Genomic DNA, 144,179 nt, shown 5'->3' on the forward strand with positions numbered 1-144,179 from the left:
ATGTCTGTTACTTGTGGATGTCTGATGCTTGTGGATGTCTAATGCTTGTGGATGTCTGTTACTTGTGGATGTCTGTTGCTTGTGGATGTCTGACGCTTGTTGATGCCTGATGCTTGTGGATGCTTGTGGATGTCTGATGCTTGTGGATGTCTGATGCTTGTGGATGTCTGACGCTTGTGGATGTCTGATGCCTGATGCTTGTGGATGTCTGATATTTGTGGATGTCTGATGCTGGTGGATGTCTGATGCTTGTGGATGTCTGATGCTTGTGTATGTCTGTTTCTTGTGGATGTCTGTGGCTTGTTGATGTCTGATGTTTGTGGATGTCTGATGCTTGTGGATGTCTGATGCTTGTGGATGTCTGTTACTTGTGGATGTCTGTTGCTTGTTGATGCCTCATGCTTGTGGATGCTTGTGGATGTCTGACGCTTGTGGATGTCTGACACTTGTGGATGTCTGATGTTTGTGAATGCTTGAAGCTTGTGCATGCCTTACGCTTGTGCATGCCTTACGCTAGTGCATACCTGACGCTTGTGGATGCCTGACGCTTGTGGATGCCTGACGCTTGTAATGCCTGATGCCTTTGGATGTCTGATGCCTTTGGATGTCTGATGTGTGTGGATGGCTGACGCTTGTGGATGTCTGAAGTTCGTGGGTGTCTGATGCTTGTGGATGTCTGTTGCTTGTGGATGTTTGATGCTACTGGATGCTTGATGCTTTTGGATGTCTGTTGCTTGTGGATGTCTGACGCTTGTGGATGTGTGTTGCTTGTGGATGTCTGATGCTTGTGGATGTCTGATGCTTGTGGATATCTGATGCTTGTGGATGCCTGATTCTTGTGGACGCCTGATGCTTGTGGATGTCTGATGCTCCTGGTGGTCTGATGCTTGTGGATGCCTGATGCTTGTGTATTTCTGATGCTTGTGGATGCCTGATGCTTGTGTATGTCTGATGCTTGTGGACTTCTGATGCTTCTGGATGTTTGTGGATGTGTGATGCTTCTGGATGTCTGATGCTTCTGGATGTCTGATGCCTGATGCTTGTGGATATCTGATGCTTGTTTATGTCTGATGCTTGTGGACGTCTGATGCTTCTGGATGTTTGTGGATGTCTGATGCTTCTGGATGTCTGATGCTTCTGGATGTCTGATGCCTGATGCTTGTGGATGTCTGTTGCTTGTGGATGTCTGTTGCTTGTGGATGTCTGTTGCTTGTTGATGCCTGATGCTTGTGGGTGCTTGTGGATGTCTGACGCTTGTGGATGTCTGATATTTGTGAATGCTTGAAGCTTGTGCATGCCTGACACTTGTGCATGCCTTACGCTTGTGCATACCTGACGCTTGTGGATGCCTGACGCTTGTGGATGCCTGACGCTTGTGGATGCCTGACGCTTGTGGGTGCCTGATGCCTTTGGATGTCTGATGCTTGTGGATGGCTGACGCTTGTGGATGTCTGGTGCCTAATGTTTGTGGATGTCTGACGCTTGTGGTTGCCTGACGCTTGTGGATGGCTGACGCTTGTGGATGGCTGACGCTTGTGGATGGCTGACGCTTGTGGATGCCTGACGCTTGTTTATGCCTGTTGCTTGTGGATGCCTATGCTTGTGGATGCCTGATGCCTTTGGATGTCTGATGCTTGTGGATGGCTGACGCTTGTGGATGTCTGATGTCTGATGTTTGTGGATGTCTGACGCTTGTGGTTGCCTGACGCTTGTGGATGGCTGACGCTTGTGGATGGCTGACGCTTGTGGATGGCTGACGCCTGTGGATGGCTGACGCTTGTGGATGCTTTTAGCTTGTGAATGCCTGATGCTTGTGCATGCCAGACCCTTTTTGGATGCCTGACGCTTGTGGATATCTGATGGGTGATGCTTGTGGATGCCTAGTCCTTGGACACTACTATGCTGTGTTCCAGTAGCCCATGTTTAGTGAACTCTGTCATTGGTGGCTATTTACAATATATATGCAAGGGGGACGGCAGGGGGACAAACATCAAAGGTAATCTTTGCTCTTGACCATCAGCTTGAGGCCCTCCCAACACAGTTGTCTATTATAGTAGGTGGAGATTTCAATACTACTTTGAACCTTTTGGACAAGAGGATCAATTTCTTGCTGCTGACGAGGACAGTAAATGGGGCGTCCCTCAGCTTGAATTACCAGCCGTAGGAAGATGGTCAGCTGTAGCCATACAGTTCAAGGCCTTATGCTTAGTGAGAGGGCTTAGAGCAGCAAATGGGCGCACCCTGTCTGACCGCCTGGGAAAAAATACATTTGATAATGGCTGGTATTCCAGCCGCATAGATTACTTTCTGGTGGATATAAGAGGATGGCACTGTCTGATAGATATGACTGTTAAAAATAGGATGGAAAGTGACCATAATCTACTTTGTATGGAATTTCTAGCACAAAAGGGGACTAGAGAACCGAAACCGGGGCGTGGGAAAGTCACCCTAGATATCGTTGCCTCTAATAACATACGTCACATTAAATGGGGTAGATTCATTGAGAACCCTGAGAAGTTGGAGGTCCTTAAAAATATGGTCGTTGAAGAAGTGGCTAATTTAAACACTCACATTAGTAAGCAGGACTTTCCCCAAATAATGCTGGAGGCACATACCCACTTTTTCACAAAACTCCAATTGATCTTCAGGAAGATTATAAAACCAGATAAGGGAAACAAAAGACAACCCAAGGTGGGGTGGTATAACAATGCTTGTAAATTAGCCCGTCAAAACCTGAGCACAGAAATAAGATGTAGGAATCCCTTAGGTGTGAGAAAAGCAAGACAGACATATAGGCAAGCTCAGAAAGTAGCAAAAAAACAGTGGCATGAGGATCAATGGCGTGATCTGAAATCAGCCTGTGAAGCAAAGGACTCAAAACAATTTTGGGCCATTGTTAAGTGGCATAGAGGAGGTGAAGCTGAACCCCCCCAAAACAATGTTGCCAAACAACAATGAGTAGAATTTTTCAGACCCCAATACGCTCGTAACCCAGCTGAAGAAGAGTGTCCTCTACCCCCAACTATTTTTTATCAAAGTCAGCTTTTCACAACTAAAGATATCAGTTTAGCGTTAGACTGTGTGACTGGGAAGAGCTCCAGGCATGGATGGCATCCCAGCTGCCGTGTTTTTGAGTGATAGATCGTCTTGGTGCCAGTACTTTGAGTGTTTAGCTAACTCTGTGGCTAGGGGTGCGCCAATCCCATCTTCATAGAAAGGCGCTGAAATAATTCCGGTTTTTAAAAAGGGTGACAAATCTCTACCCAGTAATTATAGACCTATCCGTCTTATAGACTCAGCCCAAAAACGCATAAGTCGTTTAGTGCAAAATAAATTTCAAATATGGATAGAAGAACACAATATTTTTTTGTCCCCATATCAAGCTGGCTTTTGACCATGTATTAGTTCAATTGACCAGGTCTTTTACTTCATAGCACTTTACTGGAGGAATGTGGCCTTAACCAATGGGACACTTTACGCGGTCTTTGTAGACCTGAAATCGGCTTTCGATTTAGTTTCGGTTTAGACCGGTTTCTGGCATTTCAGCCTTCTTCAGCCCGGCTTGCTTGAATCCAGTGGCAAAGTGAGCAAGGGACTCACGTCTGAGCATACCCTGCCAACTTATGGCAAACAAAGAAAAACCAAAGGAAATGATGGACGAAGCGTTGACAATACAAGCACTCACCCCCAGTCAACTGATCTGGGTTTAATCCATCACCGTTCTTTAGCCCAATCTGCCACCCCAGTTCAGACATGGCCATATGCAAATCAGTCTGACCCTGTGCCTCATGGGAACAGTCCAGCCCGAACTGCCAAGCTATGCCGTCCCTGGACTGGAAACAAGCTACCGAGGACCGGTTTCTGGCATTTCAGCTTTTTCAGCCCGGCTTGCTTGAATCCAGTGGCAAAGTGAGCAAGGGACTCACGTCTGAACATGCCCTGCCAACTTATGGCGAACAAAAAAAAACCAAAGGAAATGATGGACGGAGCGTTGACAATATAAGCACTCACACCCAGTCAACTGATCTGGGTTTAATCCATCACCGTTCTTTAGCCCAATCTGCCACCCCAGTTCAGACATGGCCATATGCAAATCAGTCTGACCCTGTGCCTCATGGGAACAGTCCAGCCCGAACTGCCAAGCTATGCCGTCCCTGGACTGGAAACAAGCTACCGAGGACCGGTTTCTGGCATTCCAACCATCTTCAGCCCGGCTTGCTTGAATCCAGTGGCAAAGTGAGCAAGGGTCTCATGTCTGCAGCCTGTTGATCCACCTGTGCCGGAAGTCCCAGCCCATTGAGCCTAATTGATGGTCCCACTTGCGTGAAATTTCTGCTCCCTTGGTCCATTTCAGATCTGACCCCACTCCACCCTCTCTTCCCTTGACCTCCCCAAACACACACCCCTTTTTCATGTGGCGTTTTTGTAATTGACTTGATGAAGAAACACAGCACGAAGATAGAATAGGGTTAGTAGGGATGGACAAGGATCAAGAATAGGGTGCGGTTCCCTGTCTAAGGCACCTATGACAGATTAGACAGGGAACAGGACAAAAAGGACCGTGGTCCGAGAGTAAGAACGACCTCGCCCTGCAACGTGGAATCTGGATCAGAGCTGGACGCCTAGCTCCATCGCCGGTGCTCAACAGCGCCAACAAAAGAAGAAAACAATGGGAGCCTACCCGTGATGGCTCACTGTAAAAGACACTAGACTGAAGAGAACAATGGGAGCCTACCAGTGATGGCTCGCTGTAAAAGACACTGGAAAGAAGAGAACAATGGGAGCCTACCAGTGATGGCTCGCTGTAAAAGACACTGGAAAGTAGAGAACAATGGGAGCCTACCAGTGATGGCTCGCTGTAAAAGACATTAGGTAGAAGAGAACAATGGGAGCCTACCAGTGATGGCTCGCTGTAAAAGACACTGGAAAGAAGAGAACAATGGGAGCCTACCAGTGATGGCTCGCTGTAAAAGACACTGGAAAGAAGAGAACAATGGGAGCCTACCAGTGATGGCTCGCTGTAAAAGACACTGGAAAGAAGAGAACAATGGGAGCCTACCAGTGATGGCCCGCTGTAAAAGACACTGGAAAGAAGAGAACAATGGGAGCCTACCAGTGATGGCTCGCTGTAAAAGACACTGGAAAGAAGAGAACAATGGGAGCCTACCAGTGATGGCTCGCTGTAAAAGACACTGGAAAGAAGAGAACAATGGGAGCCTACCAGTCATGGCTCGCTGTAAAAGACACTGGAGAGAAGAGAACAATGGGAGCCTACCAGTGATGGCTCGCTGTAAAAGACACTGGAAAGAAGAGAACAATGGGAGTCTACCAGTGATGGCTTGCTGTAAAAGACAATGGAAAGAAGAGAACAATGGGAGCCTACCAGTGATGGCTCGCTGTAAAAGACACTGGAAAGAAGAGAACAATGGGAGCCTACCAGTGATGGCTCGCTGTAAAAGACACTGGAAAGAAGAGAAAAATGGGAGCCTACCAGTGATGGCTCGCTGTAAAAGACACGGGAAAGAAGAGAACAATGGGAGCCTACCAGTGATGGCTCGCTGTAAAAGACACTGGAAAGAAGAGAACAAAGGGAGCCTACCAGTGATGGCTCGCTGTAAAAGACACTGGAAAGAAGAGAACAAAGGGAGCCTACCAGTGATGGCTCACTGTAAAAGACACTGGAAAGAAGAGAACAATGGGAGCCCACCAGTGATGGCTCACTGTAAAAGACACTGGAAAGAAGAGAACAATGGGAGCCTACCAGTGATGGCTCACTGTAAAAGGCACTGGAAAGAAGAGAACAATGGGAGCCTATCAGTGATGGCTCACTGTAAAAGATGGCTCACTGTAAAAGACACTGGAAAGAAGAGACCAATGGGAGCCTACCAGTGATGGCTCACTGTAAAAGACACTGGAAAGAAGAGAAAAATGGGAGCCTACCAGTGATGGCTCGCTGTAAAAGACACTGGAAAGAAGAGAACAATGGGAGCCTACCAGTGATGGCTCGCTCTAAAAGACACTGGAAAGAAGAGAACAATGGGAGCCTACCAGTGATGGCTCGTTGTAAAAGACACTGGAGAGGAGAGAACAATGAGAGCCTACCAGTGATGGCTCACTGTAAAAGACACTGGAAAGAAGAGAACAATGGGAGCCTACCAGTGATGGCTCACTGTAAAAGACACTGGAAAGAAGAGAACAATGGGAGCCTACCAGTGATGGCTCACTGTAAAAGACACTGGAAAGAAGAGAACAATGGGAGACTACCAGTGATGGCTCGCTGTAAAAGATGGCTCACTGTAAAAGACACTGGAAAGAAGAGACCAATGGGAGCCTACCAGTGATGGCTCACTGTAAAAGACACTGGAAAGAAGAGAAAAATGGGAGCCTACCAGTGATGGCTCGCTGTAAAAGACACTGGAAAGAAGAGAACAATGGGAGCCTACCAGTGATGGCTCGCTGTAAAAGACACTGGAAAGAAGAGAACAATGGGAGCCTACCAGTGATGGCTCGCTGTAAAAGACACTGGAAAGAAGAGAACAATGGGAGCCTACCAGTGATGGCTCGCTGTTAAAGACACTGGAAAGAAGAGAACAATGGGAGCCTACCAGTGATGGCTCACTGTAAAAGACACTGGAAAGTAGAGAACAATGGGAGCCTACCAGTCATGGCTCGCTGTAAAAGACACTGGAAAGAAGAGAACAATGGGAGCCTACCAGTGATGGCTCGCTGTAAAAGACACTGGAAAGAAGAGAACAATGGGAGCCTACCAGTGATGGCTCGCTGTAAAAGACACTGCAAAGAAGAAAACAATGGGAGCCTACCAGTGATGGCTCACTGTAAAAGACACTGGAAAGAAGAGAACAATGGGAGCCTACCAGTGATGGCTCGCTGTAAAAGACACTGGAAAGAAGAGAACAATGGGCGCCTACCAGTGATGGATCGCTGTAAAAGACACTGGAAAGAAGAAAACAATGGGAGCCTACCAGTGATGGCTCGCTGTAAAAGACACGGGAAAGAAGAGAACAATGGGAGCCTACCAGTGATGGCTCGCTGTAAAAGACACGGGAAAGAAGAGAACAATGGGAGCCTACCAGTGATGGCTCGCTGTAAAAGACACAGGAAAGAAGAGAACAATGGGAGCCTACCAGTGATGGCTCGCTGTAAAAGACACTGGAAAGAAGAGAACAATGGGAGCCTACCAGTGATGGCTCGCTGTACAAGACACTGGAAAGAAGAGAACAATGGGAGCCTACCAGTGATGGCTCGCTGTAAAAGACACTGGAAAGATGAGAACAATGGGAGCCTACCAACGATGGCTCGCTGTAAAAGACACTGGAAAGAAGAGAACAATGGGAGCCTACCAGTGATGGCTCGCTGTAAAAGACACTGGAAAGAAGAGAACAATGGGAGACTACCAGTGATGGCTCGCTGTCAAAGACACTGGAAAGAAGAGAACAATGGGAGCCTACCAGTGATGGCTCACTTTAAGAGACGCTGGAAAGAAGAGAACAATGGGAGCCTACCAGTGATGGCTCGCTGTAAAAGACACTGGAAAGAAGAGAACAATGGGAGCCTACCAGTGATGGCTCGCTGTAAAAGACACTGGAAAGAAGAGAACAATGGGAGCCTACCAGTGATGGCTCGCTGTAAAAGACACTGGAAAGAAGAGAACAATGGGAGCCTACCAGTGATGGCTCGCTGTAAAAGACACTGGAAAGAAGAGAACAATGGGAGCCTACCAGTGATGGCTCGCTGTAAAAGACACTGGAAAGATGAGAACAATGGGAGCCTACTAGTGATGGCTCGCTGTAAAAGACACTGGAAAGAAGAGAACAATGGGAGCCTACCAGTGATGGCTCGCTGTAAAAGACACTGGAAAGAAGAGAAAAATGGGAGCCTACCAGTGATGGCTCGCTGTAAAAGACACTGGAAAGAAGAGAACAATGGGAGCCTACCAGTGATGGCTCGCTGTCAAAGACACTGGAAAGAAGAGAACAATGGGAGCCTACCAGTGATGGCTCGCTGTAAAAGACACTGGAAAGAAGAGAACAATGGGAGCCTACCAGTGATGGCTCGCTGTAAAAGACACTGGAAAGAAGAGAACAATGGGAGCCTACCAGTGTTGGCTCGCTGTAAAAGACACTGGAAAGAAGAGAACAATAGTAGCCTACCAGTGATGGCTCGCTGTAAAAGACACTGGAAAGAAGAGAACAATGGGAGCCTACTAGTGATGGCTCGCTGTAAAAGACATTGGAAAGAAGAGAACAATGGGAGCCTACCAGTGATGGCTCGCTGTAAAAGACACTGGAAAGAAGAGAACAATGGGAGCCTACCAGTGATGGCTCGCTGTAAAAGACACTGGAAAGAAGAGCCTTTGAACATTATCACTCCCTGACCATCATTTATATTAGGTTGAATTTCTCTCCCAATCACCTCATGTAGATTATGCCCCAATTGGACAAGAAAAAGATTTTCTTTTGAAACCTTACATCAGTCGCTTTCACTGTGTATGAATAAGTAACGAAAAAATATGGAAGAAAGAGTAAACTGTGTATAATGATAATTGTAGAACACCAGTTGTCCTCATGAACATGCTTATTAGTTTAGATCCTCATGGAGTCTAGACCTCAAATAATGCACTTAATGGTCCTTATCCTATCAGAACAAATTGTATGATAACATTTTTGTATTAGAACGAAATTACTGCATCTTCTAAGACTTATGCTCATCTCCAGGTCTAAACGTATGGTACGACAAATGTCATTTTGTATGCACTGTCTCCCCGTTTTTTACATTGACTACATAGGTTATTGACGATACTGTTTGTACAGATAGCAGAATTGTTTTTATCTGCCCATAAAACAAATAGGCTACCAAAGACCGCAATAGACAGCCCAACTGCATACTTAGCTTTTGTGTATAATAATGTCAACCTGTACATCATCACAACATATATGAACAGAAATGAACTAACTTAGTATAAAAACTGGGGACTGTGGAAATCGATAAACCTTAAGTATACATAAGCAGCGTTCATTTATGTTCGCCACAGTCACTGTTGAGAGCAGAGTGAAGATCGTGAAACATTGTCTGCATCATCTTGCGTAACAAGGGCCTCTAGGTGCGCGTAAGCAACAACCATTTTAGATATCACAGCCATTTTCATTCCCTGCTAGTCACCCATGATTCACCCTGACCTCGCAATCATCCCCAGCAACCTGACTAAGCCTGAACACACGTACTAGGGTCGTAAAAACCTTGTCAGCCTGACAATGCCTCGGAGTCACTTCCCGCGCCAAACCCACTTGTCCTTTCATCCTCCATGCACAGGCAAGCCCCCTTTTATAACCTCCTTCCCTGCACCTGGCCACTCAGTCCCGTCCCAGGCACTAACCGAGCCCTGTGGACATTGTTTATTGCCTACACACAGCAGGGCTTGTTTCACCAACAAAGGGGCCTGACTTAATCAATAACCCAAAACCCTTAGATCTGACCGATCTCACGTGTTTTAAGATACTGTCGGAATGTCCAGCTGCGAGATAGAGATCATCTGTTACAGCTAAGTGGGGGGACATTTGTTGCTGGATTTGTGTGGGAACTAGCTTGAGGCGGGGACTCCAAGGATGTTTGACCATGCAATAAACTGACGAAAGAAATGTATAAAATGCCATGCCACAGAGATGCAGTTAGAGCACCTCTTGACGATAGCCCCGGTGTCTGATGTGATGTGTTCTCCTCCTGGAGTAATAAACCTGTTCTTCGCTTTTCCACTTGCCAGTGCCTGCCTCCCTATTTTGATAGCTAATATTAAGGTAAATTAGAGGTGGTTGGCACCAAGCGGCATCAAAAGTCTTGGGAGTCACAGCTGCTTTTTACACAACCACTCACACACACAGTCACACATCCATACAAACACTCTGCCACTAAGCCACCTCCCGGGCCGATTTTGGCCCTAGGGGACCCCATCCTCCAGGGCCCAGCCTTAACTGAATGGGGATGGAGGCCACGTGGCCCCCTCTCCAGGTCAATTTCGGCATTCCCATCCAACCGAGCCCAGGCATAAATATATACATTTTTAATGGGGGCGGGGGTCTTCACTGCCCGCCTCCCTGGGCCAATTTAGGCCCCGGGGACCCCATTCCCCAGCCATAAACAAATGGGGAAGGTGCGCTGCAGGACCCTTTCCCCGGACCAATTATTGGCACGATCTCCCCATCCCCCTGGGCCTGGCCATTTCACCTGGGTGCCCTGGGCACACAGTGTGCCTAATGGGGATCGCGAGAGGTACCTCAAGGCCCCCGCGTTCCAGGCTGGCTCGTGGCTTCCTGCTGTATGAACAAGCGCTGGAGCCCCCACTTTTTTTGCCACATTTGCTATAAATTCGCAACACATTTAAAAAAAATGCTTTTTTACCCTGCAGGGTCCCTCTGGGACCCCAAGACCAAGGCTTGGAGGTCAGGGTATCCCTACCCAGCCCCCTTTTCTTTTTCTTTTTTTTTACTTTTTTGGGGGGACACTCGGCAGAAGCAGAGTCCCAAGATGGCTATTAACACTTCCTGGTTGAAGTGTTGGCAGCCCCAATCAGTTATGCCATTCTCTGCACAAGCTCGTTATTATTCGTGAATTAGCCAGCAATCGGAGATATCTAAATTTGGTTTCCTTAAATTTCTTAACAACAACTGAATGGATTTACAACAAATAATAGCAGTTCGAGCTGCGGCCCTGTGTAAAGAGTTCAGGGGAATTAGCCTGGAAAAGGCACCTTTGTTTACCCCCTTATTTCTCAGCCCCTACTTGACCGATCTCCCTGAAACTTTCCATGCACAACAAGACTCACCGTGACCCTTCGTTGGAAAGTCTTGTGACGAGTCGTCAAACAGCGCCAAAGATACAGGCAACTTTAGTGAATCACATGTACCCAGTAGTCCAGTGCAGACGCGTTTCGGGCCTCGAGCTCTTTGTCAGAGGCATCCTGCATGAAAACTGCAACATTACCACAGGATATATCCCCTCTTTTATGTCAATCATATCATATGTATATATATAGTCACTCAATGATCGATATGTAACAATGCGGGCTTGTTAGTGAGGCCAGTGGCGATGAGGAAGGCTGAAGATGGTCCTAGTGGGACGTCCCCTAGACTTCTAGATCGAAGTAAATTGATTTAGAGTTCCTCATGTACCGGCATGTATCCAAATTCATGCTTAAAATGAGACCAGCCTCCTCGTTACATATTTCTCAAGCTGGAATCATCAAGATGTGTTGAAAATCAAAAGTGGTACTCTTATCCAAAATGTTGTTTGTTTTACGGTAACAGTTGCAGCACCTTTTGGCCTACCATCCGAACATTTTTGTTGTCAATATTGAGGCTCACTGCAAGATGTTAAAAAAAAGGAAATACATATTTGAACCTATAGGGCTCCATCTGAGATCAGGAATGAACCTGCACCATGCAGCAGCATGTTACTGGCAGTTATGAACTACATGAAGAGAGGAAGGTGTTTCCTGATGATGCTCTGCAGAGGTGTCAGAAGGTCTTGGAGAAAAAGTTGGGTGCATGATCTGTAAAGTGCTGGAATTCATCTGTTCCTGCAACAAGCACGGTGGCGGGGAAGGATCGGGGGTGCTCGGGGTCCTGGAATCAGAGAGGAGAGAAGTGCATTAGAATGAGGGCATTCAGACGTGGGAGAATACAAGACCTTATCATAGAGGACCTACACTGGTGTCATGTAGTTAGGGAGAAAAGGGCATGATCAACCAAATCTCTAAAACGTGTACTCTACAACAATAACGAACCATAAACCTTCCCTCTCTTTCAAAACAGCCTAGGAACCAACACTAGCTAAATCCCCAAACTATCTAGCATTCAAACCTGCCTCTCTTATAGAACATAGAAAGGTAAAGATGCCTTCAAGGGACTTTGTTCAATCTAAGTTTTGTTATTTAAAATTAATATGAGAAGAACCAATTTATCGTCCTTACAATGAGTGAATCAAAACTGATCAAATTGTGTTGTCAACATGAAACATATAAACAAAGACACAGGGTGTATACTAAAAAAGTGTTTTTATCAAATAATTCATTAAGAAAAATCAGCTTCATATACAGACAAATAAGCGAATAAGATTTTAGGACTGTGGGTACACATAAAAATAAATTGCTAAGTGACTCAACAGAACCTAAAAGACACCTATCCCAAAACACATTGAGTGAAACAAAGCAAGGGATGAAGTGCAAAGTCGACGTTTCGGTTTCTTAGCAGTTATTTGATGAAACCATCCTCAGGACTGTAATCAGTTCAGATCTGTATAGAAATATTGTAGTCTGCAAGTTAAAAGATATTTACAGTTACAATATTACATTGGCTATATTCAACACACCCTGGTGACAAAACAATTACACTAAACTGTAGCGACAAAAGACATTATATTTACAACATATACGTGAACATAAAGCTCATGCTTCTAAAGACAATATCACTTTGTGGTTCATTAATTTAAAGGACAACAAGCATTGCATTGGTTTAATCTGTCCACAATAAACATTTACTTCTCATGTTCTATTTGTAGTAAAATCAAAAACATTCTAGAACCCTTTTGTGTTCAAACAAATAATTTAACTCTTGGGTTGAAAGACCTATATTACATCAGGGTCATTGTATCCATATCAAACAAATGGGCGCATATCTTAAATCATTGCTATGACGACTTCATAGTTGCAAATCTATATGTTCAGCATTAATGCGAAATCATTCAGTTAAAGAAAATATATATAGGATGTTATATGAAACCCTTTATGAATCAGTAGTGGTGTCCATCTATTGGTCTAGGTCTGTATGCTTAGTAAATACCTGTATGCGGATTATCGTCATCCGCAAGAAGATCTTGGAAGGATCACAATATCCTAGGGACCTGACTGAAAATTAAGAACTTATATTTTAGATCTGTATATTAGTGGTCACAAGAAAAAACCTGTTTAGATGTTAAAGGACATACCTATCAACTGCGGAGATCGCTCATCCAAGTTGGATGTAGCGTCTGAACTTCACTCACATAGGGTTCACGTATTCATACACAGTAGAATTCATCTAGAAAAAGTAATGGTAAATATTTACACAATGTATTCAGTTTTTATAGAGAGAGCCCATTACTACTTAGAGGTAGATCTTACCCAGTGTATGTTAGGTGAATTATTATCAAATTTCTGAGACAAATCAGGGGTCGATGCACATAATTTGCGTTTAAACGAGCCTGTGAGCAGTCAGAGATACTGCAGTGTCTGTCAGAGGGTACAAGAAAGGGTGCACATTAGATGCTGAAGTTTATTAAATCTATTGGCATTATAATACTTGTAATAGCCTGTGGAGCATCCCACGATATACAATAGTCTTAGATTTAAGCTTTAGGAGGGTCACTATCTTTTGTGCTGCGCAGACAGTATTTTAAGCGGGAGCGACCTAGTTGTAGGTGCATATAGGTACGAAATTATGTACACGCTGCTCATGTTGTGTTCATTAATCCCAGCAAAACGCTATCAAAAATGCAAGCACGCGTTACTAACGTTGTGAGCATTTGTGGCAATTGGACGCTGTTAAAATTATGGGCAACTTAATGCACAGAAGTTAAAATAAAAATAGGCAGCCTGACCACAAGCGAATTTCAATTACAAAAGGCGACAAATTTCGTCTGCTACCTTACTCTTTAAAGAGCGCAGCATAGTTTTAAGCGCATTTAGTTTCAGCTGGGCGGCCGTATGATTCTTACCTTAAGATGCAGCGAGGTGAAGTCAATAACGCGTGTCATTAGAGTGAAGCCACGGTTTGCTATCGGTCTCGCTGACATTTAAAGTCAGTGTTTGGAGATCGAAATGGGACTAGGTGTTTGGAAATCGAAGTGGGACTAAGTGTTTGGAAATCGAAAAGGGACTAAGTTTGTCAGCCATTTTGAACTAGTCAAATGAATGCTGAGGACATATATGTGTCACGTTGGAATAAAACAAGGGAAATTATTCTGGAATTACTCATAGAACATCCGTATTTTCATTTTATGGAAGCAGTACACTTATTTTACAGAAAATAGATTACATTTATGGCATACAAAAAAAGTTTTTTTAAACTGCATAAACATATCGGTATGTACAGCTGTTATTTCAGTGTTAGATATGTATTATACAGAGGCATAGTGGGAAACTCAGTCTAAATCGAGGATTATCCTAATTAGTAGCTAAAGAACCTACATCATAGATTGTTGGATGGTTCACGTAAGGCATGCAAGAGAATGCCATTCTGTGGCTGAGTTCAATCCTCGTTTTACAGTGTCAGTCAGGCAAATCAGTTTGCCTTCTCGCAATGTCAGCACTTTGTTGACATTGTTTTGCCTTTTGTTAGGTTTTATAACTTCCAGCACCCACCATGTCATGTCAGTTTCTTTGTGTCCGAGTCGCAGGAAATGCTCCACTAGGGGAGCAGTTTCCTTCTTGCAGCGAATGCGCGACTGGTGTTGTAAGATGCGCTTCTTTATAGGTTGAATTGTTTTTCCTAGGTAATGTAGCAGACAGGGGCACTGAATGCAATAAACCACATTGGTGGTATTGCAATTCGAGAAACTTTTGTTTGTAAACTGGATGTTATTGATTGTGCAGTTCTTGACCGTCATAGTAGTAGCACAAGCAGCACAGTTATTACATTTAAAGTGGCCAACTACAGGGCTGAGTTGCCTCATGTTATCTACAATGTTGTCTGTCAAAGGATGGTCATATGCATGGATCAGCCTGTCTTGTAAATTAGTGCCTCTTTTAATGGCAAATAGTGGTTTCTGTGTAAATTCTGGGAAGGAATGGAGTAGATTCCATTGTTTTGACACGATTTTCTTAATCGCATTGGAATGCGTGCCAAAGGTGGTAACACAAACTATATTGGGTTCATTTGTCCGGTTTTTCACTGTCAGTAAGGCCTCACGGTCTTGGTACCAGGCCCTTTTCATTGATCTCCTTAGTAGTTTTCCTGGGTAACCACGGGTGAATAGTTTGTCTTTTAGTTTTTTAGCTTCCTGAAAATAATCATCTTTATATGTACAGTTTCGCCTAAGGCGAAGAAACTGTCCAAAGGGTAGACCGTCCTTCAACGCCTGCGGATGATGGCTGGTATACTTAAGTAGCGTGTTTCTGGCAGTTTTTTTAGTAAATAAGGTGGTGAAAAGTTGATTATTCATATCCACCTTAATTGTAATGTCCAGAAATGGCATCTCAGTATTGTTGTATTCCAGAGTGAATTGGAGATTAGTATTTCTGGTGTTAAGCCAGGTGTGAAATTCTTTCAATTGGTCAACAGTACCTTCCCAAATTAAAAACACGTCATCAATATAACGTAGCCATTTAAGAATTCTTGATGAGAAAGGGTTAGAGGGATGCCAGATGTAATCGTCCTCAAATTGGGCAACATAGATATTCGCAATATCTGGGGCAAAAATTGCGCCCATGGCTACCCCTTTCTGCTGTTGGTAAAACGTGTTTTGATATAGAAAAAAGTTTTCACACAGAGGTAGTCTTGTGCACTCTATGATAAATTCAGTTGGAACAGAGTGGGGTCTGGGTCTGGATTCCAAAAGTTTGTGAAGTAATTCTAGGGCTTCAATCTGTGGAATATTAGTATACAGACTTTCTATGTCCATAGAAGCAAGTATACTGGTTGTTGAGTCAAAATGGAATTTCTCAATTTGATTTATTACTGCTGTTGTGTCCCTGATGTATGTAGAGCGGTCAACAGCAAATGGCCTAATGAAATAATCTGCGTATTGCGCCAATGGTTTAAGGACTGAATTGCACCCCGAGACAATTGGACGTCCCGGAGGGTTGTTTTGGTCCTTATGTACCTTCGGGAGCATATAAATCACTGGTGTAGTGGGTGTTTTATTGACTAGGAATGAAGCCTCCTTTTCATTAAGCCATCCCCCTTTCAAACCTTTTTGACTTAGATTTGTAATTTCTGTAGTTAGTCTTTTGGTCGGGTCACAAGTAAGTTTTTTGTAATGAGCAGGGACGGAAAGTTGTTTGAGCATTTCATCATCATATTTTGATTTCTGCCATAAGACTATACCACCCCCCTTATCAGCCGGTTTGAGTAGTGCATCCGGTAGCCTCTGGAGATTTTGAAGGGCTATTTGTTGTTCTTTGGGTAAGTTAGAGGTATATTTTCTTGGAGTTTTAAAAAGATTTTCTATCTCCAGTAATGTTGCGTTCTCAAAGGTGATGATGTCTTTATTGACCATGGCATTGGGTGGATAGAAGGTAGAGGGATTCCTGAGTCCTGTGTAGCCTGGTTTTGGATCGGAGGTGTTACTTGCGAAAAAGTTTTTTAACCTGACTGTTCGAAAGAAGCGGTAAAGTTCCAATTTTGTTTGGAAAAGATCGTTCTTGTAGGTTGGCACGAAACTGAGGCCGTTTGAAAGAACTGCAATTTCTTGTTCAGACAGTTTGTAAGTTGATAGATTAAAAATGGGAATTGTAAGGTTCTGATTTACCATTCGTAGTACCGGTTCCGGGTTTGGCGAAAGCCCGGGGTGTATTGTTTCCGGTACCATCCCCGTTTCGGTGGTTGATGTCTCCCTGGAGGCCTGGAGCCTCGTTGGCCCTGTCCTAAAAAAGGGGATTGGTGAGATGTTGAGGGTTCTTGGTCGTTGTGACGATAGTTGGAGTTGAATGATCTGTCACCCCCAGATTCTGAACCACTTTCAGAAAATGTGACTCTTTTGGAGGACAGGTTGGTGGGACCTCGTGATGTATAAAAGTCCTTTCTTAGATATGGATAGGTGTTTTCTTTATTATATCTTTTTATGTCGTTCTGGAGTTTTTCAGTTTTTTTGTGGGAGTTAAATTCCTCAAACTCTTTGATGGTCTGTTGTATTTTATCCAATAGAAGTTTACTATTGGTGATGGTACTGTCACCAGAGATCTTTTTCTCTAAAGCCTCTATTTCTTTAGTCAATTTTTGGATTTGGCGAAGGGCAGTTTCAATGCTTAACACCATCCAGGTGCGCGAGCACCGGTTGGCAGAAAAGCTGAAACCAATTTTAAATTCTTCGTCATCCACAAAAATTATTGGAACATTACGAATCTGTAGGCCCGCCGGTATGATATTGGCGTTGAGACAGTCAGTTAAGAATTTTGAATGAAGTTCCGTGCGTACCAATTTCTTTTTTAGTCTCTCTAGTTGGTTTAGATCTGACTCGTAAGGTGAAGTGATGACTGGACCTTTATTCCCTAGAAGAGAGGGACCAGACGCAATTTTTAACATATACTCATCAGTATAGGCTAAGGTTTCAGCCTCAGACATTGATTGATGAGATTTTTGAGAAACAATATAGAAAAAACCACTGATTAAAGCGGCTCACACCAGACAGTCGTCTGTGCAAAAAGTAATTATTAAGGAAGTGAGCAACCCGGAATACCCTTGAGGGCTTGGGTAAGTAAATATAGAAAGGTAAAGATGCCTTCAAGGGACTTTGTTCAATCTAAGTTTTGTTATTTAAAATTAATATGAGAAGAACCAATTTATCGTCCTTACAATGAGTGAATCAAAACTGATCAAATTGTGTTGTCAACATGAAACATATAAACAAAGACACAGGGTGTATACGAAAAAAGTGTTTTTATCAAATAATTCATTAAGAAAAATCAGCTTCATATACAGACAAATAAGCGAATAAGATTTTAGGACTGTGGGTACACATAAAAATAAATTGCTAAGTGACTCAACAGAACCTAAAAGACACCTATCCCAAAACACATTGAGTGAAACAAAGCAAGGGATGAAGTGCAAAGTCGACGTTTCGGTTTCTTAGCAGTTATTTGATGAAACCATCCTCAGGACTGTAATCAGTTCAGATCTGTATAGAAATATTGTAGTCTGCAAGTTAAAAGATATTTACAGTTACAATATTACATTGGCTATATTCAACACACCCTGGTGACAAAACAATTACACTAAACTGTAGCGACAAAAGACATTATATTTACAACATATACGTGAACATAAAGTTCATGCTTCTAAAGACAATATCACTTTGTGGTTCATTAATTTAAAGGACAACAAGCATTGCATTGGTTTAATCTGTCCACAATAAACATTTACTTCTCATGTTCTATTTGTAGTAAAATCAAAAACATTCTAGAACCCTTTTGTGTTCAAACAAACCATTTAACTCTTGGGTTGAAAGACCTATATTACATCAGGGTCATTGTATCCATATCAAACAAATGGGCGCATATCTTAAATCATTGCTATGACGACTTCATAGTTGCAAATCTATATGTTCAGCATTAATGCGAAATCATTCAGTTAAAGAAAATATATATAGGATGTTATATGAAACCCTTTATGAATCAGTAGTGGTGTCCATCTATTGGTCTAGGTCTGTATGCTTAGTAAATACCTGTATGCGGATTATCGTCATCCGCAAGAAGATCTTGGAAGAATCACAATATCCTAGGGACCTGACTGAAAATTAAGAACTTATATTTTAGATCTGTATATTAGTGGTCACAAGAAAAAACCTGTTTAGATGTTAAAGGACATACCTATCAACTGCGGAGATCGCTCATCCAAGTTGGATGTAGCGTCTGAACTTCACTCACATAGGGTTCACGTATTCATACACAGTAGAATTCATCTAGAAAAAGTAATGGTAAATATTTACACGATGTATTCAGTTTTTATAGAGAGAGCCCATTACTACTTAGAGGTAGATCTTACCCAGTGTATGTTAGGTGAATTATTATCAAATTTCTGAGACAAATCAGGGGTCGATGCACATAATTTGCGTTTAAACGAGCCTGTGAGCAGTCAGAGATACTGCAGTGTCTGTAAGTTGGAGGTATATTTTCGTGGAGTTTTAAAAAGATTTTCTATCTCCAGTAATGTTGCGTTCTCAAAGGTGATGATGTCTTTATTGACCATGGCATTGGGTGGATAGAAGGTAGAGGGATTCCTGAGTCCTGTGTAGCCTGGTTTTGGATCGGATGTGTTACTTGCGAAAAAGTTTTTTAACCTGACTGTTCGAAAGAAGCGGTAAAGTTCCAATTTTGTTTGGAAAAGATCGTTCTTGTAGGTTGGCACGAAACTGAGGCCGTTTGAAAGAACTGCAATTTCTTGTTCAGACAGTTTGTAAGTTGATAGATTAAAAATGGGAATTGTAAGGTTCTGATTTACCATTCGTAGTACCGGTTCCGGGTTTGGCGAAAGCCCGGGGTGTATTGTTTCCGGTACCATCCCCGTTTCGGTGGTTGATGTCTCCCTGGAGGCCTGGAGCCTCGTTGGCCCTGTCCTAAAAAAGGGGATTGGTGAGATGTTGAGGGTTCTTGGTCGTTGTGACGATAGTTGGAGTTGAATGATCTGTCACCCCCAGATTCTGAACCACTTTCAGAAAATGTGACTCTTTTGGAGGACAGGTTGGTGGGACCTTGTGATGTATAAAAGTCCTTTCTTAGATATGGATAGGTGTTTTCTTTATTATATCTTTTTATGTCGTTCTGGAGTTTTTCAGTTTTTTTGTGGGAGTTAAATTCCTCAAACTCTTTGATGGTCTGTTGTATTTTATCCAATAGAAGTTTACTATTGGTGATGGTACTGTCACCAGAGATCTTTTTCTCTAAAGCCTAAAGAGGCACTAATTTACAAGACAGGCTGATCCATGCATATGACCATCCTTTGACAGACAACATTGTAGATAACATGAGGCAACTCAGCCCTGTAGTTGGCCACTTTAAATGTAATAACTGTGCTGCTTGTGCTACTACTATGACGGTCAAGAACTGCACAATCAATAACATCCAGTTTACAAACAAAAGTTTCTCGAATTGCAATATCACCAATGTGGTTTATTGCATTCAGTGCCCCTGTCTGCTACATTACCTAGGAAAAACAATTCAACCTATAAAGAAGCGCATCTTACAACACCAGTCGCGCATTCGCTGCAAGAAGGAAACTGCTCCCCTAGTGGAGCATTTCCTGCGACTCGGACACAAAGAAACTGACATGACATGGTGGGTGCTGGAAGTTATAAAACCTAACAAAAGGCAAAACAATGTCAACAAAGTGCTGACATTGCGAGAAGGCAAACTGATTTGCGTGACTGACACTGTAAAACGAGGATTGAACTCAGCCACAGAATGGCATTCTCTTGCATGCCTTACGTGAACCATCCAACAATCTATGATGTAGGTTCTTTAGCTACTAATTAGGATAATCCTCGATTTAGACTGAGTTTCCCACTATGCCTCTGTATAATACATATCTAACACTGAAATAACAGCTGTACATACCGATATGTTTATGCAGTTTAAAAAAACTTTTTTTGTATGCCATAAATGTAATCTATTTCTGTAAAATAAGTGTACTGCTTCCATAAAATGAAAATACGGATGTTCTATGAGTAATTCCAGAATAATTTCCCTTGTTTTATTCCAACGTGACACATATATGTCCTCAGTAATTCATTTGACTAGTTCAAAATGGCTGACAAACTTAGTCCCTTTTCGATTTCCAAACACTTAGTCCCACTTCGATTTCCAAACACCTAGTCCCATTTCGATCTCCAAACACTGACTTTAAATGTCAGCGAGACCGATACCAAACCGTGGCTTCACTTTAATGACACACGTTATTGACTTCACCTCGCTGCATCTTAAGGTAAGAATCATACGGCCGCCCAGCTGAAACTAAATGCGCTTAAAACTATGCTGCGCTCTTTAAAGAGTAAGGTAGCAGACGAAATTTGTCGCCTTTTGTAATTGAAATTCGCTTGTGGTCAGGCTGCCCATTTTTATTTTAACTTCTGTGCATTAAGTTGCCCATAATTTTAACAACGTCCAATTGCCACAAATGCTCACAACGTTAGTAACGCGTGCTTGCATTTTTGATAGCGTTTTGCTGGGATTAATGAACACAACATGAGCAGCGTGTACATAATTTCGTACCTATATGCACCTACAACTAGGTCGCTCCCGCTTAAAATACTGTCTGCGCAGCACAAAAGATAGTGACCCTCCTAAAGCTTAAATCTAAGACTATTGTATATCGTGGGATGCTCCACAGGCTATTACAAGTATTATAATGCCAATAGATTTAATAAACTTCAGCATCTAATGTGCACCCTTTCTTGTACCCTCTGACAGACACTGCAGTATCTCTGACTGCTCACAGGCTCGTTTAAACGCAAATTATGTGCATCGACCCCTGATTTGTCTCAGAAATTTGATAATAATTCACCTAACATACACTGGGTAAGATCTACCTCTAAGTAGTAATGGGCTCTCTCTATAAAAACTGAATACATCGTGTAAATATTTACCATTACTTTTTCTAGATGAATTCTACTGTGTATGAATACGTGAACCCTATGTGAGTGAAGTTCAGACGCTACATCCAACTTGGATGAGCGATCTCCGCAGTTGATAGGTATGTCCTTTAACATCTAAACAGGTTTTTTCTTGTGACCACTAATATACAGATCTAAAATATAAGTTCTTAATTTTCAGTCAGGTCCCTAGGATATTGTGATCCTTCCAAGATCTTCTTGCGGATGACGATAATCCGCATACAGGTATTTACTAAGCATACAGACCTAGACCAATAGATGGACACCACTACTGATTCATAAAGGGTTTCATATAACATCCTATATATATTTTCTTTAACTGAATGATTTCGCATTAATGCTGAACATATAGATTTGCAACTATGAAGTCGTCATAGCAATGATTTAAGATATGCGCCCATTTGTTTGATATGGATACAATGACCCTGATGTAATATAGGTCTTTCAACCCAAGAGTTAAATGGTTTGTTTGAACACAAAAGGGTTCTAGAATGTTTTTGATTTTACTACAAATAGAACATGAGAAGTAAATGTTTATTGTGGACAGATTAAACCAATGCAATGCTTGTTGTCCTTTAAATTAATGAACCACAAAGTGATATTGTCTTTAGAAGCATGAACTTTATGTTCACGTATATGTTGTAAATATAATGTCTTTTGTCGCTACAGTTTAGTGTAATTGTTTTGTCACCAGGGTGTGTTGAATATAGCCAATGTAATATTGTAACTGTAAATATCTTTTAACTTGCAGACTACAATATTTCTATACAGATCTGAACTGATTACAGTCCTGAGGATGGTTTCATCAAATAACTGCTAAGAAACCGAAACGTCGACTTTGCACTTCATCCCTTGCTTTGTTTCACTCAATGTGTTTTGGGATAGGTGTCTTTTAGGTTCTGTTGAGTCACTCACTTAGCAATTTATTTTTATGTGTACCCACAGTCCTAAAATCTTATTCGCTTATTTGTCTGTATATGAAGCTGATTTTTCTTAATGAATTATTTGATAAAAACACTTTTTTCGTATACACCCTGTGTCTTTGTTTATATGTTTCATGTTGACAACACAATTTGATCAGTTTTGATTCACTCATTGTAAGGACGATAAATTGGTTCTTCTCATAATAATTTTAAATAACAAAACTTAGATTGAACAAAGTCCCTTGAAGGCATCTTTACCTTTCTATATTTACTTACCCAAGCCCTCAAGGGTATTCCGGGTTGCTCACTTCCTTAATAATTTCTCTTATAGAACAACCTAACTACCTAAACTATCTACATCCCCAAACTATTGAACCTTCAAACCTGCCTCTCTTATAGAACAACCTAACTACCCAAACTAACTAAATCCCCAAACTATTGAACCTTCAAACCTGCCTCTCTTATAGAGCAACCTAACTACCCAAACTAACTAAATCCCCAAACTATTGAACCTTCAAACCTGCCTCTCTTATATAACTAACGACCATAACTATCTAAATCCCCAAACTATTGAACCTTCAAACCTGCCTCTCTTATATAACTAACAACCATAACTATCTAAATCCCCAAACTATTGAACCTTCAAACCTGCCTCTCTTAAATAACTAACAACCAAAGCGATCTAAATCCCCAAACTATTGAACCTTCAAACCTGTATACAACTTACTACCTAAATTATCTAAATCCGCAAACTATTGAACCTTCAAACCTGCCTCTCTTATATAACTAACAACCATAACTATCAAACTCCCCAAACTATTGAAACTTCAAACCTGCCTCTCTTATATAACTAACAACCATAACTATTTAAATCCCCAAACGATTGAACCTTCAAACCTGCCTCTCTTATATAACTAACAACCAAAACCATCAAACTCCCCAAACTATTGAACCTTCAAACCTGCCTCTCTTATATAACTAACAACCATAACTATCTAAATCCCCAAACTATTGAACCTTCAAACCTGCCTCTCTTATATAACCAACAACCATAAGTATCTAAATCCCCAAACTATTGAACCTTCACACCTGCCTCTCTTATATAACTAACAACCATAACTATCAAACTCCACAAACTATTGAAACTTCAAACCTGCCTCTCTTATATAACTAACAACCATAACTATTTAAATCCCCAAACTATTGAACCTTCAAACCTGTCTTTCTTATATAACTAACAACCATAACTATCAAACTCCCCAAACTATTGAACCTTAAAACCTGTATATAACTAACAACCAAAACTATCAAACTCCCCATACGATTGAACCTTCAAACCTGCCTCTCTTATATAACTAACAACCATAACTATGTAAATCCCCAAACTATTGAACCTTCAAACCTGCCTCTCTTATATAACTAACAACCATAACTATCAAACTCCCCAAACTATTGAAACTTCAAACCTGCCTCTCCTATATAACTAACAAATAAAACTATTCTAAATCCCCAAACTATTGAACCTTCAAACCTGCCTGTCTTATATAACTAACAACCAAAACTATCTAACATCCCAAATTATTGAACCTTCAAACCTGCCTCTCTTATATAACTAACTACCAAAACTATTTAAATCCCACAACTGACCTTCAAACCTGCCTCTCTTATATAACTAACAAACAAAACTATCTAAATCCCCAAACTATTGAACCTTCAAACCTGCCTCTCTTAAATAACTAGCAACCAAAACTATCTAAATCCCCAAACTATTGAACCTTCAAACCTGCCTCTCTTACATAACTAACAACCAAAACTATCTAAATCCCCAAACACACACAGTTACGAGTAGAAATGCACGCACACAAACACAAGTGCGTGGATGCACACACACAAACACATACAGTCCACACTGTTACTCTTGTCGTCTAATAATCCCACTGACACACATTAATACTCAGAAAGTATGAAGGAGAGGATTGTACTCACCTCCACGGGGTAGGCTGTGGTGGGGACGTAGCGAATAACGAAGCCACATCTGCGTCTGTGGGACGTGTTGGGTTCACTGGCGTGGACTGTCAGCCCGTCGTGGATCTGACGAGAGAAATAAAGGATATGAGCCGTGCTTATCTGCCAAAAATGTAAGTGCCAGGGCCCAATGTGTTACTCACTGGTCCTCTGCAGCTGGCACTGCCCGCGTCACTTTTTTACCTTTAAGTTTTGTCATTTTTTTAAAGCTATATTAAATCATTTAGTTCTCTACTAATGAACGTTAGTTAAAAATACACACACACTGCCACCATATGGTGGTTTCTCAGACATATGTGCCTTTGTTTACAGAAAAGCACCGGAAAACACAGGCACAAATTAAGCACTGGATATGGGACAGAGAAAAGACAGGCAGCGCCTTGAGGTGCACCTCAAGGGGAAACTGAGTACATAGTCCTGAGGCACCCCAAGGAAAGCTGTGAGTGCACAGCGCTGGTGCACCCCAGGGGGAGCTGTGAGTACACAGTGCTGGTGCATGCCCAGGGGGAACTGTGAGTACACAGTGCTGGTGCACCTCGGGGGAGCTGTGAGTACACAGTGCGGGTGCACCCCAGGGAGCTGTGAGTACACAGTGCTTCGTCCATCATAGTGGCATCTGCGTGGATAACTATGCAGGACAGGATTCATTCTGGCACGAGGCTCCTGTCCCAAAAATTAAACCTCAGCAGGAAGCACTTACAGATAAAATTAAAGCAGGTGCCCGAGTTGAAACTGAAAGTCAGTAACGTTTTAATCAGCCCAAAACATTAGCATGGTCGAGGCTGGGTAAGTGTGCTTTAACCCCATATCTGCCGTCGAAAATGAGCTGTAATACTCGAGGGAGGTCTTTGCATCCATGAGTTTCTCAAGCGTGATCCCCGTATAGTTTCTGTGGCCAGGAGGCTGCTTTCTCCTCACCTGCTGCCCTGCTCGCTCTCTGACCCTTTATACACAAGAGGCATGTGAACACGCATAGAAGCCCCGCACCACACATTAGCGATATCCAGGGCCGGACTGGCCATAGCGTGCACCGGGCAATCCCCGGTAAGGGACGGTTTTGGGGCCCTGGGGGCCGTTTTTGTTACAGGGCCATTTTTGCAGCATAGCTGCAAAATCGGCCCTGTACCAAAATCGGCCGAAAACCGGCCCTGGCAAAGAGCTCGGCTGCACCTCCAACCCCACCGAGTAGGGAGTGGGGGCCGGCTGAGCACTTTGCCAGGGCCGGTTGTGGTTCCCAGTCCGGCCTTGGCGGTATCAAACGTCTTCCCACCCTTTCCCAACTAAGATGGACAGCTCACTCAAGGGACCTCAGCGCATTTTGGCGCGGTGGCAAAGTTACAGGCACACAGGGTCACTGAAGGCAAATCTTCCGGACCTTTACGCAGCTGCAGTGTTGGAAACGCAATATACATTTACCCAACGAGGTAGCACTTACTGATTAGCCAGTAGAAAGTACTCCAGTTGAGTATAGTGAGATTGCAAAAATATCTGCGATTTCACTGTAAAATCCGCAAATTTGCGGATTTTTTTGTAATTTCGCGTGAATTCGCGGACCATAGATCCGCAAAATTCCCCCTTACTTATTTGAGATGCCATTGGCGCTGATTTTACAGCAGGAGACAAAAACCCAGCACTAAAAATCTGTGAGAACTGCGCAAGGTAAACCACTACGCTGCTCACAGAACTTCACGTAGCTTGCCGTAGTTTTTTTTGTCAGTTCGCAGAGTTCCCACATAATTGAACTTCGCGAACTCCGCCGAGGCTTACTTGGAACCCGGATGAGCCCGTAAACTAGCACAATGTATCTACTCAATATCTCACTGAAATGACCGAGGGTACTTGGCACAACAGATTCACACTGTCAGGGGCAAACACCCGGCCAGGAGAAACACCCAAAACCTAACATCAGATTGAACGTGGCCATATAAAGTAGAAAGTAATAGTTCCCAATTATTTTTAGGTCCTGGTGTGATTCGATGGTTGTATGTAAGTATAGACATTATGAATGAGTGTGATTAGTGGATGCTAATAATATGCATTTTTTATTTTGAAAAGACAGTTAGTGTCATGGACAATTGCATGGAGGAGTGTATTACAGTCGTATTTTTATACCACAGGATATTGGGCAGCACATATGGTCTGTAGATCAGTTTCACTCACTGAATATGTCTTAAGATTTTTAATCATTCCCCATCGATGACCATTTTGAACTACGTCACAAAATGGTGTAATCTTTTGCATATGTTAAATGTTTTGCAAGGAAACATATTATATGTTGCTATAGCGATCCAGTTGGGAGGAGTCAACTAATGTAGTTGTCCTGAGGAAGGAGGTACATATTATCTAATACCACAAAAACACATCGACAGAACACACAAAGACGACCCACAGTGCATGGACCATTTCAATATGTCAATGAGTATATCACAATAATACTTTGCAAATGTGGATTTAATACAAAAAGTCGAGAACGCCTTTTTGAGATACTTGCTGGCGGTACCTAAAAGCTGTTCCACCTATGCCTGCTACACAGAATTGGGCATTGATTCTATTACAGGCATCATAAAATTACAAGCAGTAATGTTGTGGCGTCGAATATGGGTCACTGAGCAATGCCAACTAACTAGGGCGATCATCCAAGATATCTTGACACTTGATCACTGCAAGAAAATTAAATGGTTATCCTATGTTAAAGCGCTACTAACAGATTTAGGTTACAGGAAGTTTTTTGTTCACCCGTTATTGATAAATGAAATCTCAAAAAAGGATTTAAAAAGAGAGTGCCTTGTACACCTACGCCAGTTACGATTTCTATCTGAGATTCACAAACCATCTGTTCAACATTCTTTATTAGCGCAGACTGTGTTTACCATTGAACCCTATTTGAACTCTAGTTTAACACAATATGAAAAAATGTTGCTTACCCGCTTTAGATTTGATTTGTTCCATTTACTGGTTGCATTTCCAAAGCAAAATGTCTGGTCATCCACACTTCCTATGTGTCCGTGTGACCTAGTGTCCCCACAAACAACGATGCATACAATGTTATTTTGTAAATTTTTTACCGAACCACGCAAACGCTGGATACTGCCCATTTTGAAAATCTGGGGACTTCGACAGTGCCGTCCTGCATATTTGGCACTCCAGTATCTTGAAAATGAAAACTATGCTAAAGCGGTTGTATGTTTTCTCAAATTTTGTATCTGTCATCGTACGAACCTTTGAGTACGAATTATATATTAGCTCTGCACAAATGAAAGAATGCCAGAAATAGGGAAACTGTATGTTATGATAAGGTCGAAAATACATAAACTGAGACGTCTTCTTTAATTGCTTTTTTTAACAAATGTATTTTTATACCGGTTTTTAACCTTTGTAAACTTTGTAATTTGCTTATTGAGAACTTTTATGGTGTTTCTTTTTAAACTACCGAATAAAGTTATTATTGAATTGAATTGAAGTAGGAGTGTACCTTCTAATTGAGAAATTGATTGGAATTTTTTTTGAGAAATTCTCCCCCTTTTACCTAATGTTGTGTTGTTATTTGTTTCTTCTTTTTTTTCCGGAGATTTATATAGCATGAACTTGACACAAAGGTATCAGGTAGCTTTACACCAGCACCAGTTGCGTCACATGAGGAGACATGTATTTTTAGTAGGCACAGGACGATTAAGTGATTTTTCCAAGATCACAGCATGTTGCGCATCCTTGCTGAGACTTGAACCCGGTTCCCCAGATTTGAGGTCGAGCGCCATAGCTGTTAGGCCACTTCCTCTCCACTTTGTTATTCGTTTTCTGCTCTACAGTGCTTCCACTGTGCTTGTGAAATCTATTGTTTTTAATATAAACTTAAAAGGGGCTTAAATCCTGCCCCCTCTCTTTCCAGGCTTTTCCTTGGTTTCTGTTCTTGCCACTTACCTTTCCACCTTTTCTGTTGATTTTAGCTTATTTTCCTGCAATTACCAATGTTTGTAACTCGTCTGCTTCTCTTGTCAGTTTCCCGTAGGTGAAATACTGGTAATAGCCGCCTTGGTAGAACTATTTTTAGGTCGAGCGTAGCGATGGACCTCCATGTATACTTTAGTATACATATATGGGTACACGAGTCGGAGGCGCGCATTTTCCGACTTGGATTTGGCCTCGTGGGCGCGCTTTTGCTGCTGGCTGTTTGCTGTGAATGTGTGCGAGCGCGACTCTGCCATGCGCCTTGGAAACCGAAACCTAAGAGCCGCGGGACGTGAGCTGTCTATGGTAGAAGCTCACGCGCGCGGCTCTTAGGTTTCGTTTTGACTTGTTAATTTAAGGTGTGCGTTATAAGTAGTTAATTGAAGTTGAAAGACTTAAAAACGTATTTTTGCCACGTCTTTGACCCCCACCACCTCTAGCTCACTGATCCCGCCCCCATTGCTCGCAGCATCACAGCTCACTGTTTGCACGCTGATGCAAAGCTAGACACCAAACAGCCCAAAACGCTGGTGCAGACATATCCTAAATTAGCCCTTCACATGCTCACTTTATGTGCTCGCCATTGCAGCATGAATTTTCAACCGACTGAGACCCTTGTGCATAACGCTTGCTCTAGCGACATCTTGTGGCAAATTGGTTTAATGCACTCAAATGATTATTCACTCCAGCCACTTGCTTTCGGGGCGCGAGCTCGTAAGATCTACTTGCTATAAGCCAGGCTGAAGTTAAACAAAGGATTTTGGTTGTAAGCACAGGCCTTAGTTTAAAATGTTTTAGAGATTTTGCAGGAAGATATCAACCTCTGGAGCCTCGCAGTAATCACGGCTTATGGTCCTGAAACCAACAACAAATAATATCAATGATGCAAAATATATTAAAGGGGTCACAGAATTGTGAAATAAATATGTTTTTATGAATATTGAACGGCACAACAGCTTCCCCCTCCACCTGAGAGAAAACACTGACCATACCAGCCCAGGAGATTAATGAAAGGTACAAAGTGCACACACACCGCACCCACACACATACTCTGAACCCTCACACACACACACTATGCACCCTCACACACTCTGCACCCTCACACACAGCTTATCTGTTATTTTCTTCATTTATTAGAAAGTTTACTCCCTTTAAGATCTGAACACAGCTGCCTGGTCCTGTTTATGGCTAATAGATCATGTCTGTAGCCACACTGCACCCTCACACACACCGCACCCTCACACACCGCACACTTACACACCGCAACCTTACACACACTGCACCCTCACACACATTGCACCCTCACAGACCATGCACCCTCACACACCGCACCCTCGCACACACTATTCCCTCACGCACAAACTGCACTCTCACACACACACTGCACCTTCACACACCGCAGCCTCACATACCGCACCCTTACACACCGCACCCTCACACACATTGAACACTCACATACTGCACACTCACACACCACACACACACACCGCACCCACACCCACACACACACACACACACCGCACACACACACCGCACCCACACACACACGCACCCACACACACACCCACACACACTGCACCCACACACACCGCACCCACACACACCGCACCCACACACACTCTGCGCCCTCACACACTCTGCGCCCTCACACACTCTGCGCCCTCACACACTATGCACCCTCACACACACTGCACCCTCACACACAGCTTATTTGTTATTTTCTTCATTCATTGGAAAGTTTGCTCCCTTTAAGATCTGAGCACAGCTGCCTGGTCCTGTTTATGGCTGATAGATCATGTCTACAGCCACACTGCACCCTCACACACACTGCACCCTCACACACACTGCACCCTCACACCACACCCTCACACACACTGCACCCTCACACACACTGCACCCTCACACACTGCACCCTCACACACTGCACCCTCACACACTGCACCCTCACACACCGCCCCCCCACACACACCGCACCCTCACACACACCGCACCCTCACACACACCGCACCCTCACACACCGCACCCACACACACCGCACCCACACACACACCGCACCCTCACACAACGCACCCATACACACACACAGCACCCTCACACACACTGCACCCTCACACACACTACCCCCTCACATGGCACACCCTCACACCCCGTACACACCGCACACTCACACCCCGCACCCTCACACCCCGCACCCTCACACCCCGCACCCTAACACACCGCACCCTCACACACTGCACCCTCACACCGCACCCGAACACACCGCACCCGAACACACACACTGCACCCGAACACACACACTGCACCCGAACACACACACTGCACCCGCACACACACTGCACCCGCACACACACTGCACCCTGACACACACTGCACCTGCACACACACTGCACCTGCACACACACTGCACCCTGACACACACTGCACCCTGACACACACTGCACCCTGACACACACTGCACCCTCACACGCCGCACCCTCACACGCCGCACCCTCACACGCCGCACCCTCACACGCCGCACCCTCACACGCCGCACCCGCACACACACTGCACCCGCACACACACTGCACCCGCACACACACTGCACCCGCACACACTCTGCACCCTCACACACTCTGCACTCTCACACACTCTGCAAACTCACACACTCTGCACCCTCACACACTCTGCACCCTCACACACTCTGCACCCTCACACACTCTGCACCCTCACACACTCTACACCCTCACACACTCTGCAATGGAACATACACTCCAAATACCACTCAGTGCCACATAATTATATGCAACATAATTGCACACCTCATACTTACACTCTACTCAATGCAACATAAATTCACTTTATCTGTCTATCTATCTATCGCCCTCCCTCTATCTATTGCCTTCCCTCTATCTATCTATCGCACTTACTCTATCTATCGCACTCACTCTATCTAGCTAGCGCATCACTACAGCATCACTCAGGGCCACCACAGCATCACTCAGGGCCACCACAACATCACTATGCGCTACCACAGCATCACGGAATGCCACAGCATCACTCGTCACCACCACAACATCACTGAGCGCCACCACAGCATCAATATGTGCAACCATTCAACAACAACTGGTTCAAATATGTTCTCTCAATGTTTCAAGCTTTATTACAAATGTCACAAAAAGATGTTAATATTTCACTTCTGTTCTTGGATTTCCGTCACAATAAAATACAATGAACATAATCGTTAAATATTTACAAAAGCTATTGCCATTGTAAATTACAATAACTTTTATTTAAGTATTAATTCTTTAAAAAATTAAAAGCCATTTTTATTTGTAATATCAATACATGTAGGTCACGTAAATACAACACGTATTGCATTACAAATGCTATAGGTGTCACATTTGCGAAAGTTAAAACTATTGCCATTGTAAATGACAAAGCTATTAATTTCGCTATTTTCAAAACCAACACATAAATAAAAAATTTGTCATTTACAGTACCAATAGCTCAAACTTTCCTAATGCGAGACCTATTGCATTGCAAATGCTTGTTCATAAAATGTTGCCTCTTTCAGTTTTTTTTGTCTTGCAGCAGATTTACATACCACAATTTATACCCCGGAGAGATTAAGTGAATTCCCAGAATCACAGAACGCCGCGCCGCAGAGACTCAAGCCAGAATCCACAGCTCTTGAGTCAGCAGCTCTGGTCGCTACGCCACATCCTCTCCACTTCCATGAGACTTGTCAGGGAGCTCTTTGCTTTGTCCCGAAAAGAGATTGATAAAAACAACTTATTATTCTTCACGTAGGCGAAACTGATGCATTTCCATTGCTTGTTTTTGTTACATTGATTGGGCTCTGCAATCATTCGGATTGATGCATTTGTAATACATTTATAATTAAATGATCTGTGTGTGTTTTAAAATTCCTGTGGTACTACATTTATTTGATTGTGGTGACTGAATGTGAGTGTATTTGTTGTTTAAATAATTTAGCAAGGGGAATCCTTTAGATTGACTGGTTGCTTAAACCCCATCCCCTTGTTTTGAGGGGTGTCTCTCTTTTTTCAAGCAGAAGAAAAGAGACCCTTTAATCAGACACTCTAGAACCCCATACACGGAAGGCTCTGCCCAGGTGAGTCATCTCTCTCTTTCTTATATAGACCACTCACTGTCACACATTAAATCCGTTTTATTTTACATTCTCTCGGGAGAGGTGCATTTCTTTCCTCTTTAAACCGATGTCTTTTCCGGGAAAATCACGAGCACCTTCTCCCTCTCTGCCCCGTCTCTGCCCTCTGGAAAGTTGTCCCTGCCTGTCCTGGACACTGTTCTGTTTGTGAGGTGTGACCCCTGCTGCTGTGAAACTCCCCTTCATGCGTCGCACCCAGCAGGGAGGGAGGGGGGGGGGGCAGGAAACAAGGCGCTGCACTTTGGGAAAATCCCATTGCCCCTTGAGTGACATCGACTAGACACGCCCCCTAGTGGACACTGCAGATAAAGAGCGGCTGGGCCGGGTGTGGGGTGAGACACCAGCGGTGACTGACCCGGGCGCACTCCAGCTACCCCAGCCTGACGGGCTCCAGATTCACCCACGCTCCGGACTCACTCCGGATTCACTCCCGGTTCAACCCCATACTACGGACTCACTCGGATTCGGCCCATACTTCAGACTCAATCCAGATTGACTCCGGCCGCAGGATGCCGGATCCAGGGAAAGCCCCAGAGCCCCTTCACTATTCCATTGGGATCTTGTCCATCTCTGCAGGTAGGACCCATACTGCCATTTACGTCAGGTTTGATGCCTTTATATAGCGCTAGGATCCGATTGAGGCAGGCAAGCGCTTTGTGAATGGAGAGTCCTGTGGCTCTGTTTAGATGAGGTGTAGGGGAATCATGTAAGTCTTGAGTTGTTTTCTGAGGCCTAAGAGAATGGTTTAGGATGGGTTAGGGCCAGGAGCCGGTAGAGCTGGCGAGAGTCAGTGACATGCTATCTTCACAACTCAGTGCGACTGACTGTTTCAGCTCCACCGGCCTTCGGAGCAGAAGCCTCTCAGGAAGTCTTGGGTCCCTATAGCTCAGCTCATGTTTGAATACAGCCATGTAGGCGCTTTAACCCAGTACCTCACCTGTAACCAATCATTATTGAATATTGGAATAATAAAGTGAACAGGTGTTTTCTGGGTTAAGGCGCGTGCTGCGGAGATCTGAAAGGAACAGGAGTGTGTTTGTGTCACGGATGTCTTTGCTGTGTATCCGGGCTCCTCCCAAGATGGGAGAGAGGCTGGTGTGAGTGTAAGTTATAATTTCATGCCTGTCTCTGTTCTGTTTCAAGACTCCCTCCTAAAGGGGGTCCCTGGCAGGCGTGTGTTTTGTTTATCTTTGCATCATGGCTGTCTTTGCTGTTCTTCCAGGCTCCCTTCTGCTGGCAGTGACGTCATACAGCTCCTCCAGAGCCACGCCCCTCATCCCCAGTACACCCCTGGGGGTCCTGCTGGTCATATTGGCAGCTCTGCTGGGATATACAGGTGAGATCACATTCGTGGGTTTCAGGGGGAGTAGGGAGGGGGGCACACGGCTGAGACTTAGAGCGACACAGTGCCTAAATATATCATGATTGCTTTAATGCGCCTTTTTGACAACTTAATATGGAAATTTAGTGCTTGAAACCAGCCTGGGACTGGTAACACGGGCATTCGGGCAATGCCCGAGGGGCCGGTGTCTGGTTACTGCTGTGGGCTGCTTTTGAGCACTCTGGGGCCGATTTGGGCGGTGTCTCTATTTTCACAATACAGCCAGCGCCCCATTTGGTGGCTGAGTGGCCTTTGTACAGGCAGATGGGCGCTCATTACCACCCTCCCTCGCCACCAACACCGCCGATCCCCCACCCCCGGTTTAGCAACAGGCAGAGGTATCACTCCCTTTGTCTCGCTGGCCGGCCCCTTAATGTCTGCACATACTGAGCGGAGCAGGGGGCCTCAGTAGAAGTGGCCTCACTTGTTTTCAGGTGTGTTTCCGTAGTGTAAACTAATGCGTGCATTTATTGAAGCCCCTTCCTTTTTAATGCAATTACGAAGAAAGGAATTATGCAAATGAGGGCCGATTTTTTGTGTGTGCCCGGGCCGATTTTCAGTCCCAATCCGACCCTGCTTGAAACTAATGCTAGGTGGAGATGCCCAGAGAGGAAGCCTTCCCTCGCCCACCCTGTGGGGTTAGGAGTGAGAAGAGACCCCTTCTTTCGTATAATGACAGGAAAGTAAACCTGTCGAAAAGCCTGGCGCCGGTTCCGTGGGTCAATGGTGGGTAAATAAAGTGCAGTCCAGGAATGAATAAAGCCTGACCCCGGCTCTGGCTGAGAGTTTGCTGAATTAGTACAAACTATCGGCCAGGGAAGACTGGAAGTTAAATTCACGCTGATCTGACGCATTTTCTTTTTCCATTTCTCGATCTTGTTTCCCCCTCTTCTTCCTCCCTCGAATCATCATTTTACTCTTTGTTTTTCTTACTTCCACTACTTTTATCATTCCTTTCTTTCAATGATTTTCTTTTCCATGTTTAGTCACTTCTCCCTTCTGTCTCTCTTCCTGTCTCTATCTACTATCTTTATCTCATTCCTCACACTACCCGCTTCCTTAAATTTATTTTTCATTTACTCAGTCTCTCTGCTTGTCACTCTCTCTCTCCTTTCTGCCGTCCCTCTTTTTATTCCGTTGCCTCACTTTTCATTGTGTAGTTTTCTTTATTTTGTATTTACTTATCCCTTCTATCTTTCTCTCCTCTCTTTGTTACTCCTCTTTCTCTTCATCACTCCTCATTTCTCTTTTCCCATCCTCTCCCTTTTGTTTGTCTAATTTTCTTTCTTCCTATATTTACCTCTCTCTTTTCCTACCTCCTCTTTCTTATTTTCGCCTCTCAATCCTCTTATTAGCACTTTGTCTCTTGTTTCACTGTCTAGTTCCCTTTTTTACTTACATTTATGTCTCCCATCTCTCTTTCTCAGTCTCATCTCACCCAATCTCTTTCATTCCTCTAATGATCCCTCCATTCAGCTTTCTTTCTCTTTAATTCCATCTTTCCTATACTAACTTCTTCCTTCAAATCTTTCACTCTCTTTCCCATCTCTACATTGTCACCTACTTGTGTCTCTAATTTTCTTCCTTCCTATATTTACTTCTCCCTTCTTCTCTCCCGCAGGAGTCCGCAGGAGCCGTGGTCCTGTCCCCTTGTTTGCGTCCTTCTGCCTGACGGTCTCAGCGCTATGGTGCTCTAAGGGAGTGATCCATATCATGGACGGGCAGGGGGTCCTCGGCGGGTCCCTTGATCTTCGTAATGCCATGGTCCCTGGTCTTGCAGCCTTCACCCTGGGACTGCTCATCATCAGTCTGGTGGCCTTTCTTCAGAAGGAGGCTGCCCTCGCCATGATGGCGTTGGCCATCTCGCTCTCCGCTGCCCATGAAACCGCCACATACTATGACAGTAGCTTTGGTGCCTCGGCGGTGGCTTCTAACCACCTCATTGTCTGTCTCGTTGGGGCGTACTTTGGTGGAGGGAGGCTCCTCTATATACTTACTGGGAAGTTGGTCACCCTCCCTGGCACAGATCTGGCTACGGCTAAAACCATCCCCCAAGGCTCACCCATGACCGCCAGCAGCAACGACCTGGTCATCATTGGGCTGATCTTGAATATGGTGTCCGCCAGCGTCTTTGGATGCAGGGTCCTGGGAGTGACCACCAGTCTCTTTGTGGGGCAGGTGCCTTGGCTTTGGATGGCGGGGGTCTTCCAGATTGGGGTCTGCGTCCTGTCCTATCGATGCTTGGATACCCTGGCGGCCACCTTCTTTGGCTTCACCTCTATCCTGCGGTTCGCTGAAGGGTATTCCTTGCTCTACCAGTTCTGGCAGGCCACTGAACCCATTTTCCCTGTCCCACTACTGGTGGTCTTTCTGCTCCTGTTCATGGTCTTGGCTGTATTCATGGCTGGTAGGAGCCTGGTGGATGGGCTGTATCCGTTGTTTTATGTGACCTACTGCATCGCTTTGGCTTCACGTCCCACTGGTTTCTTCCATGGTGGATCACAAGGAGTGAATGTGGCTATCTACGTGGCTTCAGCACTTATGACCCTCATTAAACTTTACAACATGAAAGCGGCCACCAAGATTCCAACAGGGGAGGGGATTGTTAAGAGCCTGTTCACACCGATTAGCATTTTCAAGTTACGTCAAGAAAAAGACCTGCATGTTCCTTACCTCGGCTATTCTAAGTATGCGGATGGAGAGGTGCTTGGCCACGCAGGCAGCATTTTGGCCGCCTTTGCAATCACTATGTCTGTGGACCCAACAGACGCACGTGCCACTGTCGTCCTACCGTGGGTGGTGGTAGCTGGAGGGCTTCTGAAGTTTGTTTGTGGCTCTGTAGCCTTCTCGCGTGGTAAGACCCTTGAGAGCAGCACCTTTATTCTTTATGGAGTTATGTGGATCATCTGGGGTCTCACCAGGTACGGTGGCCTCTACGGCCCCACGAGGGGCTTCCACGTGGCTGTGGGCATCATCTGCTTCATGCTCTTGAATGGGTTCATTATTTTCTGCACGCTGTTCCTAAGCAAAGCCTGGTTCCTGTATTGCCTCACCTTTGAACTCATCCTCATCAGTTTTCTATTGGATGCCGTCGCAGCCCTCCCAGTTGGGTATGACATTGCCGTCACCATCATCTTTGGCCTGGTCAGCTTCTACTGCTTCCTGGCTGGGCTGGTCAGTAACACCTTTGAAGAACCCCAGCTGCCCATGGGCCGCCCACTTCTGCAGCTCCAGGGGCTTGGGGGTGGAGCCTCCAAGTGCCCCCACCTTCCTGCCAGGAGGGCCACATCCGTCAAGCAGATCGCAGGTAAGGAGATTCTGAGGGAAAATCCTTTTTTTTAAAAATAAATAAATACATGCAAAAAAATAAATGTTTTCTGTCCGCATTTATCTGCAAAAATCAGTAATAACGGAAAACAGGGAGCCTTACCTATAATCATGGGGTTCTTGCTCTTCTGTTGCAGAAATCATGAAGGATGGAGGAATCTGTGGTGTCCCCACAGACACGGTGTATGCGGTGGTGGGAGCCTGTAACCGTCCAGCGGCCGTGGAGAAGGTGTACAGGTGAGTGTTATCTTCGCAGCCCTTATTTTCAATCAATAGTGAATATTTTAGATTGATGAATTCTTATAACAATGAGAACCACAGAATGAAATAGCCAAACACCAATTACATTGAGGAAACCCGAGAAAGAAACAACAATATACCAAGAGCAGAGAACCCCTGGAAATGAAGCAACAACAAACAAGTAACCTTAGACACTTCTGTAAAGAAGAAACCAAATGTCCTTATAAAACTGAGAACAGACCAGCAGTACTATCCCTCTTTCTGCACCTTTTTGGGCATGTGGACAACCCCTAAAAACCAGGATTCATTTTGTGACAAGTAAAAAGGACCAGTGTCTTGCTCTATATGACTGTATAAATCGTTCAGTCTTAAGATGGAGAGTAGATCTCATCCTAAATGCTCCTTTTTCCATCATCATGTCCCTGCTGGTGGTCTAAGATTGGCCAGAATCTCAACTCTGGATCCTCCAATCCCAGTGAGATAGATCTCGTCCCTTCACTCAGTTGACCTCTGTCTTGTTTCCTTCCAGGACAAAGCTGAAGCCCAAAGACGCCCCCATGTCCATCTGGATCTCGACCTTGAAGCAGCTGGAGCCGGCTAGACACCTGTTCAGCCCTCTGCTCTGGGACTTCATGCAGGCGGCCTGGCCTTCGCAGATGAGCCTGGTCATACCAAGAGGTGAGCAGGGGGTCTGTATCTGAGAGCACATGAAGACCAGCAGATCCCAGTTCATGACCACAAACAAGGGGGAAAGATGAGAAAAGTAACACCCATCATCTGGATACAAACCTACCACACACATTAATTGTGACTGCAGACTAGGACCCAGTCCCACCCACCCAGCTTCAATGCTTCATGTGTACACACAGACCATACATGCTCTTCAGCTTCCATGTAGGATTGTTTCCATGTTCCCTCATGTACTGTTTCTTTACCGCTCCTGTTGCAAACATTCACCACAAATTCCGAGTGTGATCTGACCCGTTACATTAGAGTTGCCTGTCCTGCCAACACCTGTGCTTTATCCTTCACATGTCTATAGGGAGGAGGCCCCTACATTGCCTGATCCATGTATATAGGACAAGCACCAACATACTGCCTGCTCTGTGAATCTAAGGAGGATCTTTAGTGATTATTTGGATCTTGGGCGCTCCTGTAAATATTCTGGTCCATAACTGCAGAGGAAGAGCACTGCCCGCTCACTGACCTGTATCCTTCTCTACAGGGTCTGACCCTCTCCATTATCTGCCCTCACCCATAGGATGAACCCTGTCCGCTCACTGACCTGTATCCTTCTCTACAGGGTCTGAGCCTCTCCATTATCTGACCCCACCCATAGGATGAGCACTGCCCGCTCGCTGACCTGTATCCTTCTCTACAGGGTCTGAGCCTCTCCATTATCTGACCCCACCCATAGGATGAGCACTGCCCGCTCGCTGACCTGTATCCTTCTCTACAGGGTCTGACCCTCTCCATTATCTGCCCCACTCATAGGATGAGCACTGCTCGCTCACTGACCTGTATCCTTCTCTACAGGGTCTGAGCCTCTCCATTATCTGCCCCCACCCATAGGATGAACACTGTCCGTTCACTGACCTGTATCCTTCTCTACAGGGTCTGACCCTCTTCATTATCTGACCCCACCTATAGGATGAGCACTGTCCTCTCACTGACCTGTATCCTTCTCTACAGGGTCTGACCCTCTCCATTATCTGACCCCACCTATAGGATGAGCACTGTCCTCTCACTGACCTGTATCCTTCTCTACAGGGTCTGAGCCTCTCCATTATCTGCCCCCACCCATAGGATGAGCACTGCCCGCTCACTGACCTGTAATTTTCACTACAGGGTCTGAGCCTCTCTCCATTATCTGACCCCACTCATAGGATGAGCACTGTCCGTTCACGACCTGTATCTTTCTCTACAGGGTCTGAGCCTCTCCATTGTCTGACCCCACCCATAGGAAGAGCACCGCCCACTCACTGACCTGTATCTTTCTCTACAGGGTCTGAGCCTCTCTCCATTATCTGACCCTACTCATAGGATGAACAGTGTCCACTAGCTGACCTGTATCTTTCTCTACAGGGTCTGAGCCTCTCCATTATCTGCCCCCACTCATAGGATGAGCACTGCCCGCTCACTGACCTGTATCTTTCTCTACAGGGTCTGAGCCTCTCCATTATCTGACCCTACTCATAGGATGAGCACTATCCGTTCACGACCTGTATCTTTCTCTACAGGGTCTGAGCCTCTCCATTGTCTGACCCCACCCATAGGAAGAGCACCGCCCACTCACTGACCTGTATCTTTCTCTACAGGGAGTGAACCTCTCCATTATCTGACCCCATTCATAGGATGAACACTGTCCTCTCACTGACCTGTATCTTTCTCTACAGGGAGTGAACCTTTCCATCACCAGACCCCGCCTGTGTGGATGTGCACACTTTGCTGTTTGTATCTTGTATAGATGGAAGTTTCTCTTCATCATCTGACCCACACCTATAAGGTGACATCTTTACATGGCCTGACATATCCCAATAGGGATCCTCTCCATTATCAGAGCCCCGTCTACAGGGTGAATATTGTCCTTTGCATGCTTTTTGCCTATAAGGAGATGTTAGTTCATCATCTGACCCTTCCTACCTATAGTGCGAGCTCCTGTGTAGTTTGAAAGCTGGTAATATAGAGGCTTTGAGTCATGGCCTCGTTGAATATTGGCTTCCAGGGATGAGCTGAACAGCAGCAGGGCACGTTGTGAGTTTAGTGCACACCATAGGATCCTCCTGTGGCTTGGGAAGTGAGGGCGCTCTTGTGAGCGCGCAGGAGAGGGCCACGTTCGACTGATGCATAGTCACTCACAGTGACTGCATGGTATTGGGGTATTTCCAAGGGTACCCCCTCACTTTACCAGTGTTTTTTGTGTATTTCTCCATCATGCAGGACTCACATCAGTGGTTAGTTTTTAAGTGGAGGGGCCCATAGCTTTCCTGAATGGTGGGGTTTAGCAAATACCAAGGCTGTCTGACCTTGTTCCTCCTCATGCCTCTTCCTCCCACAGCCCTGCACTTCTTGTCTCTTTATCTCATTTTGAACTTTCTTCATCCTTGCTTTCATTGTCGCTGTTTTCCTTTCTTTCACTTCTTCCTTATTTCTCTCTTTTTTGCCTTTGTCCACTTGCTCTGAGGTCCAGGTGTGATGATGAAATAAAAAAACTGTGGTCCCCAAACATGAGTGCTGGTGACTTTCAATGGCAGACACCTGCCCAAAATAAGCCCTGCTCACACCTTTCTGTCTTCTTGAACCCACAGGCGAGTGGCTGCAGTGCTTCGGACTGGAGGACTCCGCTAAGTACATTGGCACCGCAGAGAGCATCGCCATCAGGATCCCGGATTGTTCTGTGACCACATCTCTGATTGACCTGGTGAGTTGTCTGGTGGTAGCAGGATGCCAGCACTGCCCGGGCATGGCTGGCACTGTTCTGCCACCAGTGATGAGCATGGCTGTCAGTCTGCTGCACCCTTTGCGGGGGCATGAGTGGCACTGAACTGCCAGTCCAGCTCGAGCATGGGAGGGTTTCACCAGCACACATGGAAGATATGTAAACACATCTCTCTATATCTGGGGAGGGTGAAGGGGGACACTGCTTTGTGCCCAATGAAAGTGAGTTGAATCTCCTACTCTGTTTCATTGTGTCTCACCAGGTTGGGCCCATTGTGGTCTCATCAGCCAATCCGAGCGGAGAAGCTGATACCACTCACCACAACCAAGTGTACGCCAAGATGGGAGACAAGGTAAGTACCATTACAAGCACAAGAGGTGTATCTGAGGACACTGTTCAGAGCCTAGAGTCCTGATAGACCAAGGAGTCTTCTGCATGGCCTGCATTGAACAGACAACATTTACCAGGGATAGCCCATGTGCACTGTCAATTATCCTGATGAAAGTAGGTTTTTCTAGATAGATCTGATTTAGTTACTAATATTTGGTAGGTTTTTTTTGCCAAATATACACTGGATAAAGTCTGGATAAAGTTTAAAATTGCTCCATGGGACTAGGTGACCGTTGAGAACTTAGTTTACTGACTGCAAAGCATTTCAAAAAGATGTGATGGTCCCTCTCCTATATCTAGGGAAGATCCCAGAGTAGGATGTTGAAGATGTGCACAACATGTGTGGGGGATTCCAGAGTAGGATGTTGAAGGTGTGCGCAGCATGTGTGGGGGATCCCAGAGTAGGATGTTAAAGGTGTGCGCCGCATGTGTGGGGGATCCCAGAGTAGGATGTTGAAGGTGTGCGCAGCATGTGTGGGGGATCCCAGAGTAGGATGTTGAAGGTGTGCGCTGCATGTGTGGAGGATCCCAGAGTAGGATGTTGAAGGTGTTTGCAGCATGTGTGGGGGATCCCTGGGTAGGATGTTGAAGGTGTGTGCATCATGTGCGGGGGATCCCAGAGTAGTATGTTGAGGGTGTGCGCAGCATGTGTGGGGAATCCCAGAGTAGGATGTTGAACGTATGAACAGCATATTTGGGGGATCCCAGGGTAGGATGTTGAAGGTGTGTGCAGCATTTGTGGGGGATCCCAGAGTAGGATGTTGAAGGTGTGCGCAGCATGTGTGGGGGATCCCAGAGTGGGATGTTGAAGGTGTGCACAGCATGTGTGGGGGATCCCAGAGTAGGATGTTGAAGGTGTGCGCAGCATGTGTGGGGAATCCCAGAGTAGGATGTTGAAGGTGTGTTCAGCATGTGTGGGGAATCCCAGAGTAGGATGTTGAAAGGTGCGCATGTGTGGGGGATCCCAGAGTAGGATGTTGAAGGTGTGCGCAGCATGTGTGGGGAATCCCAGCGTAGGATGTTGAAGGTGTGTGCAGCATGTGTGGGGAATCCCAGAGTAGGATGTTGAAGGGTGCGCATGTGTGGGGGATACCCACAACAGGGTGAGTAGGATGCTCACAGTATCTGAGGGTGGTCCTCTGATTAGGATGATGAAGATGACTGGGATGCGTGGAGGGGAGCCCTAGTGGAGAAGGGTTAAGTGGTGCACTTTGCCCGTAGGTGATCCCCACAACAGGATGATGAATAACCATGCTGTATCCTGAGGGCTCCAGGATTGGCCAATGCTTATTTAAAGTACTGGAGCATCAGTTCTGACCCTGGAGCAGGATGGTGAAGATGCAGGCTGTATCCAGAGAGGATCAGAGTGGATTGTTGTCCATGCAAAGCCTCGGGCAGTTGTGACCAATATTTGTAGGAACGAAAGATGGTGGATATAAGTGAAGGTGTTGTGTGATGTCACTCATACTGCAGTGAAAGTGAGGCCTCTGCAGTGGAGGAATCCTGGTCGATAGGGGAGATGGTGACCTCACATTTAATAATGTTTGTGTTATTCTTAAACACTCCAGAGAGTAATGACTGGATGATGATACAACAGGATTATTCAGTAGAGTAGAGAGCTCCCTGTTGAGGTGCCCACATGGTCTTTGGTGAGAAGGAGGTCCAACCAGACCCTGAAATGAAGATAAGGATGCCATTGTTGTGGAAGAGGTGTGGCGCAGCGGTCAGGGCGACTGGCGCCAGACACTGGGGATCACGGTTCGATCCCCGGCACCGGCGGCAGGGGTCTGCCCTGCACTATGTGACTCTGGGCAATAGCTTGCTTAATCTTCCTGACGGCCTCCAGCACTGGGAATCCTACGGGTAGCTGTGCTCTTTACAAATAGAGGATTATAATTATTTTAGTATCCGTGGAAGCCCCGCATCTGCCTGTGTGATGGGAGTCTGTGGGCGGTGATCTCACGTGTGGCTTTGCTCCTCAGGTGGACGGAGTCCTCTGCAATGGGCCTTCTCCAGAGAACATCGCCTCCACCATCGTCAACTGCACCAAGATCGACAGTGGGACCATCGGGTTCTTCCGGATAGGAACGGTGCCCAAATCCCACGTAAGTAGAGTGTGTGTGTTTGTGTGTGCTGTGCATCTGTGAGCCTCTGTGTCTGGTTGTGTGTTTGTTTGTCCCTTTGTGAGCATGTGTGTGTGTAGTGTCATCCAGTGGCAAATACAAGGAAGGCAACTGATCACGTGCTCTTGGACATTGGGAATAGAGAGTGGAAAGGAGAGCATTAGATTTCAGAGAAAGAGAGAGAGAGAGCGAGAGAGAAACAGACAGACAGAGTGAGCGAGAGAGAGAGAGAGAGCAGAGAGAGAGAGAGAGACAGAGACAGAGAGAGAGACACAGAGACACAGAGAGAGAGAGACAGAGAGAGACAAAGAGACATAGAGAGAAAGAGAGAGAGAGAGTGTGTGTGGAGCCTAGGATGTTGGATGTCCAGGGCAGAGGTTTGCATGTGGAGTTACAGGAGTGCCACCACAAGAAGGATGTTTGAATATCTAGGGAGGAAGCAAACCTGAAGATTGGACTCTCAGGGGCCATATTTAAGGACATTTCTCACTTCAGTTTGATGCCACACACAATGCTGCTGATAGAGTAAAATGTGGAAGCCCCAGAGAAGAAATTGTGGGGCATAAACATGTCAGGAGAGGAGTCATGTCATGGCAAGAGTATGTGTTTGAAGTAGGGTCTAGTTGAGCATATCCAAGAAGGTATAAATTCAGAGAGGGGACTAGTGCATAGATGGCCGAGGTGAGCTCGTGAGAAAGTGTTACTCATAGCATTTAAAAAGTCGTTAAAATGTCACTCATAATTACTCTGACATTATGAAAATGTCACACATAGCAATCTGAAACCTTGGCAGATATGCATTAGTTTCTTAGATCAACAGATATTGAATTACTGCACCCCTCACGCCCAGTCACAGCTCTGATTACAGCCTGAACGCACTGTCGGAAGAGTGGAAGATTCCATTCTAGCTCTCTTCGAGGGGGAGACCTGCAGTCAGTCATACTTTGTCCAGACCCCCTGGTGGTGAAGTCATGGCATTGCTTCTTCAGTAACGGCGCCGGTGTCTTTCATTACAGGTGATCCAGCTGTTCAAGCAGGTCCAGATGAAGCACAGCTCCGATCTTGTCTCCAGCGCCTTCGCCGAGGCCCCCATGGAGCCGCCATACTCGTCCAGTTCCATCACAGAGCACACGCTGCCCAAGAGCTCCGAGAACCCCTCCCAGCAGTCCTACGTCAATGGAGGATTCAGCATGGAGGATGAGAAGTTGTGATGGACTTGTGTGGGGAGATCGCCACCTAGTGGCACAGCAAGGGTGCCTGTGACTCTAGTGGAAGCAAGGAGAAAGGAACCACAACCCATTGACAGGGTTGTACAACACAGAACACAGTCATCCTGGGATGCAGTGGAACCTGAAAAGGCTGGTGCCTTTCATAAAAATGCAACAAACCTTTACCATCTTGGACGATAATTCCAAAGTCATAGATCACTGCAAAGTCCACGATGGCCGAGACCTCGCCTGGCTCGAGAGAGTTACCCCATCTCTTGAGTTTGATATTGCACACCTGTACTAAAACTCTTTATTTAATATATTCTTCATCGCATTCTTGAAGTTTCAATGTGTACATCATTCTATTAGTAAGGTTTTGAAAATATCTGTATTTATCATTGTATTTATTTATTTATTGTATTTTGTATATGAATAAACTCAAGTTTGAACCTATGTGGTTTACCTCTTTTTTTTCTAATCTGCAGTTGTCCGTGGCTCCCCACCATTTTTTAACCGGTGGGCGGGTGGGGGAGGATGTAAGCCTGACCTCTGGAGTACTTCCTGTTGTCTTCCTCAAAGTAATTGGGACGCAATGATGGTTGGAATGCTTGATTTATTAATATCATCCACTGGCAATCACTTTGGCTGCATCCTAATCCATTGTTTTTTTCCCCAACTGAGTGCCGGGTCCCAAACCCTTATTTATGCCAGCTGCTGCTTTCAGTAGCTTTTGGTACTGAGACCTGCTCTGAGAAAAGGGAACATTGAGTTTTGTCTGTCGTCATCAGTATCACCAGCATTATTTTTACACTAAAAAGGTGGCTTCACTGACCCAGAGTGATGCATGCAGTTGCAGGACTATTCGTCTCAGTACCTGCGCAAAACCTTCGCGCAGGCCTATGAGGAGAAAGCTATGTGCCTGGCTTCAGAACTCATTCACCGCTAGCAAGAGAGGAGCTGGGGTGAACCGGGGTAGACAGCTACATGAAGTGCAAAAATAATCTATCAAACCATGTTTGCACGCAGATATGAGTGTGCTTGAAAGTGAGAGAGACAAGAGTGAGTGACTGCTATTTTGACTTAGAACGAGTGAGACTGAGAATGAGGGCAAGTGAGTGAAAGTGCATTGCACTGAATCAGTGTGAGTATGGAAGTGAGAAAGAGTGTAAGTGAGTGAGTTTAAAATGAGCATGAGTGAGAGCGTGTTTGTAAGTGTGCTGTATAGGGCTTGCGAGTATGGTGCTGCCCCTGGCATTTGTGGTGTCAACTTAGTTGTGTTTCAAGCCGCTGTTACTATAATGGTGATGTGCAGTGACAGGCTCCATGTAAAGGTTAATAGGTCCTGATCAGACCAATCCAAATCAAAGTCTTCTTCCTACACCCAGAATAACATGGTTCGGAATAAATCACGTTCAGACCCAGAGGATAATTCCAAAAACATAGCGAACTCCGGAGTTATTCTACATCACCCAAACGTAGAAATATTGCAAGCCATCCCGTGTGGGCAGTTCCTTTACCAATCACACTCAGACCTTGGGAAGACTGAGCGTTAGGCTGGCTACTTACTACTTAAACTTTACCTCACTCTACTGCTATGCCAATGCTTGTTGAAATTAGCTTTAGCCACTTTCCAAAATATTCCTGCTTCTGTACAGCACGGCTACAAAACGTCGACAAAGCAAATAACTCTCATAGAAAAGAGCTATTGGCTTTGTCAATGCTTGTTACTGATGTCTGCTCCACTTGCAACAATAAATAATTATTGTTCAAGTGTTACTTTCCTTTGGGGCCAGGGGTTGCAAGAACATCTGCGACCCCTGGCCACCCGTAAATGACTTCTGAATCCCTCTCTTGGCTCTTCGCTATTCCTTTCTATGTCTAAGAGCCTGTCTCTCCCTTTATCTGCAACCACCCTCCCTCTGTGACCCTGTACCTCTCCTCTGTATAGCCCTGTCTCACTACCCCCTCTCCGTGGACTAGCCTCTTCACGGCTTTCTGCCCTCTGATATTTATGGCTCAATGGAGAGTGCAGGTGCCAGAATGAGTGAGCGGACCTGGAAAGAATCAAGAGATGAAGCCGAACCAAGCCAAGAGCTTCCCTCCAGGTCCCAGGCACCCCACCCCTTTCACACCAGCTTCTCTAGTAGTGACCCCTTTCAGAGACTTCTCACCTCTTCCCTTTCCACACGTTCATAGGACGGGCTCCAGTACTTCTTCACGTCCCTTTCCTTGCCGTTCGCCTATTTGCTTCTTTTTCCATATCCAAACTATCCCTCCCTATCTTCTTCTATTTTCCCTTTCTCTCCTTTATCTTAATTTTTTTCTCCATATAATGTTCTCCTCCTAACTGTCCCGTTCTATCTTGTCCAATTATTTAATTTCCCTGTCTGGTGCTATACCTCTCTGTGTCTCTGTTTGTTACACTCCCTGTTTTTGTCCTCTTCTCTCTGTTTTTTGGTGTCGTTGTCTCTCCCTCTGGCACTCTTATCTGTCTCTTGGTGCCTTTGTTTTTCTATGTTCCATCTCTCTCTCTCCTTCTTATTCGCTCTCTCTCTCTCACAGTCTCATGTTATGTGTGTGTCTCACTCCCACACACTTCTTTTTTTTTGTCTTTTCTCTTCCCACCCTCTTCTTGACTGGGTTCCATTCAGTCTGTGGCTGGCGCGCGCTCCGTTGGCATTTCCTAATATTGCACGGATTGCCAAAGTGTTTTAAGTGTTATGGATTCTCCTCTGCCTCTCTTCTATTTTAGTCTCCTCTATCCCTCCTGCACCCCCTCCCCTTTCTGCCCGTTCCAGGCTCTTAACTTTGCCGCTGGCCGCGCGACACAGAGGGGAGCATGGGCGAGACAGCGTCTTAGTACCACACGACGCGCGAGAGGAGCCTACAGCGCACCAACCCCCCCTCCTCGCGAACGGCCAATGTGAGGGCGCTCCTAGGTGGGGGGGCGTTCCCGGGGGGTTTTATAGCGGGCCCAGCACGTTGCTCGGTCTTTCCTGCCGCGTCGGTGCCTTGGGCTGCTCTGCGCTGTTCGTTGTGTTACGTCGTCGGTCTGAGGTATGTGGCTTCGACTAGCCTCCCCCCGGCCCGATCCCTGGATATGACCAGGTTGATGGGGCCCTGTGGTATAGACCACGGGGGGGGCTGGTCGTTGCTGGTCGTGGGCTATGCGGAGCGGGGTTAGGATCGGCAGGCGGGGGTGGGGAGTAAGACAATTAGGAGTTATTTTGTACAACTTAACAATAGCTCTCTCGTGTCCCCTCGTACCCCGGAAAGCGGGGAGCAGTGTGGCTCTCACTTCTCCCGAGCGCTCGTCAGTGAAGTCTGCGAGGCTGCCCTGGGTTGGTGGGATCCCGCCGCCATCACAGGCCGCGCGTTTGCCTTAGCCGGCCGCCCTTTGTGTACGAGAACAGAATTGCATTTAAAGAAAGAAGGGCCGGTGATATCATCACACGGTGGTAAGGTGCAGACTTTCCGTATGGAGCCAAAGCAGAGACACTGAGATGAGTCGGGGCAGGGAGTAAGCATAGGTATTGAATGATTTACCGCGATTTCGAGCTGACTCTACCCGAAGGGATCTGAGCGCTCCACAATAGGTACGGAACTGATGCAGGGAACTACAAGTGAGCAGTTGAGTACGAATGCAAACGTTAATGTAAATGATTATCACTGGTTTAGTAATCACATTGGGACCAGGGGACGGGAACGTATGAACTCGGCATTATTACATGCAACGCGCACAGATCATCCGAATGCAGTACAAAGGTGTGCATTTAAACCACAAAACTCACATGTGGTTCTTCATATAATTCTATAGATGTGTATTGTTGTAATACTCATTGCTAGCGATATTATCGACCTCAGGAGGGTGAAGGTCCGTGCGAGTCGACTAGGCCACAGGGTGGGGTGGGATCCCACCGCCTTTGCCGGCCACGCGGTGCGCTCATCACTGGAATGGTGATCTCATTGTGACCGGTGGACGGAACGCATGAGCGCAGCATTGGTACATGCAGAGTGCACAGGTCACTCTAATGCAGAGCAAAGGTGGGCATTTGCAGCAGCACAGCACGGATTCACATGTGGTCTTAATATAATGTTGTGGACGTTTGGTGTTGTTCAACTTTGTTTGCGACCTCGGGAGGGTGAAGGTCTGAGTGGGTCGACCAGGGCGGCTCTGGGCGGGGTAGGATCCCGATCCCGCCGCTATTGCTGGCGATGCGTTGCGCCCGACAGTGAGGTCCGCGAGGCGGCCCTGGGTTGGGTAGGATCCCACCGCCATTGTTGGCTTGAGCTGGCCGCCATTGCCGGGTCCTTGTCACGTGGGTTGTGTCCTAGCAGATCAGGAGCTGATTAGGACACGATAAGTGTATATAGCGCGAACATTACCCGAAGATGTCTGAGCGCTGTACATAGAACCAGTTGAGTGCTAGCAGACTATGAGCATATTATGACACGATCCGTGTCTCACATTAAGTGATCTAATGTGATTATATAGAGCGAACTATACCCGAAGATGGCAGAGCGCTGTACAAAAGAAAGAGCGCCGTACATAAGAACGAGTTGCGTGCTAGCAGGTTATATAGCGTGTACATTACCTGAAGAGGTCAGAGCGCGCAGAAGAACCAGTTGCTATGAATATGGTTTTAGGATTACATAAGTGCTCACACCGCCAGCACTCAGCCACCTAGAAGCCACGCGCCCTGCCCACTGAAGTTGCGCCCCTGCCCCTTGAAGTCGCGCAATATTGCCATCTACTTCCGTCGTTTGCCGTATCTGTTCTGTTCGTACCTCACTAGGATACCAGGGCTACAGTTTTTCCTGTTATGTTCGTATCTCACTAGGATACCAGGGCTATAGTTTTAGGAGAATTTGGGGTGTCATAGGGTAATACCGTGAATGCACATCTCTAGGCTCAAATTCTTCTAAAGTAACCTACGGTAATCTCAACGCTCCAATGGGGTTAACTAATACTTCCCCCTCACTTCCTTGTGTGATCCTGGCCACGGGTTGTTTACGATGGTACAGCAGGGCTGGGTAATGTGCGGTTAGGTCCCCCCCCCCCCCCCCCGATATTCAGTCTTCGCGGCTCGGCTGTAAGGTTTCAGATTGCCATGCGGACATTTCTATACATGATGCACGTGCCAGGGTACCCTTTGCGATTCTTAGGTATGGGTAGGATGGGTGTATATGTACCAACGTCTGCTCCTGCCGAACGATTCTCAGTTATGATGCACAAATTAGTGGGGCCAGGCATCCCGCGTTAAGGAGAGGTTGGGGCTACAGGCCCAGGGATCCCGGCACTGTCGTGGCCTGCTGGCATTGGGAAGAGGAGGGGTGGAGCTGCGAAGCAAGTTCACCTCCCGTTCCTGGCGAAGCAGGCCGAAGTCTAATAGGCCCGTGCGTAATTTGATTAGGGGCGATCCACGGACAGCATGTGGGTGAGGAGAATGTTCAGGAATCGTGGTGAAGGAAGTTTACAGAGGAGCCCTTACACCACTGATCGTTCGTGTATACGGGCGCAGCAAAGCATTTAGGCCACTGGATGGCACTGCCCGCGGTTTTGCGAAGGTTCTCTCCTCACTTAGTCGGCCGGATCATTGGCCGCAGTGCCCTTATTGGGGTCCTGGATGCTTTTGTTACGAACCTGTGATTGCTATTCACGTGTCGTTTGTATGTTTCCCCCTAGGTGGATGTAATTCATTTGGGGCACTGAGTTGCGCAGGTTCGGGGTTGGGCAGGATATGCAGTATCACTGGATATGTGTGTGGCCTTTTCACGGACACCCTCTGGATGCCGAATTTCATGGGGCGGAGGGTCCTTGCTAGATGGAACAGCCCTAGTTACCGCACAACGGTGATGAAGCGTTCAGTTCATGACGGAGAAGTGTGGCTCAATGGTTAGAACGGCAGACCCTGATGAAGAGGTCTGGCCTGGGACCAGGGTTCAATTCCCGCCTCGGCGGTTCTTTCAATTTGTTCACCTGGAGTACTTTTAAGATGAAAAGCTAGCGATTGTGTGGGCAGCACAGGCAAGAAGTGCGCTGGTTCCTACACATGCAACTAGGTACCATCCACCAGGTTTTCAATTGTTCAGTGGGCCTATGATTAATTGGTTTTTCATACGACCCCACAGGCACCCTTGTCTCCCTGCTGGGAGAAACGGTGCAATTAGCTTGCACGTCTTGCCTCGCCATATTAATCATCCATGCTCTTAGAAGAATAGGGCGCCCCTGCCATCGCAATCAATTTTCGCCGTCGTAATAAAGCCATTAGGGTGGGGGCAGGTAAAAGCACGTGTTAATGTTATCGAAGCAATTCACTCCTTCCGTCGCCGCTTGTTCATTCCCAGCTATTGCTTGCACGCAAGGAAATGCACTATCAGCAGCGCCCGGATATTGATGCCTTGTAGGAATCTGTTTTAAACTATTATCGTATAGATTTTATTTATTCCTTAACTTACCCATTGGATGCCTTTCTCGGCTTTTACCATCTTTCCTTCAGTCCTATACAAATGCACTCGATAGGATCATGTTTATGGTCAATTGTTGCCTTGCCGACTTCTAGGAATCTTTAGGCAGTCTGCAAAGCGCCACAGTTTGAGAGTTTTCCCTTGCAACTGACAAACGCAGATATCCTGAAAGGAAACTCCAGTATCGTTTTGTATTAATCATTATTCTAAAGTACCTACGTATAACTTGGTTTAATTTACCACAAAAGGGGTCATTTATCCTACTAGATAGGCACAACTGTGATCTCTATTCAGTCTTTGTTTTCTAACATGCATTGGTAAAAGTGCTAGACATTAGACATTTACATGTCACACGTAAAAAGACCGAATATATGGCTATGTCACACATACCTAGCTCAAACTTCGACAGCTATGCATAGGTATGCTAGTCTTTATTATGTATGTGTCAGTATATATTAACTTACATATAAGTCTCTAGTCTATGGTACAAAGGTGTAACATGGGCACCGCACATTAGGTGTTTACATTATGTAGCTCCGAATTTCCCTCGGGTTGCTGCCATCACGAAGGCACAACTTCATTCAAGCACAGCCTAAAGATTTGAGAGTTGTTTATTTATATGTGCCTAACCTTGTTTATGTTTACAAACTCTGAGCTTACAAACAGTACGTTTTCCTGGGTAACTTGTAATATTACTAAATTATATTGAGTCATATGTAAGTTTCTAAGTGGTATTTGGAAGTATCTTGGGGGCGCACGTCCCGGAAGATACCATTCCAGGTCCGTTCGGTTCCCTGACTTTCTATTCTGCTGCGCCACAATATCACTGTTTAAAATCCTAGTAGGTGGGGCCTGTAATCCGATACTAAAGTTGCTGAAATTTGAGGTTAACAAGTGGAGCGTGACCAGTCAGCACCCACAACAGGCCCAGCGATGTCATGAAGCGTTAAACTTCACAAGTGCGACACAAGGTCATAATTCGAAATTGAGAGTACCCCCAAAGTAAACATAATTTACCAAACGGGTATTTTGAGTGGCCTTGAGTAATCCACTCAGTGAAGGGACTGGCATCATTGTTTATATGTCACGCATGTTTGCCACAGGGATTAAAAATCTTCCCCTGGCTTGTAAGCTGAGCCACACATCTGTGATACAGCCTTCATCGGTATGATGGAGAGTGAGATATGAAACATTAAACCATCGCATACACTTCCCTTCCAATAAAATCTATCTGTTGTGAAGTTCAACTATGCAAAGTAACTTCAAGCAATAAAACTTAATAGATCTGGTGGGTAAGACACGTGGAAAAATATTTTAATGGGGGAGCAATCCTGCAAGCATAAATCCAAATGTGCTGCTCGAACAGCCAGGTCTTGCAGTAGCGGCACCCCACCCCCCGCCCCCCAAGCGCCTTGAGACCCTCCGGGTAAGTACCGCGCTCTATAAATGCCTTGATTGATTGATTGATTGATTGATTGAAGACACACAAGCTAGCCTGAATTGTCATATACACTTCGCTTTAAAACATGAAGACACCTTTGCGTCATAATGGTTACCTGGTGGATGTTGTGATGCTTTCATTGGCATTGGACCCGGACTAAAATAAGGGCAACATATACTTTAAGGATGGAGTGCTATTTCAGAATGCTGCCCGTTTAGTTGATGATATTGCATTAATATGTCAAAACATCCGAAATGGACAATCCTGAAGTGATGTGGTTTACTGCATAATACTGCAGTGCCTTTTAGGATTACATGTGTGAGTTAGACACATTTGGATTTATGCTTGCAGGATTGCTCCCCCTTTAAAATATTTTTCCACGTGTCTTACCCACCAGATCTATTAAGTTTTATTGCTTGAAGTTACTTCGCATAGTTCCTTACTGACTACGTCACACATCTACTGTAGTTTTAAATTTAAACAGTTCCATCGTTAGGTCGGAGCGAGTTTATGTATACATTGAGAATGCATCCATTTGTAGGAGCGAGCTCTGGTGGTACATACATGGCAGAGTGTGCGGTAGGTGACATGGAGCGCACAGTGATTGATACGTTATGTAACAGATTATTAGCTAATATATCTGGTTGTACTAGCAGTGCACAGACAGGCTCAAACAAAGTTGGAATTATGGCAGATTAAAACTGTCGTTTAGGGGCGCCAGTCGAAACCGCCCATGAACTTGTTTCATCAAGGAAGCAATACATTCCCGACAAGGCTTTGTGATGAACAACTGTAATAGCTCACTGTCGCCACCTTCTGGCTACCTGGCTATCGTCCCTTACAGAGAAGGAATTTGTTTTATGCACAGATATTCAAATATGATAGTAAAGATTCTGAACACCAAGTGCTCTAGCAGGCGGCACAGCCCCTTTCCTGGCTCTCACGATAAAAATCAAGGGCCTTATTTATGAAGGCCTTGCGCCGCCGGTGCGTCACTTTTAACATGGGAAAAAGTGACGCACCGGTGGCGCAAGGCCTTCATAAATAAGGCCCCAATTATGCAATGCATGGTTGACAAGCACGTCATCCTGAATGAGGCAGTCCTTCATTTGCTCGAGGTCAACTTTTTGTTATTTAATTCATTTATGCGTTTTATGTAGCACGGACGTCACCCGAAGGCGGAGCTCTTCACAATAAGTACACGAAATGACAGGGATTAATCGTACAAAAGCAGACGTTAAGTTACATGAGGTAAAGCAACGACAATTGTGAAGCAAACAAAATACATGAGGTAGCCAACAGTGCATTGCAGAAGGGATAAGTGATAAGTGTGCAAGTTGCAAGAGAGACAAAGTACAATTGGAGGTAAAATACTGCAATATGTGCTAGACACTCAGGCCTAGAACAAACGTAAGGTAGGCGATGGTGGCACTTGTGCAAGCAGCAAAGGCAAACAACGGTTACAAGGGAAAATACAGTATAATTAGAGGTGAAATACTGCAATACAACAGAGAACTGGGAATGACATTTGGCGGCTACGGGCATCTGCTAGTGCGTGCTCTAACCAATCTCAAATAACGATCTTGCAGTAAGTTGCCAGGACATTCACTGTCATGATTATTACAGCACTGGACATGTCTTTCACAAGCCCACCACTTTGCTTGGACAAATATCACTGGTTTGCCATTATCAGCAGATACAATAATGCTAATAGTCACCTGCAGATCCCCCGTATAATATGTCCGGACAAAAACAACTAACCGTCAAGGAATCTCTGTAAGAGGTGTGGCTTTTGTAACTAAGGGCGTGGCCTAAGACCGTATCTAAGCAATCCCCATCAGAGGTGCGGCTTGTGTACCTAAGGGCGTGTCCTAAGAACTGTTCTAAGACATCTCCATAGTGGTGTGGTGAAGGGTACTATGATAGAGGTGCACCTAAAGGCTTAGTAAAGGAGGAGAGACGAAATCACTCACCCAAAATGCAATGGTCAATATCAGGCTTAAGCATCTGAATGATGGGCTTAAATTAAAGGGTTACAGCGGCAATGGTGGGTTCAAGGTGAAGGGTGCCTCTGTAATAGATCCCGAATGTGATGTGCGGGGATAAGTAACGCCACTAGGTAAACAAGTACATGAGGTAGCTAACAGTGGATTCAGAAGGGAAAAGTGACAAGGGGCAGGTTACAAGAGAAACAAAGTACAATTGGAGGCGAAATACCGTGGCAAATGTTCCACAGGGACTTAAGAGATGCTTCCCTGATGGCGCCCTAATTACACGTGCCGCACCACCTGCGGGCTATAAAATTGTTGCCTTGTAAGAACGCTCTTAGGTTGGGTACACTTGTCTGGACTGGGGGTGAACATATCCCTCCTGGATGTACAAGTGGTACGAAACAGCGAGGTGAAGTAGCTAGGTGGGTGGGGGGGCTCTGTCATCGACGGGGGCCTCCTCCAGAGCTGTGGCGGAGTCACAGGGCGATCTGGAAGCAGATGGACAGTAGGGGTACCTCTGCGGCAGAAGGATACAGTCTAAATACCTCTGCCTGGCACAGTAAGGGTGCCTGAGCAAAGAACCTGGAGCCGAGGGTGTTCCAGGAAACATCGTTGGCGCCCCGTTTGTCCTTCGGGCGGTCGGGGGGCCTGAACCGACCGGGGGTGTGCCTCATCGCTCCGCCCTGACAGGGGGGGCGGGAGTAGAACGAAATAAAGTGATAATTTACTGCACCGTCAGAGCATCGACTCGCCGTGCAAGATGGCTCCTTAGGCATGCTGGTCAGCGAGGGGCTGCCGCATTGGATCGCCTGTAAGATGACCCACCTTATCAGCTACTTGTTGTACGAAATAAACCTGCACCACTGCTTTCCCACAAATATGTCTCATGAGTTTCCTTGGTATGTAAGTTAACGTGCGCAGTGTGGAGCGAGCGCTGGCGGTGTGGGCACTACTCTTGTTACTTTTATCTGAAGATTTAAAGTTTTGGAAGTTTCTCCCAAGCAGTGGCAGATCCCTCCTGCCGCCTGACCCTGGATGCCTAAGCCTCCGGCCATACCTCCAACAGACGCTCCCTCCGTGTACTCACTCACTTATGCTCCGACGAAAAGTTACACAGCATTGAGTATTACCTCCTCGTCCTGTCTTCCTCGCCACAGTAATTACCCATGAGCCTCCGGCTCCACACAGAACTCCAAGCAAAAAACAGTGCTCTAGTCTCCCTCTCCCTCCTCCAAGATGGCCCCCAGTGGCTCCAGCCAATCCCATAAAGGGACACAGAAGCACCAACAAGACCTGTTCTTTTTTTCTGCACTTCTCCAAGTGCTGTGTTTCCTGCTGGTCAGGGGAGTGGGGCTGCGGTCCTGCTTGTGCAGCCCCTTATGTCCTTGGGTATCAAGTTGGGGGAAGTAGTTTTCGTGCTATTTGTGTTGCTAATTAATGTTTTTCATTAGCGTCTTTCTTTCTGTTTAAAATTTGTGTTTCCCCCTTCTTCTGCCTACACGCCTCTTGTCCTGCTTTAGTGGACTTTCGTAGTGTCTATTTGCGGCTGGAGTCGTTTTTCGACTCGTTGTGCAGGGCGCATGGGTTCCTGCTCTGCCGTTTGTGTGTGTTTCGTTCCGGCCGCGCGTCCTGCTGAGCGGACGTAGCGCGGCCTGGTGCGTTTGCTCTGGGCCCCGGAGTCTCCCATTGTATGTGTATATCTTTCCTGACTTTCACTCTTGCAGGTGCGCTTGGTCTGGGGGCTGGAGGATCCCGGTCGCGTTTGGTTCATTTTCCCGGGGCCGAGTGAGCTTACTATGGGGGCCGGAGGCTCCCATTCTCTAATTACCTGCTGCCGGTTCTGTGCTATGGTGCTGTGTGAGCACCTTCGGGTCTCCGTTGCTCCTGCTGCCGGTGTCTATATGGGGCTGTATTTGTGTATGCGCGCGGATCTTCATGCTGCCTTTATGTTAATCAAAGTTGGGCGGGGACTGGTTTGTAGGGTTGCCTGGCAACCTCAGGACCTTTTTATGCCGGGCATATTGTCCCGTTCCTTGCCTGTATTCTTTCCGCTACTTCACTCGTGGGTGGCTATGGAGCTTGGTTCACCAGAATGTCCTGTTCCTGGTTCCTTGGTGGTGGCTTCAGGTTCAGGAGAACTAATTCCTTCTTTGGAAAATGTTACAGCGAATGATTTATTCTGCTGTGGCTGCGGCATTGCAGGGTCAGGTTCCTGTCGCTCCTGCTACAAGGGCATGGGTTGATGGCGCTGCTGCTGCTGAATCTGGGAATGAGGTGAAGGTTGATGTCAGGGGTCGCTTTGGACATGGTACCAACCTGAAGGAGGCACTGGGTCGCATTGCATTTACTTGGTGTTTCCTTCTGTTCTACCTGTGGTGGGCGCTCTGTTTTCACAGTATCGGCGTCCTGAGCCTGATTCTTTGACTGTCCATTCTTCTATTTAGGGAATTGGATGTTGAATGGTATGTTATGTACAAGGGCTCTTTTCCGCGTTTTTTGTGTATACGCTGTCCTCTGCTGGACTTTGTTGGTGACTTCCTGTCCTCGGTTGGGGTTGAGTCCTTGATGACGGTTTATCCTCTCATGGGGCTGTTGTTTCTGAGGATTCCGCTCCTGTGGATCCTGTAGATCGTAAGGTGGATGGTGCGGTTAGGCGCAATTTTGCGGCTGCTTCTCTCTCTTTCAGGGCTGCTGCCTATTCCTCTTACGCATTCTAATCCTTGCTTCAGTATTTTCGGTCTTTGGCTGGATTGTTGGGCCGAGGGGTGGATGTTTCTGCTGCTTTGTCGTGGATGGTGCAGCGGGTTCGTCTGCTTTCTGATGTCTCTTTTGATTCATTGGGGGCGGCGGCCTCTGCGGCTGGGTCTTCGATTGCTGTGAGACGTCTATTGTGGCTCCGCTCCTGGATGTCTGATGCGGCGCAGTAGGGTCTCCTGATGGTGTTCCCGTTTTCTGGGGTCTAATTGTTTGGGTCCCCTTTGAGGGACATGGTGATGACCTGGACGTGCTGGTCGCTTCCGAGCCTTTGGTGACCAGAGGGCTTTTTTGGTTATTCTCGTGGGGGCCATGCATGTCAGCCCTTTCGTGGGAGGGGGCGTGGCCTGGGTGATCCTTCCTTTGTCTGGTTCCGGTTCTCCGGTGCTTCTACCTCCTCCGCTCCCGCTTCGACATCCTGGCTGGTTCGCTCCTGGAGTTGATCCGGTTGGGGGTCGCCTTGCTTGCTTCGTGGACTCTTGGCGCAAGACTGTGTCAGATCATTGGGTGCTACAGGTGGTGTCCGGAGGTGTGCATCTTGGATTTGCCCTGCCTCCCCCTACCTGTTTCAGATTCGCTCCTTGTCCCAGGGACGCTCTGAGGCGGGTGGCTCTTTTGGAGGGTGTCGAGTCCTTTGTTCTGGGGTCTGCCTTGATTCCAGCACCCGTGGATCGGTTGGGGTTGGAGGTTTGTTCCTTCCTCTTCCTGGTGACGCGACGCTCTGAGGATCTCAGTTCTCCTGGGGTTTTTCTGGCCTCCATAGGCTTGTATGATGCTTTTCTGCATTTGCCTGTTCACACGGATTCTCAGAGGTTTCTCCATTTCTGCTTCCTGGGTCGTCGCTATCTGTTCCGGGTTTTGACTTTTGGCCTCTGATCTTCGCCCGGAATTTTTTACTGCGTTTCTGGCTCCTCTTATTGGACGTTTACATGGGGAGGGCGTTTGTGTTTTTCCTTTTCTGGGCGTTATTTGTATTTCTGCTTCTTCTCTTCGGGGCAGAGTTGCATGTCCGGAGGGTGTGCCTTGTCCTGATGCATCACGGCTTCCTGGTGAATGTTCCGAAGTCCTCCCTGGTTCCTGCTCGGCACTTGAATTTTATTGGGGCTCTGTTCATGTCTCCGTTGTGGATGGTGTTCCTGACCCCTGCTCAGATTCTGTCTCTGTTGTCTGCTGTGCAGTCCATGTTGTCGGGGCCTTCTCATCCTGTGAGCTTATAGTTACGGGTTCAGGGCCTGATGTCTGCGTCCTTGTTGCCCCTTACAAGGGCTCGCCTTCACATGTATTCCTTGGTGTCCCGCGTTTTGTTGCTTGGGTCACCTGTTCCATGGTTATGGGTGTTTTGGTCCCCGTGTCCCCGGCGGTTCGGGTGGTCCTGGAGCGGTGGTTGGTTTGGGTCATCTGTCCGGGGGCTGCCCGTTTCTGGTTGTTCCCTCCCGGGTTCTCTCTGCCGGTGCCTGTCTACTGGGGTGAGGTGCTACTCTGGGGGATTCGCCGTCTCTAGGGTTTTGGCCTCGGTCGGTGTTGTTTTCCACCTACATGGTGCTGTAGCCCGTCCTGTTATGTCTGTTGGATTTTTCGGATCTTCTTCGGGGTCGCCTTGTGCGGGTCCGGACAGACGATCAGGTGGTGATGTCTTATGTGATCCTTCATGGGGGGTGCAGGATTCACTCCCTCGGTTGCCTCTACCGTCGGTTTTGTTGTTGGGCGGTGGTGGACCTGGATTCCCTGTCTACCGTTTACCTGCCTGGTGCGGTGAACACTGTGGCGGATTGTCTGCACCGGGTGTTTTGTTCCATGGGGTCTTTGTCCCTCACGCGGTTGATGTTCGGGTGCTTGCGAGAGATGTTTGGCTGTCTGATTGTGGACCTGTTTGCCTCCAGGTACTATGCCAGGCTCCGCTGCTTTTGCACGATTATACCTTGCCGGGATGCCTGGAGGGTGGACGCCCTGTCGTTCCTTTGGCCGAAGGGCCTGTTATATGCCTTTCCTCCCTTTCCCTGATTCCGTTGGTCTTGCAAGGGATCGAGTGGGTGGGGTCGTTTGTCCTTCTGGTTGCTCCGGGGTGGTGCCGTCGTTCTTGATTTCCCCTGTTGCTGGAATTGGCTGTGTCTCAGGGCTGGACGTTACAGTTCATGCCTTCTCCTCTGTTGGATCCACTTCTACCTCTGCCTTTGTTCCAGTCCCTGGGTCTGTGGGCATGGCTCTTGAGTGGGGTTCGCTAATGCGTGCAGGTTGTTCTTTTGCGGTTGCTGGCGTCGTTCGGCAATCTCGGAGGCCTTCTACTCTTGAGTCCTTTGCTAAGCATTGGGATGACTTTGCCTCTTGGTGTATGGGTCACGGGTCTGTCATTGGATTCTTTGGACCCTACTCGACTTCTGGATTTTTTGGATGATGGTTTCCTTTTGGGCTTGACCATTTCCACTCTCGGGCTCGTTGGGCCGCCATTCGGGCATTTCTTGTCCTGCCTTTGGTTTGAATTTATCCTTGTTGGCTCAACTTTTTAAGTCGCTTTCTTTGCGACGTCCCCGTCCTATCTTATGTTCTCCTCCTTGGGACCTTCCTCTGGTGTTGTGTTCCTTGCAGTCGGCTCCTTTCGGGCCTTTGGTGTCGGTGGGCCTGGAGTTCTTGACACTCACAGTGGTGTTTCTTGTGGCTCTTGCCTCTGCCAGGCGTATTGGTGTACTGGGTGCCTTCCTGCGCTCTGCTCCATTTTTGGTCATTTGTCTGATCGTGTGATGTTGCACCCTCATCCTACGTTTGTTGCTGGGGTGGATTCTTATTTCACCGTTTTGCTGCAGTGGTTCTTCCGGTTCTTTGTCCTGATCCTTCCTCTGCTGTGGATTGCCTTCTCCGCCTGTTGGATGTGCATCATGCATTGTTGGTTTCTTTATCACGCACCTCTTACTTTTGTGGGGTTGCCAATTTGTTTGTCAATTTTGGTTTGTCTCGTCAGGGCCTAATGCCCTCCCTGTCCACTGTCAGTCGTTGGATTAGGGAGGCCATGCTGTTGGCTTATGGTTCTGTTTCTGAACTTCCCCCTCTTCGTGTTCGGGGTCGGTCCACCAGATCTGTTTCTGTATCATGGGCCGCTTTTATGGGGGTGTCCATGATGGATGTTTGCCGGGCTGCCGCTTGGTCGTCCCCACATACTTTCATGTCTCATTATCGCCTTCGGATTGGGGGTGGGGGTTCGGTTTCCTTTGCCTCTTCTGTACTGTCGGCTGGGTTTCCTTGAGGTGTACGTTTCTGTGGAATTTTTTGTACCTCTTGTGATTCTGATATGTTCCTCTGCATTTTTTATGTGGAGTGTTTTCCTTGCATGAAGCTGATTGCTTTGGTATCAGCTCATGGGTAATTACTGTGGCGAGGAAGACAGGACGAGGAGGTAATGCCCCGGTTACTTACCGGTAATCTTCATTACTCCGAGTTCATGTCTTCCTCGCCACAGTATAGTTTTCCTTCCCTCCCGGTCCTGTTGGTGGCTTCATGTCTGCGGCTTGGTTCTTCAGGTCATGTTGGTGCTTCTGTGTCCCTTTATGGGATTGGCTGGAGCCACTGGGGGCCATCTTGGAGGAGGGAGAGGGAGACTAGAGCGCTGTTTTTTGCCTGTAGTTCTGTGTGGAGCCGGAGGCTCATGGGTAATTACTGTGGCGAGGAAGACATGGACTCGGAGTAATGAAGAATACCGGTAAGTAACCGGGGCATTAAACTGCATCCAAGCTGTGCCCGCTGAATGAAGGACGGCTGAAGGTCGTTGGTAGCAATTTCCCACATTGTGCGCGCGGCGCCCGTGGCACCTCATTGCGGCGCACCGGGGTGCCGCTGCGCACAGTTTGGGAACCACGGCGCTAAGGGCAGAGTTTGACTCTGGTTCATCACATGACAGATCGCAACCCCCCCTGAGGATTCATTTCACACACGTAGCTCACTGAATCGTACCTTGGCGCTGTAGCTCAGCTGTGGTTGGATTGGTTCTGCCCGCTCACTCTCATTCGGACCGGCGGCCTGAGTTCTTATTTGTGAACACTCTGGGTTCCCTTTGTTGGCATCAAAGTACAGTACGGGCACCATCTGTGGGCCTTTACTGAACAGAAGCAGAGGCAGGGGCGTAACTCAGGCCCCCGCAGCCCCAGCGGTGCGGGGGGGACCACACGCTCCAGGGGCCCTCTCACTCTCAGCGAGCCTCTGCAAGCAAGCCTCTTCAAATATTCTGAAATATTCACAAATACAATGGTGCTCAACTGCGAACGGCCTCCCCAAGTCCCCATACATTAAAATGTGCGCGCAGGCCAATGTGACAGCCTCTAAGCCTCTCTTCATTAATTATGGTGCCGTGCGCACGCACGCCCTGTCGGCCTCTTAATGAATTAAATGGGGGCCCCGGGGCTTCTTCGGGCATTGGTATGCCCTCTGCTGCTCGCAGGTAGGGTCTTGCGGGGATTGGACAGGAGTGGCAAGGGGCAAGCGACGTAACGTTCCATGCTGCGCACTTTGAGGCGGCAGGGAGGAGAGCGGAGACATTTTGGCGGCTCGTCATGCGTTTATTTGAAGTATTTATAACCCCTTGGCTGCAGGGATGGAGCAGACAGCCTCTTCTGTCAGGGGAGCGCTCTGAATGATTGCCGAGGCGGACCGCGAGGATTTACAAGTGAGGTAGTGTGGCTCACTGGTTAGAGGCGGCAGACCCGAGAGCAGAGGACGGCCCGGGACCAGGGTTCGATTCCCGGCGCGGCAGGTTTCTGGACCAGGGTCAGCGGACTCGATAATTCTCTCGCCTCGGTGCCCACTCTGATCAGCGATCACACTCGGCAACTCTGGGCATTAGCTTGCCTCATCTTCACTAACGGCCCCACCAGACCGCCGGGGATGCCTGGTCTCACCCTGGAGATACCCATTAAGGGACCATCTCTCAGGGAAGCCAGGAAGGGTTTCGCAGCGGTCGAAGCGCCTTGGGACCCTCCGGGTAAGTAGTGCGCTATATAAATGCCTATACATTTACACATTTACATTTACATTACAGGTGTGGGTTGGGCTGGAGGGGGGGGGCGCCAGGCAGCGAGGGGTGTATCCGCCGCTGTAGTCGCTTGCCTGTCTAGCGAGGACTCGCCCGCACCTTCCTCTAAAGACGACTCCCTGTTTAAAAAGTTCTCAAAGAATGAGCAGTCTCCTGCTCCCTCAGTGCTGGGTCCGGCGGTCCTGCCTGTCGAATCCACTCAAAAGCCATCACGAGTGAAAGGCAATAAGGTGCGCACTCGCCCACTGCCCTGTAGCAGGGTTTCCGTTCTCCCACAGAACTGTGCTCAGAGATCTAGAACCTGGGTGAGTTAGGGTGACCCAAAACTCACCTTTGTTTCAGAAATCCCCTTACCAAGCTAGCTACAGTGTCTCATCGGTAGTAATAACTTCCCAATGACTTAGACAATCCAGAACATGAACTTAGGGTACCTCAGGAATCGTGGAACACATGAACACTCTTTCGTTATATAATCATTACAAACCGAAACTGGGAGGCAAAGAACACACGTGCAAGTTTGAAATGTTTATTTTTCAATGCAAAGTTCTCAAACGCAGTATCTTGTATAATATCAAAATACATATTATAAAAATCAGAGTTAACAGCATAGTCACTAGTCCATAGTAAGCGAATGGTGATAGCATATTATAATGCAAAATCTATAGAAATCTGTATCACCTATATTTCGCGCACCCTATTTAGAATATTATATCATATCTAAGAAGGTCTCATTAGGGTTCTAGCAGGGCGGGCCCATACCTCTAATTCTCAGTAGGAGGAGATCACATCAACAGCTACCAGCTCTCTGCATGCGAAGCATCAAGTGTGTTGATTCATTCCCTGTAACTCTATCTTAAACCCGAGTAGAGCCCAATGTTGGCAGCGACATTATTTGTGTTATGTCTAATGTGGTGCGAGGATCAGGCGTTCAGCAACCTTGTGTTAGGTTATTCTTAGAGGGTGCAGTTCTCAGTGTGCAGACATTTGTACCAAGTGTACCAAGCACAACTGATATCAGGGCAATAACATATTATTCTCAAATAAATCACATCTTTCGTCTAGGTTGAAAGCTACAATAACAATTAGGTGTCGTGCGCAAACTGAAGCCTGAAGGAAAATATGGTGTTTAAACATTTAATAAACTCATGCTAACTTAACACAATATATAGAAACGCAGTAACCATATGACACCCCCCCCAATGATCCAAGGACGGTCAAAAAAAAAAAGAACAATTAAGCCAATACTACAAGAAAGGCAAAACATGAAAGCAGACTTCAATAATATTGAGCCAAGCTAAATGTATGTAAATGTATATAAAAACCAATAATACAAAATATGTATGAATGCCTATAGTGGCCACACAAAAATAAAAAAACTTGAACTTGAGGCCATTTATATGATCATAGGCCCAGAACATATCAAAGTCCAATGTTCGTAATAAACAAGGCACCATTCAGAATTACTAAAAAGTCACGTGCCATAATAGTGAAAGTCTCCAAAGCCACTCATGGGTGGATAGAATATGCAAAATAGGTAGCCACAGCCTCCAACATGAAATCACTGTCATCATCCGAAAACAGTTCAGACATCCAATTAAGTAATGGGAAAGAACATACGTGCTCCTCCAGCACTGAATCCTCTAGCAGCATCAGAGGACAACTCAGTGGGTTCTCGAGAACGCTATGTGCCAGAAAGTCATGCGCCGCTGCGAATATGTCCCACTGACCCATTAGTCCATGCATCGCTGCCACTGCCATAACCCTTTTGCCAGAACAAACCAACTCGTGAGCAACTACGGGGCTCATCAGCTGATCAAAATCGACATCAGGAGAAGTCGGTAAGCAGAGACACAAATCAATGGCCAAGTCGAAATCACAGCTCAGGCAATGAAACACAGGCTGGACACATGTGAAAAAGGAAAATCGGAACGATAATCCAAAAGCCGCGCTTAAAGTCGCAAGCGGCAAGGAGCCATAGTAATCAAGCATCCGATTGCGAAACAGCATCAGTAGGTGCTGAGCGTTTTCTTGCGCAGGATGGGCATCCATGTTTAATAAAGCAAAATATCACCAGTACGCCTGCAGCCAAAGCCAGCAAAACAGGAAATCCGCCAAACAAGCTTGCGAATATAGAATGAAAGAATGCAGGGATAATACCAAAAACTTTTTCAAACGTAGTCACGAGACCACTGCTAACTAATTTAAAAAAATGTGCCAGGCCTTTTGTGGTGGAGGCATTGAAGATCTGATGAACCAGCTCGCAGAAATGAAACGGCAAGTCAGTATTTAAAAGTGCCTGCACCTCTGTGCGTGTGTTAGCTATGTGAAGGACATAAGTTTCGCGGGCAGAGCTCAGCGCCACCTGTTTTTGAGACAATAGTGCTCTTATTCGGCTCAACCCATTGAAGTCCGCTCTCAAGGTTGGAATTCTTGGCCAAATGGAAACATCTGAATTCCCATGCGTGGGTGGGTATAACACGTTTTTGCAACACACCACACATTCTGATACAGTAACCACATATGCGATACCGACCATTAACCCACAACAAAGTTCGTTGTTCAAAAGTAAATAACTACCATTAGACAACAAAGTGAATGTGGGAACTATTGCAGGAACCGGCGTGCCCTTTAAAACACAGGCTAAATTTGGTCTGTCCTGATTACAAGAACCATGTAATTGGATGTGTCTGCATATCAGTGAACGGTCAGGCGACTGTGTGCATTCTTCACCATTCAGATTCACTTCATTTCCCTCTTTCAGACATCTGTATGTATATGGTAAAGACCATGTCTCATGCAGGAAAGCACTTCCTAGTGGTTCATATCGCCCTATAGCAATATATCTCATACAATTTGTAAATTTATACAAAGCAAATGGCAAAGTTATAATACCATGGATAAGCCATGTAGCAGCAGCCGCCTCAGCCACAGAGAAAGGCAAAGATTCTAACTTCTCAATGTGTAACATAGAAAATGTCGCATCTCGCATGGAAAGCATGCGCTGCTTGTCAGTCAAATTAAACGGGGCAAACAATGATGAAACGTTCAAATAACTCCAAGGCACTCGACCAGACTTGAGAGTCTGTAGTGTCCAGGCAAACTGCATAACAGAACGCAATTGATTTTGACCATGATATAAAACGGACACTTCATCATGTACAATGTCAACAACAGAAGAAACAATATTGTTTAACGTGTAAATTCGGGAAGAAAGCGTGTTAATACTGTTATCGACCACTGCAAGTACCTTTTCCAAATTTGCTTGGTCAATTGCCCTTAGGCGCTTAGCAGCCTCAATTTGAGACACTTTCCAAATTTCATTGTAAACAGCATAAATCCACCGTTTAGACCTACCCTTAACTGGGCATTTTATAAAATCATTCAAATCCACATTTTCAGTCAACTGAGACAGATGTAGTTTAACTGCAGCTAACGTGGAATGTTGTAACCAATTCTGACACAGTTTCCCTACAGAGTAAGTGGTGACAGTATAATCAGTTTCAAAACGGGGATCTGGTCGCACTTGTGTGAACCCTTCAGCCAACCCTAGAAATCGACGTTGGCAAGAATCAGAACTCTTTTGCCATAATAGCCAACCTTTAGGATCCAAGCTGGACACATTAAAGGACAAATTGCATATAAGAGATTGTATCTCATGAATAGTCAATTTGGTAAAATTACCCCTACCTGAATAATCTTTAAAATCGGGGATAGTTGGTGTATTTAATCTTTTAGAAGTAGCCAATCCAAAGCATGTTGTTTGGGAAATGGTCGAATTTAGAAACAAGATGTGATTCGGGATGAGACATGCGTGGTGCAAAGCCTCAGTGCCTTGTACCTGCCAATCTTTGGTACCCCAAACCGATTTAAGGTCAATTATTCCCTTCCAGAACTCGTAGCCTTCTACAGCCAACTTGTCTAGAAAGGACTTCGAATACAGCAACTTTGTATCGGTAAGTCTAACTTTGGACATGGATTTTCCTGTCATTCTGAAGTAGAACGACTCTGGATTTGATTGATTGAAATCTGTAAAATAACTGTATTTTTTCAGAAATGTATTGGAGCTTCCTATGAAAGGAGCTGGGCAGTGCTCCCACTGCGTGTAATTCACAGCAACCCTCCTGGAGTTCGTCTTATGGAGAAAATGATTACCATAATGTTGGAAGCAAAACAAATCACCATAATTAATAGAATCTAAATATAAGTCTTCAGCATCAAAAGCTGCATAGTATTTTAAATCAGAAAATAATGCTTCTACGGCCTGAATATCCCAATCATCAGAACGTACATTTTGTTTAATCACATCTCCCATGTTTACTCTAAGCACATTCGAAACATTAATCACTTCAGTAGGCCCATGTATCTGAAATCTAACCGCATCCCACACAATCCCATCAAGGACAGGCCAAGCTGTAATGTTGACTGTATTTAGGTTTCGTTTCAGTCTGTGCGCTGAATGTGAAGAGGAAAGAGGGGCCAATGTTCCATTAAGGTACCGAATTCCTGTTCTTTCTTTAACGTAGTGACCATAGATCAGGCGGAAAAAATAAAACACAAAACCAATTGACATAAAAAGGTAAAATGAAAATAAGATCAACCAAATGTATGTCCAAGGGGGAATTAAAAAATGTTTTTTAAACAACGTGGCATATTTTGCAATAGTTGAGGGTTTCTTTGAAAGTTCTGAAACAGAGTCAAAAGAGAATCTGGACTGGTCGGCCAAACGAGTCTGTAAATCAGGCATCGGTAAATCAGCAGGATAGGTGTAGTTTAGCTCATCAATGTTAGTAACAGGAATAGTATTTAATAAAGGACTGGATATGGCAGGCATCTCGAGGGACACCTCCTGTTCTGCACCAGATGTAATAGCCAGCACAGAGTGCCTCACCATGGAAGGACAGGATACAGCCGGTGTCTTGCTATGAAGAATCGGCCACCCTGTGTGTCTTGACATTGTCAATAGAAATAAATCTGTTTTTCTTACGACCTGGAAGTGGTGGTAAAATGACTGTTCTTGTGCCCTTCACTCCAAGAACTCGAACCGGTGTCCGATATGAGGGACCAAACTCTTTCTTGTTATCGATCTTCTCTCGAACCAGTTCTCCAACTAGGGGTAGCCAGCCAACTACCGGGATCTGCAGCGCATCATCCGATGTGGAGGGCAAATGTTCCTTTGCAAGACTGTCTCTGGTCTTTTGTAGATTCTGTAAGACATTGCAATGTTCATCTACGTCAAAGGCCGTGGCCTGGGGCTCGCAGTCTAGCCCATCGAGGTCAGGGACATACATCTTGATACCAAAGAGCATTTCGTACGGGGTCCGCCCACCCAGAGACCTTCTAGGGAGATTATTAAGCGCACGCTGCACGCCCATGAGGTGGGCTAACCAGTTTCTGCCAGTGCCTATAACTCGAGCTGTCAAAGATTGCTTTAAGTCGCGGTTCATTCGTTCAACTACACTATTGCCCTCGGGCCTGTAGGGACTCGAAAACTTGACTTGGACACCCATCGAAACCATAGCATCCTTATACACCTTAGAGGCGAAAGCCGGACCCTGATCCGAATGGAAGGTACCACAGGCAAAAATTCCCACAAAGACTCGCAAATCCTTAATGACAGTACGTGAATCAGCGCTCCGATGTGGCCATACCCACACAAAGCGTGTGCATGAATCAACTGCTACTAAGATGTACTTGTATGCAGTATCAGAGGAAAATGGACCGCAGTGATCCAAATAAACGCATCCAAGTGGTTTATTCGAGATGTACAACTGTGTCTGAGGCGGACGCGCAGCAGGTGAAGGTTTAATCTGCTGGCAAATGTCACATTGAAGGACATAATCGCGCGTCTGTTTGTACAGTCCCCGCCACCAGAACCTTTGTTGCAGCTGAGTTACAGTGGCTGAGACGCCCGCATGCGCAGACGCTACACCTTCATGAGCCGCTGTAATCAAAGTAGCCCTGCGATCCGAGTTGGGAACTAGACGTTCGCCAACATCAGGAATTTTCACATAAGGAACCTTATCGGGACTTAAGTGGTATGTGTATTTAGAAGGGAACCCCGCAGGATATTTACTTCCCTTCTCGGTTGCAGCAACAGCTGCCAAGATGTCATCATCTATTTTGCTTTTGGACCTCGTGACTGCTGCAACTAAGTATTTTGATACCGCTGACTTCGCTGCTTCGTCAGCAAGCGAGTTACCAACAGCGTGGACCCCCACGCGCTGATGGCCGAGAGTATGAATCACAAACACGAGTGGCAACTTTTCTTTAAGTTCTGCCACTCGGACCCAGATCATCTTATGTTTTATTGTGCTACCTTTGGAATCACGAAATTCATTCTGAATCCAAAAGAACAAGTTCTCATTGTAAGACTGGACACAGTAGTAAGAATCACTTACGATCAAAGTCGTCACACTAGGATCGGCATACTCCAATGCAAGCATCAGAGCACGAAGCTCTGCTAATTGTGCGGTGCAGTCCCCGAGCGTCTGCGTGTGCACGACACTGGACTTGAACTCATCGTTCACCATGGCACCGACCACAATGGCGCAAGCGGAAACGTAGGCATGTTTAGAGCCATGCGCACACTGCGCCGAACCATCAGTGTAAATAATACAATGGAAATCCTCCAACGGCCGCATAGCTAAAGGAGCAGGATGAATACATTCATACTGTAAATACTCCTGCGACCGTAACGTGGCGTCAAAAATAAACGTGATATCCTGGGACGTCAAGGATGCAGCCCACTGAATCCACCGAGGGTGCAAAGCTTTGGAATTAGGTACACTGGCTTTCGTGACTGCCTCCAAGGCAGGACACGGGGTAACAACCAACATGCGTTTTCCCTGTGACAAGGCACGTTCTTTAAGAATTGCCATCTGCACAGCCGTTAAAACATTATCCACAGTGGAAAAACGCAGTTCAGCCGAAGTGTACAAGTGTGACTTGTAAGCAATAGGTACTGTATCTCCTTCATTAAAGGTCAGGTACGTGAAACCCACCGCCCCTGGGATAATTCTTATCACCAGGTTGGTCTGGTTATCACGAGTCTGTAAGTATTCAGAAGCGAGCAAATCAGCCTGCAAAGACTGCAGAATGGCTGAATGCTCAGGCAGCCAGCATGATTTGAAAAAAGATGGTTGTATCAAAGCATACAAAGGCTTGATACGCTGGGCATATTCCGGAATGTAAGTCCTTCCGAAATTCAAGAAACCCAGTAGAGATTGTAATTTTTTCAGCGTTGTCGGAGAGCGCAACTGTGCGCACTTCTCCAGGAAATGGGGTGCTAAACCCTTCCCCTCGTTGTTAAGCTCGTAGCCTAGAAACAACACTGTGTACTCTGCAATGTGCGACTTTGCAAAGTTAAACTTGTAACCTATGTCAGCAAAGTTACAAATTATGCTATTTACTCGACACAGATGCTCCCAAAGATCGTCGTCTGTGAGATAAATATCATCCACATACGAACAAGCAACTGGGTCGATGCCCTCCAAAAGAGAGACAATGCGGGCGGAGAATACTCCAGGACTGTTCTTATAGCCCATTGGGAGACGCCGAAACATTTTTTGCACACCGCCGCATGTAAAACTGGTCCATTGGGAACTTAGACCGTCTAATCTATGGGCACAAAAACCATTGGAAATGTCAAGCGTGGTTTTGAACCGTTTACGCTCAAGACTATTCACTAATGCAGAGCCATGAGTATTCTGTACTGCGCAGTTATGGCAATGCGAGTTCAAATGCCTATAATCTAAAACCAAACGATATGAGCCGTCCGGCTTGTTTACAGTAAAAAGGGGGTTATTCATCGGTGACACACACGTTTCAATTACACCTTGATATTCCAATTGTTCAAGGATAGCTGCGACTGAAGCTTTGGCTTCACGCTGTATGGGATATTGAGGTTGAGGCTGCGGCTGAGACCGTAACGGAATCTCATGGCTTGGAGACAATTTATCCCAGCCACACTGATTGCGGTACACAGCCGGCGCAAGCGCCAGAGCCCACTCTTCTGCAAAATGCAGCGCTTCCACTCTCGGTACAGTGTGCGCGAAACTGGGTAGGATTACCTCCTCCCCTCGCGGAGCTGCGAGAACAAAAGGTGGGGGCCAATCAGCATCCGAAAGCAAAATGTCATACGTAGACGAAAGATTTTCCCAAAATACCCCTTTTACAGTTCGCTGCATGTCACCTTCTATTAACAGGACAATTTCAAAAAGACGTTCAGGGGGAGCAACATGCGTATCAGCAGTTTCAATTACAACATAAGTGTCAGCCGCTGTCACCTTCAACAGTGGACGGAGGGCCTCTCTCACTATGGTAATCTCTGCCGCACTGTCCAGCAAGGTCAGAGCCCACGTCAGATTCCGAAGCCGCGTTCTCACTATCTGGGGCATATCGATGCGCTGTCAGGGCGGCGACTTTCTTCGTGGCAAACTGTGGTCTCTTGGGCGTAGTGCCTTCCTGCTGATCTCCACTGTTTCGCGGGCGGGGCTGACCACGTCCTTGCTGGCCACCCCGTCCCCTGCCGCCCCCTCCACCACCGGTTGACGGAGCCGATGAGTCCTGAAAGGAACGAGGAGAGCGTTGGTCAGAAGCCTGAAACCTTTCAGGTGACTTAATCATCGCGCGATCGCGCAAATCATAAACCCGATCTGACTGCGCAGACAACGGAGACGCAGGAGCAGAAACCTGTGTTTGTTGTTGTTGCTTACCCTGAGCCTGCTTTTTTGGCCAATTCTGTTTCTTGGACTTTTGTTGACCAGTAGTTTCCGAAGACTGACCCTGGGGCTGCTTTTTCTCTTCATCAGTAAAAGCTTTAAGTCCCTTCGCATTGCGGCCAACCATTTTGTAAGCCGCCACAATTATCCTTGCCAACTGCCGGGGTTTCTCGGCTTTGGGAATTTACGCTAAAGCGTTAGCTACCTGAAAGTTCACTGCATCCCCCTTGACATTCGCAAGGATCAGATCGCAAACTACATCAAAGGTTCCACACAGGCGCATACCCAACTCAACCGCAGACTCCGGTCCGTGTTCATCTTGAACACGTTTAAGGACCGCACCCAGATTGGTCACGGACGGGGAGCCATAGCACCTCGAATAGACCGCTGCAAAAGTCTTACCCCAGGTCTCACAGTCAACAAGTTCAGGAGCCAAATCTTTCGGTAAACTAAGCGTAAGAATCCGGTGCTTATCACCGGGATTCGTATTAGGAAACACAGCTTCTAGCTGGCCGAATTTCTCAGCAAGCCAGAACGGAAAATCATCCTTGTCCTGCGGCTTTTTGCCCATCACGGAATTAACCATGACACGATTGATTTTCAAACCAGCCTGTTCTGCACGAAGCTGTGCGCCCCTAGGGGCTACATCTTGAACATTACGGCTAGTGTAATGCACAAGCGCCCTAATCACTGTCACTGCGACTTCATGAAGTTGCCGCAGCTCAGCTATGCCACAAGTGGCTCGATTAGGGTGAGGAGTGAATCCAGCCAAAGCGGGCCAAGGAGTGCCCGGAATGGACAAAGGACCCAACCTTGGAGCGGTTAAAGCGTGTGGTAGGGCGCCACCAAACCAAACTCCATGCTGCCAAGCGTCAATAGGAACCTCCAGTGCTCTGTACGGAGCATACGCAACCGGTACAGCCGTAGCAGTGTAGGAATGGAAAACGTCAGAATTAGCGTTCACCGGCGGAAATGTCACCCACGAATAAAATAGTTCGTACGGGTAAGCATGTTCCGCACTCACCATTAGAACAACAGCCAAGCCCTCAACAGGGACTTCATAAGCCCGCAAATGGTCACGCACCGCAATGCGACTATGCTGCGGGATGTCCACGGCTTGTGCCATGTTAGCACAGGAAAGTTAAAAAACAAAGATTACTTTGTAGCACGACTGGGTAGTAATTCAAAGAAACCATTTACAGATAGATTCAAGCTTGAAAAAGACCTATTTCAAAAATAGGTAGGTTTTTCCGACACCTCCGTTTTCCGGAAACAGGAATGAAGGCGTTAAGGTTTGAATGATATACTACTCGAGTGTCATGATTTAAGGCCAACAACGTATGGGCGCCATGTAGCAGGGTTTCCGTTCTCCCACAGAACTGTGCACAGAGATCTAGAACCTGGGTGAGTTAGGGTGACCCAAAACTCACCTTTGTTTCAGAAATCCCCTTACCAAGCTAGCTACAGTGTCTCATCGGTAGTAATAACTTCCCAATGACTTAGACAATCCAGAACATGAACTTAGGGTACCTCAGGTATCGTGGAACACATGAACACTCTTTCGTTATATAATCATTACAAACCGAAACTGGGAGGCAAAGAACACACGTGCAAGTTTGAAATGTTTATTTTTCAATGCAAAGTTCTCAAACGCAGTATCTTGTATAATATCAACATACATATTATAAAAATCAGAGTTAACAGCATAGTCACTAGTCCATAGTAAGCGAATGGTGATAGCATATTATAATGCAAAATCTATAGAAATCTGTATCACCTATATTTCGCGCACCCTATTTAGAATATTATATTATGTCTAAGAAGGTCTCATTAGGGTTCTAGCAGGGCGGGCCCATACCTCTAATTCTCAGTAGGAGGAGATCACATCAACAGCCACCAGCTCTCTGCATGTGAAGCATCAAGTGTGTTGATTCATTCCCTGTAACTCTATCTTAAACCCGAGTAGAGCCCAATGTTGGCAGCGACATTATTTGTGTTATGTCTAATGTGGTGCGAGGATCTGGCCTTCAGCAACCTTGTGTTAGGTTATTCTTAGAGGGTGCAGTTCTCAGTGTGCATAAATATAGACCCAGTCAGTTCTATATTGTAGAAGACATGCCCAGCCGGACAGAGGTCTTCAAGTTTTATATTTCAATAAATGTTTTGAGAAACAATAATACACCTTCAACAATTCACGTTCGTGGGGCACAAGCCTGTACCAACCCACGACAGTACATAGACACAGACAACATACACAGAAGGGCTTACAAGGCAAGATCAAAAAGTCTCTGTAAAGTTTCAAAATTAAACAGAGAGATTCCAGTAGGTACCATTACATACTTTCGTGTGGTAAATCATTGTACAGGTATATGGTACACAGAGTCTGTTTATGTTGATTATTCTTGTGTCTCCTTGCTAGGGACCACTGTTGTTTCTGTACGATAAACTCCCGAGGTCCCTCGCTGATACTAATTGGGGTCCCCTTGTTGTTTTAAATAGTTCTCAGTGTGCAGACATTTGTACCAAGTGTACCAAGCACGACTGATATCAGGGCAATAACATATTATTCTCAAATAAATCACATCTTTCGTCTAGGTTGAAAGCTACAATAACAATTAGGTGTCGTGCGCAAACTGAAGCCTGAAGGAAAATATGGTGTTTAAAAATTTAATAAACTCATGCTAACTTAACACAATATATAGAAACGCAGTAACCATATGACAGCCCACTTTTCATATTAAAAGACGAACAAACTTTAAGAAAGGTCCCATGCTGAAAAGAGTCTCTTTTAGCAAAGCTTCTATTGTAACCAGTCCGCCATCTGGTGACCAGATCGGGGATAGGCCCACATTATTTGCTGAAGTAAATACAGTTGAGAGGGACATTAACATTTTTGGATTGAATAAGGTTGGGAAGAATGTCATTTCACCAACAGTATCAATGGACAGAAGTTTAGCCCCTGTGATATCTCAAGCAAATGGCGATGCTTTTCAGTGTATTACAGTTGACTCATCAAATTCTGATGTTGTGCAAACCTTAGCCATGAATAGCTGTTATCTATACTACTATTATAAAGAGAGAACATGCACCTTTGAGCCAGGTAAACTCGGGAACCACAGCGCCAATCCACACACCGATACATTGTAGAAATTGTCAGGGTGTGCAGATGGACAAAGGATATAAAAAAGAAAAATATAACGTACATTTCAAAATATAACTTTTAAAAAAAAGTAGTGCCCTGGAAGTAGCGCCGGCCGCGACGCTGCTCTGGTCACGACGTAGCGCTGGCCGCGATGTGCGTGATGAGGACGTGCGTGATGACGAGAAGGAGAGAAATGGAGCTGCGGTGAAGAGAGGAGCGCGGGCACGTCATGGCGAAGAGGAGCGGCGGGAAGGAGCGGCAGATCAGGTAAAGTAAATGCTCATTAAAATCGCGGCGGGAGGCGGGGGGAGGCGAGAAGGGGCAGGGGCAGCGGGAGGGGGGCGGGAGCGGGTGTGCACAGTGCGCCAGGTGGGAGGAGTGGGGGCGGGAGGAGTGGGGGTGGGAGGGAATCGGGACGGCAGGGGGTCGGGGCGGGAACGGGTGTACTGCCCCCAGCCCCTTTCTGCCCCAGGCAATGCTAGTCTATCTATACTACTATTATAAAGAGAGAGCCCAAACCTTTGAGGCGGGTAATCTCAGAAACAACAGCACCAATCACGAACACACCTAAAAGGCTTTGAGTCAGAAAAGGACAATGAGTGCACAACCAGAAGTGAACACACTGGTAATGGAGAAGCAAAATAGATGGTGCACCTGGGTGAGTGGGGAGCCCTTGGACCACTCGATGTTTGGTAGAGGAACTACCAAATACATGAATTGAAAATATACCCAATGCACTCAAAGGTTATTACGTCAGTAAGTAATATTATAGACAGCAAAAAAATAATAATGTACAAGGCGACAGAGAGATGTAGGAATCTCCAGTGGAGGAGTGGTCCGATGGAGTCCTTTATTATGTATAACAGCCAGCCGACACGTGTTTCATCGCTGATTGTGCGAATCCTCAGAGCTAATTGTGGCTGTATTACACCGGGAGGTCGCTTAGCTGGTGATACTTCCGACCCAGCCGGGCCCTTGACCTTCGATAAGTAGAAAACAGTGAAGAGGCTGCAAACCCCTATATGCGGCGCAAATCCGTCGAAAATATATCCTATGCTAATCCAATCAATCGGAACTTGTAAAAACGTTGTATATTCGGGCGTGTACACAGATCAAGTCTTTCAAGTGTTCACGCTGTTGTAGTGCAGACAGAGTCGGGTACGACTCATTTATGTCCGAGAAAGCCCGGTACCTAAGAATATCGTACAGTCGCTGCGTATTAGTCCCGATCGTGTGTCTGGTCAGACACACGAAGGTCAAGGGCCCGGCTGGGTCGGAAGTATCAACAGCTAAGCGACCTCCCGGTGTAATACAGCCACAATTAGCCCTGAGGATTCGCAATCAGCGATGAAACACGTGTCGGCTGGCTGTTATACATAATAAAGGACTCCATCGGACCACTCCTCCACTGGAGATTCCTACATCTCTCTGTCGCCTTGTACATTATTATTTTTTTGCTGTCTATAATATTACTTATTGACGTAATACCCTTTGAGTGCATTGGGTATATTTTCAATTCACAGCACCAATCACAACACCCAATACAGCGTTGGAAAGGCCAGTTACAGCAGAAGGACATAGGCTATGCAGACGCCCACCATATACATTTAAAAGGTAAAAGAACTGTGCCAGCAAAGTAGTCCCTTGTGGGCGTGTCCGCGTTGAGCTGTGGGCGTGACAAACGCTGGGGGCGTGTGGTACGTTCCGCCTTTCATGCCATGTCTCATATTGTGTGCTAATCCCACCCTGCTCCCTTTAAATACCTCTGCACCCCATAATCATAACCCACCCTTACTCCTTAAAATACCCCAACACCCTTAAACACTAACCCATCTTAACCCTATAAATATACCCTGTACATCAAACGCCAAACCTATCCCTAAACCCTAAAAATACCCATGTACCCAAAAACCCAAACCAAGCCCTGAACCCTATAAATGCCCCTGTACCTCAAAACCCAAACCTACCCCTGAGCCCTAAAAATACCCCTGTACCCCAAAACCCAAACCTAGCCCTGAACCCTAAAAATATCACTGTACCCCAAAACCACCTGTGAACCCTAAAATACCCCTGTACCTCAAAACCCAAACCTAGCCCTGAACCCTTAAAATACCCCTGTACCCTAAAACCCAAACCTACCCCTGAACCCTAAAAATACCCCTGTACCCCAAAACCCAAACCTAGCCCTGAAACCTAAAAATAACCATGTACCCCAAAACCCAAACCTACCCCTGAACCCTAAAATACCCCTGTACCCCAAAACCCAAACCTAGCCCTGAACCCTAAAAATAACCCTGTACCCCAAAACCCAAACCTAGCCCTGAACCCTTAAAATACCCCTGTACCCCAAAACCCAAACCTACCCCATAACCCTAAATACCCCTATACCCCAAAACCCAAACCTTACCCTGAACCCTAAAAATACCCCTGTACCCTAAAACCCATACCTATCCCTAAACCCTAAAACTACCCCTGTACCACATAACCCAAAACTATATCTGAACCCTTAAACTACCCAAACACCCCAAAACATATACCTCAGTATCCCAAAACATATACCCCTATACCCATACTAACCATATCCAAACATTAAAAAAAACATGCTTTTATCATTCATGCATTTACAACATATTTCGTTGTAAATGTATGCGTGGTAAAAGCATATAAAATGTAATGCCATGCGTTATAATGGCATTGCGGAGTCATGGTACTTTCGTAATGAAAGTACGCGGAGTGATGGTATGAGGAAAGAAAGTTGCAGATTAATGGGTGTTTACCCTCCCCCGGTAAGTATATTGGTGGCACGGCGACCCACATCTCCAGCAACATACTCATATTTTTTCACCACCCATTTGAAAAATGCACAGGTCTCTCTCATTGATGGACAGCACCGACATACACTTTTAGACACACCTCCCTCCACAAGTTCTAGAATTGCTAACTTTAGAGCTGGAGAGCTACGTTCGAATCTCGGCATCAGCTCAACATCCTGTGATTCCAGGCAAATCGCTTTGTCTCCCCGTGCCTACCACCAATGAATGTGTTCTTCTGTAATGTAAATTGTGCTCATGCCATGTTGTCGAGTTCGCGCTATATAATAATGCAAGGAAAAATAAAGTAGGGAAACTCGAGTTCACACACTACTGAACGCGCACTCTTGAGTGCATCAGCAGTGCACTGTGAATCGGAGCCTTTCACAGGGCTGTCACAGATAAGAAATGCTATCAAAACGAAATCCTACAAAACAATATACTACTGGCCGGCAGCAATTCATACCTGGACAACGTCGGGACGGGCTGCTAGTACTACTATTATAAAGTAAGAACTGGGAACCTTTGAGGCGTGTAAACTCGGGAACCACAGCGCCAATCCAAACACCCAATACATCATTGGAATTGGCAGGGTCTGCAGAGTGACATAGGCTACATAACCCCCAAAAATATATGTTCTTTAAAAAATATACCTTACTAAAAAATAGTCCCTTGGAAGTAGCGCCGGCTGTGTGCACGTACGTGCTGACATCATCAGGAGCGCGAGGAGTACAGCCGTGGGGAGGAAAAGTAAAGACGGCTTTCGGCGGGAGAGGCACCGAAGAGAGGTAAGGGACTTCCTGGAGCGCGGAAAGGAGCAGACAATTTGTGACGGGTGTCAGTATTGCAGGGGGCCCTGAAGCAGCCTTTACGTCGGGGCGCCCGGGGGCCCAGACACAGCCTTTTGCTCCCGGACAACGTCGGGACGGGCTACAAATAAATGAATAAACAGGCAAAAAGAAGGCCCCTCGACAACTCAGAAAATAAATAAAACAGGCCTGTGGTTACTCGGAATCGGTAAAAGTGTGCAGGAATACAGGGACTGAGGCCCGGATTAACCCTCCTCCCCCCGGAGCTACGGAGACTCACAAGAGGCAGAGATATTTGATAAAAACACCTGATAACAGAACATGGACGTGGCAGGCGGGAGATGGAGGGCGGGAGGGAGAGAGAATCAGTGGTTTGTGATATTCATCGGGTCAAGTCATTTCATATTTGTTGCTGTTTCCACTTTAACACCACTCACAGTAAATGTCTCTCCTGTTATAACATCACATTTATAAAAAATGGAATTCTACATCGCAAACAATTTGGGTGCTGAGGTTTTATCAGGTCTCTGCCAAAGCGCTGCTTTACAGTGATCAATGAGGCGTTTAATTAGTGCGTGAAGACACCAGCATCACTGCAACAAGAGGCCCCAGTTTACGGGAATTGTGGCATTAGAAATTGTCTGCACATGTTAAGGTTTGTCAGCATTACAGTGAGATTGCAACAGGCGTTTTTACACACCCCCTGGCGAGGGTTGCAGACACCACTGTGACCAGAAGCCCAAGTTTATGAGACTGTGGCGCTATAAATTGTGTGCACTTTTTAGTTTATTCCACAGTGATCAATGAGGCGTTTAATCAGTGCGTGAAGACACCAGCATCACTGCGACCAGAGGCCCCAGTGTACGGGAATTGTGGCATTATAAATTGCAACAAAATAGCAGATTTTCAACTGCAAAATCTGGCATTTTGTGGTCCGGCGAGGGAGAAATACTGCCAGGCACAAAAAAGGGCAGTAAGAGCGCACCACCCAGGCATCAAACGTCCTGCAACTACAGAAGCAGGAAGACAGGGGAATTTTGGGTGAAATTTCCCACGCCACTTGACAACAAGAAACTGGAACATTTCAACAGAGTTGTAAATTGGAGGGAATTTGATGGTGGTATTGGAGATGAGGAGCAGCCTAGCGGCCATGGCATGATTGGTAGTTTTGATAAGAAACGGGTGGTAGGTAGTTTTCCACAGGAGGGGGACAATGAGTCATTGGAGGAGGGGGAGCTGTCAGAACCTGAGGACATAGATGGTGCTTTACCTCAATTTTCAGGGCTACCGGGGGGGGGGGGGCACACTAAAGAATTGTCCAGCTTATATTTTTTGCAAAACAAAGGAACTGAACCTGGCACTCGCGGAGTGGGTATGAAGAAACAGAGCAAAGGGGTGAAGCATGGCGGATTGGCTGAACTCTACGCACAGCATAAGCCAGGTGAGATTTCAGTGTGGTCTTCAAAATGTGCAAGAGTGGATTAAAGCGCGGGTACTGATGGGACGCATATGACATTAGATACTAAACTAGATTCTGTTGTGGACAGTAAAGAGGGTGGAACAGTGTCTACTCCAGGTCAGGCATCAGTGGTAGAAGAGAGTTCAAACAAAACAGATCTTGAACAAAGACAGTTGACATTTTTAAACGTTTGCCTTATATGGGCGTTTCTATGCCTCTGGGGGCTCATTTAAGCAAGTTCAGGAAGGATAAGATATGGAAAGGGAAATTTATTGACGTTTTTAAACTTCTTCACAGGGACATTCAAGTGAGGTTCTTTAATTTTGCCTCCCTCTTACATTTGTCATCAATTTGTGTTGCCTTTACACAGACTGCTCTATTCATGAAGTGTTTCTGCCCTTTGGACTGCAACGTGTAGAAAACCCCCCTCTGTCCTTGCTTTGAAAGCAATCTCAGACACTAGCTGGCCTACCTGCATACAGACATGTTCTGCCATTACTGATTGACCTATAAGTGCTGTAATTGATTGACTTATGGGTAGGGTAGAAACACGACGTAAGGGGGACATTCTGGTTACATGATGTTTTTCTATTGGCTAATATTTTGCAGATCTTGTATGTCCATATTAGGTATTTTGTATGCTTGCAGAAGCTAGGACTGCCCCTTTCTTTGATGCTGAGTTTGTAACTCTAAGCATATAAAAGGCCTCTGTGTTTTGTACTCTTTAGACTGCCTCATTCGGTTGCTGCGGCTTCTGTGTGACGTGGCCTCACTAATTAAGTTTAATAAAGATGTCTTTTCATATTTCAGCTTCCGTGCCAAGTTCTTTTGTATTAGTGAGACCCCTGTGAATGAAGATTTCAGTTCTTCAGATGGCGCGGCCAACGCGGGCTTCATCAGAGAAGTGGCATTCTGTGGGAGTGATCTTGTCAGGAGACAGAAATCTACTGAGGAGGACAAGACAGGATTCTACTAAGAAGGTGCTCTGTGCACAGGGATTCTGGAGATTCTTCGTCTCTGCAGCCCGGTGTTTTTCTGCTCGTCCTGATTTTGATCTTCCACATGATATCACTCCTGACTGACAACCTTTTTGGCGTGAGTATTAAAAAAAAAACAAAGAGACCGTTAGGTCATTTAGAACTTGGCAGTTAGAATTTGGATAACCTTTTTGATTGGTAAGAGTAAGGTAGTTTAGTAACCCTTACTGTAGCTTTGGAAGAATAAGGTAGTTTAGTAACGCTTACTGTAGCTTTGGAACTTTGGAATTTGTGTTGGCAAACTTTTGGATTTGTGTAGGTTTGTATATGCGAATTGCAATTTGTGTAGACAGGTAATGAGGAGAATTTTCTCTATTTGGTTTAGTTGAACGGTGCACGTACGAGAAGTACATTAATCACTATTTTGATTATAATATTGTATATTTTGCAATATTTTTGGCATGCCTGTTTCAAAGCTCACACAGAGGAATGTGTTGCTTTATTTGGAAGGTACCATAGTGTGATGTGAAGTAAATTAGCCGGCTTCCCTAGAGGGAATATCTAAATAGGTTTAGATTTACAAACATATTTCTTCCTTGGTGATTTTGTATCCCCAGGGAATTAAAATATGGACATAAAACATACAAGGATCCTTTGTTCTGCGCAATTTTATGAATGAAGATATGCAGAGCGATTTATGGTGTTCTGCTAGTCAAAGCTAGTGAATTGAGTGTATTTTCGCTTCTTGGACATACATCAGTCTGTTGGGCTGTTTTTGCAGTCTTTTGGAACACAATTGAGAAGCGTTTCTTGTAAATATGACTTACAACTAGTATTTACAAATGGTTTGGTATAAGTACAGTCTGCAGGTTGTCCTTTATTTCTGTCCTGAGTATTGATATGTGGGTTAAATGTGTGTTTAAAAGTCTATGTGGTTTTCCCATTAGTGCAATTTATGTAAGTGAATGGCGATGGCGCTATTCACGAAATGCATGGCATAAGCACGCCGTATTGTGTGTCCTGAGTGTTTGACCCCTTTTCTGTTTATGTCTGAAATTAGCTCAAATGTGTGTTTGTGTTTTTTCTTGATGTTTTCAGTCTATTAAGCAAGATGTCTAAATGTTTAAAAACTAAAATGTAAATTCACATACACTAGGAATAAAAAGCCCCCAAAAACGAAAATGGGTGTTTTGGAAAAAATAAATAAACTTATAGTATTTTTTACTTACATACATTGTGTTAGATATTAACAGGCAAACAGATCAGCTGAAGTAAATTCCTGCTGAACTCAAAATATTATAGAACACGCATTAATATGTTTTAGTTTGAAAAAGACTGCCAGCTGCCCATGTTACAAACATTTAGAGACAAGCTACATAAACAGTAATATTTTTTTAACCAGGATTTTGCCCTCAGTTGCACGGGTGAAATTTTGCATTTCAGAATGTTGTTTTAAAAAGGCTCTAAATCTAAGGTTCATTATTTTGTATAATAGGAAGACATTTCAATTAAGGGTTTTCCTCTCTTTAAGCATTTCTGTAAGTATATTCTTGGCTCAGTTGCTAAATAATAATTAACCCATGTAATGAAGAAACATTTAAAAAGAAAGAAACAGTAACAGATGCTGAAACAAGATAAGGCAAGTGCAAGGAAACTAAAAAGTTAATGATGTCTTAAACATTGATTGGCAATCTCAGATAAAGATCAATCAGGGAAATTGGCTTTGCGAGGTCAGTTTCGGGTGAAGAGGTTAGTTTCTTACAGTTTAATCTGGTTAATGTATACATGACCTGGGGAGGCAAGACCACCTTGTTCGTCAGGCTATCTTTGCAGGCCTACATGGCACAGAGAAAATAAAAAAAAAGAAAATGAAGTCAGATTCGAGGAATTACAGAGCCTTAATATGTGGAATTAAAAAAAATGATTGGGTTATAAAAATAAGTGCTACAAAATTCGTTTTTTACTATTCATGAAGCTTAATACCTATACTGTGACCTACTAGCATTATAATTTAATTTAAGGTATGGTACACTGCATAATGAAGACATTAGCATATAGAATTTCACTTGACGCAGGCATGAAAAACTCATTTTTTTCAGGATTTGCAGGAGATATGTCTAACGTCCAATCTCTGCAATTTGTAGAGAACATTCTGAGGATGATTAATAAGTAATGCAATTGTAGGATCTTTATTTTTAAGTGCCCCAAATATCAAAGTCGAATTTGGGTAAAATGTTGCCATTTTTGCCATTTACAATAGCTTTAAAGTGCTTTAGGATTCAGTAAATGCATACATTTAGGTATGATACAAATTTGCAGGTTGTTCCCATTTGGGTTTCCTTAAATAGGTCAGTGAGCCAATGTGCCTGATGCAGAGGTTTGAGTTTAATATCAGGGTGGAAGGTTTTAACTTTTGCTGGACCTAACTGAGACCTTCATCCTTTTAAGGTTGATGAAATGAGCACCATTGCAAACAAGCATTTGTTCTAAAAACTGGTATGTGTGTTATTATGTTCTGCGAATTATTCACAGTAACTGTTTTAATAATCTAAGTATAGAAATAAATTGTAGCCCCTAACAGGAGTAATATCTATATCATGTGTTTTTAAATAGGGTTGGTTATTGCAGGTTAGAAATAGTTGGGAAGGTTTTTTTTTCCTTTTTCAGCCTTAGAGTGAAGAAGAGATAGAGGGCTGAGGAGCCTGCAAGGCAGATTTTGACCTTAAGGTCAGTGAGGAAGGATAGGAGTAAGTGTAAAGAGATGGAAAAATTATTGCTTAGAAAAGCAGGGCCTCAAAGGGTGTTGGCGCACGGGACACGCAGAGTGTCTGTGAAAACGTTTTTGGAAAGTTAAAAAGGTTTAGCATGTTTTCAAAAGATGGTTGTTACAGTTGATATTTTGTGTGTTATGTGCAGAAATGTTTGTGCGTTTTACATAATTTTGCATTTTGTCCTTTTGTGGATTGTTCCTGCTGGTCCTGTGTGTCAGAAGCGACACAGTTAGTTGTGTTTGACAGCCAAATGTCCACTAACTGGTGATCTGCTGTCAAAAGGAGGGTGAGGATTTTAAGCCTGACAAATTAAGCAGGCCTGAATATTCTGTTTTGGGCTGCAGGTTCACAGTGCATAAAAGTGCATGCAATAGTGTTGTGTGTCACCGCTTATTTACATATGCTATTGTTTTGTCTATGCTTTTTGTGCTTGATATATAGCGCGTATATCTGATGGCTTGGCATATGTGTGTTTTTTGAGTTTTTTTGCGCTGATACTAAATTTCACAGATAAGATTTTTCATGCTGTAAACAAAACAAGACAACACTTCACCAGTGTATGTCAAATTTGGCTTTAATGGTATTTGAAGGAAAATAAAAAAGAGATATACAGAATCAAAGTGTGTCATCTGCAATTAGTCACGATACTGTCCTCTTCCCTTAAAGGAACAGGCAGCCCTAAATTTATGTATCCTGATTGGACGTAAGGATAAATTATAGATTTGCTACTCTTGTGCATGGTGACCTAATTTCTATATTACATTAGTCAGTTTTGTTCTGCTTCCTAAGTAGTGTATGGCTTTGTACCATAAAGGAAACAAGGCTTCATTTTTACCTAGTCCCATTTCCCTTTTCCAAATTCCTTTCACCAGTTGGTGTATTGCTCAGGTTCACGCTTCCAGACTGCAGTAATGTACCAGAGACCCCATATTATGTATAATTCCCTTTTGTATGACCAGTCTGGTTTTCAAAAAATTTCTTTAGGCCTACTCTGATGTTTTCGAGTCTGACTGTTAGGGTAGTGATGGACTGATTAACTGACTCAATACTATAGTAAGATAAGTTTTCCACCTCAATAGGAGAACACCTTACGTTTTTTTGAATATGACAAATGCAATGCCTATTCTAATTTGGTTTTTAGTTCCTTTTTTCTGCTGCTTTAATTTTTGATGGACCAGATGTATTTTAAATAATGGAAATACCAGGACTCTCTAGTTCTTGTCTTTTGTTTCCACATTTTGATCATTAGCTTTTGTATTGCATAGTCCACCTGATGCACAATTATTAAAGGGAGGTATCTACATGTCCCTGATAATATGTATTATGTGATCTCTCTTTTGAGGTGTTCTAGATAAGGAATTTAGGAACACCTATATGTAATAATTGAAAAAAAAATGTGTTTGCCCCATTAGACAATGCCACCATATGTGAGGACATCCATTCAGATAGAATTCCCATGTAGCTATCTACCCTTAGGTGGTAGAGGATATGCTCTCACGTGGAAACCCAATTAAAGAGGCTAGAGGCACTGTTTTGCCTACTGCCTTTGTTTTTGTATTGTCTTTGAGAATGACAGTGTGTTTTAGACCAGAAATGTCCCATGACGTATGGCCACTCCTTTAAAGATTGCAGGCCACTTGCTTGCAGTCCCCTTGTTATACAATGAACTGTTTTTGTACTTAATTGAAGGAAACAACTGTGTCACATTTCCTACATCACTAGGTTCTGCGGGATTAAGTAATGATAACCTGCGGAACTCACCCACAATCCCATCAGTGACAGCTAACAGATGAAAAGTCCCAGCACCCAGAAAAGTAGCAAGATTGGACAGCGATCGCCAGCGTGCCATCAGTGGTATCTCCAACGTATTGTAGTTGCTTCATCAGAAGGCGTTGAACATCAGAAAAGAAGGAGGATTTGGTTTTGCCACAGAACCAGAATTTCAGTGCAAAAGAGCGAAAGAGAAGGATTCTTATTTTTGAGGCTTCAGTTTTCCTCCTGTCATGTACTGGTTAACCTCTGACAGTATGCAGTCCCTTGAGCCACTTGGCCTGAGTTTTTGGCCACACACCCCCTTTTCCTTTGCTCCAACGGAAGTGCAGTGCCCTGGAGGATTTGAGATTGGCAAAAGGCACTACATTATGGTGCCCATGAAAGAGCATCCCGAGCATCCTCTGACACTGAATAGAGAGTGTTGGAGCCTGAAAGTGTTGCTGAGAGTGACAGTCTGTTGCTCTTTCCCGATTAATAGTACTTGGGTCTGCATGAGATGATCTGTGCCCTTGATCAATGAAGAGCACACTATCTGTAGTGCCTGCAGCACAGGAAATATTGGTGCACTGCATTGAGACATTGAGACTTTCAAGTGAGCTGTGAGTGTTTGCCAGGAAGGCACTCCAACTGATACTGAGTAACATAATTTTCATGAAAGGCCTGAATGAAGAGGCCCATGCAGAAGAAAACAACAGGAACAGGATTTGATGGACAATAGAAGCCTGCCAGAGAGGCTTCGACGGACTCTGGGTATTTTTCGTGCAATTGCATAGAATGGGTGTTTGGAGACTGATTCTTATTGTTTTATTGGCATTGTCAATAGTCACTGAAATACATAATGTTTGCAAAATAATTTTAGGATTTGCCTGTGTAATGGCAAAAGCAGGGTCTGAGGTTCTTTAATTTTGAGTCCATCTTACATTTGTCATCAATTTGTGTTGACTTTACACAGAATGCTCTATTCATGAAGTGTTTCTGCCCTTTGGACTGCAACGTGTAGAAACCCCCCCTCTGTTCTTGCTTTGAAAGCAATTTCAGACACCAGCTGGCCTAACTGCATACAGACATGTTCTGCCATTACTGATTGACCTATAAGTGCTGTAATTGATTGACTTATGGGTAGGGCAGAAACACGACGTAAGGGGGACATTCTGGTTACATGATGTTTTTCTATTGGCTAATATTTTGCAGATCTTGTATGTCCATATTATGTATTTTGTATGCTTGTAGAAGCTAGTACTGCCCCTTTCTTTGATGCTGAGTTTGTAACTCTAAGCATATAAAAGGCCTCTGTGTTTTGTACTCTTTAGACTGCCTCATTCGGTTGCTGCGGCTTCTGTGTGACGTGGCCTCACTTATTAAGTTTAATAAAGATGTATTTTCATATTTCAGCTTCTGTGCCAAGTTCTTTTGTATTAGTGAGACCCCTGAGAGTGAAGATTTCAGTTCTTCACAAGCAAAAGAGGGCTCCAAAGAAGAGGCTTGGGAACTTTTCAAACGGCCAAGGGTTCCAACAAACATAGACTCCTGAACTTCTGCCTTCCTCATTTTTGCCAGTGTATATTGTGAAAAATTTGCAGACAGATCGGTATCCCTTTTTAAATACCTAGATCTATCCTACTAATATAAAGTAAGAACTGGGAACCTTTGAGGCGGGTAAACTTGGGAACCACAGCGCCCATCCAAACACCCAATACATCATTGGAATTGGCAGGGTCTGCAGAATGACATAGGCTATATAACCCCCAAAAATATACGTTCTTTAAAAAATATACCTTACTAAAAATATAGTCCCTTGGAAATAGCGCCGGCTGTGTGCACGAACGTGCTGACATCATCAGGAGCACGAGGAGTACAGCCGTGGGGAGGAAAAGTAAAGACGGCGTTCGGCGGGAGGAGCACCCAAGAGAGGTAAGGGACTTCCTTGAGTGCGGAAAGGAGCAGACAATTTGTGACGGGTGTCAGTATTGCAGGGGGCCCTGAAGCAGCCTTTACGTCGGGGCGGCCGGGGGCCCAGAAGCAGCCTTTTGCTCCTGGACCACGTCGGGACGGGCTACAAATAAATGAATAAACAGGCAAAAAGAAGGCCCCTCGACAACTCAGAAAAATAAATAAAACAGGCCTGTGGTTACTCAGAATCGGTAAAAGTGTGCAGGAATACAGGGACTGAGGCCCGGATTAACCCTCCTCCCCCCGGAGCTACGGAGACTCACAAGAGGCAGAGATATTTGAAAAAAACACCTGATAACAGAACATGGATGTGGCAGGCGGGGGAGGGAGGGTGGGAGGGAGAGAGAATCAGTGGTTTGTGATATTCATCAGGTCAAGTCATTTCATATTTGTTGCTGGTTCCACTTTAAAACAACTCACAGTAAATGTCTCTCCTGTTATAACATCACATGTATAAAAAATGGAATTCTACATCGCAAACAATTTGGGTGCTGAGGTTTTATCAGGTCTCTGCCAAAGCGCTGCTTTACAGTGATCAATGAGGCATTTAATCAGTGCGTGAAGACACCAGCATCCCTGCGACCAGAGGCCCTAGTTTACGGGAATTGTGGCACTAGAAATTGTCTGCACATGTTAAGGTTTGTCAGCATTACAGTGAGATTGTAACAGGTATTTTTACACACACCCCCTGGCGAGGGTTGCAGACACCACTGCGACCAGAAGCCCAAGTTTATGAGTCTGTGGCGCTATAAATTGTCTGCACTTTTTAGTTTATTCCACAGTGATCAATGAGGCGTTTAATCAGTGCGTGAAGACACCAGCATCACTGCGACCAGAGGCCCCAGTTTACGGGAATTGTGGCATTATAAATTGTCTGCACATGTTAAGGTTTGTCAGCATTACAGTGAGATTGCAACAGGTGTTTTTACACACCCCCTGGCGAGGGTTGCAGACACCACTGCGACCAGAAGCCCAAGTTTATGAGACTGTGGCGCTATAAATTGTCTGCACTTTTTAGTTTATTCCACAGTGATCAATGAGGCGTTTAATCAGTGCGTCAAGATACCAGCATCACGGCGACCAGAGCCCCCAGTTTACGGGAATTGTGACATTATAAAATTGTCTGCACATGTTAAGGTTTGTCAGCATTACAGTGAGATTGCAACAGGCGTTTTTACGCACCCCCTGGCGAGGGTTGCAGACACCACTGCGACCAGAAGCCCAAGTTTATGAGACTGTGGCGCTATAAATTGTCTGCACTTTTTAGTTTATTCCTGCATAACGCTTGTATTGTGCTTGTGAAATCAATTGTATCTATCCATCTATACTACTATTATAAAGAGAGAGCCCAAAACTTTGAGGCGGGTAATCTCAGGAACCACAGCACCAATCACAACACCCAATACAGCGTTGAAAAGGGCTGTTACAGCAGAAGGATATAGGCTATGCAGATGCCCCCCATATACATTTAAAAGGTAAAAGAACCGTGCCAGCAAAGTAGTCCCTTGTGGCTGTGTCCGCGTTGAGCTGTGGGCATGACAAACACTGGGGGCGTGTGGTACGTTCCGCCTTTCATGCCATGTCTCATATTGTGTGCTAATCCCACCCTGCTCCCTTTAAATACCCCTGCACCCCATAATCATAACCCACCCTTACTCCTTAAAATACCCCAACACCCTTAAACACTAACCCATCTTAACCCTATAAATATACCCTGTACCCCAAACCCCAAACCTATCCCTAAACCCTAAAAATACCCCTGTACCCAAAAACCCAAACCTAGCCCTGAACACTATAAATGGCCCTGTACCTCAAAACCCAAACCTACCCCTGAACCCTAAAAATACCCCTGTACCCCAAAACCCAAACCTAGCCCTGAACCCTAAAAATATCACTGTACCCCAAAACCACCCGTGAACCCTAAAATACCCCTGTACCTCAAAACCCAAACCTAGCCCTGAACCCTTAAAATACCCCTGTACCCTAAAACCCAAACCTACCCCTGAACCTTAAAAATACCCCTGTTCCCCAAAACCCAAACCTAGCCCTGAAACCTAAAAATAACCCTGTACCCCAAAACCCAAACCTACCCCTGAACCCTAAAATACCCCAGTACCCCAAAACCCAAACCTAGGCCTGAACCCTAAAAATACCCCTGTACCCCAAAACCCAAACCTAGCCCTGAACCCTTAAAATACCCCTGTACCCCAAAACCCAAACCTACCCCTGAACCCTAAAAATACCCCTATACCCCAAAACCCAAACCTAACCCTGAACCCTAAAAATACCCCTGTACCCTAAAACTCATACCTACCCCTAAACCCTAAAACTACCCCTGTACCCCATAACCCAAAACTTTATCTGAACCCTTAAAATACCCAAATACCCCAAAACATATACCTCAGTATCCCAAAACATATACCCCTATACCCATACTTACCTTATCCAAACATTTAAAAAAACATGCTTTTATCATTCATGCAGTTACAACAAATTTCGTTGTAAATGTATGCGTGGTAAAAGCATATAAAATGTAATGCCATGCGTTATAATGGCATTGCGAAGTCATGGTACTTTCGTAATGAAAGTATGAGGAGTGATGGTATGAGGAAAGAAAGTTGCAGATTAATGGGTGTTTACCCTCCCCCGGTAAGTACATTGGTGGCACGGCGGCCCACATCTCCAGCAACATACTCATATTTTTTCACCACCCATTTGAAAAATGCACAGGTCTCTCTCATTGATGGACAGCACCAACATACACTTTTAGACACACCTCCCGCCACAAGTTCTAGAATTGCTTGCTTTAGAGCTGGAGAGCTACGTTCGAATCTCTGCATCAGCTCAACATCCTGTGATTCCAGGCAAATCGCTTTGTCTCCCCGTGCCTACCACAAATGAATGTGTTCTTCTGTAATGTAAATTGTGCTCATGCCATGTTGTCGAGTTCGCGCTATATAATATTGCAAGGAAAAATAAAGTAGGGAAACTCGAGTTCACACACTACTGAACGCACACTCTTAAGTGCATCAGCAGTGCACTGTGAATCAGAGGGTTTCACAGGCCTGTCACAGATAAGAAATGCTATCAAAACGAAATCCTACAGAACAATATACTACTGGCCGGAAGCAATTCATACCCGGACAACGTCGGGACGGGCTGCTAGTACTACTATTATAAAGTAAGAACTGGGAACCTTTGAGGCTGGTAAACTTGGGAACCACAGCGCCAATCACAACACCCAATACAGCGTTGGAAAGGGCAGATGCAGCAGAAGGACATAGGCTATGCAGACGCCCACCATATACATTTAAAAGGTAAAATAACCGTGCCAGCAAAGTAGTCAAAAGGTAAAAGAACCGTGCCAGCAAAGTAGTCCCTTGTGGGCATGTCTGCGTTGTGCTGTGGGGATGTGCTGGGGGCGTGACAAACGCTGGGGGCGTGTGGTACGTTCCGCCCTTCATACCATGTCTCATATCGTGTACTGTGGGTGTGTGCTGGGGGCGTGTGCGGGGCGCGGGATTGCGGAAAAAAAAGCGAGCGTTGTGCCCTATATTTCATTGTTTTTTCTTCCCAGGTTCTGTACATTCCAGCTCTGGGCGTCCACCCTGCTCCCTTAGAATACCCCTGCACCCCATAATCATAACCCACCCTTACTCCTTAAAACACCCCAACACCCTTAAACACTAACCCATCTTAACCCTATAAAAATACGCTGTACCACAAAATGCAAACCTATCCCTAAACACTAAAAATACCCCTGTACCCCAAAACTCAAACCTAGCCCTGAACCCTATAAATACCCCTGTACCTCAAAACCCAAACCTACCCCTGAACCCTAAAAATACCCCTGTACCCCAATTCTAGCCCTCAATCCTAAAAATACCACTGTACCCCAAAATCAAAACCTACCCCTGAACCCTAAAATACCCTTGTACCCCAAACCCCATACCTAGCCCATAACCCTTAAAATACCCCGTACCCCAAAACCCAAACCTACCCCTGAACCCTAAAAATACCCCTGTACCCCAAAACTAGCCCTGAACCCTAAAAATAACCCTGTACCCCAAAACCCAAAAGTACCCCTGAACCCCAAAATACCCCTGTACCCCAAAACCCAAACCTAGCCCTGAACCCTAAAAATACCCCTGTACCCCAAAAACTAAACCTAGCCCTGAACCCTTAAAATACCCCTGTACCCCAAAACCCAAACCTACCCCTGAACCCTAAAAATACCCCTATACCCCAAAACCCAACCTAGCCCTGAACCCTAAAAATAACCCCCCTGAACCCTAAAAATACCCCTGTACCCAAAACCCATACCTATCCCTAAACCCTAAAACTACCTTGTACCCCATAACCCCAAACTATATCTGAACCCTAAAAATACCCAAACAGCCCAAAACATATACCTCAGTACCCCAAAACATATACCCCTATACCCATACTTACCTTATCCAAACATTAAAAAAAAACATGCTTTTACCATTCATGCATTTACAACGAATTTTGTTGTAAATGTATGCATGGTAAAAGCATATAAAATTTAGTGCCATGCGTTATAAAGGCATTGCGGAGTCATGGTACTTTTGTAATGAAAGTATGCGGAGTGATGGTATGCGGAAAGAAAGTTGCGGAATAATGGGTGTTTACCATCCCCGGTAAGTACATTGGTGTCACGGCGGCCCACATCTCCAGCAACATACTCATATTTTTTCACCATCCATTTGAAAAATGCACAGGTCTCTCTCATTGATAGCCAGCACCAACATACACTTTTAGACACACCTCCCGCCACAAGTTCTACAATTGCGAACTTTAGAGCTGGGGAGCTACGTTCGAATCTCGGCAACAGCTCAACATCCTGTGATTCCAGGTTGTCTCCCCATGCCTACCACAAATGAATGTGTTCTTCTGTAATGTAAATTGTGCTCATGGAATGTTGTCGAGTTTGCGCCATATAATATTGCAAGGAAAAATAAAGTAGGGAAACTCGTGTTCACACACTACTGAACGTGCACTCTTAAGTGCATCAGCAGTGCACTGTGAATCGGAGCGTTTCACAGGCCTGTCACAGATAAGAAATGCTATCAAAACTAAATCCTACGAAACAATATACTACTGGCCGGCAGCAACTCCTACCCGGACAACGTCGGGACGGGCTGCTAGTATTATTAGAAAGGCAGCATCTGAATTTGGGGGATATGCGTGGCTTCATTATGATGAAGAGTTTAGGGCGCAGTTAGCATTATTACCGGCCAATACAAGGGGGAGGTAGACAATGAGCTTTGCATACAGTGGATGTACCCCCAAAGGCCTCCCCCATCTATGCAACCAGCCAGTGGTTTGGCGGTATCTTATCGGCCCTTTCAGGTTAGACCCACCCCGGGGGTGGGGGGGTGGAGTAGAGCTACAAGCATGGTCTCAGGGGTATGCTGGAATTTCAACAAAGGATATTGTTTGCGCAACCCATGCAAATACAAACACAAGTGCTCCAGATGCGGGGGGCAAACACGCTGTCATCCAATGTTTCGGAGAGGAGAATCAAGAGGGAACCGGTTTTCCTGGCAGGGGCAGAGGGTTTACACCACAGTTTGGCAACAAGTGCTTTTACTCCCATCAGGGTGGACATTTTATGTAAATGGTTGCTGTGCTACCCTGACACGCAGGAGGCCGACATCTTAAGACGGGGTTTTCAAGAAGGTTTAAAGTTGGGTTATCAGGGTCCTAGAAGCCCCAGATTTGCACAGAATTTGAAGTCTGCTAACCAATTTCCACACATAGTTAGACAAAAATTGTTGTTGGAGGTTCAGGAAGGCCGGATGGCAGGTCCTTTTGATCATTGTCCTTTAGCAAATTTGATTGTGTCTCCGCTGGGGGTCGTGCCCAAGAAAGCTGAGGGCGAGTTCAGGATGATTCAACACTTATTATGGCCACAAGGTTCTTCAGTTAAAGATTTCATTGCTAAAGAAGACTCCGACGTACACTTTGAATCTGTAGATTCGGCTTTCACTATCATCAGGGACACAGGAGAGAGGGCACAGTTAGAAAAATGTGACATTAAATCAGCTTTTCGGTTGTTGCCAGTGCACCCATCGGATTTTTCATTATTAGGCAAATTTTTTAAAGGGCCATATTTTGTTGACCAGACCCTACCTATGGGATGTGCTATTTCTTGTAAACTATTTGAGGCATTTAGTTCTTTTCTGCAGTGGTGTTTTATTTACCAGACGGGACATTCAGGCATTACACACTTCCTGGATGATTTCCTTTTTGTAGGTGCAGCTAATTCCCCCCAATGCAAAGATGCTTTGCGGGATTTCAAGTGTATTGCAGATACATTGGGAGTACCATTAGCAGAGGACAAAACGGAAGGCCCTTGTTGTTGCCTTACCTATCTTGGCATTGAGATAGACACTATCAAAATGCAGGCTAGGCTTCCTAAAAAGAAAGTTTTTGAAATTACAGGGTTTTTGGACAGGGCACACGGTGCACACAAATTGACTTTATTAGAAGCATAATGTCTGCTGGGTCATTTAAATTTTGCATGCAAGGTCATCCGTGCTGACAGGTCTTTTTGCAGGCGATTGGGATTCTCTATGTCAGGTATGAGACTCCCTCACCACAGAATCAGGGTTTCAGCACATATGAGAGCAGATTTTGAGGTTTGGTCAATTTTCCTATCGGATTTCAATGGTATCACACTTTGGTCCATGGATGACGAATTTTTCTGGCAACTGCAACTTTTTTCTGATGCTTCTGGTGCCCATGGATTTGGCTTATTTTGGGATGGTAAGTGGTGTGCTGAGAAATGGCCGGAACACTGGTTAGCCAAAAAGAAGAGCATTGCCTTTTGGAATTTTTTCCACTTATAGTGGCTCTTAAAATATGGGGTCACAAAATAGCTAATAAGACAGTGTTATTCAATGTTGACAACAAGACAGTGGTAAATTTAGTCAATGGGCAGAAGGCGAAAGATAGGCAGATGTTGAAGTTACTACAGATATTTATGCTTGGGTGTTTACAGCTTAACATTGTTTTCAAGGTAAAACATATTGCAGGCATAATAATAATAATAATAATAATAATAAAACATTTATAGAGCGCCTGGCTGCACAGAACTGTGTGTCCCCGCGCTAACTGCTAATACATTACAGAAATCCAGAGGAGCTGTGGAAATGGAAGCTCAGGGGAGGATTACATGTTGGGGAACAAATGAGTTTTCAGTTTTGTCCGAAATCTCAGTTCAGATGGCTCCATCCTCTGGTGGAGCGGGAGTGCATTCCAGTATTTAGAGGCTAAATACCTAAAGGATCTTCCTCCCATTTTGGCCCTGATGATTCGGGGGAGTTTGAATAGCATCATGCCAGATGATCTTAGGTTCCGGGTCGGACGGTGTATAGTGAGGAGATTTTTTAAGTAATCAGGACCTTTGTCCTGAGCTATGCGGTGGGCATAGCAAAGGGTCTTAAACTTATTTCTCTCCTTAACTGGCAGCCACTGGAGTTTGGTCAGGGCCGCTTTAGCAGAAGTTCTTCTTGGGAGTCCGAACACCAGGCGTGCGGCAGCGTTCTGCATGCATTGCAGTTGATGTAGGCCCTTCTGACTGAGCCCAATCAGGAGGGCATTCCCATAGTCCAAATGGGGTGTCACCAGTGCATGCACTATGGTTTTTCTGGCTTCGGTAGGAAGAAGATCCAACACCTTTTGAAGAACTTTTGGTATGCTAAAGCACCTTCCTGTTACCCTGCTGACTTGGGTCTTGCCAGAGAGGTCTGAGTCCAGCATAACGCCTAGGTTTCTAACCGCCTCTACAGGAGTAGGCAGGTTACCCATCTCGCTAGGCCACCATGAATGAGACCATACAGAAGTTGCTTTCCCGACCACCAATAGTTCGGTCTTGTCTCCATTCAGACGGAGACAGTTGTTATTCATCCAAGCCGCTACTGCAGACATGCAGTCCGAAAAATTGGTGGCATACTCTCCTCGTCAGGAGTTAGCTTAAACACCAGCTGGGTGTCGTCAGCGTAGCTGACAATGCCCACCCCGAAGCCCTCTACAATGTGTGCCAGGGGTTCCATATAGATGTTAAATAACGTGGGGCTTAGGCTTGAGCCCTGTGGAACCCCATGGCTCACCTTCCGAGGAGATGATCTGAAGGGTGGGCAGTGTAGCTGGAAACTTCTGTCGGCCAAAAAGGAGCGCAGCCAAGCAAGTGCTGGGCCCATTATTCCCATATCTGAGAGACGAGACAGCAGCGTTGAGTGCAGCACGGTGTCAAATGCTGCACTCAGGTCCAGCAGGACCAACGCCGCTGTCTTGCCTTCGTCCACTATCCGCCGGAGATACTCAGTCGAGTATAGGACTGCCGACTCAGTCGAGTAGCCTGATCTAAATCCCGACTGAGAGGGGTGAAGGATATCTTCTCTCTCCAAGTACTCCATGAGTTGTTTGTTAGCAATTTTTTCTATGATTTTAGCACAGAATGGGAGAAGGGAGATTGGGCGGAGATTTTGGAGCTGGGAGATATGAATGTTGGGCTTTTTCTTCAATGGCATAACTTGGGCAGTTTTCCATGCCTCCGGAACATAACATTCCTGGAAAGATAGAGTGATCATGTGACTGATGTGGTCAATCAAAGTACTTTCCATAACTCCCTTACACCGGACTGGAGGGCAGGCGTCAGTGGGGGAGCCGGATTGTATGCCATTAATGATACCCACCAATTCATGTTTGTCAGGGGTTTTAAAACTAGTTAGTGGGGATTTGTTGTTCGGGTGGAGCTGGTATCCGCGTTGGTGTTTAAGAGAGCTTTATTATTTACAAAGGTGGCATCAATTTTATCCACCTTTTCTACAAAGAAGTCAGCAATCAGATCACATGTCTCAGCAGAGTATGTGTCTTGAGTGTCAAGTCTTGAGGGGATTGTGAGTTCTTTGTAGATACTGAACAGTTCTCTCGTGGGATTGTCTGCTTGCTCAATTCTGTTTTTAAAATGGATGCTTTTCTCCGATCTAACCAGCTTCTGATACTTTTTTAGTTCAGTTTTATAACTCGATTTAAGTTCAGGTGCGTAGTTCTTTCTCCATCTCCGTTCTATGGTTTTACATTGAGCTTTAGCTATTCTGAGTTTCTCTGAAAACCATGGGGCAGTTCTGGATTGTCTTACTGGAGGTTTGGATGTCCAGGGGGCGATCTTGTCTAGTGCTTTCGACATCCATATTTTCATAGTTGTCCCAAACCTCCTGTAAGGTGCTACCTGTTGTCGGGGGATGCTCTGCTAAAATGCTATTAAATTAAATTATTAAATTATTTTTTGGCCAGCAGGGGGAGTAAAGCTTTATTCAAACAGTATTGTTAGATTTCGAGTTAGTGAAGCCTTTACCTGCTGAAGTCCAAAGTTGTGGATTGAGCCTGTCTGTCTCCTAGGAGATTCTGAACAGGAGCAAGCAGCTGCCCAGGCCCCACCCCCAGGCCAACAGACCATTGGCTATTTCAGCTACCAGGCAAGCCTGAGCCCTCCTCTCACATCTGCCCAGGCCCCTGAAGGCCTTGCTGGGTGAACCCCAAATCAGTCTCCTCCATCTTGTGAGTTGCAGCCCACATGTGCCCCAGATTGCTTTGAGCAGAGTCCAGGAAGTGGTAAAGAGACAGACTAGTGCTGTCTCTTCCCAAGACAAAAAGTTATTTAAAAAACGATTTTCACTTTCTGTGTTTACTGTCTATGCCTGTGGTTGTTACAGTTAAAAATTGTAGTTTTAGCCTGCCTGTAATTGCATATTTTATCACCTGTGTTGTGTTTTAAATGTGTGGTTTTCCCTGCCCATGATTGCCTTCATTTAGTGTGTTGAATTGTGGGATTTGCAGTCCAATTTCTGTAGTTTGTCCCTCTCATTCCTTGGTGACAAATCTGTTTTCCCTCCAAATTTCTCCTTTGCTCTGTGCTTAGGCCTGTGTGCTGAAACAGTGCAGCCCCAGCCACCATTTTGTGTTCACAAGCCAGTGAGGCCAGCCCCCCTGCCCCCCCTCCCCCAGCAACAGGGATTTTCTACATCAGAGGGTGCTTCTGTGAGCTGTTGAAACTGTATTTACTGGGGCCTGTGCACTTCGTTTTTTGGCCAGCAGGGGGAGTAAAGCTTTATTCAAACAGTATTGTTAGATTTCGAGTTAGTGAAGCCTTTACCTGCTGAAGTCCAAAGTTGTGGATTGAGCCTGTCTGTCTCCTAGGAGATTCTGAACAGGAGCAAGCAGCTTCCAACTCCATGACCAGCAAACCTTGTCTGAGGTTGCTGGGACCTTATATAGTGTGCTGATGGTTGGCACATATGTACACTGATTGGTGGTTGTATCTGGTGTTTCTATTGGGTTAGGGTTAATGTCCTCATTGGCTGGGTATTTGAGGGTTCTGATTGGTTTCTCGGTCTGTGATTCAATCATTGCAGGGTTGGGACTAGGGCTAGGGTTCGGATTTCTATAGGAAGTAGGGACTAGGGCTTCCAAAGTTATTGGTTGTTGGGAGTAGGGTGGGACTAGGGCTACGGTTAGACCTTTAATGGGAAGTAGCGATTTAGTGCTTCTGGTGTGATTGGTTTTTGGACCAGTTGTGGGACTAAGAGTAGGGTTAGGCTTTCTATTGGAAGTAGGGACTAGGGCTACTTGTACCATTGGCTGTTAGGGCTAGTGTTGTGATTGGATAGTGTTAGGGCTAGGGTTCCCATTGGCTGAAGGGGTCACATGATTATTAGGGCTACAAAAAGGGCCAGGCTTAGGGCGTCTCAGCCCGGGCGTCAAGGCTAAGGGTGGAGAGGACAAGGGTAGTTGCCTGTTTGGGCCTGTTCGAGACTGGTCGGGACTAGGGCCTGAAATGCTGCCCTTTTTCTCTTAAAAAAAAAAAATCCTTCACTCTTTTATCCCTCCACTATCCTTTTTCTATCAAAATTAACAGACTAACATGTTCACTTCTCAAATTCCATGTTCCATATTCAACTATACTAATATACTGCCCAAATAACTGAATAACATATCTACTACTCAAATTAATTCATATTCATACTATACTAATTTTCAACACTAATCCTTTATGGGTTCCGGAGTGGCGTGCTACTCGCCAAAAAAGCGCTTCAACACCCATCAGGGGTAACATGTGCTATATGAATGCAAATCTTTCTTCCCTTTTATCCATCCTCTATCCTTCTCACGCCAAGTAACACACTAATATCCACCACTGAATTTACCTCATATTTCACCATATTAATTCACCACTAATCCTTTATAGGCTCCCTGAATAGCATGCGTCAACAAGCGAGCGATAAATAAATACTAACCTTTGTCCTACTCTATCCTTCTGCTATCATTCCAAATCCAAATAACTGACTAACATATCCACCACTTAAAATGTACTTGCATGTTTCACTATACTAATTCAAAACTAATCCTCTGTGGGTCCCGGAGTAGCGTGCTACCCGCCTAAAAAGCGCTTCGACGCCTCGTCAGGGGTAGTAAGCGCTATATAAATGCAATTACAATACAATACAATACAATGCTGTGGTCTGACCAGATCAATGGGATCGGGGGTAGGATCTTAATGCCTTCCCAGTTCGCAAAGATGGGGTCCAGAAGATGTCCCTGCTGATGTGTGGGGGCTGTAGAGAGAATTTTTATATCCACAGAGTTTAGTGCGGCAGCTACCATATGTGCCTCTCTGGAGTTAATGTCTTCAAAATGAAGATTTAGGTCGCCTAAAATAATTAGTTTTTTATATCTAATTGCTAGCTGGGTAGCCGACTCAATGAGTTGGCTACAAAAAGGTCCCGCAGCTCCAAGGGGGGGGATATATCAGTAAACCAGTGATCGCATTTGTCGGATCAATTTTTATGGTAAATATGCCACATTCACTATTGGGTATGGTGGATTTCATTAGAGTGCAATCTAGCTCTGATTTGTAGATTAATGCTAGCCCTCCTCCACGTTGTTTTTGTCTGTCAATTCTCAATAGGCTATAGCTGGGGGGTATTGAGTCCAGGATGTCAGGAGAGGACGTTTCTTCTAGCCATGTCTCGGTAAGAAACATGGCATCCAGATCTTTATTTACCAGTAGGTCGTAGATCTCCGTTTTGTGTTTAGTCAAAGACCTACAGTTCAACAGTATCATCTTAAGGTTGGCTACTTCTCTTGGTATTTTGCTTATCGTGGGAAGTTCTTGGTTACATATTTTACAGAGGGAAGGCATATGTTCAGGTCCTAAGGTATGTAAGCAGCTATGAGTCGGCATTTTACCAATTGTCAGAAGATCAGCTTTGGAATAATGTATTCGGGGACTACTGCTGCTTAGGGCATCCGTTGGAATAGTGGGGCCATGGGGTCCTGCCCCGCGCCCCGATCGATCGCGAACGCATAGACAATAATATCGCGGATGCCCTGTCTCGTTTTCAGTGGGAGAGATTCCGTGGTTTGGTGCCCAGAGCGGACTCGCAGAGGACTCCCATTCCCAGCGAGATTTGGACTCTGGGGATGTGAATGCTTGTCAGCTCATCGAGAACTCTCTTGCATAAAGCACCAAATTGGCTTACAGAAGAGCTTGACTGGAATTTTTAGATTCAGGTGCCATGTTTAGATCTTGCACTGGATTGGGTATGCGACAGCTTAGGGAGGATGTAGTATGCTTTATTATGTTTAATATCAAGAAATATGTTTCTTCCACCACTATAGCTGGCAAATTAGCAGGTATTTCCTTTTATGGAAATTTTTCTGGGGTTACGAGCCCTCAGCAGGTGAGATGGGTAAGAGAATGCTTCAAGGTTGGGCTAAGCAACGGAAGCGGGGTTCCTATCAGAAAGACCCTATATCATTAAAATTATTATCCAAGATCCTATCAGTTTTCCCCAAGATTTGTTTTTCTGATTTTGAGTTCCATTTATCAAAATTGTGCATGGTATGGCTCTTTTTTGGGGCTATCAGGGTGTCAGAGCTCCTGGGTACTGCCGTTAATGATGATTTGAAGACCACACACGTATCACGATTTCAGTCACATATTGAAATTTAGCTAGAGCATTCCAAAACTGATCAGGCAGGTAGGGGTTCCACGGTAACGTTGTAGGCCATAGGTGGACTTCTCTGCCCTATACAAGCTTGGTCCGATTTTTTAAACATAGGAGGTGCATTTTCCATATTCCTTTTTCGTCATCAAGATGGCTCGCAATTTAAAGCATCACAATTGTTAGCCATACTAAGAAAGTCCATGGGAATTATTGTTGAGAAAAAAAAAAATTAGGGCGATGGTCTTCCGATTGCTTTTTACGTTACATTAGACAGCTCTACTGCCCAGGAGAGTATGGAAAGGGGCGGACAGTTTGTTAAATTCAATAAAATGAAGATGAAGGGTCCTTGTTGTAATGTTAATGTAGTATATTTATTCTTGAAATTAGATAGAAGGTTCAGCATTCAGGTAGGAATGTAATATGGTAAGAAACCCCACCGGGAGCAGATAACTTCCTGCTCAGCCTCCAGGTAACTGATAAATCCCTTGAATAGCAACAGGTAGAATCCTGGATGACATCACAGAGACATGACATAGACAAGCAGACACTAACACTAAGGAGGGACAAAGAGAGAGGAAGAGCACAAAGAGAGAGGAAGAGCAGGATATAACACACCTCCCCCCTTCAATTGAAAAAATGGATAAGATGAAACAGATGGCAGAAGCAGAAAGGCAGAAGAAAGAACATATATGCACTGGAAATAAACACCCTCTTCAACAGATGGAAAGAAGAGGTAATATCAAAGGGGCACAGGTACAAAGGTTGTACAAGCACCGTAAGCTAACAAAAGAATGTAAGCTTAAATGAAATGAAAACTGAACATCTCAATACAAATGAGCAAAGGTACAGTATAGCTCAGTACCGTGGATAGAAAATGAAATATCAACTCCTCAAATTGGAATATTTTCGATTCCTCTAAAATAAAGCACAATAAAAATGAGCTCAACTTCTCAAAGTAAATACATGAACTCCTCTAAACATAGAGCACAGTAAAAGTGGTTCATGACAATACAGCTCTTCACAGAAAATGCACAACTTCTCTATCAATAGAATAAAACTGAGCCCATGCAGCTCCTCACAGTAAGTAACAGAAAATCACCAATAAAACTGAGCCCTGCGGCTCCTGACAGTAAATAGATGAACTCCTCTAACCATAGAGCACTATAAGTGGTTCATCTGAAATGACAATAAAATTGAGCCCCTATGGCTTCTAATAGCCAGCGCATGAACACCTCTAACAATAGAGCACTATAAAGTGGTTCATAACAGAAATAAACATCAAAATTGAGCATCACTCAAGCTCATCATCACTAAGAATGAAAACAAATTGGAGCACCTCAACATAGTTGAGCACATAAATGACCCCAATAAGCATAACGCCTACAAATCATCACCAAAATGAAAGCAAATGAGCACCTCAACAAAGGTTGAGCACAAACGTGGCTCCAGTAAAGTAGGCAATAATAGAATAAATTATTTCAAAATGTATCACTTGCAAATCCACACAGAAAAGAACATGTAACAGCATACATACATAACCTAGAAACAGAGTTCTAAGCATTGAGCATATAAATAGATATTTAGCACACCACAGTACTTAGAAGAAATGCACTCAAGGGTAAATTACAGCGCAAACTACACATTGCATGAATTAGGAAATATGCAAAATTGTTCACAACATCTTAAACATAACAAATCAAAATAATAAAAGTAGTCACCGTTGTCATTTGAATGAAGGGAGACACAAACAGCTCTGTAGAAATGTCCATGGGAAAATGTAAAGAAAATCAAACAGTACCTTGTTGGAGAACACAATTTTTTTTTCAAGGAAATAAATAAATAAATAAATCATGAAACAGTAAACACCGGTGAGCGATCTCTCACCCGGGTTACAGATCCAAACGTAGTGTAATGTCAGAAATTAATGGTGTGCAGATCAAGCTCCAATTCTCGTAGTCAGGCATGCAGACAGACTCCCAAATGGTGTAGAGCCAAGCGCTGGCATGTGAATTCCAGCACAGTTTGCAGAGTATGCTCAGGACGTGGTTGGCAGAAATAGGCATCAGGTCTCAGCGTAGGCCACACGGCAAGCCAAATAACAAAGTAGAATAGCCGTCTCTTCACTCAAACTGCTAGTGCACAACCTCCAAGGTACCGAAACATGGAGTTCACACAGATTGATGCAGGCAGACTTTAATTTTAATTGCAGGTTGTAACGGTCCCAGTTAGTAGCGCTTTTGTAAACAGGAGACCTTTAAACAGCAGGTTGGCACAAGTTGCGCAGGCAATAAACTGAAGTCACAAAGTGAGCTGACAATCTTTTAAACAGCAGATTTCAGAAATAGAACAGGCACACTTTCATTTAAACAGGAGTTTGCAGAAGTAGCACAGGCACACCTAGGACAGACAGCAGCAGCCACGTTACTCACGTAAAACGCTGACTCACTAGATGAAAACAGGGAGTCCTTTAAGTTTTCTCTAGTGCCAGATGATTTAGTAGTAGTATTACTTCAGCAAAGGTTATTCCAATGCTCTGGGTTGAGGCTGTCGGTTGGATTCATACACCGGTGGGGTACCCAGAAGCAGGAAAGTAACTTTAAACGTTTCTCTTCTTGTCTTTGGTTGCAATGATGTCCTTTTTAAATTCAATGAAGTCCTTCTTCTTTTAAATGGGTCCTTTTTTACCTCGTCGCCAGTGTTAAATTCAATAAAATAAAGATGATGGGTCCTTCCTGTAATGTTCATGTAGTATATTTATTCTTGGGATTAGATAGTCAGGTACAGCATTCAAGCAGGAATGTAATATGGTAAGAAACCCCACTGGGAGCAGATAACTTCCTGCTCAGCCTCCAGGTAACTGATAAATCCCTTGAATAGCAACAGGTAGAATCATGGATGACATCACAGAGACATGACATAGACAAGCAGACACTAACACTAAGGAGGGACAAAGAGAGAGGAAGAGCTGGATGTAGTTAGCGCTGTAATTTACCCTTCAGTGCATTTCTTCTAAGTACTGTGGTGTGCTAAATATCTATTTATATGCTCAATGCTTAGAACTCTGTTTCTAGGTTATGTATGTATGCTGTTACATGTTCTTTTCTGTGTGGATTTGCAAGTGATACATTTTGAAATAATGTATTCTATTATTGCCTACTTTACTGGAGCCACGTTTGTGCTCAACCTTTGTTGAGGTGCTCATTTGCTTTCATTTTGGTGATGATTTGTAGGCGTTATGCTTATTGGGGTCATTTATGTGCTCAACTATGTTGAGGTGCTCCAATTTGTTTTCATTCTTAGTGATGATGAGCTAGAGTGATGCTCAGTTTTGATGTTTATTTCTGTTATGAACCACTTTATAGTGCTCTATTGTTAGAGGTGTTCATGCGCTTGCTATTAGAAGCCATAGGGGCTCAATTTTATTGTCATTTCAGATGAACCACTTATAGTGCTCTATGGTTAGAGGAGTTCATCTATTTACTGTCAGGAGCCGCAGGGCTCAGTTTTACTGGTGATTTTCTGTTACTTACTGTGAGGAGCTGCATGGGCTCAGTTTTATTCTATTGATAGAGAAGTTGTGCATTTTCTGTGAAGAGCCGTTTTGTCATGAACCACTTTTACTGTGCTCTATTTTTAGAGGCGTTCATGTATTTACTGTGAGGAATTGGGTTCATTTTTATTGCCGTTTTATTGTCATGAACCACTTTTACTGTGCTCTATGTTTAGAGGAGTTCATGTGTTTACTTTGAGGAGTTGGGCTCATTTTTATTGTGCTTTTTTTAGAGGAATCGAAAATATTCGAATTTGAGGAGTTGATATTTCATGTTCTATCCACGGTACTGAGCCATACTGTACCTTTGCTCATTTGTATTGAGATGTTCAGTTTTCATTTCATTTAAGCTTACATTCGTTTGTTAGCTTACGGTGCTTGTACAACCTTTGTACCTGAGCCCCTTTGATACTCTTATTTGCATCATGTTGAAGAGGGTGTTTATTTCTGGTGCATTTATGTTCTTTCTTTCTTCTGCCTTTCTGCTTCTGCCTTCTTCTGTTTCATCATATTCATTTTTTCAATTAAAGGAGGGAGGTGTGTTATATCCTGCTCTTCCTCTCTCTTTGTCCCTCCTTAGTGTTAGTGTCTGCTTGTCTATGTCATGTCTCTGTGATGTCATCCATGATTCTACCTGTTGCTATTCAAGGGATTTATCAGTTACCTGGAGGCTGAGCAGGAAGTTATCTGCTCCCGGTGGGGTTTCTTACCATATTACATTCCTGCTTGAATGCTGTACCTGACTATCTAATCCCAAGAATAAATATACTACATGAACATTACAACAAGGACCCATCATCTTTATTTTATTGAATTTAACACAGTTACACGGCTGTGGAACGGGCACGGAGAAAAGTAAATCGGGATTTGCAACGTTTTTGTTTTATAAATCATATTTATTGGTTGGAGCATGATGATATTAACAGAGCTGATTTTCAGTTTTTTAGGCATGATGGGGTGCACCTCTCTTTCATTGGAAATGAGATCTATCTGCTAAGCATAAGGGAAATGATTGCTGGAATTTTAAGCATAAATCCTTGGTGTTGAAATGATGCTGTTTTAGCGACAGTATATTGGTATACATGTTAGTTCTTTCAGCAAGCTGTTTTTTGCAATTCACCTTTTCTGCATCTCCATTCCTATCCCGTTTCCGCCCTTTTCTACCCTTGTTTTTTCTCCCACCTTTCCCCCTTTTTTATTTTCAATTTTAGAGATGTTCCTTATTATTTTATGCATTAGTAGCTCAGTATGTTTCTAGTTCAGATTTTATTGGGGTGATAGTTTTTCTATATATCCTTATTAGTTTAGAGCTGTTTACAGTTATGGCGACAGTACAGGATCAAAATGTTTTCGTGCTTATGCATTGTTAATGCTGGAATAAAGATTTATCCTGTTTGGTGACAGAGGGTTTTTCACACACAGTTTTTTCTATTCTAGCCATTGATTAACGGGGGGGGGGGGGCAACAGGAAAAACGCCTGTGATAGGGTTTTTCCTGGTGGCAGATTTAAACGAAATCAAGGCAGGCAGGAAGGGTTGGAGGCATTAGAAATAGGTTCGGACAGAGGGAAGCAGGGAGAGAAGTTGGAGTCAAGAAGTAGGCAGGAGAGGGACATAGGTTTGGGGAGGTTTAGGCCGAACAAGTTGGGGAAATAGTTGACAGGGGGGTATGCATCAGGGGATTGGGGTGTTAGATCGGGAAATGTTGATGCTATGATATATTATGTAATTATATTGTGTAATGCCTACCTGTCCAATAACACAGCCTTTTACCCCGAACTGGCCTGGGGCGTGGTTATTGCCCGATGGGGTCGACACTCGCAGAGTGTTCGCCCCCGGGCTTTTTCTGGCATTGGTATGCCCCTCTGCTGCTCGCGGGTGGGGGGCTTGCGGGGATCGGACAGGAGGAGCAAGGCACGAGCGTGGAACGTAACGTTCCATGCTGCGCTCTTTGAGGCGGCAGGGAGGAGAGAGGAAGAATTTTGGACCGCCCTCCCACCCTCTTTTTGTCCATGTTTCTATGCTTTTATTAAAGTAGTTTTTGTTACTTACGCATAACGTTTTTATTGTGTGTTGTCGCTTGGACAGGTGGCAGATTTGGACGAAATCATGGCAGGCAGGAAGGGTTGGGGGCATTAGGAATAGGTTCGGACAGAGGGAAGCAGGGGAGAGAAGTTGAAGTCAAGAGGTAGGCAGGAGAGGGACATAGGTTTGGGGAGGTTTAGGCCGAACAAGTTGGGGAAATAGTTGACAGGGGGGTATGGATTACGGGATTGGGGTGTTAGATCGGGAAATGTTGATGCTATGATATGTTATGTAAATATATTGTGTAATGCCTACCTGTCCAATAACACAGCCTTTTACCCCGAACTGGCCTGGGGCGTGGTTATTGCCCGATGGGGTCGACACTCGCAGAGTGTTCGCCCCCGGGCTTTTTCTGGCATTGGTATGCCCCTCTGCTGCTCGCGGGTGGGGGGCTTGCGGGGATCGGACAGGAGGAGCAAGGCACGAGCGTGGAACGTAACGTTCCATGCTGCGCTCTTTGAGGCGGCAGGGAGGAGAGAGGAAGAATTTTGGACCGCCCTCCCACCCTCTTTTTGTCCATGTTTCTATGCTTTTATTAAAGTAGTTTTTGTTACTTACGCATAACGTTTTTATTGTGTGTTGTTGCTTGGACAGGTGTCAGATTTGGACGAAATCAAGACAGGCAGGAAGGGTTGGGGGCATTAGGAATAGGTTCGGACAGAGGGAAGCAGGGAGAGAAATTGGAGTCAAGAGGTAGGCAGGAGAGGGACATAGGTTTGGGGAGGTTTAGGCCGAGGAAGTTGGGGAAATAGTTGACAGGGGGATATGGATTAGGGGATTGGGGGTGTTAGATCGGGAAATGTTGATACTATGATATGTTATGTAATTATATTGTGTAATGCCTACCTGTCCAATAAAGCGGCCTTTTACCCCGAACTAGCGTGGGGCGTGGTTTTTGCCCAAAGTATAGTTGGTGCGCAGTACTCCCAGCCTGGCTCTTCATAATTAAAGGGTGTGTGGGCGTGGCGGTGCGCAGTTGTCTATGCTTCTGCGCGGTGCCGCGGTCTTCAGGGTAGGGGTGGGATTGGGCTGGGGCTGGTGAGTAATGCCTGCCGTGCATTGTCATGTGCATTGAAATTAAAAGTGCGTGTTACTTGTACTACTGAGAAGGGTGCGGAACGTGCCAGGATAATTTTATTATACTAACTAGAGTAGTAGCCCCTGCTGCCTTGCCCTGCCTTCTGCTGCCCAGACCTCAGGTGAGTGAGACAGTGAGTATGTCTGAGGCACGCGGAGGCAGGTCAGGAGTAGTGGCCCGACTCAGAAACGGCGAGCCAATACCCTGGTGCTGCTCATCCGAGGTCGAGTGGAGTCTCAGGGAGGTGGGTGGTGGGCACTGGAAATAGATTGATTGCACAGGGAGTATTGGACGGGCTGGGGCTGAGTAGAGTAGCTTATGCAAGGCCAGGTCAGGCCTCCGCGGTGATTAACCACTGCCACAGCAGCTCGCGGCCCCCCTAGAATGCGGGGTCAGAGGCAGCAGGCGTGTGTTAATAATTTGCATTTCACTGCAAACTGCAGCGCGTGCTGTGCGATGAGCTCACATTCCTTAAACACAGCTGGTCTCCACCCATCACAACCCGGGCATCTGATAATACACGATAAAGGAGTGCCCAGGAAGGAAAGACCATGGAAGGAAGCGATGTGCTCTCCTGCTCCCCTGCTGCCTTTTCAGCCTCTGCAGCCCCCACACGGCCTGTGGAGGAAACACACTGCCATGTGTCAGCGTCGCTGCTTCCATTCATGCTGGCGTCTGTTCACCCAACATGATGACCCTCTCGTGCCAGCCTTCCCCACAGTGGGGGGCACGGAGTGAGTGTATGACATGGGCAGTGACACACTTCATACACCATCAGAAATACCATTTAAGGTATACAGGATTTAGAGTTCTGAAAGCATTAAAGACAGACGGGGCAAATGCAAGGGACCTAAAATGAGTGTATTCAATGAGATCGAACAGGTGTTTTTTCAGATTTCTCTTAAACGATGCACAGTAGGTTCTCGCAGAGCCTGAAGTTTTCTAAACAGTTTGAGATAATTGCTGCAAGCCAGGGTGTTGTAGTGAGTAAGAAGGGGGTTCTGCTGTGACAAGGCCGATTTTACTCTGAGGATAAAAGCAATGACCAACTCCAAGTGCAAGGGGTTCAGGAAAGGGCCCTTAATTGAGAAGCAGGTGTAGCTGAACTTACAGGATTTTTCGGTGGAGGCTTAGGGGAATCGAACTGACCTGCTTTCCGCCCGAGGCCGGGCTTGGCTCCGTCTTCCCCCGTATCTCTGCCCTCCTATCCTCCCGGGCTTGCCTGCTCTTCCTGGAAGCTGACCAGCCGGGCTTAGCTCCGCCGGTCAGTCTGACAACTACAGGCCCCAGCAGCCTTCGGGGCACGTGACACCACATCGGAGCTCGCCAGGAGGCGCATAAAGCCGCGACCGGTCCCTCGTTCCGCAAGGACGCGCGCGGGACATGCCGGGAGAAGCCCGGGACAAGGGCGGGACCAGTTACGGCCGTTCATGGCCGTAAGAGGCCGGGCTGGGCCACCTCCCTTCGATGTGTGGACTTCTATTGGTCCCCTATTGCCCAAGTACACGATCTTAGGGCCAGATGTAGGTAATCTCAATTTACCTATTCTTAAATACCGAATCATACCGATTCGGTATTTAAGAATAGGTAAATGGGATGTTGGTAATTTTTCGTTAAAAATTACCGAATCAGTAAGTTTCGGTAATTAGAATTCGGTATTTTACTGAATCCTTAAATTACCGATTAGGTAAAATACCGAATCCTAAATAAAATGCCACCTACATCTAAAAAGCCCAATCCTGGTCGGTAACAGCCGAAATTCGGTAATTTCGGCCGTTACCGACCGGTATTGGGCGACCTACATCTGGCCCCTGGTGTGTTAAGTAGATATTTTCAATTTGATTTTAACTTATCAATGTGTACAAGTAGAAAGTTTTTCTTTTATGTGTTCAGTAAGGTTTTATTCATGTCACTGGTCTTTCAGTGATAGGGGACATTAGCATATTGTATTATACAACCTTGTTCTGTTAAATTTCCTGATCATGGGGAAGAATACCCCCTTTGAAATCTGTCCAGACCACAAAATCTATAGTTGCCTCAAAATCTCCCTTACCTAGCCTGACTGCTATCGATCGCATGCTGCAAAAAACTATAGGGGTTGTGACCTCTGCGATCGAAAGCACAGAAAGGCGGCTTTCGCTCCCAGCAGGTTTTTTACCTCCTTTGCCTACCTTAAATGCCTCATTGATTACAATCAATTCCCAGAATTCAATATTGGCTTCATCTTTTGTAGCTCTTCAGAGGGGTCCGTTTATCTTACCAAATGATAATTTTGCCATTACAATGCCGGATGGTCCCTCTGAAGGCACACGACCAGACACAAGGTTATCACTTACTCCCACCATATTTCCATTGGATGTGGGTCCTGACCCTCCACTTCTGACTGAAGTTCTTCCAGAAGTAGAGGGGTGTTCTATGCCACCTAGCCCATTCCCCGCATCATTCGTACTGCCAAATATGGATAGTGATACACCGCGGGTCATGACTAGGGGGCAGAGGGCCAAATGTAAAACTAAAACTAAACCTTGTAACAAGGTTGGCCCTTCTGCAGAAGAGCCTAATCAGATTATTGGTGGTAATAAAGGAAAAAAGATTGACGATAAATCCAATGAAGTGAATTGGTACAAAGACAAAAATAAAAATAATCCAGGGAAAGTACCTCCCCCTGTTAATGTCGGAGTTTTAGTAGCGGGGGATTGTTTCTGGGAACAAATGGAAATTCTTTTACAAACATTGTTGGAGCCGATCAGCTTAAAGGTTACTAATATGGAAACTAGGATGATTAGTTTAGAGGAAACATTTACTAGTAATCAACATTTCACCCCAGATATAATTCCGGATAAAACCACCCCAGTAATAACTCAATCTCATTCTGCTGGTCCTAGTGGTACGTCGAATGATGTTAGACAAGTCACAGCAACTAAAATGCAACCAGATAAATCTGTGGTTAAGGGACGAATGCCACCTAGCAATCAAGGGGGGAAATCTGGAGCTAACATATTAAATTCTGCTGGTCCTAGTGGTACGTCGAATGACGCTAGACAAGCCACAGCAAGTAAAGTACAACCAGATAGATCTGTGGCTAAGGGACGAACGTTATCTAGCATTCAAGGGGGGAAATCTGGAGCTAACATATGTGGCTTGTCAACACCCTCTGTTTAAGCTGACAAAGATACACCTCTTAACTTAAGAGTTGAGGATTCAAGGGAGACTAATATCATTTTAACTCCATCTGTTATAAATCTGCCTCCCGAAGAAACACCCTATACGGTAGTTCTAGCCAATGTCCCTCCATTACCCCCCAATACCTACGAACACTGGTCGACCCTGAGAAATAAGTCCCTACATTTTTTATCAAATAAATTTGGGCTCACCAACTCACTTTTTTCAGAGTTTAAGATGGCCAGGAGAGTGAGTTTGTTGGGTGCATCCAATAAATCTCTAAGAGGGGACTATGTAATCCTTACCTTTCGGTCCCCAACTTTGGTTTCTAACCTAATGGAGATGGGTCGTATTGGGCCAATTAACCCCAATTGTGTCAACATCCTTCCTCTTGGCTACTTTTACTGCCCTCCACCAGCATTCAGGTGTCCAGTCCCAATCTATGCCGCGGAAGGGGAGAACTGGCAGGAAGAATCCACCCAGGGAAGATCGCATTGCAAATGAGAATTTGCCACAATTCAGTTAGCGACGCGCAGAACAGTGAAGCTGCACGCATGAAAGGAGACACATAAGAAGACTCAAAAGGTAGCCCCTGATCATAGGACACTAAGATTGGATAGAAATCAAAACCTAAAAAACACTCCAAACCTGCGCCCCCTTGCCGAAAAAACAGAAGAAAAAAGCATAAGAATAGGCCCCTTCTAACGTAAAAGACAAGATACCTTGTGAGAGTCCACAAGAATAAACTGCAGTATTAACAAATCCAGAAGGAAGAGTCATATATAGGACATTTGCAGCAATATTAGTGGTGGTATATTGGGATCATTTACATCGACCACGAACGTATATGTTTGGTAAAGGCCTTGCACGGATTTGATTGGAAGATACCCTGCACACAAAGAAGAATGAAAGGATAAAACGATTTCTAAGCTGGTCCTGAGGAAGGTGGTCACATCCCACCGAAACGCGTAGACCTGGCGTTAGGAAACTTTTAAGATCTTTTGTTATTTCCAAACTTAGAGATTGTTTTAGAATTTGTAAGAGTGTGAAACTGTATGAATGTGATGTATGTGAGGTAGTTGTTGTGTGTGTTAGGGGTATAGTTGGTCTTGTCGTATCTTTACACTTTGCATTTTTCAGAACAAACAATACATTATTGGATTGTATAGATGATGATATCTGATGTTATATTGTCTAATTTATTTGGATTGAAACAAATGTTAATGAACTGATGAATTACACTTATATATATAAAAAAAGATTCTTAAAAAAAAAAAAAAATAATAATTGTTTTAAATAATTTTGATAAAATCGAAAAAAAGAAATAAAAGAGATTCAAATGAAAAATATGAGACTGTTATTCCTATACTAAATGTGAATTTTGATGGTTAAATTGTGAGAGCGAAGCCTGAAAAGAAATTATGATCTGACCATGGGGGAATCTTGATAAATTGTGATGTCCAGTCCCAATCTATCCTTTACCAAACCACCCACTATTATATCAGGAGGGGCAGTGGGCAGGAAGCTATGGTATACAAACTTCCAATCGTTATGATATTCTTAGCGGGTTGGATAACAACGACTGACTACTATTAGTACACAGTAAATTAGGCTCTATAGATGCAACAATCCATCCCATTGTCACCTTTAGTGAAGAGGAAAGTGTAGAGGTCGGAAATGATCTGGGTCTCGCAGAGGTAGATCATCTTAATGTTGCTGTAGTTGGGGAACGATGTGGTGAGGATGTTACTAATTGTCAGTCTGGGCAAGACCAGCTTGATTGTGTTAATATAAGGGGAATATCAATCGCTAGTTGGAACATAGCAGGATGGGCCTCTAAGAACAGAATGCTGGGGTGGCATGATTTTATTAGATCACATGATATCCTGTGTTTCCAAGAAACCTGGTGCTCTATAAAACCCAGCTATGATGGTTTGTTTGTTACCATTCAGACGCGTCTAGTTCGCTGCATGGTAGAGCCAAAGGTGGCCTGCTTATTTTATTATCTGTAAACCTACCGCTGACCGTGATTAGATACCTAACCGTTGGAATACATTCCCAAATCTTATGGATTCATGAGAAGGAAGGCCGTGAGGTGCTTCTAGTTAACTTTTACAATAACATATTCCATAATACCCAGTATAAAGTTCTAGCCGAACTAGAATGTGCCATAGCGAAATTGATAGCTGAGGCGAAAACCACCTTTGATTTCATCTGGGCAGGTGATTTTAATACCCCGGTCTGCCCAATGTCATCCTCACGGGCATGTGGGATACATAATAATAGGGGTGAAAACTCTGCGCATTTTCCGCACAATGTATATGGTGAGGCAATAAATAACATGATGTCAAACTATGGCCTGGAGCTTTTACAGCCTGCCAAAAATGCTCTCGGTCAATTGATCCCCACCTATACAGGCAGGAACACCAATTCCCATATTGACCATGTTATGGTCTCAGCAAGCATTGTGTCATACTGTACAACCCTGGTAATCGAGGAATCTACTCTGAGTGATCATAATCGCATCCTACTGAGAACCGAGATTTGGGAGCATAGTACACCACGGTCCTCTAGAACTATAGTTTACATCGAACCACATCGGCCAAAGGGGACAAGACTAAGTTGGAAAGGAAAAAAATCTGAGATGGTAATGAGTGAAATATTATCTAAATCTAGGGTAGATATAGATGGTATTTTGAAATTAGGGAATACCCCGGACCCCATTTTAGAGAATTTTATCAATATTAACAAGAGGATAGACACCATTATTCACTGGGACTTTGAAAGTGAAAACCTCCCATAATAAGGGATGGTTAAATCAAGAATGTACTGCCCTTCTTTTGCAATTAAAATTTACCTTAGCTGCCAGGCCTAGGGACAAGAATAAGGTAACTCTTTTGAGGCATGATTATAAATTGGCTCTTTCCAAGAGGAAGAGGGAGCTGCAGCAGGAAGCCTGGGATAATCTAGCACAGGCAGCAGATACCTCCAACTGCTGCCTGTTTTGGGCAACAGTAAACTCCCCCTTTTTCAGGGATGATAATGCCCATCATCTTGCCTACCATGTTAGTAGTGAGGCCTGGGTCTCCCGCTTTTCCACAATCTTTCAAAGTATTGAATATAATGACATGGAACTAAGCATATGACCTATAGCCCCACTAGATATCACCTTAGCCGAGGTGGATCGCAGTTTGAGGCTAATAAGGGGGGTAAGGTGCAGGGTCCGGATGGGATCCCTATCAATGTTTATAGGGCTCTCCCATTGTTATGGGGCCCCATACTTACCATAGTCCTTAATATTGCAGTGACTACCAAGATTCCACCAACTTGGGGGGACTCCATTATTGTCCCAATCTATAAAAAGGGGGACAAGTCTGCAGCAAGTAACTACCGTCCAATCAGTTTACTCGACTCATCGGTTAAAATCATGAGCAGAGTGTTGCTGTTCAGGTGGGAAGAGTGGGCCGATGAGAAGGGGATTCTGGCTAGCTCACAGTATGGATTCAGGAAGGGGCGTGGTACGCTAGATCAATGCTTAAATCTAGACTTACTTATTGGCAAATACACCAAGGCTAAGCGTGGCATTTTATATCTTTACTTCGCTGATTTGAGCAGCCCGCTTGATCTGGTTGACCACTCCATTTTATGGCCAACTCTGTTAGAACTTGGTGCACCTGAGGAAATTATTTTCTTTCTTGCCCGACTGTATGAAAAAATGCAAGCTTGCGTGCGTTATGGGGTTAGTGGGGAGTGTACCCCAAATTTCAATGTAAGGCGTGGGAAACGACAAGGTTGTGTCCTCGCCCCCTGCTTTTTACCCTGTTTGTAGGAAGGTGGATATCTGACTATGGTTACCCCCAAACTTTTTGCCTGGTGTTAAGCTGGTTTTTGACTTAGTTGGCCTGGGATCCTGCTATTCAGGGCCCCAGGCCGATTGCTCTCTCCTTAAAATGGACTCCATGTACCTTAGGTGCATAAAACAATTGGAATTGGTTCACCTTATAGGCCCCTGTAACAGTGTACCATAGGTACCCAGGGCATAGGTGTTGCCAAGGCCTACCAGGGGCTGCAGCATGTATTGTGCCACCCCTGGCCTGGCCTCCATATTTGACACAACTGGCTGATCACTCAGCTGGGGTAAGTTGGTGTAATCACCTCTTGCTTAGATATAGTATCCCTATATCTAACCCTAAACTGGACACATATGTTCCTATCAGCCACTCCTATGGAAGGCCTCATCAATCCTGGAGGCAGAGTGCTTGGAAATATGTGAGAGGGTGCTCTAGCGTGAGCTGAGCCTGTCTGCAGCTGTCGGGAACCACTCCCTAAGCTGTTCTGGGATATTGCCATACCATATACTCTTAAGTGCATTATAATCCTCGCGGTTATATGCTATCTTTGGTTTGGCTTTATCAAAACATGTTGAGTAGAGTGTCATACGAATTGGAATACTATCCCCTCGACAGTTCTGTCGACGGGGATAGCATTCCACCCTTCTAGAGGGGCACGACATGTGTGTAGCCTTAACCCCGGTTAAAGTTAACCAGAGCCTCAGCATCACAAAATGGATGCTGCCACCACAGACACATGTCTGACCTCCTGCTGCTGGGAGTCCTTCCAGCGAGGAAGGCCTGGACAAAGGGTTTCCTGCCTGGGGAGGTGCGAGCACCACCCCAGACAGGGTTTTGTGTATTGGGTAGGACAGGGCTGAATAGATTGAGACATGCCCGGGGCACACAAGGTGTCCCCGTGCATAAGCCAGTCCAAACCGGTCCTGGGACTTTCCAGACCCAGTCCTGGCGAGGAGCTGGACAAAGGAGAGGGGGTGTAACCACCCCCCTTCCTGGTCCCACCCATAGGGGAGGGACCTAGCAGGAGATCCACCCCTCAGATTGGAATAAGAGTGGGAGCAGTGCCATTGCACAGCAGATCATCCTGAATCAACTTTACACAAGAAGAAGACTGGACTTCGACATTCTGCTGCACAGAAGACTGAAGAGAATCTCCCTTGTGGCCTAGGAGGGGCCACCCTGTGAACACAGGCATCACCCAGCACCTCGACGTCTGCTTTGCTGCCGCCTCCCGCCCGAGCCCGAGTGCAGAGCCTGACAAGACCCAGCTTCCCAGACTTCTCCTAGCCCGATCCACAGTCCCTGCAAAGAAGGGATCCGTGGAGGCACCGAGAGACGTGGGAGCGGACATCTTGAAAGACCCCCAAGATGCTGACTGCGCAGCACCCGAGGCACCCTCGACTCTGTGCTTTGGGGTTTAGGAAGCCCCACAACTGAGCAGCATTTGCAACAAAGATCAGCCCTCCAGCATCTCCACGATCTGCGTGGGGCCCTTTTGCTTTGTGCCACTCGACTCGCCATCCCGGCCGCTTGTCACGTGATCAGCGGCCATCGTGGTGACGAAACCTACAATTTACACTGTGGGTCTGGTTGCTCCAGACCTGCCCTCGCTCCTGTAGAAAGGAGTACCTGCTCTGACCTTGCTGGTCCGAGTAATAAGCCTTTTTCACTTTCCCCGTGGCTTGCATTAGCCAAGGCTTGTTTGCTTCAATCGAGTTGCCGACACCGTCATCAGCTAGAGCCTTCAAGGGACAGCTCGTGATTGACTCCTGGACGTCCTTGACCTCTTCGTGCCCACGTGGCTGCAGAGAGAAGCAACACCTCATCACCTGTTTGCACCCGACTTTGCCTGGTTCCAATCTGGTTCCACGGTGGTCACTGGTCAGTGACTTTGAACATTGTCCCCTCTGCTTTCAGGTCTTCACCACTTCAGATCCACCCTTGGATCCACCGGACACTTCTCCTTCACATCGCCTGCAGCATCTTCAGCTTCAAGCGCCAAGAACCTGTGTGTCAAAACCCGACGCTACTTCGACCCTGTGCACCCACTTCCTGTGGGTGAGGTAACATTGCAACGCCGGTGTCCCTACACTGGTACACACCTCTAGGGTCTGTGTCTTAAGTTTTGTTCCTCTAGGTTCAGCGGAAGTGCCCTTAAACTAACTTTGTGTAACTTTTACGCACCATAGACTTTACATTGGAAAGTGCGTGCACTTTGAACACTGCACCCGAGTCCCGTGGGCCTTTCCCGACTTAATCATTGCTAGTCTCGAATAGCTCCAGCGATTCCCAAGGCCCTAGGCCTGTTCCCTTTCCTATTGGTATCTCTTATACCACTTTCTTAGTATATGGTTTAGGTGGCCCCTAGGGCTCATCCATATTGTGCAACTTTTGTGTATTTTAAACTGTCTTGTGATTTAACGCTTGTGCTTCTGTGCTCATAAAGAGTCCAGGGGATTTTATAGTTAATAAATCAATATATATTTTCAATATATATCTGTGTGGTGTCCCTTTCATTTGGTATTCAAGGGGGTTGTGTATGGTATAACAGCTGGCTTCACATGCCTTTCAGAGTTTAGCCTAAGACTGCTTTGTCCACGTTACCACTAGGATAACTGGTCTACAAGGTTGAATTACAACCATCATCATAAGGGTTGCTTGGCATGGTACAAAGTGATCACTAAGAATTAGTGAGCATTATATACCAGGCCAACTTCTCACATTGGTGAGCAGCGGATTGGGATCTGAGCTTGCTGTTGTTTTACCATTACAATCTTTGAGATTATCATTTGAAAGATCATACAGGTACCTGCTAGGTACATATAAAACAAGACTAGTATACATAAGTTCTACTGAACTTAGTTGTTGTAGAGCAAAGGGAGTAGCACACCCTAGCTACAACTACTAGATAGGTTTAGTAGGTAAACACCAGTGTAGGTAGATTGCAACACATCCACCCACACTAGAGCAATGTCTGGAGCAGAGGGGTCCAGTGGACTTACTCCTGTTGAGAGTGACCCTCCAAGGGCACCATCCACATTTGCTATTTTTTCCTTTAAGGAATTAAGACAGCTTTGTGTCTTAAGGGGTCTGAAGACAGGGCCTTCCCCTACTACAGACCACCTAAGAGAGCTCGTAGACCAGTCTGAGACTCTAAAGCCCTCTAAAGCAAACCCCACAGGGAATGCTGAAGGAGGCCATCCTTCAGAGGATGACACTGTAGACACCCCTGCCCCTATCATCCTGGTAGATGAGGAAGCCTCCACCACTGGAGCTCCTCAGGTAGATGTAGAGGAAGAAGAAGAGGAGGAGGAGGTGGAAAGCAGTGAGTCAGATGATGACAGAGATAGTCAGGTGCTGGTCAGTAGACTGAACCAGGCTAACTTAAGCTTACTTGGGAATGAATCAGGTAACAACCCATTCAGACCCCCAGGTGGACTTAACCAGGGACATAGGAGAAGGAGGATTCACTCAGGTGAATCCAATACCTCCCATGTCTCTAGAGGCTCTCATGGTCACTCCAGGAAGGAGATGACTAGCCCTCAGAGAAGGGAACATGAGGCCAAGATGAGAGAGGCTGAGCTTACGATCCAGAGGCAAGAGTTAGAGGTTGCCCTGGCCAAGGAGAAACTTGCTAGAGCAAGACAGCCTAGAGAGAGTGGATTAGGATCCACTGGTGGCAGCACTATCCAGAAGGATAAAGACAGGTCTTTTGATACAAGAAACATGAGTAAGATTGTGCCCCCCTACAAAGCTGGGGATGATATCCACAAATGATGACTGCACTTGAGAGGGCCTGCATGGTACAGCAGATCCCTCAGGAGCAGTGGGCAGCAATCTTGTGGCTCTCCTTTGAAGGCAGAGGCAGAGACAGACTCCTCACAGTTAGTGATGAGGATTCTAGAAACTACATGGTCCTGAAGAGTGCTCTGATTGATGGGTTGGGCTTAACCACTGAACAGTACAGGTTAATGTTCAGAGATACACAGAAGACACAAACTCAGGACTGGTCTGAATTTGTTGAATGTGCCACTAAGGCTCTGGAGGGCTGGTTGCTGGGAAGTAAGGTTACTGACTATACAGGATTGTATAATTTAATTATGAGAGAGCAAATCTTAAGTAATTGTCAAAATCAGCTTCTACATCAGCACCTGGTTGACTCTGATCTGACCTCCCCACAAGAATTGGGTAGGAGGGCAGACAAATGGGTCAGAACCAGGATCAGGCCTAAGAACCAGGGTGGTGACCAAAAGAAAGAGACTACCAAGCCTCAAGAGAAGGGTGGGGATAAAAGTAAGGAAAAGACTTCCCCAGGGCCCCAAAACTCCAAGAATGGGGGTGGGTCCCAAGACACTTCTACAACCCAGAAAAAGCCTTATTGTCATACCTGTAAACAGGTGGGGCATTACAAAACAGATAGCTGTTGTCCCAAGAATGGCAATAAAGAGAATATACCTCCAGGTAAGGCTCCAACACCTCCTGTCACTGTTAGCAGTGGTCCCCCAGGTGGTGGGAGCACCCCCAAGAATTTGGGTGGGCTTACTTTTGGAGGACAGGTGGACTCTGGCCTATCCAGGTCCCCTAACACAGATACTCTTGTCTATGAGACTGGCATGGGGTTTGCCAATTTCACTGCTTGCCCAAACACTTTGAGCAAGTATAGACAGGAGCCCCTCATCAATGGTTTGAAAGTTGAGGCCTTCAGAGACACAGGGGCTAGCATCACCATGGTGGCTGAATGTCTAGTCCCCTCAAGGCAACTTTTACCTGATGCCAGATATCAGGTGACAAACATTGATGGCATAGAATCCAATCATCCCATGGCAGTAGTCAATCTTAGCTGGGGAGGTGTCACTGGCCCAAAGAGAGTGGCAGTGTCAGCAAACTTGCCTGTAGATTGCCTACTGGATAATGATTTGGAAATCTCAGCCTGGGCTGAGGTTGAACAGCAAACCCATTCTAGAATGGTAAATCTCCATGGAAAGGTTAGTGGGGCTGTAATGGCTACAGCCCCAATTCAAGATGTCCTTCCTGAAAAGGTTGGGAGGGCTGAGCAAACCTCAGCCCCATCTTTAGATAACTTCCCTCCTGAAGAGAGTAGCAGGGCTGTACTGATAACATCCCATACCCAAACTGAGTCTCCTCCTGAAAAGGTTGGTGGGGCTGTGATGGCCACAGCCCAAACTCAAACTGATACATGGGTAGTGAAGCCTGAAATGATGGATCACTCCACCCAAACAGAGAGCATTGAGGAGGAAGAGAAATCTCCCTCCCACCAGACTTTAGGAAAGGATCAGCCTCCTCAGGGAACTGATCTTACCCCTGATGAAGGAACTGTCCCAGAGGTTGTTAGGCCTGGCCTGACAGAGCCTCTGATGGCAGTGGACCCTTCTCAGGAGGGACCCAGTCTGGAGCAGGTAACCTGCCCCTCTCTACCTTGCCTTACTCAGCCCAGGGCTGCAGAGGACAAGAAGGACAGTGAGACCCAAAGGGCCCCCTGTCAAATAAAGCACCCCCATCAACAGATTAGGGGCACCAAAACTAGTAGCCCTAGTGAGGTGAAAACTTTAAAAACTCCTGAGGGATCCCCCTTAAAAGTAGTTAGGGACCTCCCCCAGATGGATATTGTTGGGCACAGCCAAACCTGGGACCAAAAGGCTCCAAACCTGACCTGTCCCTCCAGTAAGCCAAACAGAGGGACCCAGCCTCCAGCTTTAGGTAGCCAGAGGTTGACCCTGAGAGCACAGTGCAACTCAGTCATGGAAAGAAAGGCACACCTGGTGGAGAGTGATTGGAGGAAGCTGAGTCCTACAGAGGAAACTCACTTCAGTACTCCATCTCAAAACCAGCCTTTAACTTTGCCAAAACACACCACAGGTAGAGATTCACTATGGTGGAGACCCTCAGATGCCCTTAGGGTGAGGAATTGCTTAGTGGAGCATGAGACAGGGGGTTACCAAGCCAGAGCTGGTACTTCCTTATATGGCCACTTAGGCAATATAGGCTTACCTGGTCAAGGATAGCCTTATCTCCTTTCGTTTGGGGGGGGGGGGGGTTATGTAGGAAGGTGGATATCTGACTATGGTTACCCCCAAACTTTTTGCCTGGTGTTTAGCTGGTTTTTGACTTAGTTGGCCTGGGATCCTGCTATTCAGGGCCCCAGGCCGATTGCTCTCTCCTTAAAATGGACTCCATGTACCTTAGGTGCATAAAACAATTGGAATTGGTTCACCTTATAGGCCCCTGTAACAGTGTACCATAGGTACCCAGGGCATAGGTGTTGCCAAGGCCTACCAGGGGCTGCAGCATGTATTGTGCCACCCCTGGCCTGGCCTCCATATTTGACACAACTGGCTGATCACTCAGCTGGGGTAAGTTGGTGTAATCACCTCTTGCTTAGATATAGTATCCCTATATCTAACCCTAAACTGGACACATATGTTCCTATCAGCCACTCCTATGGAAGGCCTCATCAATCCTGGAGGCAGAGTGCTTGGAAATATGTGAGAGGGTGCTCTAGCGTGAGCTGAGCCTGTCTGCAGCTGTCGGGAACCATTCCCTAAGCTGTTCTGGGATATTGCCATACCATATACTCTTAAGTGCATTATAATCCTCGCGGTTATATGCTATCTTTGGTTTGGCTTTATCAAAACATGTCGAGTAAGGTGTCATACGAATTGGAATACTATCCCCTCGACAGTTCTGTCGACGGGGATAGCATTCCACCCTTCTAGAGGGGCACGACATGTGTGTAGCCTTAACCCCGGTTAAAGTTAACCAGAGCCTCAGCATCACAAAATGGATGCTGCCACCACAGACACATGTCTGACCTCCTGCTGCTGGGAGTCCTTCCAGCGAGGAAGGCCTGGACAAAGGGTTTCCTGCCTGGGGAGGTGCGAGCACCACCCCAGACAGGGTTTTGTGTATTGGGTAGGACAGGGCTGAATAGATTGAGACATGCCTGGGGCACACAAGGTGTCCCTGTGCATAAGCCAGCCCAAACCGGTTCTGGGGCTTTCCAGCCCCAGTCCTGGCGAGGAGCTGGACAAAGGAGAGGGGGTGTAACCACCCCCCTTCCTGGTCCCACCCATAGGGGAGGGCCCTAGCAGGAGATCCACCCCTCAGATTGGAATAAGAGTGGGAGCAGTGCCATTGCACAGCAGATCATCCTGAATCAACTTTACACAAGAAGAAGACTGGACTTCGACATTCTGCTGCACAGAAGACTGAAGAGAATCTCCCTTGTGGCCTAGGAGGGGCCACCCTGTGAACACAGGCATCACCCAGCACCTCGACGTCTGCTTTGCCGCCGCCTCCCGCCGGAGCCCGAGTGCAGAGCCTGACAAGACCCAGCTTCCCAGACTTCTCCCAGCCCGATCCACAGTCCCTGCAAAGAAGGGATCCGTGGAGGCAACGAGAGACGTGGGAGCGGACATCTTGAAAGACCCCCGAGACGCTGACTGCGCAGCACCCGAGGCACCCTCGACTCTGTGCTTTGGAGTTTAAGAAGCCGCACAACCGAGCAGCATTTGCACCAAAGATCAGCCCGCCAGCATCTCCACGATCTGCGTGGGGCCCTTTTGCTTTGTGCCACTCGACTCGCCATCCCGGCCGCTTGTCACATGATCAGCTGCCATCTTGGTGACGAAACCTACGATTTACACTGTGGGTCTGGTTGCTCCAGACTTGCCCTCGCTCCTGTCGAAAGGAGTACCTGCTCTGACCTTGCTGGTCCGAGTAATAAGCCTTTTTCACTTTCCCCGTGGCTTGCATTAGCCAAGGCTTGTTTGCTTCAATCGAGTTGCCGACACCGTCATCAGCTAGAGCCTTCGAGGGCCAGTTGGTGATCGACTCCTGGACGTCCTTGACCTCTTCGTGCCCACGTGGCTGCAGAGAGAAGCAACACCTCATCACCTGTTTGCACCCGACTTTGCCTGGTTCCAATCTGGTTCCACGGTGGTCACTGGTCAGTGACTTTGAACATTGTCCCCTCTGCTTTCAGGTCTTCACCACTTCAGATCCACCCTTGGATCCACCGGACACTTCTCCTTCACATCGCCTGCAGCATCTTCAGCTTCAAGCGCCAAGAACCTGCGTGTCAAAACCCGACGCTACTTCGACCCTGTGCACCCACTTCCTGTGGGTGAGGTAACATTGCAACGCCGGTGTCCCTACACTGGTACACACCTCTAGGGTCTGTGTCTTAAGTTTTGTTCCTCTAGGTTCAGCGGAAGTGCCCTTAAACTAACTTTGTGTAACTTTTACGCACCATAGACTTTACATTGGAAAGTGCGTGCACTTTGAACACTGCACCCGAGTCCCGTGGGCCTTTCCCGACTTAATAATTGCTAGTCTCGAATAGCTCCAGCGATTCCCAAGGCCCTAGGCCTGTTCCCTTTCCTATTGGTATCTCTTATACCACTTTCTTAGTATATGGTTTAGGTGGCCCCTAGGGCTCATCCATATTGTGCAACTTTTGTGTATTTTAAACTGTCTTGTGATTTAACGCTTGTGCTTCTGTGCTCATAAAGAGTCCAGGGGATTTTATAGTTAATAAATCAATATATATTTTCAATATATATCTGTGTGGTGTCCCTTTCATTTGGTATTCAAGGGGGTTGTGTATGGTATAACAGCTGGCTTCACATGCCTTTCAGAGTTTAGCCAAAGACTGCTTTGTCCACGTTACCACTAGGATAACTGGTCTACAAGGTTGAATTACAACCATCATCATAAGGGTTGCTTGGCATGGTAGAAAGTGATCACTAAGAATTAGTGAGCATTATATACCAGGCCAACTTCTCACACTGTTCATAAATGCCGTGGATTCAATTCTTAAAACAGTTAGAGCTGATGCACCTCAGGTCAAAGGTTCAGAAGTCCCAGTACTGCTTTACGCAGACAACACTGTGGTATTGTCCAGAACCCCTATTGATCTCCAGCGTCTGATGGATCGTTTCTCTGTTTTTATAAGGTACAGAAAATTATTAATAAATAAAAGTAAAACACACAAGATGATCTGTGGGGCATTTCTCATGAGAAAATGCGCATGCACGGCCGCCCGCGCATGCGCATTAGTAAACAAGACGGAAGAATGCAGATAGCGAGCCCCGGGGACGCAGCGGGCAGCGGCGGGCAAGGTAAGTGCGTTTTAATTATTTTACTCGTTTCATTGAAAGTATTTAGGGAGGGCGGGAGGGAGGCGGGTGGCGGCCAGCTACGCTCCGTCTGCGGAGCGTGCGTAGTGCCGCCTGGCTACGCCCGCTCCGCAAAATGCAGAGTAGGCGGCACTACGCACACTCCGTGCACGGAGCGTAGCTGGCCGCCCACCCCTAGTTAACACAGGCAAGGTGACACCATGATAGTAGGAGCAGAGAGAGAGAGGGGTGGCGAGAGAGAGAGAGGAGGGAGAGAGAGAGGGAGTGGGAGAAAGAGAGCTCAGGAGAGATGGAGAAAGAATATACTTGTTGATTTCTGGGACATATGTAAGGTAATGTAGTGGACGAACATGAAAGATACAGTATCTGTACAACCAGGGTAGCCCCAACGAGTGCAGGTAGGTGGGAATAGGAAAGCATGGGCAAGGCATGACTAGATAACGCAAGCAGCACAAACCATGGGCCTGAGGCAGCATGACACCCGAAAGCCTAGGCATGCTGTGACCAAAAAAAGAGGGCCCCGTCCACTCTGCCTATTCCTTACATTTGAAATGTACATTTACAGCTGTAGAAGTGAGAGAATGCATTTCATGAAAAGGAATATAAAGTAGGGTTGCCAAAGAAAAATGCCAGCCATTTGTTGTTTAAAGACACTGAAAGACCTCGTCTTGACACTAAATAGGGTCATAGATAAAAATGTACGTATTCATTTTTGTAATGTGACTTTTCTGTCTTTGTTCCCTTTAATTAGCAGTCATGGATCATTCAGGCAGCCCTAGAACACAAGTAAAAGTGTTTTCTATTTCTATTTGCTGTTCAAAGTATGCACAGATAAGTGCTGAAAATACAGCTTTAGGAGACTGCTTATTTTTGTCCTGTCTGGGACATCAAAATAATGAGCTGGCAACCCTAATCACAAGACTGGAAGTTTGTTGCAGCATCAGCACATTGTTTCCTACACCTTCAATCCCTATTAGTGCCAGAATAACAATAGTTTTAACTTATACTCGAAACCTTATGCTGCCATCAATAACATGCTGAGTTACTTCAAGTGTCCAGGAATGCACCCTGCATTCAGACAACTCACTCCCCATTCTCACCCTTCACTTTCAGGCTCACCCTGCACTCACAGCGATCACAATGCACTCCAACTGGTCACCATGAACTCACACCATTCACCCTGCACTCACAGTCATTACTCTGCACTCGCATTGCACTTGCGCTGTTCACCCTGACCTCACCCTGCAGTCACACAAGCACACTACTCTCCCTGCACTCATGTCACACTTCACTCACCTGTCTGAGGTTCCGTGACAATTGTAAGTGGTGTTTTTGACTCGCACGAATATGGTCGAGTCTGGTATCTATGAACCGCAAATGACGAGTTTAGTAAGTGTGCGCAGTTTCGCTGTGCTAACTTAAACCGTTCGTTTGTTATGTGGGTTTTTCATCTGTACCCACGGGTTCCATCTTAGATACGGCATCCATTTTGTCTCTTGCCCTCAAGTAGCCAGCGAACGAACGCTGTCCGCTTCGCGACCCTGGGGCTCCCAAGATATTTGCGGAAGACACATGTTCTTTGTAAGTGTCTTTATGACGAGGGGGATGTTACTGTAAGGCAGATGGCGCCGCTCAAGGCTCATCTTGCTGCACGGACTTATTGTGTCAGCCGTGCATCTCATTAGGCTCGTCCCTTTGATGCCTGTATCTCGTGTTTCCCCGATACCTCCCCTTTTACACCCTTTCCGATCTCCCCACTGTCTCCGTCTTCCTCTGCACCTGTCTTTGTTCCTATTCCGATCTGTTTTACTGCCGATTGGAATGCACTAATGTTGGGAAGATGGGTTTTTACAGTTGGGAACCGCCAAATGTTTCCGCACTTATGATCCGGACCTCATGTGTTTCAAAGTGACCAAAGCGACCCCTCTGGGGGATAATGGTGGGAACCGGGTTGTAAACTTTTGTGTGCCATGTTGTCTTATGGGTAAAAACTGTATAAAAGGAGCGATCCATATAACCAATTGGAAGCAGTCTCCCCGAACTACACTCGATGTACTTCCTGTGATATCTGTGTTCCCTGCAGCAAATAAACCTTGAATCTTTGACGTCGAAGGAAGTGTCCCGTGTCTCTGTCATTCGTACGCCGGAGCAGGTTACCCACGAAGGTTTCAGGTGTTGTGCCCTGGCACCGCTGGGTCCTACAGAACCCAGTCCTTCAGTTGGCGCCCAACGTGGGGCTGCATCAGTGGTACCGGTCCAAGCCCGACGATCGTGAGGAACTTCGTGTGAAATCTCCGAGGGAAGGTGCACCCCGCTTCATCGATCCTGTTGTCGAAATAAGTGGCCCGAAGACCTTTCCCGCGAAGATTCCCGCCTCCTGACGGCTGCGACGGACTGCTGCCCTGACTGTAGACCTGTTTTGGCGCCTGGCGTAGACCTTGGTATAGCGAGACGATTGACGGGCCTTCCTGGAGACGCCATTGATCTTTGAGTTAAGTATTTGTGGGTCGCTCCCAGAGTTCTTGGTTGTTGACACTTTAGCGAGTGTGTTTGCTGTTAACGCTGTGTGAGTGTTTTTGTCGGTGACACTTTGCTAGCGTACTTTGTTGTGTTGTTTGACGACTGCAGCCGCCAAAACCCGAGGGTTTTTGTTCTTTGCTGGGACTTGGTAAATCCCGTAACCCTTGAAGTTTGTGAAACTCGGCTAGTGTGCAAGATGCCTGGTTGCAGTACTTTGTTTAGTTGTTTCAGACCTTGTGGTACGGATTCCCGACTGGAGGACTCGTGTCCGATACCTCCGGTTGGAACTCCCACTTATGAACTATATAGTAAGCATGGGCTAGGCCCGATTACCTTTAATGATTATTGGATTAAATACACGAAGAAGGACGGTGACTTTCGTTGGCCACCTCATGGTAGCTTCGAGGCCCCGATCTTAGATAATTTAGAGATTAAACTGTTCGAAAGAAAATCAAGGCCGGCCATGTTTGATGCCTTTCGGTTGTGGCGCAAAGAAGCCCGACAGAAAGAAATCAGACAGAATAAACGTAGTCAGCGAGATAATGTTGCTACTATAGTGAAGAAAGCTGAGCAGTTTCAGCGTGATAAGGAGGATAAGGATAAGGAAGTGTTTGATAGACTACAGCGTATGACCGTTGATAAATGTTATCCCGCTTTGCCTACGGAGTTGGAAAAGAAGGAAGAGCCAGTTGAGGATCCTTTAATGTCTTATCTCATGAAGTCGCCACCTCCGTACGTACAGGGTACCGCAGCTGCAGCTCCTGTGGTTCCTGCCGTACCTATTCTTCCGCCAATTCTTCCCCCGCCTGTTCCTCAGCCTGCACCCGCTTTTCTGACTGTTCCTGCTCCTTTGCCTGTTTCTATCCCTACTGCTCCTCCGCTTCCACATACTCCTGCTCCCGCTACTGCTCCTGTTTTGTTAACTCCTGCTGTTGCTACTGTTTCTACTCCTTCACTTGTTAGTCCTGTGTCCTATACTTCTCCCTCGACTCGTTCTCGTACTACTCCTCTAGCGGCTAGCTTCTTTCATTCGCTCGGGCCTGTTCATGGGTCCGCTAGCTCCGATGGTCCTCAGAGACGTAGTCAGCTTCCTGGAAACAGAGAACGTGTTGCGCTATATAATATGGCGATGGGTTGGATGGTAAACCCTCTTAGAAATCCGCCCCGTATTGTACTCGAAACGTTTTGTCAATTCAATATACCAACCCAAAGATACGTGTTTGATGAAATGTGTAAGTTCCTTCGCGATCAGATATCGGCTGATGCGCCTGACGAGGTGCTGGCCGCTTTGTCTGATCTTCAGCTTCAGTTCTCAAAAGGACTGATAGTGGATACTAATGTTCGACGTGCTGTTGAGCGGTTGCTATCCTTTCGCCCCGCTCCGATCCCTCATGCATTGTTTATCGAGGATATTGAAAGACTGCCAGATGAGTCTGGTCAGTTTCCCATGCGTGAAGTGCCACCGGTGTGGATGCCAGCTGATCCTAATGCTAATCCAGCGACGTTGGCGCATTTCCAGAGAGTATGGATACATCTCCCATGGAAACGCTCAGAAGTGTTGCAGGTGAAGCAATCTTTGCCTGACCCTCGCAAAAATCCTACAGGGTATTACAAAGAATTATCGCAGCTTGTAGACGCTACGATAATGAATCTTGCCGATATTGATATGTTGTTTGGCAATGTCGTACCGCAACCGGTTTGGGCTAAGATTCGGCAGGAAAATCATCCGAATGAATTAGGTGGTGATTGGGCTGCCATTGTGGCGGCGGATGGGTTACAAACTGGTGGGGCTAAACCTGAGCAGATGATTACTGCTCTTCCTCAGCGAATAATAACATTAATGAAAACTCTTATGCCAGCTATGAGGGTAAATTGGGATAAATTGTCAGCTTGTAAGCAAAAGAAGGACGAGAGTGTTTCCGACTTCTTTACGAGGTTTGAGGAAGCATTCATTGACCATAGTGGTCAGGCTATGGGTACCGAGGGTGGTCAGCGATTGTTTGTGGATAAATTTGTTTCAAACTTATTGCCCGATTTGAGCAGTAAATTAAAGAATTCGGAAAGTGCATGGGCCGTTTCTACTTCAGCTCAGATATTGGCTACAGCACAATATTATGAGAATAGAGAGAAAGAGGAGAACGACCGTGCTGATAAAAAGACGAAAGAACTAAAAACTAAAGTGTTGCTTCAACAAGCATATCCTTCGCGTTCAAATCAGAATGCATCCCAACAGAATAGGTCGCAGTCGCAATCGAATCGATCACAGCCACGTAATGATTCCTCCTCCCAAAGGTCATCGTTAGGGTACAATCAATGTGCTTATTGCAGACAGGAGGGACACATTAAATTCAATTGCCCTGTTTTGAATGAACGTAATAGTGGTAACTCATCTAGAGGAGGTCGTGGTGGTTCGCAGCAGGCATCACGTGGAAGGGGTCGTGGGACTCAGAATGATCATTCTGATAACTCCTCTAATAATAATAATTGTTTCGATCAACGTGGATCATCGCAAGGACGATCTGCGCAGTATAATGTAGACGATTATTACGTCGATCAGGGAACTGACGACAGTAATTACTAGGACAGCCGAAGACAAGGAGAGGGAGTGGTATCAGTTCCGGTTGATCAGAGAGGGCCTTACGTCGCAGTTGCTACATCGGGCGTCGTTGAACCTTTTCTGTTGGACACTGGTGCAGCGAAAAGTTCTATTCAGCATTCGAAACTCCCTGGCGCACCTTTGTCTGGCTTAACAAATGTTTCCGTTGGATTCTCTGGCGCCCCCGTTAGCAATCCAGTTTCGCGCCCTTTGCCCCTTACAATTGGGCCACGTGAGCTTCAGGCTCCGTTAATTTTGACTACTGGTTGTGGTGAAAATCTTTTGGGCCTGGATTTGCTTAAACGTTTGTATGCGTATTCTCCTGCGGGAGTACAGCTTACGTTTGGAGAGAGGGTTGTCTCTCCCATGTACTTGTCTCTCGACAAGCTCCCACCGGAATTGAGTTCTCTTCCTGCGTCTTTGTGGGCAACGGGTCCGAATGACGTGGGCCTACTTGATATCTCGCCCTATGTTGTTCAGTTGAAATCTAATGTGCGTTTGCCACGTATCCCCCAGTATCGTATCTCCCTTGATGGTGAACGAGCATTGTTAGCGATCATTTATGATCTGATCGAGAAAGATGTTATTGAAGAGACTTGGGGAAACGTGTGCAACAGCCCTGTGCTGCCCATTCTTAAACGCACTGATCCTTCAAAACCGCCTGTTTATCGTTTTGTTATCGATTTACGGGAAGTGAATAAAATTGTGGTTCCTCAATTCCCTGTTGTGCCTGACATCACGGCGCTACTGACTCTGATTTCAGCTTCTGCATCGTGGTTTTCGGTGATTGACTTAAAGAATGCGTTCTGACGTAAATAATTAATTTACTCTCTTAATTTCTATGCAAGTAAGTACTTAATCAATAATAACTCAGATCGGAAGAAAGAGACAGAGTCCGTGGTGTTAGAGTTCTTAGGGGTTTTATTCCTTAAAACGGAATAGTCATGGCCAGGATATCATGTTCTGACCACCACAGGGGTGTCAGAAGGGATAGAGAGCGCGCTACATTTTATTAACAGTACATAGCTTATATACTTATTTTACACCATTGGAAACAGTATAGAAGGCGTAACAGCTGAGAGAAGACAAGATAACAGTATACACGTGGTACAAGTGCGTAATCAAGAGGCGTGAACTAGAGGTGTGTACTAGAAACGTCACTGATAGGTGTCACAAAAGGGGTGGCACTAACAGAAATGTTGCAATGTCAGCAGAAATCGGAAGCTCGGATGCGCGCGCAGCTGCATGACGTGTGATTGACGTGAAGCTGGAGGGTGCAGGGGACTTGACATTTACACTGACGGAAAGAGACAGAAGTCTGGCATGTCAGATCAACTTGTGCTTCTATCATATCTGGTATCTGATGTTTAGGAACTAAGCTATCTGGGCGGAAAGGTCTCTAGGGCAGAAGCTATTCTATACTTGCTGTGAGTGCGTGTATAAGCGCCTGAGTGTCTGTATGAGAAGCGTGGGGGCATGGGCCTTCCATGGGAGCATGGCAACAGAGGCTATGAATTACTTGAATTAGTTGCATAGAGACAGGTCGGCCCTTTGGCCCTGCAGCTGGGGAAGGATGTTTACTGAAACTAGCAGGCAGGAATGTATTTTCGGGGAGGGAAACAGATAACTCGAAGGTTATAGTCGATCTTGGCAGGCAGCAGGCTGAGCTGAGCGCGAGGGGCCGCGCTGAAAGTAAGTCAGAGTTCACGGGTACAGAGGCAGCCTGGGCAGAGGCCCTCGGAGTCAGAAGCCAGAAAAGAGGCTCGGTGGCAGAGATTCAGGGCCTACTCAGCCAGAGCTGAAAAACGTAGGAGTATACTACAAAAAGACGTTGGCATAACATACTTAGGAACGGACCATTCAACCCATTCATGGTGGGTCTGAAAGAGGACATGTTAACGTTGGACGCAAATGTATTTGCGTCTTCATAGCTGGTACAGGAGGGAAGTTACATGCACTTTAACTTGTACATGGAGACGGTGGGGTACGCGCTAGGGAACACATCTTGACCATAAAATTTATATTTCCTCAGTTCTTTAGCATCCCGATTGCCGAGGAGAGCAGGGACCTTTTCGGTTTCTCTCTCGGTGGACGCAGCTTCCGGTTCAAACGCGCTCCTCAGGGCTACTGTGAGAGTCCATCGATTTACAGTCAAGCCTTGAAGAGTCAACTGGATGCGTTTAGGTTGCCGGTCGGTGCGGCCTTAATACAATATGTCGATGACTTATTGGTGGCTGCCGATACTCAGGACATTTGCAAAATTGCTACAGTGTCGTTGCTGCAAAATCTCTGTGAGTTGAATCACAAGGTGTCACCTACTAAACTCCAATATTGTTGTCAAGAAGTAACCTATCTAGGTCACTTATTGTCAAAGGAGGGAAGGAGGTTGACCCCAGAAAGAATTGCAGCGATTGCGCGAATGGCTGTGCCAACAACCCAAAGAGATGTGCGTGCCTTTCTAGGTATCACGTCGTACTGCAGGCAATGGATTCCTAATTTTTCATTGCTAGCGAAACCATTGGTGGCTCTTACGTGCAAGGATGTTTCGACTCCTTTGCCATGGACGAAAGAATGTCAGAGAAGTTTTTCTGAACTGCGTGATTCATTGTGTTCGGCTCCTGTGTTGGGTACTCCCGACTACAGTAAGCCGTTTACATTATATGTTCACGAGAGAGAAGGCTGTGCTTTGAGTGTCTTGACGCAACCTTTTGGTGGTAAGCAACGTCCATGCGCATATTTTTCCTTGACCTTGGACCCAGTAGCTAGAGCATTGCCGAGTTGTTTGAGAGCAACTGCGGCAGCTGCGGTCTCCATCCGACAATCAGCAGGATTGGTCATGGATAATATGCTTACGGTGATGGTTCCGCATGCAGTCGATACTCTTTTGAATCGTACGAAAACTCAGCATTTGACAAGTGCGAGGTTGTCTGGGTACGAGTTGACGTTGTTGGCAAGCCACATTCAGATAAAACGTTGTAATGTTCTGAACCCGGCAACTTTGTTACCAATTAGTGCAGAGTCAGATGAAGTAGCAGAACATGATTGCTACTTGAGGACCGAAGAAGAAACAAAAGGTCGAGTGGACCTTAAAAACACCCCATTGGAAGATCCGGATGGTACATTGTATGTGGATGGGTCATGTTTTAAGTTGCCGAATGGCGATGTGACTACTGCTTATGCTGTTGTAACGTTGAATACTGTTGTTGAGACTGCAAGATTAAATCAGAATTCTGCCCAAGCTGCAGAGCTGATTGCTCTTACTAGAGCGTGTGTGTTAGCGAAAGGGAAACGTGTGAATGTGTTTACCGACAGCCAATACGCATTTGGCGTCGCACACAGTTTTGGACGATTGTGGAGAGAGAGAGGTTTCTTGACGTCGCATGGTACGAAGATTCAGCATGGACAGCTTGTGAATGATCTTTTGGATGCACTGACGTTGCCTAAGCAAGTAGCGGTTGTTAAATGTAGTGCGCATCGTAAGGTGACGGACGATGTTGGTCGTGGTAATGCGTTTGCAGACGAGATTGCTAAGGAGACTGCCCGGAACCTTAGCACTCGAATGTATGTGACGAGTTCGGTTAGGTGGCCTACAGAATCGAGTATGTGTGAAGACACTATTGAGAGTGTGAAAGAAATTCAGAATGAGGCCACCGAGACTGAAAAGGCGAAGTGGAAAGAAAGTACGGGAAAGTTGGATACGAATGGTTGTTGGATTGATTTGTCGGATCAGAAAAGATGGTTGTTGCCCGATGCGTATGTGCTGGCCGTTGTGACAATGGCGCATGGGTTAGCACATATTAGCGCGAAAGGTATTTGTAAGTTGCTGTCTCCTGTATGGAAGAATGATGGTATCACGAAATGTGCTGAACGTCTGGTGAAGAATTGTATGGTGTGCATGATGTACAATCCTGGCAAAGGAACCCCAACTCCTCCTGGCAGTTTTGCTCCCCCTTCATACCCCTTTGAGGTGATACAATTGGACTTCATCCATATGGAACGATGCAATAACCTGAAATACGTTTTAGTCGTGGTTTGCGCATTCTCCCGATGGATCGAGGCCTATCCTCTCAAAGACAATACTGCTTTGTCTACTGCAAAAATCCTACTGAAGGAATATTTTCCTCGGTACGGAATGCCTAGAGTTGTGTGGTCAGATAACGGAAGTGAGTTTGTGGGTAGTGTGATGAAGAGTGTGTGTAAGGGCCTTGGAATTAATCAGAAATTCCATAGCGCCAATCATCCCCAGTCAGCTGGTTTGGTTGAAGGGTACAACGGCACCCTTAAACTAAAGCTAGCGAAGATTCAGGCTACGACTGGTCTTTCGTGGCCTGACGCTTTACCTTTAGCATTACTGTCAACTAGGGCGACTGTACACTCCCGAGTAGGGCTTAGTCCCTATGAAATAGTGTTCGGCTGTCCTGCGAATGTGTGGGGGGTTCCTAGGCCAGGAATGTTCTCTGATCTTGAGTACCCAATGTTGATCGATTACCTACATGACTTGACTGCTAAACTGAGGTTAATTCACCAACAGGTTTACGACGCATTACCGACGCAGACGGAGGGTCCAGGCCACCAGCTCCAGCCCGGAGATTGGGTGGTGACGAGAAATTTTTCACGCAAGAATAACCTGGACCCGAGGTTTACTGGACCCTACCAGCTGCTCCTGGCCACGAGGACTGCCGTTCGTCTCGAGGGACGCAAGAATTGGGTGCATGCCACCCATACCAAGCGAGTCCCTATCCCTTTGCCGGCAGACCCGTGGGTAAGGAAAGGCATTGCATCAACTGAAACCGAAGCATTGCCAGCGTTTGTGCCTTTTAGCGACGCGCAGCCTGTTGGAGAATCCTCAGCGAAGCAGAAAGACTCTGTTGAACAATTGTCATCAAAGGACTCAAGACCAGAACACCCAACTGATCAGCAGGACGCTGTCTCTTCAACGGATCCTTTGTTTGACGAGCAGACACGTCCTGGGAAAACCCGATACTTTCTGCGATCTCGTACTAAGAACTAATAAAAGATCCTGCTTTGTTGTATTGACAACTGCATTATCCCGTTTTCCGTGATCAGTTTTGAACATTTGTATTATTGTAATTATTCTTGTATATATATATATATTAAGCTTCATTCCATATACTTTTTGCTTTCACAGCTGAGAGACTTTGTTTTTGCATATATACGTATTGTGCATTGAAGGCCGTAGGGCCGCGCGCGTACTTCCTTCTGGATAGTAGGTCTTGACACTAGGTTAAAGGCCGTCGGTTCCTGGGAACTCCTAGGGATTGACTATTGCTACACAGAACGAAGTGCGTCAAGAAACGTTGCGGACGGTCGTAGGGAATGGCATTCTCAAAGCTGAACGATTTGGAAGGAGCACAAGCTCATAGATTCAAGCTGCAACAACTCAGTCGTACCAAATGTTTTATATTCCAACTGTTTGTATTGTTTCTGACTGCTTCTGCACTTTTGGCGGGTGGGGTGTATTACATGATGTCTTACTTCTTACCTTCTGCTACACCTACTCCTACTCCTGATCCTAAACCTACCTCTACCGTTTCTCCTCATTCCTTTCATATGTTACCGGAACACGAACAGGCTAGACGTGTAGAATTCCGCAATAATTCCTTTATTCAGCTCCTTCATCAGCATCAGTTAATGGTTAATACTACTAATTGTTGGGTGTGCGGGTTGATGCCACATACTACGGATAAGGGAATCCCATATCTGGTGTTACCGTATAGCTCCCAAGGGTCCGCTCGAGCATTTCAGACAATGTTTCGAAGCGCACTGGGTTTCCACCCCATTCGAGAACCACGTTCTCCCTACTCTGGTCCTACCTCGTATCAAAAACCTTTGTCGATAGCAATAGAGGATTTAGATAGCGATATCTATGATCCCTCGCTTATTCCCGAAGAAGAGGTACAAGCCTATAGGGTCCTAAGTAGAGGTGAATATAGTGCGTTCACTAGCGAAAAGCAGCTTAAAAGCTCGCCTCCAATATGGGTCGTACCCCACACTGGTAATTTTTGTCTCATGGGTCGTGGCCGAAGATCGCAAGCCCGACTTGGAGCAAGTGCTTGCATTGAAAATTACATACTGCCGATGGTCTCGTCCCCTGTGTTTCTGGCTGCCAAGGGTACATACTTTATCTGCTATGATCGTGCATATGCATGGTTGCCCGCTGACTTCATGGGCTCATGCTTCATTGCAAATCTGTTGCCTCCGACGTTCACTGTAGATGCCGATTATCACAAGACTAGAGTTGTGCGAGGCGTAATTAGCGAAGAGGATACTGCCGGTCAAGAGGCAGGAGACTTTTTCAAGGGTTTCCTCCCGTTTTGGGGACCTATGGTTAATAGTAGGAACCTGAGACAGTTGACTCGAGTGGTAGAATCGACAGCTAATATTACTGCCAGTGCCCTTGGTAATATCACCACTGAACTTCAGGCGGAGAGACTTATGACGTTACAAAACCGTATGGTTTTAGATGTCATTTTAGCAGATCGAGGTGGGGTATGTAAGGTGATCCATTCGAGCTGCTGCATTTTCATTCCAGATAATGCTCCAACTGTTTATCAAGCCATCTCGAGGTTGCATAAGATCTCCGAATCCATACACGTGGATGTAGGGGATTGGACGTTACTTGGATGGTTTTGGGGCCTGATGTCGACTTGGGGTTGGAAGATTCTGATGATCATCGGGGTCGTTGTGGTGTTCCTGTTCACGTGTTGCCTTTGTGTGCAGTGCGGTCCTGCCTTATGTGGCCTCTGTGCTACAACGTGTATGAGACAGCCACCTGTTACCAAGGGGACTCGATTGGACAGAGCTATGCTACAGCAACATCTCGATGGTCTGATGAATATTGATTACGATTACGACTAGTGCTTGCCTACATGAGGGCAAAAGGAGCGTCTGAGGTTCCGTGACAATTGTAAGTGGTGTTTTTGACTCGCACGAATATGGTCGAGTCTGGTATCTATGAACCGCAAATGACGAGTTTAGTAAGTGTGCGCAGTTTCGCTGTGCTAACTTAAACCGTTCGTTTGTTATGTGGGTTTTTCATCTGTACCCACGGGTTCCATCTTAGATACGGCATCCATTTTGTCTCTTGCCCTCAAGTAGCCAGCGAACGGACGCTGTCCGCTTCGCGACCCTGGGGCTCCCAAGATATTTGCGGAAGACACATGTTCTTTGTAAGTGTCTTTATGACGAGGGGGATGTTACTGTAAGGCAGATGGCGCCGCTCAAGGCTCATCTTGCTGCACGGACTTATTGTGTCAGCCGTGCATCTCATTAGGCTCGTCCCTTTGATGCCTGTATCTCGTGTTTCCCCGATACCTCCCCTTTTACACCCTTTCCGATCTCCCCACTGTCTCCGTCTTCCTCTGCACCTGTCTTTGTTCCTATTCCGATCTGTTTTACTGCCGATTGGAATGCACTAATGTTGGGAAGATGGGTTTTTACAGTTGGGAACCGCCAAATGTTTCCGCACTTATGATCCGGACCTCATGTGTTTCAAAGTGACCAAAGCGACCCCTCTGGGGGATAATGGTGGGAACCGGGTTGTAAACTTTTGTGTGCCATGTTGTCTTATGGGTAAAAACTGTATAAAAGGAGCGATCCATATAACCAATTGGAAGCAGTCTCCCCGAACTACACTCGATGTACTTCCTGTGATATCTGTGTTCCCTGCAGCAAATAAACCTTGAATCTTTGACGTCGAAGGAAGTGTCCCGTGTCTCTGTCATTCGTACGCCGGAGCAGGTTACCCACGAAGGTTTCAGGTGTTGTGCCCTGGCACCGCTGGGTCCTACAGAACCCACTCCTTCATGTCCCCCTCACTGCTCAATGTGCAATCTCACTTAAACAAGCCCATCACTAACCATGCATTCATTCGTCGAACTCTGCACTTACATATGGTCACCTCACTCACCCTGCAGTAACTCCTCTTACCCTACTCTCACACTGTTGCATCACTCACTGTGTGCTCTTTAATGTATGTCTACTCAGGACCATTAACTTTAAACACTAGCCATAGTATTTTCAGAATGGACGACTCCGTGCAGTAATCACCAAGGTGGGATTATGAACAAAATAAATACCATAAAGGTACGTGTAGAGATGAAAAACAAAATAGTGTGCATATCTCTCACCTCTTAAGTCACTGCTAAGTGCTGCATCCTATTGCACAATAAGCTGCATGCACCCCAGTCAGTGGTCCTCATGCACAACATTGAATGGGAACGCTTCTAACATAGTATCAAATTCAAAACAAAAACAACGCTCTTCCAACCACACACCCTACGCATATTGCAGCCGCGGTGCATCCATTGGGGCGTATGCCCACTAAGCCACATGGACGCACCGTCGACAAGAGCACAGAAGCACACCAAAAATAATATTTGCATACATTGGATTGGAAATTATAACCGCAGCGCAGCGCTTCCCGCAGGGAATCCGGGACACACCCGATGAATCCGGAGTGTGCAGGGGGGGTGGGGCTGGCTGGTCTGCTGCAGCTTGAGTGACAGCCCCCACTCAGCTGCAGCAGGCAAGCAGCAGTACTGCGCATGTGGAATTTTGGGCTGTAACTTGCCCGAGCATGCGCGTTATTAGGCTCACTAAAGTTCCCCTTAGAGAGGGACCGCAGCTGGGGTGCTGATAACTTACAGCAGCTGGACGCAGCCCCCGCGGTTACAAAGGGCGAGTAGTCAGGTTGCCCCCTGGCCAATCAGGATTGGCTGGTCCACCGCAGAAAGAGCAGGCAATCCATTATTGGATGCCGAGCATGGGTGGTGGCACACTGCCTCAGCCTATGGCCAATCACTGTGTGACTTCATGTGAAGGCATGCAGTGATTGGCCACAGGAGGACGCGCGCGCTGCTGGTGTGACGTTCCTTCTTAATCTAGGCTTGCCTCGTCATGCGCAGGCAGCAGTCAGCAGACCTCCTGCCTCAGTCGCGTCACGAGTTGTTGTCACGGCCCACGGGACCTCCTGCTCAGGCCTGCTCCTCGTGTGATTAAATTCCCTGCTAAAAAAGACAAAAAGTAAGATCTAGCGCTAGTAGCGGATTCATGAAGTAGCCAAGCTTCAGGAATGTGTGTTAGGAGACGGAGTTCTTTAGGCAGTTGATCTTCTTGGGTTGTAACTGTAAGATTAAGAAAATGCGGCTCCAGGAAATTCCATGGTCAGCCAAGCATCTCAGCCGTGTGTGGTGTGCATGTGGTCTGGTGGTGAGCAGGGAAAGATTTGCTGCAGGTTTGATTGACGTTGTCTGGTCAAGTGTGTCAAAGATGAGTCTGCTCACGTATGTTGCAAAATAAATTGCCTGCAGAGCTCATTTCCCGCCATAGCAGACAACCCGCTAAGCACAGGCTGAAAGAACCATTTACAGTCAGTTAGCATGCTGAGTTAGTCTAACAAACCTCTGCTGACTTTCGTCCGTATTTTGAAGGTAAAGAGCCTCCTCTGAACAAAGGGCTGCAGGGGTTTGTGTTACGTCTCTGCAAAGCAGCAGGTAATCATTTTATGTAGCTAGAAAAATGCATGGATAATAAGCGTCGCAATTTTTTGTAGCTGGTATATTTCAGAATTTTTTTGTAATAAAAAAAAACATTCTTTTTAGTGTTCATGTTGGTGCTGTGTATGAAGTCTTGCAGTAGTGTTACTGTCTTCGCCATCCTAAATTGGAAATTTGACGATTCGCTTGCCTCTTCGCCTTGACTCCCATTGGGCTAAGTTTGCGCGTTACAAGATCCAATTCATTCATTCTTCTTTAGTTGTATTTATATATGTCTTATTTTTGCTTTGATAATGTTTTTTAAAATAATTTCATTGAACCGCTTCTATAACATGTTATCCCGTGGGTCACTTATTATCTTATTATGCTCTACTTTCCTTCTGCATAAGCCGGTTTGCTTGGATTCCCACCATGTCCGTCATTCAACACTAGATCAGATCATGGAGCCATTACCTGGCCTGTCATGCGAGAACTCGAAGCACCTGAGGTATAATCCCAAAGAGGTGCTACTACCCCTGTCTAAATTGGCACAAAACTCGGAAGATATTGGTGCGCTTTGCACCAGCACCAGTTCCTTACATTGCTGATGAATGCAGGCAATGGCAGGCAGCTTTAAGTCGCGGGCGGCTATGCTGGATTACAAAGGATGCGGTGGCGGTTTGCTCCATGGTTTGTTCTGACGCCCACTACTATCATTTGGACTGGTGCCTGCCAGCTGGAAGGAAAGGGAATTGGAAAATAAACGCCTTTGCATAAGGTTTCTACTGAAATTCCCCAGAGGGATTTGTTGTCTGCTTGGTGACAATACATTTGAGGAAGACGTGGGGCTATTCATGAGCATATATGCCAGGCAGTTCAGAGAAAAACTTAAATATTTGAGGTGTGAAATGTAGTGACTTTTCAAGCATTGATTTTTGAGTATATATTGTAGTGTCTTTCTGTAACATGGAGGCTGTAATCGAGAAAACTGGAAGGCACGACACTCATGTCAAGGTGATTCAAGGGTGTGTCTGACCTTCAAACTTGGTGTCAAGAGTTGTCAAATTTACGGAAAGCGGAAACTGTTTCATCACTTCTTGTGATATTTATAAACCACATCAAATTCAGGGAAAGGTGGACACCATTATCACGAAACCTCTAAACATTTGCCCTTTCCTTGTAGTAAAAAGTATTAGCGAGGGAACGATTGATTGATTTTAATTTCTCAGTCAAAGCCGAAGGGAGCCTGTTTTATCACCCTCGCGCTTTTACTTTATCCAGATGTGGGCTTATGTAGTTCCCAAAAACAATCAACAGCAGATTTACACATGTGCTTAATAGCCTTACGCAGAAACGAAATACAAGTTTGCTAGATGGGGTGCTCCGAGAACTGCCTGATAGTTAATGGCGTGGTTCGGGCGTGGGAAACTGATGATTGGCCAGCTACCACAAGCACAGGCGAGGGCTTTAAAGGACAGCGCTGAAGAGTACATGAATACTGACACGGAGAAGATAATCTGGATATTGAGCCCTTGCCAGCGTCACCCCCTTTTCACGTTGTTTTGGTATCTTCCATCCATCTTACCATTCTGCCGCGATGCGCATGAGGCACTGCAGAATTTAAAGGGCCAGCGGGAGAACAGTGTTCTTGTTTCTAAGAGATTGCAGACCAGCACTGACTATTAACCGGAACCAGCCTCCCACACAGGCAGGGCATCACTCAGGGTCACAAGAACCACAAATTCTGTGTTGTGGTGTTATGCTGCGATCCTGCTCTCTCTCCCTTTCTGGGTACAGTACCTCCCTCCTTAAATCCAACTCCTCTTACTCTGTCTGTCTGTCTGTCTCTGACTGCAGCACCAGCCCACTCGCCCTGTAATTTGCACAAACCACTCGGCCTTATATGTTTGAGACCATCAGAGGGGCGAGTTCTGCAGGCCTAGTATTCAACACTGTGTGCAGTGCTTTATGTCCCAGGGATGTGTGTTTGTGTGTGGATGTGAGCTTGTGGGGGGTGGGGAGGGTGTCTGTGTGAGTGTGTGTGTGGATTGATGTGTGGGTGGTGTGTGTGTGAGTCTGTATGTGTGTGCGTGTGTTTTTGTAGCTCTGACAAACTTTCTCTATGTCTCTCCTTCTTTCCCCTATATGACAATGACGTCAACTAATCCTAGTCCCTGTTGAGATTATACTACATATTTGGCCCTGAGATGGAGATACCGTGAGCGGAAAGTGCTCAGTACCAGGCCTGTGAAATACAAATATTTTAGTTCAACATGGTTGATGAAGTAATGTACATATTATGTTACATTTAATGCATGGTTTAAGCAATACTATGTTTATTGCATGATTTAAACAAGGTGTATATTTAACCAATAAATGCCTTAGGTGTCTGGAATGTGGCTTTTCTGAAATAAAGTCAATTTTGAAAACAAATTAAGAATTTGAAGGAGCAATTTAAAATGAGCGTGTTGTGGGATTGTACTCTAAATCTCTAATTAAAGGCAGAATTTATGGTATACTATCCACATAGCGTTAGAGGGAGGGAATCCAGGTAGGTATTTTGTTTCCTCATTTTTGTACCTCGTTCAATCACTGAAAGAGAGACGTGCTAATTTCATTTACAAAAAGTGAATGCTGCTACTTGTTTGTTAAATAAAAAAAATACTGAGTGAGATACTCAGAAATGCATTGTTATCTCTGTTTTTAAAAGTTTTCTAGTGTTTGTTCTACTTGGGAAACTAAACAGATTTTACTGATCAAATGTCAATTTAAGTACATTCTGTTTCACCTAAACACTATAAACTGTGTGGAAAGACATGAGTGATGAAGTCACATGGATTCTAATGGAAACGTGGTAAAGGTAATGCGTGGTTACCAATGCTTTGTGAAGGCTGTTTCCCAACTGCTGTGCAACTTCTTCTACTCTTAGAGCTGAGATTTTCATAAAAGTCTTATAGTCTGAATTCAGCAGCGTAATAGGACGGAATGTATGAAGCTCTGTGGTTATACTGAATAAGCAGCTACCTATGTTATGGCATCTATTAATGTAATAACTGCACTTTCACAATTGCTCTATTAACCTTCCTGCTTTCTCAAATTTGCTTGAAAATGCACGATTTTCCTTCTCTTTTTTCAAAGATGGTGGTTCCGCCTCGCTCGCTGCGCTCGCTCGCTACGGTGCACTATGCAAATCAGTTTACGCCTCACTACTTTCAAATGTCACCAGCCGCCTCTGGCATGTTGTACCTTGCTACTCATGTAGGCAAGCGCTTCAGTGCTCCACATAGGGGTAGTGGGCCCTCTATCAATATAGCAATACAATACATTCAAGACCACTCCATCCCCTGTCTTCTTGGCTCTGTCCTTTAGCTACGGCCTCCTTGCAGCCTTCCATTCAGTTTATGCCGTCTTGCATCTGCCTTCAACTCCTGCATTCTTCACTCTCACAATCCTCATCCAACTGTTGAGTGATTACCTTCTCAATCCCATCCCTTCTTGGTTTTTTTTGTGTTTTTTTACGGAGTTTCAAATAGCACGAACTTGACCCGAAAGTATCGCGAAACATAGCACCAGTTGCGTTACATGAGGACACATTCATTTGTGTTAGGTACAGTGAGATTAAGGGATTTTCCCAGAATCAAAGGATGTTCAGCGTCATTGCAGAGACTCGAACCCGGTTCCCCAGATTTGCTGGTATGAACACCATAATCCAATGCTTTCATTTCATGATGCCTTTAGAAATCCTCAGAGCTAGTGAGGGGGAGTTGTTTGAAGCAGCCAAGACCCTGGCAGCTCAATACGAAAAAGACAGTGTTGAAAGAACAAATACAACTTATCTCAGGTGGCACAATAAAGGATCTAGCTGACCTTTTATTTTTGAGAAACCATGCAATTCTGCCCAGTGTTTTGGATGTTGCAACAGCACTGAAACTTTTTCTAACAATTCCAATTACTGTAGCCAGTGCAGAAAGGTCATTTTAAAAGTTAAAATTATCTCCCAAGCACAATAATGCAGGAAAGGCTGTCTGGGCTTGTAACTTTAAGCATTGAGAGTGATCAAGCAAATAAAATACATGTGAAAGGTTTAACAGAAGAGTTTGCACGAGAAAGGCAAAGAGGCAAACATTCTTTCATTCAAGTACATCTCTCCTATTCAGTGAACCAAGCAGTAGTAGCCTTTAGCCACCAGTCTAATTTGCCAGTCACTCTTCCTGGTGTAAGCAGTCTTCAGCCTTGTGTTCACTCTTTCAGGATTGTTTTCTGCTGAACCATCCTTCAAACTCTGCAATATGTTATGTTATGTTATGTTATGGTCATTTATTACACGCACAGCTGCTCCAGCAAAGGAGCGTCCCGGCGCCCGACAAGGTACAACACAACACAACTTGAAGGAGGGTACAGAGCAGAGAGCAAAATTAGGGAAACAAGAAGGTCTTGACAGCTCTGCGAAAATCGTACAGATCACCAAGGGTACGTATCTCCAAAGGAAGGGAGTTCCACTAGGCTACGGTGCGAACTCGGAATGAGCGGCCGCCAGCACGACTACGCTAGAACCGAGGGACTACTGCCAGTCCGAGGTCCGATGACCGTAGAGAACGGACCGGGGCATAAGGAGACAGAAGATTCAGAAGGATCTGGGCGGGAGAACCCTTGAGGATCTTGTGGGCCACACAGAGTACTTTGAATTGGATCCGCTGCTTAATGCCAGTGAAGAGAGCGCAGGGAGTTGGCAGCAGAGCAAAACCTGGGTAGCCCAACAACTGCTCTGGCGGCCGCATTTTGTACGCGCTGGAGCGGGTGATTTCGGTCTGATTCAACCCTACCAAAAGGGAGCTCGCATAGTCAAGCCGAGAGATCACAGTCGCCTGAACCACAAGCTGCCTGGTTGTTGCATCAAAGAATTTTAATACAGGTATTAAGCCGCGCAAGATACCAAAGCAGCATACCCCACCGCTTGACGACCTCAGCCAGCGGTCGCACGTAAAGATTGAATAACGTGGGGCTCAGCGAGGATCCCTGAGGGACCCCAAGATCCAGAGAATAGAATTTTGACTGATGGGGTGGAATGGCCACGCAAAAAGATCGGTCGGCAAGAAAGGAGCGGAACCACTGGAGCGCAGGACCGACGACGCCGGCTTCCTCCAGGCGCTGTAGAAGGATTTTGTGAGAAACGGTGTCAAAGGCAATACATTTCATCAGGCTCCTGCAAATACTGTTCCTACTTCAAGTCTGATTTTCTAAATATATTTGTCATTTGAATCCCATGAGAAAGAAGTAAGTAAGTATTCTGTCAGTATATCATACTTTAAATATTGTTCGCTTATATATAGGCTACCTCAATATTCTGAACATACGTTTATAGAGGCAAGAAGAAATGTATTCAGTTTGACCTGACATTTATGCACCCCCTTGATACTTTCTTTTGCGCAGACAGAAGGGGCATCATTTGAGTAAACAGCTTTGTTTATTTTGCTGCTGAGCTTGTTAATGTTTTGCCGGTCACTTAAATATTTGCGCCTTTATACACAAACTAAAGGGACATACTTTGTCGAAACTGGTTTAATGTTCATGTTCCTGCACTTCTCGTTTGCAACTTTATGCACAAATAAAAGGGGCATTGTTTGACTGGACGGGTTTGATGTTTATGCTGCTACATTGTTATTACTTTACCAGGCACTTTGAAAAGTGTACGCCTTCATGCACAAACAAAAGGAGAATTAGTCTGACTAAATAGGTTTGATATATGCATGCTGCTGCCTGCTGTACTTGTTACTGTTTTGCTAGTCACTTTGAAATATTTGAGCATTCAAAAAGGGAATTGTTAGTTTAAACTGGTTTGATTATTGTATGGTGCTGTAGTTGTTTATCAGTTGCTTTGAAATATATGTGCCTTTGTGCACACACCGAACAGGGAATTGTTTAACTAGCCTGGGTTAATTTTTGCATACTGCTCGACTTGTTTTTACCATGCACTTTGAAAGAATTTTTTCACCTTAATGCAAGAAGAAAGTTGGATTGTTTTACAAAACATGCTTGATTTTTGTATATTTCTGGACTGGTGATTGCTTTATTTTGCACTTTGAAAGTTTTTGCACTTTTTGTTTTGCTTTACCAACTAAGGTTTGTTTAGATCGTCTTTATGGTACTTCCTGAAATGGTTTATTTTTATTCTACATGCAGTATTATTTATGGTGTTGCTTGCACTTGTCTGTAATACGTGTACCTTAAATCATGTATTTAGCATTGTTTACACTGCAGAAATGATAAATTAAAATAGACAAACATCTGCATCAATGTTCTGAAGCATCCAAACCGTTTTCTTCCTCAGCCTTGTTTGCCTGCCTGTTTTGCAATACTTACTGATAAAGGCATTATGATTGAAATTGCTTCCCCAGTTCACGTTATTATCATGCACAATCCTTGACAGTCTCTAGTGTGTGGCATGCAGATAATTCACCAGTCTATTTATCTTGACTTTCGCAGGATACTGAGTTATAGCTTGTGTACTTCTCATGTATATTGTCAGTCGAGTTTTTATGGAATTGCAGGTTTGGGTATTGACAATTCTATTTCAGACCCTTCATAGTTCTTCTTTGTTCTTCAGCCATGGCAGTTCCTGAGACAATAGGATCACTCCTTGGCATTATTCTGATTGATACCTCAGTTAAATAACCTGCTTTTGATTGTATTGTTATAAATGGCATAACTTGCATGTTAAGAGCGTTTCCCACTTTCTCATTAGAACTTAGAGAAAGACAATGTAGAAGAATTTCATTTAAACGTTGGAGGTTTCAAATCAAAATATACTTGATTTCTGGTTGGTAGGGCAAAGTAGTAGGTGGTGGGCCGAGCCCCCGGGGGGGCCCTCCATCTGCTTTGCAAGAGGGGCCCCCTCAAGTTTCGTTACGTCACTAATCTCCACATTGAATGCAAGCTCGATCCTGGCTCGTGCTGTCGGTTGCTTTGCCCCTGTAATGACAGCATAGAATTAATATGCCAACACATCTGACTCGCTCCTTCTGC

General features: G+C 45.6%; 2 protein-coding genes across 2 annotated transcripts; both read left to right on the forward strand.

Annotated features, from left to right (window-relative positions):
• Positions 1-32,945: 32,945 nt before the first annotated feature.
• On the forward strand, positions 32,946-44,547 carry LOC147689183 (uncharacterized). The gene is made up of 9 exons (XM_086939880.1): positions 32,946-33,012; positions 33,659-33,772; positions 35,439-37,124; positions 37,282-37,381; positions 37,914-38,062; positions 40,693-40,805; positions 41,086-41,175; positions 43,196-43,318; positions 44,353-44,547. The coding sequence occupies exons 1-9, from the start codon at positions 32,946-32,948 to the stop codon at positions 44,545-44,547; spliced, it is 2,637 nt and encodes an 878-aa protein (XP_086796006.1).
• A 1,098-nt stretch (positions 44,548-45,645) lies between these two features.
• On the forward strand, positions 45,646-77,128 carry LOC147689184 (uncharacterized). Its single transcript, XM_086939881.1, has 4 exons — positions 45,646-45,655; positions 62,219-62,472; positions 73,657-73,991; positions 77,104-77,128. Exons 1-4 carry the CDS (start codon positions 45,646-45,648, stop codon positions 77,126-77,128), a joined length of 624 nt encoding a protein of 207 aa, XP_086796007.1.
• Positions 77,129-144,179: the final 67,051 nt, after the last annotated feature.

This window comes from Lissotriton vulgaris, chromosome 10 (assembly GCF_964263255.1).
Source record: "Lissotriton vulgaris chromosome 10, aLisVul1.2, whole genome shotgun sequence".
In the NCBI taxonomy this organism is placed as follows: domain Eukaryota; kingdom Metazoa; phylum Chordata; class Amphibia; order Caudata; family Salamandridae; genus Lissotriton; species Lissotriton vulgaris.

Excerpts from the sequence above, each read along its gene's own strand:
- LOC147689183 (XM_086939880.1), top strand. The coding sequence starts at position 32,946 with ATGCCGGATCCAGGGAAAGCCCCAGAGCCCCTTCACTATTCCATTGGG. Across the intron at positions 33,013-33,658 it reads GATCTTGTCCATCTCTGCAG|GCTCCCTTCTGCTGGCAGTG; the intron begins GTAGGACCCATA and ends CTGTTCTTCCAG. Across the intron at positions 41,176-43,195 it reads ACGCCAAGATGGGAGACAAG|GTGGACGGAGTCCTCTGCAA; the intron begins GTAAGTACCATT and ends TTTGCTCCTCAG.
- LOC147689184 (XM_086939881.1), top strand. Across the intron at positions 62,473-73,656 it reads GCCCACTGCCCTGTAGCAGG|CCCACTTTTCATATTAAAAG; the intron begins GTTTCCGTTCTC and ends ACCATATGACAG. Across the intron at positions 73,992-77,103 it reads GCCATGAATAGCTGTTATCT|CACCAATGAATGTGTTCTTC; the intron begins ATACTACTATTA and ends CCCCGTGCCTAC.